At 42.4% G+C, this 132,143-nt stretch overlaps 4 protein-coding genes across 5 annotated transcripts in view; 1 reads left to right on the top strand and 3 right to left on the bottom strand.

Moving 5' to 3' along the window:
* Positions 1-12,756: 12,756 nt before the first annotated feature.
* LOC108443475 (complement C3-like) lies at positions 12,757-90,254 on the bottom strand. Its single transcript, XM_037534738.1, has 44 exons — positions 90,001-90,254; positions 89,587-89,610; positions 89,128-89,151; positions 88,508-88,537; positions 86,300-86,492; positions 84,871-85,036; positions 83,082-83,152; positions 81,875-81,966; positions 81,717-81,799; positions 79,903-79,990; positions 79,349-79,451; positions 76,726-76,840; positions 73,203-73,318; positions 72,961-73,104; positions 72,657-72,872; positions 71,254-71,454; positions 68,663-68,821; positions 68,232-68,361; positions 66,768-66,830; positions 66,054-66,359; positions 63,977-64,205; positions 61,418-61,503; positions 57,509-57,648; positions 56,228-56,437; positions 55,021-55,087; positions 54,019-54,105; positions 53,276-53,479; positions 50,694-50,769; positions 50,449-50,608; positions 49,378-49,488; positions 47,839-47,983; positions 46,773-46,933; positions 45,877-46,032; positions 26,720-26,779; positions 23,459-23,549; positions 22,849-22,900; positions 22,675-22,762; positions 20,617-20,706; positions 18,380-18,485; positions 16,907-16,996; positions 16,094-16,177; positions 15,045-15,137; positions 14,199-14,346; positions 12,757-13,110 (listed from the first exon to the last, which is right to left on the bottom strand). The coding sequence occupies exons 1-44, from the start codon at positions 90,144-90,146 to the stop codon at positions 12,969-12,971; spliced, it is 5,346 nt and encodes a 1,781-aa protein (XP_037390635.1). The 5' UTR covers positions 90,147-90,254; the 3' UTR covers positions 12,757-12,968.
* Positions 90,255-92,102: 1,848 nt separating this feature from the next.
* Positions 92,103-103,116, bottom strand: ccdc130 (coiled-coil domain containing 130). Of its 2 annotated transcripts, none has more exons than XM_017724195.2 (10): positions 102,903-103,116; positions 100,869-100,921; positions 100,733-100,786; positions 100,530-100,612; positions 98,716-98,771; positions 98,550-98,610; positions 96,792-96,934; positions 96,499-96,671; positions 94,967-95,105; positions 92,103-92,821 (listed from the first exon to the last, which is right to left on the bottom strand). In XM_017724195.2, the coding sequence occupies exons 2-10, from the start codon at positions 100,869-100,871 to the stop codon at positions 92,319-92,321; spliced, it is 1,215 nt and encodes a 404-aa protein (XP_017579684.1). In that variant the 5' UTR covers positions 100,872-100,921; positions 102,903-103,116; the 3' UTR covers positions 92,103-92,318. The 2 variants fall into 2 exon arrangements, with proteins under 2 accessions (XP_017579684.1, XP_017579685.1); XM_017724196.2 differs by lacking the exon at positions 102,903-103,116 and adding an exon at positions 102,651-102,887.
* Positions 103,117-121,203: 18,087 nt separating this feature from the next.
* Positions 121,204-122,344, top strand: LOC108443476 (persephin). Its single transcript, XM_037534285.1, has 2 exons — positions 121,204-121,282; positions 121,861-122,344. Exons 1-2 carry the CDS (start codon positions 121,204-121,206, stop codon positions 122,259-122,261), a joined length of 480 nt encoding a protein of 159 aa, XP_037390182.1. The 3' UTR covers positions 122,262-122,344.
* A 1,822-nt stretch (positions 122,345-124,166) lies between these two features.
* The window catches only part of wdr83 (WD repeat domain containing 83), a 10,473-nt gene continuing 2,496 nt past the window's right edge, over positions 124,167-132,143 (bottom strand). Inside the window, exons 2-9 of the mRNA XM_017724189.2 lie at positions 129,381-129,501; positions 128,758-128,863; positions 127,959-128,007; positions 127,716-127,842; positions 126,922-126,989; positions 125,199-125,307; positions 124,937-125,051; positions 124,167-124,436 (exon numbers count right to left, since the gene is read on the bottom strand). Coding sequence (XP_017579678.1) covers positions 124,278-124,436; positions 124,937-125,051; positions 125,199-125,307; positions 126,922-126,989; positions 127,716-127,842; positions 127,959-128,007; positions 128,758-128,863; positions 129,381-129,501 — 854 coding nt within the window. The 3' untranslated portion in view covers positions 124,167-124,277. The remainder of the gene's footprint in view (positions 124,437-124,936; positions 125,052-125,198; positions 125,308-126,921; positions 126,990-127,715; positions 127,843-127,958; positions 128,008-128,757; positions 128,864-129,380; positions 129,502-132,143) is intronic.

The following is a 132,143-nucleotide window of genomic DNA, read 5'->3' as shown; positions in this document are numbered from 1 at the left end:
GTTTTTATATATATACAGTGGGGCAAAAAAGTATTTAGTCAGCCACTGATTGTGCAAGTTCTCCTACTTAGAAAGATGAGAGAGGTCTGTAATTTTCATCATAGGTTCACTTCAACTATGAGAGACAATATGAGAAAAAAGTCCAGGAAATCACATTGTAGGATTTTTAAAGAATTTATTTGTAAATTATGGTGGAAAATAAGTATTTGGTCACCCACAAACAAGCAAGATCTCTGGCTCTCACAGACCTGTAACTTCTTCTTTAAGAAGCTCTTCTGTCCTCCACTCGTTACCTGTATTAATGGCACCTGCTTGACCTCGTTATCTGTATAAAAGACACCTGTCCACAGCCTCAAACAGTCAGACTCCAAACTCAACCATGGCCAAGACCAAAGAGCTGTCGAAGGACACCAGGGAGAAAATTGTAGACCTGCACCAGGCTGGGAAGAGTGACTCTACAACAGGCAAGCAGGTTGGTGTGAATAAATCAACTGTGGGAGCAACTGTAAGAAAATGGAAGACATACAAGACCATTGATCATCTCCCTCGATCTGGGGTCCACGCAAGATCTCATCCCATGGGGTCAAAATGATCATGAGAATGGTGAACAAAAATCCCAGAACTACACAGAGGGACCTGATGAATGACCTGCAGAGAGCTGGGACCAAAGTAACAAAGGCTACCCTCAGTAACACACGACACCGAGAGGGACTCATCCTGCAGTGCCAGGCGTGCCCCCCTGCTTAAGCCAGTACACGTCCAGGCCCGTCTGAAGTTTGCCAGAGAGCATACGGATGATATCATGTGGTCAGATGAAGTCAAAATAGAACTTTTTGGTAAAAATTCAACTCGTCGTTTTTGGAGGAAGAAGAATGCTGAGTTGCATCCCATGAACACCAAACCTGCTGTGAAGCATGGGGGTGGAAACATCAGGCTTTGGAGCTGTTTTTCTCCAAAGGGGACAGGACGACTGATCCGTGTTGAGGGAAGAATGAACGGGGCGATGTATCGTGAGATTTTAAGCCAAAACCTCCTTCCATCGCTGAGAGCATTGAAGATGAAACATGGCTTGATCTTCCAGCATGACAATGATCCCAAACACACCGCTTGGGCAACGAAGTGGTTCCATAAAAAGCATTTCAAGGTCCTGGAGTGGCCTAGCCAGTCTCCAGACCTCAACCCCATAGAAAATTTGTGGAGGGAGTTGAAAGTCCGTGTTGCCCAGCGACAGCCCCAAAACATCACCGCTCTAGAGGAGATCTGCAGGAGGAATGGGCCAAAATACCAGCTACAGTGTGCAAACCTGGTGAAGACTTGCAGGAAACGTTTGACCTCTGTCATTGCCAACAAAGGTTATGTTACAAAGTATTGAGTTGAACTTTTGTTATTGACCAAATACTTATTTTCCACCATAATTTACAAATAAATTCTTTAAAAATCCTACAGTGTGATTTCCTGGATTTTTTTTTTTCTCATTTTGTCTCTCATAGTTGAAGTGAACCTATGATGAAAATTACAGACCTCTCTCATCTAAGTAGGAGAACTTGCACAATCAGTAGCTGACTAAATACTTTTTTGCCCCACTGTATACACACACACACTATATTGGCAAAAATATTCGCTCGTCTGGCTTCACACACATAAAACTTGAGTGGCATCCCATTCTTAATCCATAGGGTTTAATATGATGTCGGCCCAACCTTTGCAGCTATAACAGCTTCAACTCTTCTGGGAAGGCTTTCCACAAGGGTTAGGAGTGTGTTTATGGGAATTTTTGACCGTTCTTCCAGAAGCGCATTTGTGAGGTCAGACACTGATGTTGGACGAGAAGGCCTGGCTCACAGTCTCCGCTCTAATTCATCCCAAAGGTGTTCTATGGGGTTGAGGTCAGGACTCTGTGCAGGCCAGTCAAGTTCTTCCACACCAAACTGGCTCATCCGTGTCTTTATGGTCCTGCTTTGTGCACTGGTGCGCAATCATGTTGGAACAGGAAGGGGTCATAGTGGGTCATAGTGAAGAGTTCAGTAACTTTACATGTGGCACTGTCATAGAATGCCTTGTTTGCCCCAATGTCTGTCTTGCTAGATGTGCCCTAGACAACTGTAAGCACTATTATTTTGAAACGGGAGCATCTAGGAGCAACATAGGTCAGCCATGTGGTAGGCCACATAAATTTAAAACGGAAAGGCATAAATATTACCTATCCTGTGTCGCATCACTCACTACAGGGTTCCGAACTGCCTCACCCAACATCAGCACAAGAACTGTTGGGAGCTTCATGAAATTTGTTCCTATGGCTAAGCAGCTGCTAACAAACCTAAGGTCGCTATGCGCAGTACCAAGCGCCGGATGGAGTGGTGTAAAGCTGAATTCTGAAGCAGTGGAAACGTTATCTGAAGTGATGAATTATGCATCACTATCTGGCAGCTGGATGGACAAATCTGAGTTTAGCAGATGTCAGGATACTATTTTCCAGAATGCATAGTGCCAGCAGTAAAGTTTGGTGGAGGGGGGATAATGGACTGGGGCTGTTTCAGAGATTTGGTTCAGCCCCTTAGGTTCAGTGAATGGTGATGTTAATGCTGCAGCGTACAAAGACATTTAAAACAATTATATGATTCCAACTTTGTGTCAGCAGTTTGGGGAAGTCCCTTTCCTGCTCCAGCATGACTGTGCATCTGTGCACAAAGCAAGGCCCATAAAAGCTTGGCTTGACAAGTTTGGGGTGTAGGAAATCCACTGGCCTGCACAGAGCCCTGACCTCAACCCCACTGAACAGCTTTGGGATGAATCGGAATGCCAAACTCAAGTCAGTCCTTCACAAGCTGTGTACAAGACAAAGACACACACACACACACACACACACACACACACACACATTGTGAATGGTGTGCCCATGAAGGTGTTGAGAGCTTTTAAGTACTAACCGATTACGATGCACAAAGAGAGAAGCCATGGGACTGAGCAAATGTGTGTGTGTGCATGTATCATTCATTTTGAGTGAGAATTTTGGAAAGCCATTGAAAATCAAGGTAAACAAAATAACTTGAAAATGACTGGGCAAACCATTTAATACACTGTAAGCGCACACACACACATTATATATATATATATATATATATATATATATATATATATATATATATATATATATAATATGTTTCAATTTTGTCAGTAATCTGATCAACTCTACATGAGTCCGACAGTAATGAGCTTTGCAACCAGCCAAAAAACTCACAGAAGACGTGACGTAAACGTAACGTAAACTCAAACTTCATGCAGCAGCTTTTTTTAAACATCTTTACCTGAAAATATAAACGTACATCATCTAGAGGATGAAGAATATTTAAATCCTTTAGTGTGTAACTGGTTTCAGTGTTGCTCCAAAAGTGTTTTGCCACAATCTTGTGGTGACTCTGCTCGCTTATTTCTGGTACCGCTGTCTGTTTTCACACATGCGCAGCCTGAGAGCTCTGAAAGAAATCAGAGTTCACAGCACTGAGAAACCTGATGACTGAGCTCAAATCCAGCATGACCATTTGAATAATCTGATGACTGCAGAAATCTGACACACTCTTTTATATTTGAACAGGCCTTCTTGTCCAGTGTATCTTTTGACTGAGTGGGCAAAAATTCTCACACACTCTCCAAAATCTTGTGGAAAGCTTCCCAGAACAGTGGAGGCTCTTATAGCCATAATGGGGTCTCCATATTAAAAACTCCATATTAACACTCATGGTTTTGGAATTGGATATCCAACAATCTCATACAGATTGATGGTCATGTGTCCACAGACTTTTGGCAATATAGTTTGTATCAAGTTCCTTAATACCTTGTCACTTGACTTGCATAGAACAACGGAATTCCTTTCTTCACATATCCCAGTTTAGAAAGTTGGGATCAGAGCGGAAGGTCAGAAACGGCACCCTTGAGCAGAGGGGGTTAAGTGCCTGGCTACCACTAACTCCAATGAGTAATTATTATTATTAGCATTTTTCGGTTTGAAAATGACTGTTGTTCTTTACATCGCCTCTAAATTTCATGATGAATGGACCAAAAGAAACGGCCCAAAATGACTTGGAAAAAATTCTGGTTCCATTGACTTCCATTAAAAGTAAAGCAGGTTTTTTCCTTCGGCTATAAAGTTACAATTTTGGAGATTTTGAGGTTTTGTTCTGACAGCAGTGATATATATGCACAACATTTTCAACATTTCTATTGGATCATTCATCAGATGTTTACAATGTAAAGAAATGGCGAATGTTCTAACAGAGATGATATAAAGTACATGCAGTATAAGACACATTATTCTGATGTATATGAACCCACATCATATAAATAAAAATAAGTGTGTGTTTGAGAGAAGAAGTACAAAAGAAAGAAGAGACAAAGCAAAAAAGAAGAGGAGTGTGTGTGTGTGTGTGTGTGTGTGTGTTGGAGAGAGAGAAGTATGCTGGTATGAGAGGGATAAATGGGCTGTAAATGAGGGTGCCTGTGTGTGTGTGTGTGTGTGTGTGTGTGTGTGTGTGTACAGGTGCATGTGAGTGCTGGCAAGCATAAGGGGAACACCTCCAAATGTAGCAGAAAAACTCTCAGCGGCGCTTCAGTCAACTGGAAAACTCCCCCTCACACACATACATGTTTATATACCTCATCAGGACATCAGTGGTCGTCAATATATAATAATACTAACAATTTCCCAAATGCCAAGTTTTTTGTGGCATGGATTCCACAAAATGGATGGATGGATAGACAGATAGACAGATAGATAGATAGATAGATAGATAGATAGATAGATAGATAGATAGATAGATAGATAGATGGATAGATAGATAACTATATGAACAATAAGTCGCTGTTTGTCTTTACAGGGGAAGCTCTTAATGTAAGTCAATGGAACCAGACGTCTTTCTAAGTCATTTTGGGCCGTTTCTTTTGGTCCATTCATCATGAAATTTACACGCGATGTAAAGAACAACAGGAATTTCCAGATCATGTCAAAAACTCAAAAACAACAAAAACGGAGATACAAGGTTTTCTTCTGACAGCAGTGATATACACAATCATACATATATCTAGATGTTAGAAACATTCCTGAGATTCTGGTCCATGTTGACATGACTGCGTCATGCAGTTCCTGCAGATTTTCAGGTGCACTTTCATGCTATGAATCTCGTTCTACCACATCCCATAGGTGTTCTGTTGAATTCAGACCTGGTGACTGGGAGGGCCACTGAAGAACACAGAGCTCATGGTCATGTTCATGAAACCAGTTTGAGACGATTGTTGCTTTGAGACATGGTGTGTTATCATGCTAAAGAAGCCATTAGAAGCTGGTAAACTGCACAAAGCAACAATACTCAAACAGGCTGTGGCGTTCAAGCAATGGTTTATTGTTATTATAAGTGTGAAGAAAAAGTGTGAAGAAAACATCCCCCACATCATTACACCACCTCCACCAGCCTGGCTTGTTGGCTGATTAGTTAATTGCATGACAGTGTAAGTGTACAGGTGCTCCTGTATTAATGTGCTCGGTGAGTGTACAGTGGGCTCCAAAAGTCTGTGACACACTAAGGAAAAAAATTCAGATCTGTGTCTCTTTAGCCTGATAATGTGAACACAGATCAAGTACCTAAAAGTAGTACTTACCTGTTAGCCGTAGTAATTAAGTGTCTACACATAAGAAGAATTTCTTAACTAAACTGGGCAATATGACAATATTTATCATTATCGTGATAAAGTCCGTCACTATATGCCTTAAACACAGCTTCCCAACCCCATGCATGATCACAAAGAGAGCACAGTTGGTCATTGTATTCGTCTAATTATAGCATTTTTTAATCTGAGACATATTGTGTGTACTACGGAAACTTCTTGAAGTATCGTGACATCACATTTTTGCCATATCGCCCAGCTCGACCTTAACGTTTACCTCGGTAAACAAAAAGAAATGCTCTCTCACATTAAAAGATGAAACATGGACCTCCCCTAAAAAGCGTTGTGACCTTGGAAGGACGTTCTGCGGTTTTTCTACAAAGCCAGGACACTTTTGTCCTGTAAATGCACAAAAACAAGCGCTTTAACTCACACAGGGAGCCGCTTTGTGCTTCAGCCTTTGCCAATGTCACGCTTATCCGTGGCTTATCTTAAGTCAACTTTATCTTAACGAAAATAAAATGAATGCATTTCAAGTTCCCTTCAAAGCCAGGCCTCGGAGGGTAATCAGTGACAGGAATGGAGTGAGGGAGTGAGAGAGAGAGAGAGAGAGAGAGAGAGAGAGAGAGAGAGACACAGAGAGAGAGAGAGAGAGACACAGAGAGAGAGAGAGAGAGAGAGAGAGAGAGAGAGAGAGAGAGACAGAGAGAGAGAGAGAGAGAGAGAGAGAGAGAGAGAGAGACAGAGAGAGACAGAGAGAGAGAGAGAGAGAGAGAGAGAGAGAGAGAGAGACAGAGAGAGAGAGAGAGAGAGAGAGAGAGAGAGAGGGAGAGAGAGAGAACTTGGCAGTAAGTGCCAGGCTGGACAGATGCCTGGTCTATAACGTGTCTAGGTGGACATCACAACAGAAGCATAGTTGGTGCACCAAGCGGTGTTTTCACACACAGCACATCAAAAACGTGGGTTACAGTTTTAAGTCTGACTCTCTCTCGTTTTGTCTCTCCCCCTGTCCTTCAGAAGGATTCATGACCACATTGTTTTCCACTTCCTCTGCTTGTTATGACTGGCTATTAGGCTTTCAAGGTCACACATGCCTCCACACACACACACACACACACACAGTAAGACAGCATGCTTTATCTGAAGCTCAGACAGAGACACACTAAAAAAAACGACTGCTGGACTGTGATGGACATTCAGCTGTATTAAGTCTATTACAGCTCTATTTAAACTAAGCAGTTCTAATTTCGAAGCTGCATGCCCACTAAAGATGTGCAGTGGCAAGTAAAAGCTCCATCCAGCCAGTCTAGTTAGAAGAGATGTTCATCCAGCCATCTATTCCAGTCAAACTGTCTCCCTCTACTGGCCATCTGCGTGAACTGCAACCTTGAAGGAACAGTTCAATAAAAAGTCAGCACCCAAATGCAGTCGATCAGCCAAGACGTCTGACACTGAAAGTTTGTTTCTTTCATTTCTGCATCGGAGCTCTCGGGCTTCTCATGCAACTCACAAGTAAAAAAGCTGTGTTTACTGTTTCTAATAGACTTGCATATGTGGTTTCTGATGCTGTTTGACATACAATTATCAACAAAAATGGACAAAAGTTCATCAGGTAGCTGAAACAGTGTTAGCCTGAATGTCTCAACTACACCAGTATATACCTACACCAGCTACTCCTGATATACTGTACAGCCAAAACGACTTAACCCTGAGTAGCGCTGTCACCTCACAGCGAGGAGGGCCTGGGTTCGAGTCCCCAGCCGGGTGACCAGGGTCCTCTCTGTGTGGAGTTTGCATGTTCTCCCCGTGTCTGCGTGGGTTTCCTCCGGGTTCTCTGGTTTCCCCCCACAGTCCAAAGACCTACAATCAGGCTGTTTGGAAGTGCTAAATTGCCCCTAGGTGTGAATGAATGTGTATGTCTGTGTCTGCCCTGCGATGGACTGACGACCTGCCCAGGGTGTATCCTGCCTTCTGCCCAATGACAGCTGGGATAGGCTTCAGCCCCCCCCGTGAACCAGAAGGAGAAGCGGCTTAGGTGTGCGTTGGGGTCCTTTTGCAGTGAGTTGGGGTCCTTTTGGAGTGAGTTGCCTTGAGGCAACATTGTGCGACAATAAGAAAACATGCTATAGAGCTGTGTTCCTTGAAGTGGTGAGACCTGGCTTGTGACTGACCAAATCCATTCCACTGTCGGGCAGTGTTGCTTCTGGGCAACAAAAATATTTCTGGAAAATCTCATAAAAAAAATAAAAAATTGATACTGAACGTTTAAAAATTAGGTTTAAATGTGCCCACTAGGAGACAAGATGACCAAGCACATGCTTTTTATTGACTTACTCAGGCTCTTCCCTTTATTGTAAACCCTTTCATTGTCTTTAATATGTATACTGTTATTGTAAAGTGAGAAAAATAAGTTTGTTGCCCTGAGGCAACATCGTGTGATACCACAGTGAACAAAGCTTGCTGGTTTGTTTGGGGTATTTCTGTGTAGTTGTCTGTCTTATGATGTCAGTTCAATGCACAGCTAAGTTAGCCCACCTACCAAAATTCACGTTTCGGCTCCTTTGTGACTTTATTGGTCCTTTCTGAGGACCAAATCAACATTCAGAGGGAAAATGTATGTAGGATAAAACCGTAACCACAGAGTGTGATAGCAGCGATTGTTGGAAAACCCCGTTCATTTTTGCCAGGAGTTTATAATATGGGCCGTGCAACGCTGACCACAGATGACACATGACTTCAGAGGCCTGTAGAAGAATTGGTGACGACACAGCTGGCACAGTGACAGCATTTAGGAATAACGGAAGTTATGGTGGGCTACATGTTTTGAACCCATTCGTTAAAAAGAGATTTAAACATCCTGACTGATGTACGAGCCTCTTAGTATCTGATTAGGAAACTGTTATTTACCAATGAGCGATTTGAGCGCACTTGATGAACCAGAGTCGGTGCGTGAAAACAAGTGCACATGCACAATTATCTTATTTACATATTCATATACATGATATTTACATTAAGTACGCCTCTATCCTTGCTAATGCTTCAACTGTGATCCAAAGAGAAGTATTCCGCAGGCTCGTGGGTGGAGTTTGGGGTCGAGCAGCAGGTGTACAGCTCCCCCTACTGGTCAGAGCTTTAATAGCTTATGGTATTACAATTATAGCAATTGGAAAGTATAAAACTTTGTGGTGTGATTTTTCCTGAAACACGGGCTGTCTGAGCAATAATACCGCAGTATATAAAGGGGCATCTACTGTACTATGTTTTGTAATTTTAGTAGTAGGTAGTTATTTACTATCAGTAGAATAAAGTCAAAGTCTTTACATGGAATGAATAGTCATAGCATTTGTTTATATCAAAGTGCATGTAAAAGAAATCCACTTTAGGACCGCTGTGTGCCAAGTTATTACCATCGTCACTGTTTTCCATTTTTAGCATTATTGATGACATTATTGATGTTACTGACAATCATTTTGATCATTTATCCACAAATCAAGAATTTTTTTCAGGTCATTAAACTATTATGCTCAAATTTCTGCGCAAGTCTACCAGACGTGAGTTTGATCGCACAGATATGGCACAGATGAAACTGACGAATAACAAATGTCACATTGGTGCTCAAGATTTGATTGCATGCAACTCCACAGAAAAAAAAGCATCATTGTTTCTAATAACAGTTTTTGCTAAAGTTTGATTTTGTTGTACATGACACACAAAAAAATCGACGTCCAGTGAATCCTACTGCTGCAGCTAATGTACAACGCTGGGAAAATTGAACCCTTGACGGAACACTTTGCTGACCACAGTACGCTGCCACTGTCATTGGTGGTACTCCACAGAAAAAACATGGGATTGGGGAGTTGTGGGGGGGGGGTCGTCCATCATCCGCCTTCTGTGATAATGTAAACGCAGCATTAGGCATGCGCCTCATAACTCAAAACCAAAATAGAGAAAACCTCAGACACCAAAGCTGCTCGGCTGACCGACCACATTGTAAATTTGGCGTGAAAACACTTTGAAGTCAGCTTTTCGTCTGCAACATCTCAAACAGATTAAAACCTAACGGCCCATAGTCACACACACTTCACCCCAAATAAACACAGAGTATATAGACTAATAGAGTGGATCCAGAATGTGCAAGATACCTGTTGCATATGGACCGTGGTCTAAACAAACCGAGTGTGGGGTGTATTTTGCTATATAGCAGTCTGGGCCGTGTTCTGAACTGACCTGGCTAATGTCAACACCCCGACGGCATGTAAACACAGCACCCACAGGAGCGCCCTAATCTTCAATCTGTTTAAATAATCAAATAAAACCACATGGAACGGCAACTCTGGGCGTGTGTTCCGAATCTAATTGAGCTGGGCAGACACGATAGCGAACAGTGCTATTGTACCAAGCTTTATTTAGACCTCAATGAGAGAGAATTTCTAAGCCTTCTCTACAGCCATTTGGAAAAATTCCCTTATAATGCCGTACAAGTTCTGGAAGGCTGTGTTTAGTGCCGGGCGATAATCACAATCTCAATTAGTGCCTCCATAATGATGGTAAGCTTTGAGTATTAAACATCAATAAACTTTCATTACCGCTTTGCCTAATTTACAGTGATATAGACCACAACTGCAGCCAATCACACAGTATGTAGGACTAGCGTCAAGCCTGCACAGCAGCCAATGGGAATGGTGTGTAGCTGAATCACACACACACTGGGAAGACTTTACATGATGAGGACAATGTAGTATTACAGAAATACAGGATGCTAGTTGATTTATTTACTTTACTTGGTCTTGAACAGCTTCATGTTACTGTAAAGTTGTATAGAAATAAAACTGAAGGGAACTTGCAACATGCAAGAAAGTTGCAAGAAAGGTTCATGCAACTTAGGCCAGCCTACGGGATGTTACCTCTGGAATCCAGTATTGCTGGAACGGACAGCAGAACATATATTTTCATATATTTCTCTCTCTCTCTCATATATATATATATCAATATCACTGATGTAAGAAAAAATCATATTGCCATTTTTTGTTGTTTTTCAGTTTTTGCCATTTTTTTTAAATACCTGTTTACTCTTTACATTGTGTGTAAATTTCATGATAAATGGACCAAAAGAAACAGCCCAAAATTACTTGGGAAAAAAAGTCTGGTTCCATTGACTTGCATGTAAAGTGTAGTAGGTTTTTTCTTTTACTTAAAATAAAGTAATTTTTCTGGAGATACGAGGTTTTCTTCCGACAACAGTGAGATGTATATGTACAGATTAACACCAATCACAGTCAGAGGGAGGTCTCAGAATGAATGATGCTGAGATTAAGACCAATCACAGTCAGAGGGAGGTCTCAGAATGAATGATGCTGAGATTAAGACCAATCACAGTCAGAGGGAGGTCTCAGATTGAATGATGCTGAGATTAAGACCAATCACAGTCAGAGGGAGGTCTCAGATTGAATGATGCTGAGATTAAGACCAATCAGTCAGAGGGAGGTCTCAGATTAAATGATGCTGAGATTAAGACCAATCACAGTCAGAGGGAGGTCTCAGAATGAATTATGCTGAGATTAAGACCAATCACAGTCAGAGGGAGGTCTCAGATTGAATGATGCTGAGATTAAGACCAATCACAGTCAGAGGGAGGTCTCAGATTGAATGACGCTGAGATTAAGACCAATCACAGTCAGAGGGAGGTCTCAGAATGAATTATGCTGAGATTAAGACCAATCACAGTCAGAGGGAGGTCTCAGATTAAATGATGCTGAGATTAAGACCAATCACAGTCAGAGGGAGGTCTCAGAATGAATGATGCTGAGATTAAGACCAATCACAGTCAGAGGGAGGTCTCAGATTGAATGATGCTGAGATTAAGACCAATCACAGTCAGAGGGAGGTCTCAGATTGAATGACGCTGAGATTAAGACCAATCACAGTCAGAGGGAGGTCTCAGAATGAATTATGCTGAGATTAAGACCAATCACAGTCAGAGGGAGGTCTCAGATTAAATGATGCTGAGATTAAGACCAATCACAGTCAGAGGGAGGTCTCAGAATGAATGATGCTGAGATTAAGACCAATCACAGTCAGAGGGAGGTCTCAGAATGAATGATGCTGTGATTAAGACCAATCACAGTCAGAGGGAGGTCTCAGAATGAATGATGCTGAGATTAAGACCAATCACAGTCAGAGGGAGGTCTCAGAATGAATGATGCCGAGTTTAAGACCAATCACAGAGTGAGGTCTCAGAATGAATGATGCTGAGATTAAGACCAATCACAGTCAGAGGGAGGTCTCAGAATGAATGATGCTGAGTTAAAGACCAATCACAGAGGGAGGTCTCAGAATGAATGATGCTGAGATTAAGACCAATCACAGTCAGAGGGAGGTCTCAGAATGAATGATGCTGAGTTTAAGACCAATCACAGTCAGAGGGAGGTCTCAGAATGAATGATGCTGAGTTTAAGACCAATCACAGTCAGAGGGAGGTCTCAGAATGAATGATGCTGAGATTAAGACCAATCACAGTCAGAGGGAGGTCTCAGAATGAATGATGCTGAGTTTAAGACCAATCACAGAGGGAGGTCTCAGAATGAATGATGCTGAGTTTAAGACCAATCACAGAGGGAGGTCTCAGAATGAATGATGCTGAGATTAAGACCAATCACAGTCAGAGGGAGGTCTCAGAATGAATGATGCTGAGTTTAAGAACAATCACAGTCAGAGGGAGGTCTCAGAATGAATTATGCTGAGATTAAGACCAATCACAGTCAGAGGGAGGTCTCAGAATGAATGATGCTGAGATTAAGACCAATCAGTCAGAGGGAGGTCTCAGAATGAATGATGCTGAGATAAAGACCAATCACAGTCAGAGGGAGGTCTCAGAATGAATGATGCTGAGATTAAGACCAATCACAGTCAGAGGGAGGTCTCAGAATGAATGATGCTGAGATTAAGACCAATCACAGTCAGAGGGAGGTCTCAGAATGAATTATGCTGAGATTAAGACCAATCACAGTCAGAGGGAGGTCTCAGAATGAATGATGCTGAGATTAAGACCAATCACAGTCTGCCTTTTATGACAGCTAAGTGTAACAAATGAATATTAAACCCTTGTTTTTTGTTTTTTTTATTTATGACATCATAACATTTTCATGTTAGGATTTTTCAATTAAAAGTGAATATCTGAATGGCAAAAATGTCTAAAATCTCTAGAGTGTATTTAAGGCTGTTAAGGATGCTCGTGTACACTCGTTTGTGTTCTGAGTGGATGGTGTGTGAATATGTCTGTGTCTGTAATCTGTACATGGTGAAGGTGGTGCTTCTCAAGTCTGGCAGCCACTTTGCAGTAATTCGTTAGCAAACGTCTCCAGGTCCTGACATCTCTGCATGGCAGCCTGAGTTAAGCACTCTGCTGATGACGGCCAGCGCTCCACCCATGTCTTCTTACCCAGAATGTATGTGGACCTGCCCAAAACAGAGAGAACGCATTACGTTACCATTAGATTACAGATAAATCTTCATAATGAAAGAATACAGTGCGCATATGAAATATCTCCATTTATTGTTTGGCAAATTTGTAGAGTCTGACGGCCACTAAACACCATGTCATGTCCTGCAGCATCCAAAAAATCAAGCCATTGTTTTAAATAAAGCTTTGCGCGGCAACATCAATGATGGTCCGGTTTCACGTGATGTCACACTATATAGTCACCACCATTTTGAGGACCGAATCAGGGAGTAACTGCGCTGTGCGACGCCTTCAATCAGCTGCGCTTTGTGAACGATTCACCTGTGAGACGCCACAGAAGCCCAGAGACGAGAGACACAGACCTTTAATTCAGTGTTTTCACTCCAGGTTAGGGGCCACTGCACTGTATAGTTTAGCGTTTCTCTCTGCTGTTCACCTCGTTCAGCTGCAGACGGGATTAATCAGATAATATCAGGAACTTAAAGCAGGAAACCCAGTTGCGAAAGCACCTTGTGAACGTGAGGTAGTGAAACTCTGCTTTTCCAAAATGGAAAACAGCTGGTTCGGTGTCACCGTTTGCCCATTTTGTGAGGAGCAAAGGATACTGTTTCGCACTTGAAGACATTCTGGCTGTTGGCCTGGCTTTCCTCAACATTGTGAAATTGGGCAGAAGGCATGAAACACCCCAGACAGGTCACCAGTCCGTCACAGGTCAGACACAGACACATACATTCACACCTAGGCGCAATTTAGTATCTGCAGTTGGCCTGACTGCATGTCTTTGGACTGGGGGAGGAAACTCACACAGAGAGGACCCTGGTTGCCCGGCCGGGGAATCGAATCCAGCGCCACCCACTTATTATAACTTCATTCTCACTGCTTTCTCAAATATTATGGAATCATCTACAGCTCTGTTCATAATTTTTTCCGGCTTCTTGCAAACTAGTTTTAGCGTCGTCGTGAAATAACAAAATGTTTACATTACTGAAAACAATGAACCCAAACATAAACCTTATGGTATGAGTGTTTAGAGCAGAATAGGCACAAAGCATTTGTTCGAGTATATGTAGATCTCTAATGTTACCCGCTGGAAGTGCTGCCTTCGTGCCATATGTCAGAGGTCGGCCCGATGATGAGGTAGTCCTGTCCTTTCTGCAGGTTAAGCCCCGCCCTGCAGCCTGCATGAGAGAGAAACACTCTGGTGTCGTGTGGCTTCAGGCCAACCTCAGAACCTGCGTGCACAAAGAACATTTACCCTTTTTTTACATTCATAAGTTGAAGACAGAAAGAGTAATAACTATTATTATTATTATTATTATTATTATTTTGAATTCTTTTTATCACTCAGAAATGATCAAATGAAAATATAAATGGCAAAAATAAATCTCCAGAACATCCCTTGCTCGGGTTGCATTTTACGGCATAGGTGTGAGAACAGTCAACTAATTTACAGTGATTTGGTCGTTCTGATGAAGCTGCGCTACAGATTTTCGGCATAACACAACAAATAACATCGCTGTTGTCGGAAGAAAAGTCTCCAAAATGGTAACTTTACGGGAGAAGGAAAAAACCTACCTTACTTTTAATGTAAGTTAGTGGAACCAGATTTTTAGGCCGTTTCTTTTGGTCCATTCATCATGAACGTTACACACAATGTAGAGGATAACAGGTATTTTTCGAACTATGTCAAAAACTGAAAAACGTCAAAAATGGAGATTCGAGGTTTTCCTCCGACAGCAGCGATATTAAATGCCAGTTTTAGGTCAGATTCCCCACTTTACGCTCACTCTTCTGACTGTGGTCATATATAAAAAAACAGTTCATCATACACTGTCGGATTTCACAGAAGTCAGTGTGAGATCACTAAACATCTTGACAGGTTTTGTGATGATTTAGACATGCAGTTTGCACAACGCTGCTCCTTCCTAACCTGTAGGATCTCCCTCCTTTATAACCTGCAGGATCTCCACCTCATATCTGTCGTACTGGCTGGCACTGACGTTCAGCACCCTGATCTTGAACACTGGAGAGGAAAAAATGACAGATATGTTAACAAAGCTTCACTCAGACATGCCAACTTAGATTGGAATTGAAGTGATTTTTCAAAAATTCTACATAATTCAATCGTTCAAGATGTAAACAGAGTAAATCAGAGTGGTCTGATGTAAAATTGCAGAGAAACACACTTGGATTTCTTTCCTGGGGTGATGGGAACCAAACGTCACAAGCCACATTAGCCATTTTATATTTTATAAATCCACGTGACTTCTGGATTTTTATATGCAATGTTGGGCGAACAGTCACAAATCTGAGTACGTTTTCTTTGGGAAATATTATCTCTTACAACAACTCAACAAAATAGAGGTAAATCTGGAAAAATTCAGTTTTCAGCAACACCTTCCTGTAGGGTGCTGTTCATAAGGCTAAATGGCACTTACATAAGCTGGTCATGAAAACTGGCAAAGCCCTACATAAATGTTTATAAACGCTTATTCCAATTGGCGTCGTCTGTCATAAGCATGACTTTAGCTAACTTTGATCAAAACCGGCAAATGTAACCTTTATAATGAATGACGCCTATTGGAATAAGTACATATAAACCCTTATATAGGGTTATGTCAGTTGACATGACAAGCTTACGTAGGTGTCGTGGAGCCTTCTGGACAGTCCCCTACAGAAAGGTGTTACCAAGTTTTCTTTTGGGACTATTTTGCCGTATAACGCCCTGCATGTACCCCTCCACCATGAACGGATTAAATAAATTATACCTCCAAGCTAAAACACCGTGATAAACCACCGTCTCAGGCGTCAGGCGACATATTCCTAACTATTTCAGGTAATAGCTTTCTGTGAGGGAGCTTTCAGAGGTGGATGTCTGGTTCCCATCACCACCACTGTGAACTAAATTTACTGTAAGTTTTTAGCTTCAACTGAAATGTAGCATGGACTACTTCATATGATGCTGTCAGCAACCGTTACCATGGTGAATTCCAGCGCAGACGGCATTATTCCTGTCCTTCACTGAGAACGACTGGTCGTCCGTCTTCATGACACAGCAGTCACCTGTACAGAATGGATTTAGGAGGTTAAAGATGACTGAGGGTATTCACTAGTGATGCTGAACCTGATGTCCTATGTAGCATAACATCATGACCACCATAACATCATGACCACCTCCTTGTTTCTACACTCACTGTCCAGTTTATCAGCTCTACTCTGTAGTTCTACAGTTACAGACTGTAGTCCATCTGTTTCTCTGATACTCTTGTTACCCTGTTCTTCAGTGGTCAGGACCCCCATGGACCCTCACAGAGCAGGTACTATTTGGGTGGTGGATCGTTCTCAGCACTGCAGTAACACTGACATGGTGGTGTGTTAGTGTGTGTTGTGCCGGTATGAGTGGATCAGACGCAGCAGTGCTGCTGGAGTTTTTAAACACTGTGTCCACTCACTGTCCACTCTATTATACACTCCTACCTTGTCGGTCCACCTTGTAGACGTAAAGTGAGAGATGTCAGTGTTACTGCAGTGCTGAGAATGATCCACCACCCAAATAGTACCTGCTTCATGAGGGTCCATGGGGGTCCTGACCACTGAAGAACAGGGTAACAGAGTATCAGAGAAACAGATGGACTACAGTCTGTAACTGTAGAACTACAAAGTGCAGCTATACAGTAAGTGGAGCTGATAAAGTGGACAGTGAGTGTAGAAACGAGCAGGTGGTCAGAACCGTTTTGGAATAGTATGCAGTGTCTGTATGTGCACGTCTGTGTTCGTTCACTGTCTGCCTACCCTGAGTACAGCGGCAAATGTTGTCCTTGCAGATCTGACCAAGCTCTTCTTTGTCCTCTGGAGGAGTGTAGAACTTGCTGCAATGCTTATCTGTTCACACACAAACAGGTCATTCATCAGCAGCAATGCATTCTAACTATGATAAAATTACCTGAATTAATTAACCTCAGAAGATAAAAGAAGCCCTGAGGGGTGAGATGGGTAAGAAGGGTATAATGAAAAAACACCATGCATTCCTGAGACTAAGCTCCACTTTATTTTATTTTCTGCCTGTATAACATACTAAAAACAGCTGGAAAATACACTATATGGCCAAAAGTGTGCGGACACTCCTAATTATTGAGTTCAGATGTTTCAGCCACATCCAGCTAATAGCTGTATAAAATCAAGTACACAGCCATGCAATGCAGTTCAATGACTTTAAAGGTGGCACTGGCATAGGATGCCACCCCTGCCATAAGTCAGTCTGTGACCCAACAGTAAAGTTTGGTGGAGGAGGGATAATGGGCAGAGGCTGTTTAGTTCCAGTGATGGGTAATGTTGTTGCTACAGCATACAAAGATATTTTAGACAACAGAATGCTTCGAAATTTGTGGCAACACAAAGTTGGGAGCATGAAACTGTTCAAAAAATCTTGGTGCTGAAGCTTTAAGAGTTCCTTTCACTGGAACTAAGGGGCCGAGCTCAACTCCTGAAAAACAACCCCACACCATGATCCCCCCTCCACCAAACTCGGCACAATGCAGTCAGACAAGTTCCGTCTCCTGGCAACTGCCAAACCCAGACTTGTCCATCAGATTTCCAGACAGAGAAGCGTGACTGGTCACTCCAGAGAACACGTCTCCACTGCTCTAGAGTCCAGTGGCGGCGCTTTACACCACTGCATTCCCCGCTTTGCATTGTGCTTGGTGATACAAGGCTTGGATGCAGCTGCTCGGCCATGGAAACCCATTCCATGAAGCTCTCTACTTTGCTGACGTTCCCAATCATTTCCACTTTGTTATAATCCCACTGACAGTGGACTGTGGAATATTTAGTAGTGAGGAAATTTCACGACTGGACTTGCTGCACAGGTGGCGTCCGATCACCACGCTGGAATTCACTGAGCTCCTGAGAGCGACCCATTCTTTCACTAATGTCTGTAGAAGCAGTCTGCAGGCCTAGGGGCTCGGCTTTATACACCTGTGGCCATGGAAGTGACTGGAACACCTGAATTTAGTGATTTGGATGGAAGAATGAATACTTTTGGAAATATAGTGTATTTATAATAATGTGGTCAGAGAGTACAAGTACAGGATAGCTGTTTCTAATAAAGTGGCCAGTGAGAGAAGGTACACGGTAAGTGTTTCTAATAAAGTGGCCAATGAGTGGAAGTACAGGGCAGGTGTTTCTAATAAGAGTGGACAGCAAAAACATCAGAAGAAATAAACAGCAAGTTTACAATTGTGTTAATACGATGTGCTAAAGCTGTACCTTTGTTGTAATACTGGTACACAGTAACTGTAGAAGGCTGTAGCAACCCGACTTTAAACTTCTGCTGAAGTCTGAATGTGATGATGTCTGGCTCTCTGTTGGACACCTGTACAGATAAACACACATGATCATCCATATATGATCTCTTTAACACCTCGACGTTTGTGGACCAACAGTTTCAACTCCCCACTTTCATAACTATACAAGATATAAGATAATATCTGGACAACAGCAGTCCTGTGGTCAGAACGTGAACAATGAGGAATGGAGTAAGGGGTTGCAGCAAAAGATGGGCGATGGTCTGTAATTGTACACCTATTTAGTGGATATAGGTATTTCTAAAAAAGTGGCCAGTGAGTGACAGTATAGGCTAGGTGTTTCTGATAAAGTGGCCAGTGAGTGACAGTATAGGCTAGGTGTTTCTGATAAAGTGGCCAGTGAGTGACAGTATAGGCTAGGTGTTTCTGATAAAGTGGCCAGTGAGTGACAGTATAGGGTAGGTGTTTCTGATAAAGTGGCCAGTGAGTGACAGTATAGGCTAGGTGTTTCTGATAAAGTGGCCAGTGAGTGACAGTATAGGCTAGGTGTTTCTGATAAAGTGGCCAGTGAGTGACAGTATAGGCTAGGTGTTTCTGATAAAGTGGCCAGTGAGTGACAGTATAGGGTAGGTGTTTCTGATAAAGTGGCCAGTGAGTGACAGTATAGGGTAGGTGTTTCTGATAAAGTGGCCAGTGAGTGACAGTATAGGCTAGGTGTTTCTGATAAAGTGGCCAGTGAGTGACAGTATAGGGTAGGTGTTTCTGATAAAGTGGCCAGTGAGTGACAGTATAGGGTAGGTGTTTCTGATAAAGTGGCCAGTGAGTGACAGTATAGGGTAGGTGTTTCTGATAAAGTGGCCAGTGAGTGACAGTATAGGGTAGGTGTTTCTGATAAAGTGGCCAGTGAGTGACAGTATAGGCTAGGTGTTTCTGATAAAGTGGCCAGTGAGTGACAGTATAGGGTAGGTGTTTCTGATAAAGTGGCCAGTGAGTGACAGTATAGGGTAGGTGTTTCTGATAAAGTGGCCAGTGAGTGACAGTATAGGGTAGGTGTTTCTGATAAAGTGGCCAGTGAGTGACAGTATAGGGTAGGTGTTTCTGATAAAGTGGCCAGTGAGTGACAGTATAGGGTAGGTGTTTCTGGTAAAGTGGCCAGTGAGTGACAGTATAGGGTAGGTGTTTCTGGTAAAGTGGCCAGTGAGTGACAGTATAGGGTAGGTGTTTCTGATAAAGTGGCCAGTGAGTGACAGTATAGGGTAGGTGTTTCTAATAAAGTGGCCAGTGAGTGACAGTATAGGGTAGGTGTTTCTGATAAAGTGGCCAGTGAGTGACAGTATAGGGTAGGTGTTTCTGATAAAGTGGCCAGTGAGTGACAGTATAGGGTAGGTGTTCCTGATAAAGTGGCCAGTGAGTGACAGTATAGGGTAGGTGTTTCTGATAAAGTGGCCAGTGAGTGACAGTATAGGGTAGGTGTTTCTGGTAAAGTGGCCAGTGAGTGACAGTATAGGGTAGGTGTTTCTGATAAAGTGGCCAGTGAGTGACAGTATAGGGTAGGTGTTTCTGGTAAAGTGGCCAGTGAGTGACAGTATAGGGTAGGTGTTTCTGATAAAGTGGCCAATGAGTGACAGTATAGGGTAGGTGTTTCTGATAAAGTGGCCAGTGAGTGACAGTATAGGGTAGGTGTTTCTGATAAAGTGGCCAGTGAGTGACAGTATAGGGTAGGTGTTTCTGGTAAAGTGGCCAGTGAGTGACAGTATAGGGTAGGTGTTTCTGGTAAAGTGGCCAGTGAGTGGAAGTACAGGGGATTTTAATTAAGAGTTTGATGAACAGTGAGCTAAACAGCTAAAAAAGGAAAATGTTTATAGCTATTCATGCAGGAGCTTAGGAGGCTAGCCTCACTGCTACAGAGTGCTGATAGGTTTGCAAGCTGACCAGCTCACTGACCGTAAGGCAGTTTACCTCAAAATGAAGATCAATAAAAATGAAAGTAAAAAATACATGACATTAGAAATGTACTGAACAAACATTCAACATTATCCTGAAAGGCACAACATGTGATGAATGTGATGTTAATGGGTAATGAGCATATTCCAGTAAACATACTAGAGTGCGTTACCATGGTGACGTAATGGTAAGATGGACAGCGCTAGGGCAACATAAAGGCCTAGCGATATAAGAACGTTACTTTATTTCTGTTACCTTGAACAGGTGTATGATGAGAGACCCTCTGTCGCTCAGGTTGTCCACCACCTGGAAGTTGTTGATGTAGCGATCCACTGAATTGGTCAGCTGCAAATCAACCACACAAACACAAGCAGTCGTCTTACTTATACTGTCAAAAATCAACTGTACAGGGACATACAATACTGTAGCTACAGCCATATGCAAGGCACCCCTGATCAAATGACATGCTTTGATGGTTTTCTAAGTAAAAATAAGTTTCCTCTACAGAGAACACATTTCTGGAAATTGGTTTGCTAATTAGTGCTTATTAATTTATATAAATACATTAATTTACAGACTTCTTTACATTTACATAAAAAGGGGGCCTGTGCAGAAATTATGGCACATTTTATAGCTTATGTTTCCAAAATGTATGGCATGAAAAAAACATTTTTAAGTTCCCAGTAGAGTAGGGTTCTCAGCCTTTTACACCTTAAGGGAATTTTTCACCACCGCTATGTTTAGGTGCCCAACCCCACAACATGTGACGTGAATCAGCGGAAAAAAAAACTATATTTTGTTTCTCGAGGCAAAAAAAAAATCGACAAAACTGACAAAGCTGCCATTTCAGCACTTGTATTAATGCTGCTTACCATTTGAAACCATTCTATATTTCTTTTTATTCTTAAGTGTGGTTGGTTAGTGTAGTGGGTAACACCTCCGCCTTCTACACTGTAAACTGGGGTTCAATCCCCACCTGGGTAAACACCCTACACTATACCAATAAGAGTCCTTGGGCAAGACTCCTAACACCAGATAACACTGGATAAGAGCGTCAGCCAAATGCTGTAAATGTAAGTCGGTTTATTTTTCACTGCGGACCACTGCCCCCCTCAGTATCAGCATAACGTCACTTGGCAGCTCAACGTGCTCGGAGAACACTAACTGCTCATTCTACTACATCCCAGCGTGTTGGTTAGCACTGCACTGAATGACGGGGGAGAGGGAGGGCCACCCAGAGACAGCAGGGACAGGTACGCTCTCTCGGACACTGGGCCACGGATGGCTGTGGCATAGAGGGAACGCTTATATGGTAACTCAAATACTGACCATGCTAAACTTCACTGCAAGAAATGGCCAAATTTTCATTAACCTGTTATTGAAAAGTACTGTATTACTGTAATAATAATATGCTGTAAAATTACAGTAAATTACTGGCTGCTAGTCACATTTTCACAGTAATTCACCAAACCAAATTATCAGTAAATAAGGGTAAAATAACGACTGTATACTGTGGCTCAACAGTTACTCGCACCACAAGATTACTGGCGCTGTTGTACGATTACAGTATTAAGCTGTAATTAAAATACGGTAATATCCTGTATTTTTACAACTAAAAACACTGTAGCCAGTAATATAAAGTACTTTTCCATATGAGAATTTAAAAAAAATATTCACATTTTGCACTGTATATGGCGAATCTATCAAATGTCAGTTTAAAACGCAATTTTCATGCTTAGACTTTGCATAAACGTGACAAAAACATTTGTTTTTATTGTTATTGTCAAAGCCCATAAACAATAACATTGTGTTCCAGTATTTATCGATCCAAAAAGCCTATTACAATCATATCATAGAAAACAGAGTAAAAACAGAAAAGATCTGAAATAGCTTATTACACCTTTTCCATTGTTTAGCTGTTATTTGCTGTGTTATTACAGAACATACGTTAAGATTAGTTCATTCTTAGGTCTTCATTAGAGTCATGCTGAAGGCTTTTCTTCAGCAATTTGGCGTCATGTCTAAGCGTAGTTTAGCGTAGTGTCATGCAATCGTCACGGCAGATGCCACAACGTTTGACGTCATGACGTATTATAGTATGTTTAGCAAAAATCGTCATGTGACATAAGCCGTAACGACATCAAACGTTAAGGCATCTGCCATTCCAGTTACAGGACACTTATGTTAATTCAGCTCAGGACAGTAAACGACATGTTTACGGCGTAGTTATGTCAGCGCTATGTAGACGTTTCTCCACACGTGAACTTCACAGTTTACTCCTAAACCGCAGCCTGCAGCCTTAGATTCGCTCACCTGCTCCAGGTCAGAGGTTTCTGGCTCGAATCCAGTGGGCAGACTGATGTCCAGAATGGCCATCCGCACTTGACGTGGCTCCAGGGCTCTGGTTGGACAAATGCGTCAGTGTTGTGAAGAGGAATACCGCTTTGTAATGCTCTTAACCTTGTAACGTGCAGGTCAGCGACTCACCTCACTCTGATGCTGAGATGAAATGATTTCTCAACATCTGGCGGGGGTTTCTCTGTAACACGTGGAGAAAGCAGCGGTCAACAACCTTTCGTTTTGGAGATCTACTTTACTTCAGAGATTAGTTCTGTCATATCTGCTGGTCAGAGTAAAAAGACTAGATTACAGGCTCATCATAAGAACCTTCAGGACTACAGTAAACCACATGCTCGTCACCTTTCACCATTACGAATGATAAATGTGTCACATGAATTGTGGAAGCAAGGAGGGGGTAGAGTCCCCCTGCCCAGCAGCGGTTTGCGGTCTTTTACTCAGCCTATATCAATAGAAATGTTTAAAAAGTATTTTTTTGGCAGAAATAAGATCTGCAGTGTTTTCCGAAAGGTATCTGCATCAGGCGCTTTCACTAGATTTACATAACGCACTGGTTTACAGCAGCAAACTGGAATAAAAACTCAGAAACATAAGGAGAGCAGAACACTAAAGAGGCTATCATATGATAATGCCAGGGTGTGGCTCAGTTTGTAGGTTCCTAAAATTGGGACGATGACGTTCACTGGGTGCCCAGAGAAATCTGGAGGAAATGAGGTGATTTACAGAGAACATGACACACCGCTGCTCTCTGTGATGGACACGTCCAGCTCAAAGCCATTACAGGTGCTCTTCTCATAGACATCAGGCAACTCGTTATACACCGTTACCACCTGTAGGGTGAGAGAGAGAGAGAGAGAGAGAGAGAGAGAGAGAGAGAGAGAGAGAGAGAGAGAGAGCGAGAGAGAGAGAGAGAGAATTTGAATTTTAAAACCCTTTTATTGAGACAATCAAAAAGGTACCAAGGTGGTCACTCAAAACGTCACGTGTCAGAAAAAAATGAAAAAAAATCAAAGAATAACTGCAACATAAATTTAAAACAACACCCACAATCAAAATGTCAACTGTAGATTGCCAACACCATCGACTGTGCATAGGACTTCATTAACGCCCCAAATGTTCCTGGACTCTGGCAACTTCCCCACCGAATTATAGTAAGCATGCTCCATTCTCAGCCATGTAGCCACCAACCCCAGAAACGCAGCCACCATGTCCACCGCTCCCTGACCCAGCATCTGATTCTTTCTCGTCTTCCAGATGGCTAGCTTTGCTCTACCTGATAAAACGTTTAGTCGAACTAAGACATTTTTCCTCCGTACTGTATATTTGGGCCTAAAAATAAAAAGCTGTAAGGAGAAAGCCTCACTCAACGACAAAAACCATTCGGTCAACAAGAACACATCACCCAGCCGAGTGCACTGCTCAAACAAGTGAAACGGGGACTCAATCTGTGGGCAAAAGAGGCAGCCAACCCCAACACTTGGATCGAGGTACGCCCGACGTCTGTTTGTAGCTACTGCTCCATGCAGGATCCTCCACTGGAGGTCAGCTGTCCGTATATCAATCGGGCGCTTTTTCAGGGCCCGTGGGGGAAAAGAGTCAGTGCCAAACAAAACTGGCCACCAGAAAGTGCCTAGGACACCTTCACACACACCAAGTACAGTGTCTTCCTCCCAACCAAGGAGAAGGCACCTAGTCCATTCCACAGCAGGGCTAACACTCAATTCAGGAAACCCATACTGATGGCCTTCCCTCCACTGGGCGATGACAGATGGGTCCATTCAGGAAGCCCAGGTAGTCAGCTGGCAGTGACCTCTGTACCTCTGCAACCACCTGATCCAGTAGATGACCCGACCTGATCCCTGTCCTCTCACTCACAGCTGCTGTTCCAGTACACATAAGGTGGCCCAGCTTCATGTATCCTGTGGGAACCAAACAAGAGCGCAGAACTGCTGAAGAAAAAAGAGCAGTCTGTCCCAGGCAGACGTGGTAGCGCTTCCATCTGTCCCTGGCCTACCAAAGAGCCTCACTCTTTTCCCTGTTAACTTTGGCAGAAGAAGCCTTCTCATACAAGTTGAGGGACTAAACTAAAACCTGAACTTCTTGACTACTTTTGATAAAAACCGTTCCATCATCAACACAGGCAGAAAGTGCTACCCCTGGATCCCTAAATCCTGGTGCAGCATGAAAGCCATCCAATCTCTTCCTCAGACAGACGAGTAGGGGTTCAATAGCTAAACCGTATAGTTGACCTGATAAAGGACAGCCTTGCCTAATACCTCTTGTGACTGGAATTGGTCTGATCAACCAACCCCCCCCCCTTAACCAAACATGCAGCACCAGAATACAGTAAAGGAACTGGTGAACAACACGGTCAAAGGTCTCCTCTTGATGAAGAGAAACCAGCCCAATACTTTTATCAGAAGTCTTATGGCAATCCAAGTCACCTCGCACGAGGAACAGGTTGTCCATTACTGATCTATCAGGAATGCAGTAAGTCTGTCCGTGTGCACTATTAAAGAGAGGGAATTCTTGAGCCTATTAGCCAAACATTTAGAAAGAATTTTATAATCAGTGGTTAAAAGAGCAACTGGTCTCTAATTCTTTAAAAGAGAGAGGTTCCCCCTTTTTTGGCAATAAAGACAACACAGCACGCTGACATGAGCCAGGTAAAACCCCTTCTAGGATACATTTACAGATTACTTAAAAAAAAACCCAATACAGTCCCAGAAATGCTTATAACAGTCAGAGGACAGGCCATCAATGCCTGGAGACCGTCCAACCACAGCAGTGAGGTCTTGCAGAGTCAGATGAGAGTCTAGCTCAGCTCTGAGTGGTGGGAGTCCTTAAAGAAGCTGCGCAGCACAGTCAGAGTTCTGCAGTGTAAAGAGCAGAATAAAAATCACGTGTGATCACTAAAAACATGTAAACCTGCCTCCTAAAAGACGTAACATGCTTGGGGGACTGAGGGATTTTTACAGCCAAATGAAACCATCTTAAACGAGCTAGCCATCTTACCAAATCATAAAAGCTCACGTCATTCTGTATAAACGGCGGTACATTTGAAACGATGATCTTTGTGGAGGGAGCTGACAGCGGCGTGACCTGCACAAACATTTTGTTTATAATCATTCAACTTTCAATCAGCCGGCTAACAAGGTGGGTTTCTCTAAGAAAGACCACCACTGCTTTATTCATACGAGATGCAGACATAATGTTTTCATTACCAACCTGCTCTCCTACAGGGAGGAGAACATCCTCCACCTTTACACCATCTTCAGACGCACACCTGAAGCCATGATGGAGGGGAAAAAGGCGGTGTCTCCTCAAGAGACACCATCCCTACCGCAACTCACACACCACGACAACAAACCAGCACAAAGTTCGCACCAAATCAAGCGATTTAGAAGAAATACAAAGTGAAAAAGTAGCACTCACTCTCACCCCACACTACTCTCAGCAAAATTCCCAGCATGCAACAGGAGAGGGAGAGAGAGAAACAGAGAGAGAGAAAGAGACAGACAGACAGACAGACAGAGAGAGAGAGAGAGAGAGAGAGGGAAAGAGGGAGAGAGGGGGGGGGGGGGGGATGGAAAGAGGGAGGGAGAGAGAGAGGGAGAGAGGGAGAGAGAGAGAGAGGGAGAGAGACAGAGACAGAGAGAGAGGGAAAGAGAGAGAGGGAGAGAGGGAGAGAGAGAAAGAGAGAGAGAGGGAGAGAGGAAAAGAGGGAGAGAGAGGGGGGGAGAGGGAGAGACGGAAAGAGGGAGGGAGAGAGAGAGCGAGAGAGAGAGCGAGAGAGAGAGCGAGAGAGCGAGAGAGCGAGAGAGCGAGAGAGCGAGCGAGAGAGCGAGAGCGCGAGAGAGAGAGCGAGAGCGCGAGAGCGCGAGAGAGCGAGAGAGAGAGAGAGAGAGAGAGAGAGAGAGAGATTCTGCGAGTTCTTCAGTTCTGTCTGAGCTGATCAGCTCTGTGTGTGCTGCTGGGTGTATGTTTTGCAGTAATATACCTCCAAGATTCCTTGGCCATTTCCTGAAGCTACTACTGTGAAGTCCTGGTCTAGAGGAACCTGCATGAACAAGATTGTGACAATGAGTGAAGGTCCATGGTGTAACACACTTATTCCTCAATAGAAGATGAAATATAGAGCATAAATGGAGCTTTAGACTTCAGACACAGCCTTAAGGCCTGACTGTAATAATTGTGGAGAGATTTTAATCCAGTATGAATCTGCAGTGTGTGTAGTTTTACAGTCTGACTGTAATAATTGTGGAGTGATTTTAATCCAGTATGAATCTGCAGTGTGTGTAGTTTTACAGTCTGACTGTAATAATTGTGGAGTGATTTTAATCCAGTATGAATCTGCAGTGTGTGTAGTTTTACAGTCTGACTGTAATAATTGTGGAGTGATTTTAATCCAGTATGAAACTGCAGTGTGTGTAGTTTTACAGTCTGACTGTAATAATTGTGGAGTGATTTTAATCCAGTATGAATCTGCAGTGTCTGTAGTTTTACAGTCTGACGGTAATAATTGTGGAGTGATTTTAATCCAGTATGAATCTGCAGTGTGTGTAGTTTTACAGTCTGACTGTAATAATTGTGGAGTGATTTTAATCCAGTATGAAACTGCAGTGTGTGTAGTTTTACAGTCTGACGGTAATAATTGTGGAGTGATTTTAATCCAGTATGAATCTGCAGTGTCTGTAGTTTTACAGTCTGACGGTAATAATTGTGGAGTGATTTTAATCCAGTATGAATCTGCAGCGTGTAGTTTTACAGTCTGACGGTAATAATTGTGGAGTGATTTTAATCCAGTATGAATCTGCAGCGTGTGTAGTTTTACAGTCTGACTGTAATAATTGTGGAGAGATTTTAATCCAGTATGAATCTGCAGTGTGTAGTTTTACAGTCTGACTGTAATAATTGTGGAGTGATTTTAATCCAGTATGAATCTGCAGTGTGTAGTTTTACAGTCTGACTGTAATAATTGTGGAGTGATTTTAATCCAGTATGAATCTGCAGTGTGTGTAGTTTTACAGTCTGACTGTAATAATTGTGGAGTGATTTTAATCCAGTATGAATCTGCAGTGTGTGTAGTTTTACAGTCTGACTGTAATAATTGTGGAGTGATTTTAATCCAGTATGAATCTGCAGTGTGTGTAGTTTTACAGTCTGACTGTAATAATTGTGGAGAGATTTTAATCCAGTATGAATCTGCAGTGTGTGTAGTTTTACAGTCTGACTGTAATAATTGTGGAGTGATTTTAATCCAGTATGAATCTGCATTGTGTGTAGTTTTACAGTCTGACTGTAATAATTGTGGAGTGATTTTAATCCAGTATGAATCTGCAGTGTGTAGTTTTACAGTCTGACGGTAATAATTGTGGAGTGATTTTAATCCAGTATGAATCTGCAGTGTGTGTAGTTTTACAGTCTGACGGTAATAATTGTGGAGAGATTTTAATCCAGTATGAATCTGCAGTGTGTAGTTTTACAGTCTGACGGTAATAATTGTGGAGTGATTTTAATCCAGTATGAATCTGCAGTGTGTAGTTTTACAGTCTGACTGTAATAATTGTGGAGTGATTTTAATCCAGTATGAATCTGCAGTGTGTAGTTTTACAGTCTGACTGTAATAATTGTGGAGTGATTTTAATCCAGTATGAATCTGCAGCGTGTGTAGTTTTACAGTCTGACTGTAATAATTGTGGAGAGATTTTAATCCAGTATGAATCTGCAGTGTGTAGTTTTACAGTCTGACTGTAATAATTGTGGAGTGATTTTAATCCAGTATGAATCTGCAGCGTGTGTAGTTTTACAGTCTGACTGTAATAATTGTGGAGTGATTTTAATCCAGTATGAATCTGCAGTGTGTGTAGTTTTACAGTCTGACTGTAATAATTGTGGAGTGATTTTAATCCAGTATGAATCTGCAGTGTGTGTAGTTTTACAGTCTGACTGTAATAATTGTGGAGTGATTTTAATCCAGTATGAATCTGCAGTGTGTAGTTTTACAGTCTGACGGTAATAATTGTGGAGTGATTTTAATCCAGTATGAATCTGCAGTGTGTAGTTTTACAGTCTGACTGTAATAATTGTGGAGTGATTTTAATCCAGTATGAATCTGCAGTGTGTAGTTTTACAGTCTGACTGTAATAATTGTGGAGTGATTTTAATCCAGTATGAATCTGCAGCGTGTGTAGTTTTACAGTCTGACTGTAATAATTGTGGAGAGATTTTAATCCAGTATGAATCTGCAGTGTGTAGTTTTACAGTCTGACTGTAATAATTGTGGAGTGATTTTAATCCAGTATGAATCTGCAGCGTGTGTAGTTTTACAGTCTGACTGTAATAATTGTGGAGTGATTTTAATCCAGTATGAATCTGCAGTGTGTGTAGTTTTACAGTCTGACTGTAATAATTGTGGAGTGATTTTAATCCAGTATGAATCTGCATTGTGTGTAGTTTTACAGTCTGACTGTAATAATTGTGGAGTGATTTTAATCCAGTATGAATCTGCAGTGTGTGTAGTTTTACAGTCTGACTGTAATAATTGTGGAGTGATTTTAATCCAGTATGAATCTGCAGTGTGTGTAGTTTTACAGTCTGACTGTAATAATTGTGGAGTGATTTTAATCCAGTATGAATCTGCAGTGTGTGTAGTTTTACAGTCTGACTGTAATAATTGTGGAGTGATTTTAATCCAGTATGAATCTGCAGTGTGTGTAGTTTTACAGTCTGACTGTAATAATTGTGGAGTGATTTTAATCCAGTATGAATCTGCAGTGTGTGTAGTTTTACAGTCTGACTGTAATAATTGTGGAGTGATTTTAATCCAGTATGAATCTGCAGTGTGTGTAGTTTTACAGTCTGACTGTAATAATTGTGGAGTGATTTTAATCCAGTATGAATCTGCAGTGTGTGTAGTTTTACAGTCTGACTGTAATAATTGTGGAGTGATTTTAATCCAGTATGAAACTGCAGTGTGTGTAGTTTTACAGTCTGACTGTAATAATTGTGGAGTGATTTTAATCCAGTATGAATCTGCAGTGTCTGTAGTTTTACAGTCTGACGGTAATAATTGTGGAGTGATTTTAATCCAGTATGAATCTGCAGTGTCTGTAGTTTAACAGTCTGACGGTAATAATTGTGGAGTGATTTTAATCCAGTATGAATCTGCAGTGTCTGTAGTTTTACAGTCTGACGGTAATAATTGTGGAGTGATTTTAATCCAGTATGAATCTGCAGTGTGTAGTTTTACAGTCTGACTGTAATAATTGTGGAGTGATTTTAATCCAGTATGAATCTGCAGCGTGTGTAGTTTTACAGTCTGACTGTAATAATTGTGGAGAGATTTTAATCCAGTATGAATCTGCAGTGTGTAGTTTTACAGTCTGACTGTAATAATTGTGGAGTGATTTTAATCCAGTATGAATCTGCAGTGTGTAGTTTTACAGTCTGACTGTAATAATTGTGGAGTGATTTTAATCCAGTATGAATCTGCAGTGTGTGTAGTTTTACAGTCTGACTGTAATAATTGTGGAGTGATTTTAATCCAGTATGAATCTGCATTGTGTGTAGTTTTACAGTCTGACTGTAATAATTGTGGAGTGATTTTAATCCAGTATGAATCTGCAGTGTGTAGTTTTACAGTCTGACGGTAATAATTGTGGAGAGATTTTAATCCAGTATGAATCTGCAGTGTGTGTAGTTTTACAGTCTGACTGTAATAATTGTGGAGTGATTTTAATCCAGTATGAATCTGCAGTGTGTAGTTTTACAGTCTGACGGTAATAATTGTGGAGTGATTTTAATCCAGTATGAAACTGCAGCGTCTGTAGTTTTACAGTCTGACTGTAATAATTGTGGAGTGATTTTAATCCAGTATGAATCTGCAGTGTGTGTAGTTTTACAGTCTGACGGTAATAATTGTGGAGAGATTTTAATCCAGTATGAATCTGCAGTGTGTAGTTTTACAGTCTGACTGTAATAATTGTGGAGTGATTTTAATCCAGTATGAATCTGCAGTGTGTAGTTTTACAGTCTGACGGTAATAATTGTGGAGTGATTTTAATCCAGTATGAATCTGCAGCGTGTGTAGTTTTACAGTCTGACTGTAATAATTGGGGAGAGATTTTAATCCAGTATGAATCTGCAGTGTGTAGTTTTACAGTCTGACTGTAATAATTGGGGAGAGATTTTAATCCAGTATGAATCTGCAGCGTGTGTAGTTTTACAGTCTGACTGTAATAATTGGGGAGAGATTTTAATCCAGTATGAATCTGCAGTGTGTGTAGTTTTACAGTCTGACTGTAATAATTGTGGAGTGATTTTAATCCAGTATGAATCTGCAGCGTGTGTAGTTTTACAGTCTGACTGTAATAATTGTGGAGTGATTTTAATCCAGTATGAATCTGCAGTGTGTAGTTTTACAGTCTGACGGTAATAATTGTGGAGAGATTTTAATCCAGTATGAATCTGCAGTGTGTGTAGTTTTACAGTCTGACGGTAATAATTGTGGAGAGATTTTAATCCAGTATGAATCTGCAGTGTGTGTAGTTTTACAGTCTGACTGTAATAATTGTGGAGTGATTTTAATCCAGTATGAATCTGCAGTGTGTGTAGTTTTACAGTCTGACTGTAATAATTGTGGAGTGATTTTAATCCAGTATGAATCTGCAGTGTGTAGTTTTACAGTCTGACGGTAATAATTGTGGAGTGATTTTAATCCAGTATGAATCTGCAGTGTGTGTAGTTTTACAGTCTGATGGTAATAATTGTGGAGAGATTTTAATCCAGTATGAATCTGCAGTGTGTAGTTTTACAGTCTGACGGTAATAATTGTGGAGTGATTTTAATCCAGTATGAATCTGCAGTGTGTAGTTTTACAGTCTGACTGTAATAATTGTGGAGTGATTTTAATCCAGTATGAATCTGCAGCGTGTGTAGTTTTACAGTCTGACTGTAATAATTGTGGAGAGATTTTAATCCAGTATGAATCTGCAGTGTGTAGTTTTACAGTCTGACTGTAATAATTGTGGAGTGATTTTAATCCAGTATGAATCTGCAGTGTGTAGTTTTACAGTCTGACTGTAATAATTGTGGAGTGATTTTAATCCAGTATGAATCTGCAGCGTGTGTAGTTTTACAGTCTGACGGTAATAATTGTGGAGTGATTTTAATCCAGTATGAATCTGCAGTGTGTAGTTTTACAGTCTGACGGTAATAATTGTGGAGTGATTTTAATCCAGTATGAATCTGCAGTGTGTAGTTTTACAGTCTGACGGTAATAATTGTGGAGTGATTTTAATCCAGTATGAATCTGCAGTGTGTAGTTTTACAGTCTGACTGTAATAATTGTGGAGTGATTTTAATCCAGTATGAATCTGCAGCGTGTGTAGTTTTACAGTCTGACTGTAATAATTGTGGAGTGATTTTAATCCAGTATGAATCTGCAGTGTGTAGTTTTACAGTCTGACTGTAATAATTGTGGAGTGATTTTAATCCAGTATGAATCTGCAGCGTGTGTAGTTTTACAGTCTGACTGTAATAATTGTGGAGTGATTTTAATCCAGTATGAATCTGCAGCGTGTGTAGTTTTACAGTCTGACTGTAATAATTGTGGAGTGATTTTAATCCAGTATGAATCTGCAGCGTGTGTAGTTTTACAGTCTGACTGTAATAATTGTGGAGTGATTTTAATCCAGTATGAATCTGCAGCGTGTGTAGTTTTACAGTCTGACTGTAATAATTGTGGAGTGATTTTAATCCAGTATGAATCTGCAGCGTGTGTAGTTTTACAGTCTGACTGTAATAATTGTGGAGTGATTTTAATCCAGTATGAATCTGCAGCGTGTGTAGTTTTACAGTCTGACTGTAATAATTGTGGAGTGATTTTAATCCAGTATGAATCTGCAGCGTGTGTAGTTTTACAGTCTGACTGTAATAATTGTGGAGTGATTTTAATCCAGTATGAATCTGCAGCGTGTGTAGTTTTACAGTCTGACTGTAATAATTGTGGAGTGATTTTAATCCAGTATGAATCTGCAGCGTGTGTAGTTTTACAGTCTGACTGTAATAATTGTGGAGTGATTTTAATCCAGTATGAATCTGCAGCGTGTGTAGTTTTACAGTCTGACTGTAATAATTGTGGAGTGATTTTAATCCAGTATGAATCTGCAGCGTGTGTAGTTTTACAGTCTGACTGTAATAATTGTGGAGTGATTTTAATCCAGTATGAATCTGCAGCGTGTGTAGTTTTACAGTCTGACTGTAATAATTGTGGAGTGATTTTAATCCAGTATGAATCTGCAGCGTGTGTAGTTTTACAGTCTGACTGTAATAATTGTGGAGTGATTTTAATCCAGTATGAATCTGCAGCGTGTGTAGTTTTACAGTCTGACTGTAATAATTGTGGAGTGATTTTAATCCAGTATGAATCTGCAGCGTGTGTAGTTTTACAGTCTGACTGTAATAATTGTGGAGTGATTTTAATCCAGTATGAAACTGCAGCGTGTGTAGTTTTACAGTCTGACTGTAATAATTGTGGAGTGATTTTAATCCAGTATGAATCTGCAGCGTGTGTAGTTTTACAGTCTGACTGTAATAATTGTGGAGTGATTTTAATCCAGTATGAATCTGCAGTGTGTGTAGTTTTACAGTCTGACTGTAATAATTGTGGAGTGATTTTAATCCAGTATGAATCTGCAGCGTGTGTAGTTTTACAGTCTGACTGTAATAATTGTGGAGTGATTTTAATCCAGTATGAATCTGCAGCGTGTGTAGTTTTACAGTCTGACTGTAATAATTGTGGAGTGATTTTAATCCAGTATGAATCTGCAGCGTGTGTAGTTTTACAGTCTGACTGTAATAATTGTGGAGTGATTTTAATCCAGTATGAATCTGCAGCGTGTGTAGTTTTACAGTCTGACTGTAATAATTGTGGAGTGATTTTAATCCAGTATGAATCTGCAGCGTGTGTAGTTTTACAGTCTGACTGTAATAATTGTGGAGTGATTTTAATCCAGTATGAATCTGCAGCGTGTGTAGTTTTACAGTCTGACTGTAATAATTGTGGAGTGATTTTAATCCAGTATGAATCTGCAGCGTGTGTAGTTTTACAGTCTGACTGTAATAATTGTGGAGTGATTTTAATCCAGTATGAATCTGCAGCGTGTGTAGTTTTACAGTCTGACTGTAATAATTGTGGAGTGATTTTAATCCAGTATGAATCTGCAGCGTGTGTAGTTTTACAGTCTGACTGTAATAATTGTGGAGTGATTTTAATCCAGTATGAATCTGCAGCGTGTGTAGTTTTACAGTCTGACTGTAATAATTGTGGAGTGATTTTAATCCAGTATGAATCTGCAGCGTGTGTAGTTTTACAGTCTGACTGTAATAATTGTGGAGTGATTTTAATCCAGTATGAATCTGCAGCGTGTGTAGTTTTACAGTCTGACTGTAATAATTGTGGAGTGATTTTAATCCAGTATGAATCTGCAGCGTGTGTAGTTTTACAGTCTGACTGTAATAATTGTGGAGTGATTTTAATCCAGTATGAATCTGCAGCGTGTGTAGTTTTACAGTCTGACTGTAATAATTGTGGAGTGATTTTAATCCAGTATGAATCTGCAGTGTGTGTAGTTTTACAGTCTGACTGTAATAATTGTGGAGTGATTTTAATCCAGTATGAATCTGCAGTGTGTGTAGTTTTACAGTCTGACTGTAATAATTGTGGAGTGATTTTAATCCAGTATGAATCTGCAGTGTGTGTAGTTTTACAGTCTGACTGTAATAATTGTGGAGTGATTTTAATCCAGTATGAATCTGCAGTGTGTGTAGTTTTACAGTCTGACTGTAATAATTGTGGAGTGATTTTAATCCAGTATGAATCTGCAGTGTGTGTAGTTTTACAGTCTGACTGTAATAATTGTGGAGTGATTTTAATCCAGTATGAATCTGCAGTGTGTGTAGTTTTACAGTCTGACTGTAATAATTGTGGAGTGATTTTAATCCAGTATGAATCTGCAGTGTGTGTAGTTTTACAGTCTGACTGTAATAATTGTGGAGTGATTTTAATCCAGTATGAATCTGCAGTGTGTGTAGTTTTACAGTCTGACTGTAATAATTGTGGAGTGATTTTAATCCAGTATGAATCTGCAGTGTGTGTAGTTTTACAGTCTGACTGTAATAATTGTGGAGTGATTTTAATCCAGTATGAATCTGCAGTGTGTGTAGTTTTACAGTCTGACTGTAATAATTGTGGAGTGATTTTAATCCAGTATGAATCTGCAGTGTGTGTAGTTTTACAGTCTGACTGTAATAATTGTGGAGTGATTTTAATCCAGTATGAATCTGCAGTGTGTGTAGTTTTACAGTCTGACTGTAATAATTGTGGAGTGATTTTAATCCAGTATGAATCTGCAGTGTGTGTAGTTTTACAGTCTGACTGTAATAATTGTGGAGTGATTTTAATCCAGTATGAATCTGCAGTGTGTGTAGTTTTACAGTCTGACGGTAATAATTGTGGAGTGATTTTAATCCAGTATGAATCTGCAGTGTGTGTAGTTTTACAGTCTGACGGTAATAATTGTGGAGTGATTTTAATCCAGTATGAATCTGCAGTGTGTGTAGTTTTACAGTCTGACGGTAATAATTGTGGAGTGATTTTAATCCAGTATGAATCTGCAGTGTGTGTAGTTTTACAGTCTGACGGTAATAATTGTGGAGTGATTTTAATCCAGTATGAATCTGCAGTGTCTGTAGTTTTACAGTCTGACGGTAATAATTGTGGAGTGATTTTAATCCAGTATGAATCTGCAGTGTGTAGTTTTACAGTCTGACGGTAATAATTGTGGAGTGATTTTAATCCAGTATGAATCTGCAGTGTGTAGTTTTACAGTCTGACGGTAATAATTGTGGAGTGATTTTAATCCAGTATGAATCTGCAGTGTGTAGTTTTACAGTCTGACGGTAATAATTGTGGAGTGATTTTAATCCAGTATGAATCTGCAGCGTGTGTAGTTTTACAGTCTGACTGTAATAATTGTGGAGAGATTTTAATCCAGTGTGAATCTGCAGTGTGTAGTTTTACAGTCTGACTGTAATAATTGTGGAGTGATTTTAATCCAGTGTGAATCTGCAGTGTGTGTAGTTTTACAGTCTGACTGTAATAATTGTGGAGTGATTTTAATCCAGTGTGAATCTGCAGTGTGTGTAGTTTTACAGTCTGACTGTAATAATTGTGGAGTGATTTTAATCCAGTATGAATCTGCAGTGTGTGTAGTTTTACAGTCTGACTGTAATAATTGTGGAGTGATTTTAATCCAGTGTGAATCTGCAGTGTGTGTAGTTTTACAGTCTGACTGTAATAATTGTGGAGTGATTTTAATCCAGTGTGAATCTGCAGTGTGTGTAGTTTTACAGTCTGACTGTAATAATTGTGGAGTGATTTTAATCCAGTATGAATCTGCAGTGTGTGTAGTTTTACAGTCTGACTGTAATAATTGTGGAGTGATTTTAATCCAGTATGAATCTGCAGTGTGTGTAGTTTTACAGTCTGACTGTAATAATTGTGGAGTGATTTTAATCCAGTATGAATCTGCAGTGTGTGTAGTTTTACAGTCTGACTGTAATAATTGTGGAGTGATTTTAATCCAGTATGAATCTGCAGTGTGTGTAGTTTTACAGTCTGACTGTAATAATTGTGGAGTGATTTTAATCCAGTATGAATCTGCAGTGTGTGTAGTTTTACAGTCTGACTGTAATAATTGTGGAGTGATTTTAATCCAGTATGAATCTGCAGTGTGTGTAGTTTTACAGTCTGACTGTAATAATTGTGGAGTGATTTTAATCCAGTATGAATCTGCAGTGTGTGTAGTTTTACAGTCTGACTGTAATAATTGTGGAGTGATTTTAATCCAGTATGAATCTGCAGTGTGTGTAGTTTTACAGTCTGACTGTAATAATTGTGGAGTGATTTTAATCCAGTATGAATCTGCAGTGTGTGTAGTTTTACAGTCTGACTGTAATAATTGTGGAGTGATTTTAATCCAGTATGAATCTGCAGTGTGTGTAGTTTTACAGTCTGACTGTAATAATTGTGGAGTGATTTTAATCCAGTATGAATCTGCAGTGTGTGTAGTTTTACAGTCTGACTGTAATAATTGTGGAGTGATTTTAATCCAGTATGAATCTGCAGTGTGTGTAGTTTTACAGTCTGACGGTAATAATTGTGGAGTGATTTTAATCCAGTATGAATCTGCAGTGTCTGTAGTTTTACAGTCTGACGGTAATAATTGTGGAGTGATTTTAATCCAGTATGAATCTGCAGTGTGTAGTTTTACAGTCTGACGGTAATAATTGTGGAGTGATTTTAATCCAGTATGAATCTGCAGTGTGTAGTTTTACAGTCTGACGGTAATAATTGTGGAGTGATTTTAATCCAGTATGAATCTGCAGCGTGTGTAGTTTTACAGTCTGACTGTAATAATTGTGGAGAGATTTTAATCCAGTGTGAATCTGCAGTGTGTAGTTTTACAGTCTGACTGTAATAATTGTGGAGTGATTTTAATCCAGTGTGAATCTGCAGTGTGTGTAGTTTTACAGTCTGACTGTAATAATTGTGGAGTGATTTTAATCCAGTGTGAATCTGCAGTGTGTGTAGTTTTACAGTCTGACTGTAATAATTGTGGAGTGATTTTAATCCAGTGTGAATCTGCAGTGTGTGTAGTTTTACAGTCTGACTGTAATAATTGTGGAGTGATTTTAATCCAGTATGAATCTGCAGTGTGTGTAGTTTTACAGTCTGACTGTAATAATTGTGGAGTGATTTTAATCCAGTATGAATCTGCAGTGTGTGTAGTTTTACAGTCTGACGGTAATAATTGTGGAGTGATTTTAATCCAGTATGAATCTGCAGTGTCTGTAGTTTTACAGTCTGACGGTAATAATTGTGGAGTGATTTTAATCCAGTATGAATCTGCAGTGTGTAGTTTTACAGTCTGACGGTAATAATTGTGGAGTGATTTTAATCCAGTATGAATCTGCAGTGTGTAGTTTTACAGTCTGACGGTAATAATTGTGGAGTGATTTTAATCCAGTATGAATCTGCAGTGTGTAGTTTTACAGTCTGACGGTAATAATTGTGGAGTGATTTTAATCCAGTATGAATCTGCAGCGTGTGTAGTTTTACAGTCTGACTGTAATAATTGTGGAGAGATTTTAATCCAGTATGAATCTGCAGTGTGTAGTTTTACAGTCTGACTGTAATAATTGTGGAGTGATTTTAATCCAGTGTGAATCTGCAGTGTGTGTAGTTTTACAGTCTGACTGTAATAATTGTGGAGTGATTTTAATCCAGTGTGAATCTGCAGTGTGTGTAGTTTTACAGTCTGACTGTAATAATTGTGGAGTGATTTTAATCCAGTGTGAATCTGCAGTGTGTGTAGTTTTACAGTCTGACTGTAATAATTGTGGAGTGATTTTAATCCAGTGTGAATCTGCAGTGTGTGTAGTTTTACAGTCTGACGGTAATAATTGTGGAGTGATTTTAATCCAGTATGAATCTGCAGTGTGTGTAGTTTTACAGTCTGACGGTAATAATTGTGGAGTGATTTTAATCCAGTATGAATCTGCAGTGTGTAGTTTTACAGTCTGACGGTAATAATTCTGGAGTGATTTTAATCCAGTATGAATGTGCAGCGTGTGTAGTTTTACAGTCTGACTGTAATAATTGTGGAGAGATTTTAATCCAGTATGAATCTGCAGTGTGTAGTTTTACAGTCTGACTGTAATAATTGTGGAGAGATTTTAATCCAGTATGAATCTGCAGTGTGTAGTTTTACAGTCTGACTGTAATAATTGTGGAGTGATTTTAATCCAGTATGAATCTGCAGTGTGTAGTTTTACAGTCTGACTGTAATAATTGTGGAGAGATTTTAATCCAGTGTGAATCTGCAGTGTGTAGTTTTACAGTCTGACTGTAATAATTGTGGAGTGATTTTAATCCAGTGTGAATCTGCAGTGTGTGTAGTTTTACAGTCTGACTGTAATAATTGTGGAGTGATTTTAATCCAGTGTGAATCTGCAGTGTGTGTAGTTTTACAGTCTGACTGTAATAATTGTGGAGTGATTTTAATCCAGTATGAATCTGCAGTGTGTAGTTTTACAGTCTGACGGTAATAATTGTGGAGTGATTTTAATCCAGTATGAATCTGCAGTGTGTGTAGTTTTACAGTCTGACGGTAATAATTGTGGAGTGATTTTAATCCAGTATGAATCTGCAGTGTGTGTAGTTTTACAGTCTGACGGTAATAATTGTGGAGTGATTTTAATCCAGTATGAATCTGCAGTGTGTGTAGTTTTACAGTCTGACGGTAATAATTGTGGAGTGATTTTAATCCAGTATGAATCTGCAGTGTGTGTAGTTTTACAGTCTGACGGTAATAATTGTGGAGTGATTTTAATCCAGTATGAATCTGCAGTGTGTAGTTTTACAGTCTGACGGTAATAATTGTGGAGTGATTTTAATCCAGTATGAATCTGCAGTGTGTAGTTTTACAGTCTGACTGTAATAATTGTGGAGTGATTTTAATCCAGTATGAATCTGCAGCGTGTGTAGTTTTACAGTCTGACTGTAATAATTGTGGAGAGATTTTAATCCAGTGTGAATCTGCAGTGTGTAGTTTTACAGTCTGACTGTAATAATTGTGGAGTGATTTTAATCCAGTGTGAATCTGCAGTGTGTGTAGTTTTACAGTCTGACTGTAATAATTGTGGAGTGATTTTAATCCAGTGTGAATCTGCAGTGTGTGTAGTTTTACAGTCTGACTGTAATAATTGTGGAGTGATTTTAATCCAGTGTGAATCTGCAGTGTGTGTAGTTTTACAGTCTGACTGTAATAATTGTGGAGTGATTTTAATCCAGTGTGAATCTGCAGTGTGTGTAGTTTTACAGTCTGACTGTAATAATTGTGGAGTGATTTTAATCCAGTGTGAATCTGCAGTGTGTGTAGTTTTACAGTCTGACTGTAATAATTGTGGAGTGATTTTAATCCAGTGTGAATCTGCAGTGTGTGTAGTTTTACAGTCTGACTGTAATAATTGTGGAGTGATTTTAATCCAGTATGAATCTGCAGTGTGTGTAGTTTTACAGTCTGACTGTAATAATTGTGGAGTGATTTTAATCCAGTATGAATCTGCAGTGTGTGTAGTTTTACAGTCTGACTGTAATAATTGTGGAGTGATTTTAATCCAGTATGAATCTGCAGTGTGTGTAGTTTTACAGTCTGACTGTAATAATTGTGGAGTGATTTTAATCCAGTATGAATCTGCAGTGTGTGTAGTTTTACAGTCTGACTGTAATAATTGTGGAGTGATTTTAATCCAGTATGAATCTGCAGTGTGTGTAGTTTTACAGTCTGACTGTAATAATTGTGGAGTGATTTTAATCCAGTATGAATCTGCAGTGTGTGTAGTTTTACAGTCTGACTGTAATAATTGTGGAGTGATTTTAATCCAGTATGAATCTGCAGTGTGTGTAGTTTTACAGTCTGACTGTAATAATTGTGGAGTGATTTTAATCCAGTATGAATCTGCAGTGTGTGTAGTTTTACAGTCTGACTGTAATAATTGTGGAGTGATTTTAATCCAGTATGAATCTGCAGTGTGTGTAGTTTTACAGTCTGACTGTAATAATTGTGGAGTGATTTTAATCCAGTATGAATCTGCAGTGTGTGTAGTTTTACAGTCTGACTGTAATAATTGTGGAGTGATTTTAATCCAGTATGAATCTGCAGTGTGTGTAGTTTTACAGTCTGACGGTAATAATTGTGGAGTGATTTTAATCCAGTATGAATCTGCAGTGTCTGTAGTTTTACAGTCTGACGGTAATAATTGTGGAGTGATTTTAATCCAGTATGAATCTGCAGTGTGTAGTTTTACAGTCTGACGGTAATAATTGTGGAGTGATTTTAATCCAGTATGAATCTGCAGTGTGTAGTTTTACAGTCTGACTGTAATAATTGTGGAGTGATTTTAATCCAGTATGAATCTGCAGCGTGTGTAGTTTTACAGTCTGACTGTAATAATTGTGGAGAGATTTTAATCCAGTGTGAATCTGCAGTGTGTAGTTTTACAGTCTGACTGTAATAATTGTGGAGTGATTTTAATCCAGTGTGAATCTGCAGTGTGTGTAGTTTTACAGTCTGACTGTAATAATTGTGGAGTGATTTTAATCCAGTGTGAATCTGCAGTGTGTGTAGTTTTACAGTCTGACTGTAATAATTGTGGAGTGATTTTAATCCAGTGTGAATCTGCAGTGTGTGTAGTTTTACAGTCTGACTGTAATAATTGTGGAGTGATTTTAATCCAGTATGAATCTGCAGTGTGTGTAGTTTTACAGTCTGACTGTAATAATTGTGGAGTGATTTTAATCCAGTATGAATCTGCAGTGTGTGTAGTTTTACAGTCTGACGGTAATAATTGTGGAGTGATTTTAATCCAGTATGAATCTGCAGTGTGTAGTTTTACAGTCTGACGGTAATAATTGTGGAGTGATTTTAATCCAGTATGAATCTGCAGTGTGTAGTTTTACAGTCTGACGGTAATAATTGTGGAGTGATTTTAATCCAGTATGAATCTGCAGTGTGTAGTTTTACAGTCTGACGGTAATAATTGTGGAGTGATTTTAATCCAGTATGAATCTGCAGTGTGTAGTTTTACAGTCTGACGGTAATAATTGTGGAGTGATTTTAATCCAGTATGAATCTGCAGCGTGTGTAGTTTTACAGTCTGACTGTAATAATTGTGGAGAGATTTTAATCCAGTATGAATCTGCAGTGTGTAGTTTTACAGTCTGACTGTAATAATTGTGGAGTGATTTTAATCCAGTGTGAATCTGCAGTGTGTGTAGTTTTACAGTCTGACTGTAATAATTGTGGAGTGATTTTAATCCAGTGTGAATCTGCAGTGTGTGTAGTTTTACAGTCTGACTGTAATAATTGTGGAGTGATTTTAATCCAGTGTGAATCTGCAGTGTGTGTAGTTTTACAGTCTGACTGTAATAATTGTGGAGTGATTTTAATCCAGTGTGAATCTGCAGTGTGTGTAGTTTTACAGTCTGACGGTAATAATTGTGGAGTGATTTTAATCCAGTATGAATCTGCAGTGTGTAGTTTTACAGTCTGACGGTAATAATTCTGGAGTGATTTTAATCCAGTATGAATCTGCAGTGTGTAGTTTTACAGTCTGACTGTAATAATTGTGGAGTGATTTTAATCCAGTATGAATGTGCAGCGTGTGTAGTTTTACAGTCTGACTGTAATAATTGTGGAGAGATTTTAATCCAGTATGAATCTGCAGTGTGTAGTTTTACAGTCTGACTGTAATAATTGTGGAGTGATTTTAATCCAGTATGAATCTGCAGTGTGTAGTTTTACAGTCTGACTGTAATAATTGTGGAGTGATTTTAATCCAGTATGAATCTGCAGCGTGTGTAGTTTTACAGTCTGACTGTAATAATTGTGGAGAGATTTTAATCCAGTGTGAATCTGCAGTGTGTAGTTTTACAGTCTGACTGTAATAATTGTGGAGTGATTTTAATCCAGTGTGAATCTGCAGTGTGTGTAGTTTTACAGTCTGACTGTAATAATTGTGGAGTGATTTTAATCCAGTGTGAATCTGCAGTGTGTGTAGTTTTACAGTCTGACTGTAATAATTGTGGAGTGATTTTAATCCAGTGTGAATCTGCAGTGTGTGTAGTTTTACAGTCTGACTGTAATAATTGTGGAGTGATTTTAATCCAGTGTGAATCTGCAGTGTGTGTAGTTTTACAGTCTGACTGTAATAATTGTGGAGTGATTTTAATCCAGTATGAATCTGCAGTGTGTGTAGTTTTACAGTCTGACTGTAATAATTGTGGAGTGATTTTAATCCAGTATGAATCTGCAGTGTGTGTAGTTTTACAGTCTGACTGTAATAATTGTGGAGTGATTTTAATCCAGTATGAATCTGCAGTGTGTGTAGTTTTACAGTCTGACTGTAATAATTGTGGAGTGATTTTAATCCAGTATGAATCTGCAGTGTGTGTAGTTTTACAGTCTGACTGTAATAATTGTGGAGTGATTTTAATCCAGTATGAATCTGCAGTGTGTGTAGTTTTACAGTCTGACTGTAATAATTGTGGAGTGATTTTAATCCAGTATGAATCTGCAGTGTGTGTAGTTTTACAGTCTGACTGTAATAATTGTGGAGTGATTTTAATCCAGTATGAATCTGCAGTGTGTGTAGTTTTACAGTCTGACTGTAATAATTGTGGAGTGATTTTAATCCAGTATGAATCTGCAGTGTGTGTAGTTTTACAGTCTGACTGTAATAATTGTGGAGTGATTTTAATCCAGTATGAATCTGCAGTGTGTGTAGTTTTACAGTCTGACTGTAATAATTGTGGAGTGATTTTAATCCAGTATGAATCTGCAGTGTGTGTAGTTTTACAGTCTGACTGTAATAATTGTGGAGTGATTTTAATCCAGTATGAATCTGCAGTGTGTGTAGTTTTACAGTCTGACTGTAATAATTGTGGAGTGATTTTAATCCAGTATGAATCTGCAGTGTCTGTAGTTTTACAGTCTGACGGTAATAATTGTGGAGTGATTTTAATCCAGTATGAATCTGCAGTGTCTGTAGTTTTACAGTCTGACGGTAATAATTGTGGAGTGATTTTAATCCAGTATGAATCTGCAGTGTGTAGTTTTACAGTCTGACGGTAATAATTGTGGAGTGATTTTAATCCAGTATGAATCTGCAGTGTGTAGTTTTACAGTCTGACTGTAATAATTGTGGAGTGATTTTAATCCAGTATGAATCTGCAGCGTGTGTAGTTTTACAGTCTGACTGTAATAATTGTGGAGAGATTTTAATCCAGTGTGAATCTGCAGTGTGTAGTTTTACAGTCTGACTGTAATAATTGTGGAGTGATTTTAATCCAGTGTGAATCTGCAGTGTGTGTAGTTTTACAGTCTGACTGTAATAATTGTGGAGTGATTTTAATCCAGTGTGAATCTGCAGTGTGTGTAGTTTTACAGTCTGACTGTAATAATTGTGGAGTGATTTTAATCCAGTGTGAATCTGCAGTGTGTGTAGTTTTACAGTCTGACTGTAATAATTGTGGAGTGATTTTAATCCAGTATGAATCTGCAGTGTGTGTAGTTTTACAGTCTGACTGTAATAATTGTGGAGTGATTTTAATCCAGTATGAATCTGCAGTGTGTGTAGTTTTACAGTCTGACGGTAATAATTGTGGAGTGATTTTAATCCAGTATGAATCTGCAGTGTCTGTAGTTTTACAGTCTGACGGTAATAATTGTGGAGTGATTTTAATCCAGTATGAATCTGCAGTGTGTAGTTTTACAGTCTGACGGTAATAATTGTGGAGTGATTTTAATCCAGTATGAATCTGCAGTGTGTAGTTTTACAGTCTGACGGTAATAATTGTGGAGTGATTTTAATCCAGTATGAATCTGCAGTGTGTAGTTTTACAGTCTGACTGTAATAATTGTGGAGTGATTTTAATCCAGTATGAATCTGCAGCGTGTGTAGTTTTACAGTCTGACTGTAATAATTGTGGAGAGATTTTAATCCAGTATGAATCTGCAGTGTGTAGTTTTACAGTCTGACTGTAATAATTGTGGAGTGATTTTAATCCAGTGTGAATCTGCAGTGTGTGTAGTTTTACAGTCTGACTGTAATAATTGTGGAGTGATTTTAATCCAGTGTGAATCTGCAGTGTGTGTAGTTTTACAGTCTGACTGTAATAATTGTGGAGTGATTTTAATCCAGTGTGAATCTGCAGTGTGTGTAGTTTTACAGTCTGACTGTAATAATTGTGGAGTGATTTTAATCCAGTGTGAATCTGCAGTGTGTGTAGTTTTACAGTCTGACGGTAATAATTGTGGAGTGATTTTAATCCAGTATGAATCTGCAGTGTGTAGTTTTACAGTCTGACGGTAATAATTCTGGAGTGATTTTAATCCAGTATGAATCTGCAGTGTGTAGTTTTACAGTCTGACTGTAATAATTGTGGAGTGATTTTAATCCAGTATGAATGTGCAGCGTGTGTAGTTTTACAGTCTGACTGTAATAATTGTGGAGAGATTTTAATCCAGTATGAATCTGCAGTGTGTAGTTTTACAGTCTGACTGTAATAATTGTGGAGTGATTTTAATCCAGTATGAATCTGCAGCGTGTGTAGTTTTACAGTCTGACTGTAATAATTGTGGAGTGATTTTAATCCAGTGTGAATCTGCAGTGTGTGTAGTTTTACAGTCTGACTGTAATAATTGTGGAGTGATTTTAATCCAGTGTGAATCTGCAGTGTGTAGTTTTACAGTCTGACTGTAATAATTGTGGAGTGATTTTAATCCAGTGTGAATCTGCAGTGTGTAGTTTTACAGTCTGACTGTAATAATTGTGGAGTGATTTTAATCCAGTATGAATCTGCAGCGTGTAGTTTTACAGTCTGACTGTAATAATTGTGGAGTGATTTTAATCCAGTATGAATCTGCAGTGTGTAGTTTTACAGTCTGATGGTAATAATTGTGGAGAGATTTTAATCCAGTATGAATCTGCAGTGTGTGTAGTTTTACAGTCTGACTGTAATAATTGGAGTGATTTTAATCCAGTATGAATCTGCAGTGTGTAGTTTTACAGTCTGACTAATAATTGTGGAGTGATTTTAATCCAGTATGAATCTGCAGCGTGTGGAGTTTATAGTGTCTGACAATAATAATTGTCAATGCATTTTAATCTCTGATAAAAATGAAAAACTAATTCAGCTCCCTTAGTGTGTTCCTCCAACTATCCTCACTAGGCTGATAAAAAAAAACTCTTTAAATATTGAATTAGCATAAAGTACATAAAATTGGAGTTGAACCATTTCTGTGTATTGTACATGCCAATGAAGTTTTACTGCTCTTTTTATGGTCTTGACTGTTTTTCCAAACTAAAAGCACTTAAACGGCACAAGTGCACGAAGCTAATGATATGCAGATACAGCGAAACTACTAAACCTAGTTTTAATCATATGTGCATGATATCACTGCTGAGAATGCCAAGTAATAACACTTAAAGCCAAATATACTGCTTTCAGAAGGGTCTTCAGTGACTGACCCGTGACGATCGGGCTACATGGGCCAGTGTGGGCGTGAAGGCCCAGCGCGTGTCTGAGCGTCCAGGAACCCGGAGCTCCACGTGCAGATTGAGCTTTGACTCAGGAGGCCTCTTCACCAGATACTCTGACAGAGCCTGCAGGACTATCATAGTAGACTGAGAGAGAGAGAGAGAGAGAGAGAGAGAGAGAGAGAGAGAGAGAGAGAGAGAGAGAGAGAGAGAGAAATCAAAAAAGAATTTAGTAAGAGATTCACATGAAGCCTTCCAGGACCATTTCCAAGTCGGACTTCACTTTGAAATCATTAAAAAAAAAAATTCTATAAAAATGTTTATTTTAGCACCTTTAACAGTTCTGCACTGTGACTAGAGATCTAGAGCACCAATACCACAGATACTGATACCTGATCCCTGAGTATCGGCCGATACCGAGTACTGATACCAATACTAACTCCATCTAACCTCAACCCTAACTAGTTTAGAAGTCCCGATATTTATACAGTTCCACATTTTAAAGGTTTCATTTTGATAAAAGCTGTGATCTTTGTCATTAATAAAACATATCAAGCTGTATTGGCACAAACCTAATTATGACATGACTTTCATGATAGTTGAACACATTTTCTCATAACTCTTATGCATCAAGTTCCGTTATAGTTTCTTCAACATATAAAAAAAAAAAAACATTGTAATTGTGAATCTAGTTCTAGTAAATTTGATTATTATAAGCCATGGTGCTGTTCATGGAAAATCTTCGACCATTATGCCACTCTGCCTTGCTTTGCTTTGTCTTGGCCTAACAACGACCCTTAACTGTGGTGAAATCACTGTAACATGTTTTGCTTTGCGGCTTATTTCCTTACTCTGGATTCATGATTTATGCAGTGATGTATTGGTACCTGTGTGGATCCATATCCTCCTCCAACTCTGCGCTGCTCGTTCAACCACTTGAAGGGGGCAGTCGCCTCCTGCATGTGGCCCCCTTTCAGCAGAGCTAACAGCGCATAGCCTGTGGCCTCCAAGGTGAAGAACGAGCTTGAATCAGGCCAGTGAGTGCGGTCTGACGGGGGGGAAGAAAGAGTGAATATATGACACTGGCACTGATTTTCTAATTGATAAAAAGTACACATCCTCTGAAGCAAGTCCAATCGTATCTGCAATGGGCCAGTGTGGATTTTATTCCAAACAAACAGGAATAAACATAAATCCACTTGTTTAATCAGTTGGTCTCAGTCTTCAACAACTGATACTGTGCACTCCTGCTTTGTTGGAATTTAAAACCTGCAGCCACACCGGCCCAGATGGACGCAGATGCCAAAAGAACACTACCTACTGGAACGCATGGTGCCAACAGTAAAGTTTGGTGGAGGAGGGATAATTGTCTAGGGCTCTTTTTCAGGATTTGGGCTCTTTAGTTCCAGTGAAGGGTAAAACGAATGCTACAGCATACAAAGACATTTTAGACAACTACATGCTTCCAACAGTTTGGGAAAGGCTGTTTCCTGCCTTCTGTAAAAAGAGAAGCCCATAAAGACATGGACCGACAAATTTGGTGTGGAGGATCTCCAGTGACCTGTGAGCCATGACCTCAAGCCCACTGAACATCTCTGGATGAACTGGAACGTTGATTGCAAGCCACACGTTCTTCTTCACGCGACCTCACACATGCTCTTTTGACTGAACAGGCACAGATTGCCACAGACATGCTCCGAAATCTTGCGGAAAGCCTTCTGAGAAGAGTGGAGGCTCTAGTGGCCGCAGATTAATGCCCATGGTTTCGGAACGGGATGTACGTCAAGCCCTTTAGAGAACGTGTTAGATCTTTTCACTTAGAGAATGAACAAAACATGTCACTTGGCCAAGGGCAGGAGAAATATGGAAAAATTGGTTAGAGCTTGTAAAAATAAAGTATTAATGATCATTTTGTACAAGATAAAATATGGACAGAAGGATAGCCATGAGTACCTGGTGACGCAGCCTTCAGCAACATGCTCTTCATGCAGCCCTTGCCACTTACAGCTAGAGCATAGCACGCTATCGCCACAGAGTAGGGGCGCGTCAGCCGCGGGAACTGCTCCTTCAGATACTCGCCTGCTCTGCTGAAACTCGTCTGCAAAACATAGTCATGTTTACTAATCTCTTAAGGACAGAAGAGCTCTACAGTGTTGTCTATTCTCTTCTGGGTTTAGCCTAGAAATCACACTTTTATAATATAACTATAGGCCATGAGAGGCCGTGGGTTACTGTGATTTTATCTTGGGGAAGGTAAAACAAAAACACTGTAACGTGGTGATATCCTGTATGAATAAAAATAACGCATGGCCACTACTTATTAACGCGTGGGAAGGAGATCCTAGTTCACGGCCATGCCTTATTACTGCATAGGAACTAGATCCTACTGCATGGCCATGACTTAGTAAGGTGTGGGAATGAGACAGTTAAGTTGTTGCCTTGTGGCTGGACTGAAAGGCATGGGAACGGGTACTCCTACACCACGCATTGGGATCCCGTTCCCACGATTTACTGGCTTATTGCTTTTACAAAATGACAACCAACGTAAAATACAGTAAAGTACACACTGTTTTAGATCATTATTTAAGTTATTATTAATGATAATGGATATAAACAAGTGTTCCGCCAAGAAATGTAGTTCCTTTAGAGTACGGTATCGTTGCTAAACGATAAAAAAAAGTTTGGTTGCTGAGTCACTGTGTGAACCGCAGACATTTCATGATTTTTTTAAAATGCTTTTTTATATAAAAGTGAAGATATGATAACAGCACTGTTTAAGGGAAGTTTATAAACACATTTTGGTCACTAAATCACCACCGCGAGTCGTCTGTCAATCTGGCGATGCCACTTTTCTGACACTGGGGCTGGATCTCAAACCGCTGCCTGCTCCCTACACAGTGCACTACATAGGGGATTAAATACGGACTCCTGCAGCCCAGCAGAGCAAAATATCACTAAAAACGGTCGTTTGGGATTCATCCACATTCAGACTCGACAGGCAGTCACGATTAGACAGCAGAAGCTGGAATTTCTAAACTTGATGTTACACAGCGCACTAGTTAGTCTGGGAGTACGGAGCCGTTCGGAAACACGGACATTTCAAACATGTGAGATGTTCAGGTGACGTTCTTCAGACTTTCATTCAGCCGATTTTCAGTGAATCACACTGTGAGTGGTTTAATTCAGGCCTGTGATGTTAATGGGGGGTGCAACCCAACATATTAACATTTTTTTTAAAAACAGGATGTGGTATTGTGTTGTGTCATATCCACCAAACGTGAAATCTGATTGGTGATCTCAAACTTTTGCATACAGCTGTAGGTGTATAGCTGAAGTCTGTGTTGTATTTGAGCAGGAAAACGCTGTACAAGCACACTTGTCAATTAAGGTGCAGCAGTCATGCATGTTTTCTCGGTGTGACTGCATCAATTACCAACATAGGAACCTGGTATGTGTGTGTAGGGATGTGTGTGTGTGTGTGTGTTACCTCACCTCTGTGACAACTGATGGATCATTACAGGTAACAGCATTCTGAGCTTCAGCCAAGGCAATAAGTACAAATGCAGTGAGGGTCTCTTTGGATTCTGCACCTTGAAGACCACCCTGTGCACATGCAAACAAAACAACCATCACTGTTCACTTTTTTAGACACTTCTATTAGTGCACTAGAACTAAGCATCAAATTGTGATTACACTGCAACCTTATTGAAACTGTGATTAAATATGTAGATTAATTTGGGATTTCAGGGGTGGGGAAGCCCTTTTGTTGTTGAGGAGAGTCAACAATGTGGGAACAACCCTTCCAGCTTGGTAGCATTGTGTTTTAAAGGGAAACCTAGCTAGTGGACAGGGGATGGACACGTCTAAATTAGGAGGAAACCCATCAGGCATAACGTTCTGACCACCTCCTTGTTTCTACGCTCACTGTCCACTTTATCAGCTCCACTTACTGTATAGCTGCACTCTGTAGTTCTACAGTTACAGACTGTAGTCCATCTGTTTCTCTGATACTCTGTTACCTTGTTCTTCAGTGGTCAGGACCCCCATGGACCCTCACAGAGCAGGTACTATTTGGGTGGTGGATCATTCTCAGCAAACTGTGCAGCAGCAGATGAGCTGTCGTCTCTGACTTTACATCTACAAGGTGGACTGACAAGGTAGGAGTGTGTAATAGAGTGGACAGTGAGTGGACACAGTGTTTAAAACTCCAGCTGCATGCTGTCTGATCCACTCAGACCAGCACAACACACACTAATACACCACCACCATGTCAGTGTTACTGCAGTGCTGAGAATGCTCCACCACCCAAATAGTACCTGCTCTGTGAGGGTCCATGGGGTCCTGACCACTGAAGAACAGGGTAACAGAGTATCAGAGAAACAGATGGACTACAGTCTGTAACTGTAGAACTACAGAGAGCAGCTATACAGTCAGTGGAGCTGATAAAGTGGACAGTGAGGGTAGAAACAGGGAGGTGGTCAGACTGTTATGCCTGATTGGTGTATTTTTGGCCATTTAAACACAGTTTAATCTCTTATCCTGCTCTATCTTTCATTGTCTTACCGTCATCGAGGTGGTGTAGACGGGGTTATCCTCTTTGAAAGCTCCGAAAGAGAGCTGCTTGTGTTTGAGCAGGTAAATCAACGGCCCACATACGTATTTCTCATCAACGCTGATGAAATTCTTAGCCATGGAGAACACCTTCACCACAAACGCTGTGATCCTGAAAAGGAAAAGGTGAGTATGACTGAGATGTCTGCTTTTGACTGCTCCCAGGTGTTCTCAGCATCTGTGAACTGTAGAAATACCATGTGCTGGTTCCTTCATTGCGGTAGGGTGGATACGAGTCGTCCTTTTTGCGATAGTACAGTTGATTCTCGTAGCCTGAGGCAGAAGCAGATAGAGAACCCATCAAACCAACGACATACATCTGCACACCAGCCAGTGACAAACTGCCCTCATTGTTGGACGAAGTACAGAAACCATGTACTGGAGTTAAAGTTGAGACCCCCCAGTAAAAGTAGAAGATCCTCACTTTAGTCCTCCACTTGAGTAAAAGTACTGAAGTATTTACCTTCAAATGTACTTAAGTATCAAAAGTAAAAGTACTGAAAGAGTAATTAATTCAGTGCAACTTATGCAACGCCATTTATTTATCCAGCACCCTAACCATTCATCCATCTATTCACCCATTATGCCATTTATTTATCCAGCATCCTATCCATTCATCCATCTATTCACCCATTACGCCATTTATTTATCCAGTGCCCTATCCGTTCATCCATCTATTCACCCATTATGCCATTTATTTATCCAGCATCCTATCCGTTCATCCATCTATTCACCCATTATGCCATTTATTTATCCAGCATCCTATCCATTCATCCATCTATTCACCCATTACGCCATTTATTTATCCAGCATCCTATCCATTCATCCATCTATTCACCCATTACGCCATTTATTTATCCAGCATCCTATCCATTCATCCATCTATTCACCCATTACGCCATTTATTTATCCAGCATCCTATCCATTCATCCATCTATTCACCCATTACGCCATTTATTTATCCAGCACCCTATCCATTCATCCATCTATTCACCCATTATGCCATTTATTTATCCAGCACCCTATCTGTTCCATCCATCTATTCACCCATTACGCCATTTATTTATCCAGCATTCTATCCATTCATCCATCTATTCACCCATTATGACATTTATTTATCCAGTGCCATATCTGTTCATCCATCTATTCACCCATTATGCCATTTACTTATCCAGCACCCTATCCATTCATCCATCTATTCACCCATTACGCCATTTATTTATCCAGTGCCCTATCTGTTCATCCATCTATTCACCCATTATGCCATTTATTTATCCAACATCCTATCCATTCATCCATCTATTCACCCATTACGCCATTTATTTATCCAGCATCCTATCCATTCATCCATCTATTCACCCATTACGCCATTTATTTATCCAGCATCCTATCCATTCATCCATCTATTCACCCATTACGCCATTTATTTATCCAGCATCCTATCCATTCATCCATCTATTCACCCATTACGCCATTTATTTATCCAGCACCCTATCCATTCATCCATCTATTCACCCATTATGCCATTTATTTATCCAGCACCCTATCTGTTCCATCCATCTATTCACCCATTACGCCATTTATTTATCCAGCATTCTATCCATTCATCCATCTATTCACCCATTATGACATTTATTTATCCAGTGCCATATCTGTTCATCCATCTATTCACCCATTATGCCATTTACTTATCCAGCACCCTATCCATTCATCCATCTATTCACCCATTACGCCATTTATTTATCCAGTGCCCTATCTGTTCATCCATCTATTCACCCATTATGCCATTTACTTATCCAGCACCCTATCCATTCATCCATCTATTCACCCATTATGCCATTTATTTATCCAGCACCCTATCTGTTCCATCCATCTATTCACCCATTACGCCATTTATTTATCCAGCACCCTATCCATTCATCCATCTATTCACCCATTATGCCATTTATTTATCCAGCACCCTATCCATTCATCCATCTATTCACCCGTTATGCCATTTACTTATCCAGCACCCTATCTGTTCATCCATCTATTCACCCATTATGACATTTATTCAGCACCCTATCCGTTCATCCATCTATTCACCCATTACACCATTTACTTATCCAGCATCCTATCCATTCATTCATCTATTCACCCATTATGCCATTTATTTATCCAGCACCCTATCCATTCATCCATCTATTCACCCGTTATGCCATTTACTTATCCAGCACCCTATCTGTTCATCCATCTATTCACCCATTATGACATTTATTCAGCACCCTATCCATTCATCCATCTATTCACCCATTATGCCATTTATTTATCCAGCGCCATATAAGTGACATCATCAGACTAGACAGACGACTCTCGGTGGTGATTTAGTAACTGAACGTTTTTCCATTAAACTGTGCTGTGCTATCAGATCTTCACTGTTATATGAAAAATATTTTTAAAAATCCTGAAACGTCTGCGGTTCACACAGTGACTCAGCGACCGTACGTTCCTCTCCTCATTCAGTGGTCAGTGGTTGCTTAGCAATGATATCATTCCTTATTGGAGCTACATTTCGTAGTTTATGTCGATTATTATTCATAATAACAATAAGAATAATAATAACAGTCTGCATTTTCATATATTTTATGCTTTACTCCACTTTGCGTCCTGCCTAACAACACGCATCACCATAACCCACGGCCTCGAGTGGCTTATCGCTTTATTAATCAATCCATTCAACCACTTGGTCATTAATTCCCCTAATGGACCATCCACCTGTGTACCAGTCCATGTTTCCCACCTTGCTGTATGTAGCGGACAGCCTCCTCTCTGCGGTGAATTCCCACACTCTCCCACTGTTTGCTGCGGTCCAGATAGTGTGCAGCTATGAGAGGCAGTGTGATGCTGGCCAAGTTCTGCTCCACACATCCACCAGGCATCCGGATCAGTGCCGCCAGAGAGTCCTTATTGATGGAGTTATCAATGCTGTCCGCCAGCAAGTCACCTATTACCACAAACATGGGTGACCACAGGGTGGCCAGAGATGACAGTGTGTTGGGATGGGTGCTAATAAGGGCTGTCATAATCATCGCATAACTGCCTGATTGTGATTATTTGAGCTCATCATGTTTTTTTAAGCTGATCTTCAAAGTCATTTGATTTCAAAGTTATACAGTTACAACAAGCAGATATGAATTGGGTGTGTTTTCGTCCACTGGGTTGAGACAAACAAATCTCTGCTGTCGGAAGAAAACCTCATATCTCCGTTTTCGACATTACCCTTTACATTTTATGTAAGTTTCATGACGGATGGACTAAAAGAAATGACCTAAAACGACTTGGGAAAAATTCTGGTTCCATTGACTTACATTAAAAGTAAGAGTACGAGGTTCTTCCGACAGCAGTGATATGTAGATAGGATAACCAGAAAGCAAGACAGCTAATCAGCCAATTTAGTCAAATAAAATGAACAAAATAAATAAATAAATAAATAAAAACTGCAATTATTAAAATGGAAATAAATTGCCTGTTGCTAACGTTCACCTCTAACGTTGACGAAAGTCTCTGGAATCGAGTTCGGAACCACGGACAGCACTTCAGCTTTCTTCACACTAATCTCCTGCTTCCCATCTGTGGAACCAAACACACACACACACACACACACACACACACACACACACACACACACACACTCAGGTTAATGAGCCGCTGACCGTTTAAGTGCTGAAGAAAAGACACAGTGGTACATTTGACGTTTGACCACTTGGGCTACTCTCCGGTGCGACCCCTACACTAAAATTCATTTTCCATGGAGATTCATCACTTGCACATCATTTCAGCCCAAGACCATATTAAAAAACAGTTCTTCAGACTGATGGAGCAAGACTTGTATGTGGTACTATTAGGGAACCTTTGTGCGCAGGGTTCCGTACAGCACCCGAAAGGGTTCTTCTGTTGTTACAGTGTCCAGCTTGTAACTATTTTTGGTGCTATATAGAGCCATTTTCCTTATGGCTCTATATATAACCATACAACATTGTCCAACAATCTGAAGAACCATTTCAACATGCAAAGAACCATTTAGGCATGAAATGGTTCTAAATATAACATTTAACTGAAGAACCTTTGAATGACCAATTTTCTTTAAGAGTGTATTCGTAAGCCACATCCAGGAAACCGGCCATATATGTCTAAAAGTTGCTCATTACACTAGCTTTAGTAACATTGCTGTGAGGATTGGATTGAGCATTAGTGAGGTCAGGTACTGATGTTGGATGATCAGTTCTGGATCACTCCAGCTCATTCCAACGGTACTGGATGGAGCTCAGCTCAGTGCTGTGGGGCTCCATACCCCTCTAGCCAGTGTTCAGCATTGCCTTTAGGCCCCATGTGCTCTGCGCTGCCCTTCTACAAGCCGTGGCAGCACCTTAAAATGCTTGAATTCAACATTGGAAGGTGTGTCTGGATTCTGTAGCAGCAAACAGGAGCAATCATACCAGCCTATCCCCCACTGGCCATCCTTGGTGTGATAGAAAGGAATCTCACCGCTGCCTCCTTTATCAGCAGGGTCCAACACATAACTCCTCACGTCCATCTTCTGAATGCCTTCCACCTGCGCCAACAAACAACCACATTCACCAAGTTTAGGCACTGTGCACTCAGAAAGTGTAGAGAAAAACACAAAGTGAGAGAATCTGACTTTAAAGGGACAGAAGAGTCTTCACAGCAGATGTCCTGGTTTAAACACTGGGAAGTGCCCTTCTGATGATGTATCCTGAAGGTAGGAGATCATATTGAAAGACTACAGCCACTTTGGGGCAGAAGAAACCATGGCAAGATGTATGACTGTATATAGTAATGAGTTTTTACCTTACAATATGTTGGCGCATGAAACTCACTAGTACCTGTATGTGCTTTTAGCCAAAGTTGCAAAATGCAGAACATAAACCTGAGTTATAAAAAGAAAAATCAGCCCATTTAAATCACACAAATCAAATGCTCCAGCAGCTACATCTGCACCCAAAGGATTTTTTACGCCGATTTATGTCTTTTAGTGTAAAATGAAATTCATCATTCAAAAAGAAAACTCAAAGGTTAAAATACACAATACAGAAAATTCATAGCTCTGTTTCACAGAATACGACTGTCTCAATTCAACAAGGTTCCATTCACCAAACCAATCAATGCTATAAATGAGCAATATCTGAGAAGAAACGCGGCTAAAAAAACTGGCCACAAGCAAAAACACCAGCAACTAACTAAAATGCTAACCATGAGCTGAATGATTAGCAACTAACTAAAATGCTAACCATGAGCTGAATGATTAGCAACAAGCTAAAACGGCAGGCACGAGCTAAAACGGCAGCCACGAGCTAAAACGCCAGGCACGAGCTAAAACGCCAGGCACGAGCTAAAACGCCAGGCACGAGCTAAAACGGCAGCCACGAGCTAAAACGCCAGGCACGAGCTAAAACGGCAGCCACGAGCTAAAACGCCAGGCACGAGCTAAAACGGCAGCCACGAGCTAAAACGCCAGGCACGAGCTAAAACGCCAGGCACGAGCTAAAACATTAGCCACAAGCTATTCGGTACGTTGTGGGACGTCAGGGAAGCCATAGTTACGGCAAACATGAAATCAGAGATGAAAACATTTTCCACATCTACATAGCAAAGCTATAAAACAGGTGGAGCTCATGAAGTGAGCAGAGCGTGAAAAGACTGATACAGTTTTCCGTGTTGAGCAGATGCTCACCACCACGCGAAGAGTCTTCCTGATGGCATCTTGTCCAGCGAAGGAGCGCGCCGTGGCTGTGACCTGCAGGGGGAAGTTTCCCGCTTTGAGGGGGATGACGGTATACCGCAGAAGCACAGAGGAACGCGCTCGGACCAACACCTCCTGCTTATGACTTCCGGTAAAGGCCACACTGCACATGTCGCTCGTCTTCTCCAGGATCACCAGCACCTACAGACAGACACAAACAGTATACAACACAATGCTGCATTTTCTCTGTGCTCTGTAAGCTGGAACAGATAAAGAGCACCAGAAATGCCATGATATGCTTAGATATGAATACTGTGGTGTAATTTATCTCAAAATGGCAAAACCACACTATACATACACACACATATATATATATATATATACACATACACACCGCACAGCATAACATCATGACCACCTCCTTGTTTCTACCCTCCTTGTCCATTTTATCAGCTCCACTTACTGTATAGCTGCACTTTGTAGTTCTACAGTTACAGACTGTAGTCCATCTGTTTCTCTGATACTCTGTTACCCTGTTCTTCAGTGGTCAGGACCCCCATGGATCCACACAGAGCAAGTACTGTTTGGGTGGTGGATCATTCTCAGCACTGCAGTAACACTGAAGTGGTGGTGGTGTGTTAGTGTGTGTTGTGCTGGTATGAGTGGATCAGACGCAGCAGTGCTGCTGGAGTTTTTCAAAACCTCTGTGTCATTGCTGGACTGAGAATAGTCCACCAACCAAAAATTGTGTGGTGGGCAGCGTCCTGTAACCACTGATGAAGGACTAGAGGATGACCGACACAAACTGTGCAACAGCAGATGAGCTGTCGTCTCTGACTTTACATCTACAAGGTGCACTGACAAGGTAGGAGTGTCTAATAGAGTGGACAGTGAGTGGACACAGTGTTTAAAAACTCCAGCAGCATTGCTCTGTCTGATCCACTCAGACCAGCACAACCACAATGACCCACCACCCAAATAGTACCTGCTCTGTGAGGGTCCATGGGGGTCCTGACCACTGAAGAACAGGGTAACAGAGTATCAGAGAAACAGATGGACTACAGTCTGTAACTGTAGAACTACAAAGTGCAGCTATACAGTAAGTGGAGCTGATAAAATGGACAAGGAGGGTAGAAACAAGGAGGTGGTCAGAATGTTATGCCTGATCAGTGTGTACATAACCTAGGTGTATAACAGTAACCTAGATGGACGGATTACGTGTATTGATGTAAAATTTTAAAACCATGAGGTCACATGGTTTGTGGAAATGACCTGTAAATCCTGGTTCATATAGTTGTGCAGTACAGCTTTGACCTCCACATGTTCGTGTCTGGCGGCAGTGCGAGGAAGACGTAGGTCAATGAAGAAATGCTTCCATGCTCGAACATTATAAGGCTCTGCTACACAAATACCTGCAGGAGCAAAACTCATTCAGGCACAGAATTCATTACTTGCACATAACACAGCAGCAAAAGAAAGAAAGCTGAAGGTTTAAAGCATCCATCCATCCATCCATCAATCCTTAACCGCTTATCCGATTCCGGGTCACGGGGGCAGCAGCCTCAGCAAAGACGCCCAGGCCTCCCTCTCCCCCCACTACCTCCTCCAGCTCTTCCGGAGGTGGTTCCCAAGACATTCAAGAGATAGAATCCCTCCAAAGTGTCCTTGGTCTTCCCAGGGGTCTCCTCCCCATCAGACATGTCTGGAACACCTCCCTAGGGTGGCATCCAGAGGCCATCCATACCAGATGCCCAAACCACCTCAACTGGCTTCACTCCATGTGGAGGAGCAGCGGCCTACTCCAAGCCTCTCCCGAATTGCCAAGCTTCTCACCCTATCTCTAAGGGAGAGCCCAGCAACCCTGCGGAGAAAGCTCATTTCGGCCACTTGTATCCGTGATCTCGTTCTATCGGTCTCTACCCAAAGCTTGTGACCATAGGTGAGAGTCAGAATGTAGACAGACCAGTAAATTGACAGCTTCGCCTTCTGGCTCAGCTCTCTCTTCACCATGGTATAGGGTCAGAATTACTGCAGGCGCCGCACCAATCCGCCTGTCAACCTCTCACTCCATCCTTCCTTCACTCGTGAACAAAATCCCAAGATATTTACACTCCTCCACTTGGGGCAAGAATTCACTCCCGACCTGGACAGAGCATCCCACCCTTTTCCCTGATTTTCATCCCAGCCGCTTCACACTCAGCTGCAAACTGGTCCAGAGAGAGCTGGAGGTCCTGGCCTGATGATGCCAACAGGACCACATCATCTGCAAAAAGCAGACATGAAATCCTGAGGCCACCATACTGGACACCCTCCGCCAATTGGCCGTTCCGAGAAATTCTGTCCATAAAAGTTATGAACAGAATAGGTGGCAACGGACAGCCCTGATGCAGTCCAACCCTGACTGGAAACCAATCTGACTTACTGCCGGCTATACGAACCAAGCTCCTGCTTCATTTGTACAGGGACTGAATGGCCCGTAACCATGAGCCCCTCACCCCGTACTACCGGAGCACTCCCCACAGAATCCCAGAGGGACACGGTCGAAAGCCTTCTCCAAATCCACAAAACACATGTAGACTGGTTGGACGAACTCCCACGCATCCTCCAGGACCCTGGTGAGGATAAAAGGCTGGTCCAGTGTTCCACAACCAGGGCAAAACCCGCATTGTTCCTCTTGTAGCTGAGATTCGACTATCGGTCAGACTCTCTTCTCCAGTACCCCTGCATAGACCTTACCGGGTAGGCTAAGAAGTGTGATCCCCCGATAGTTGGAACACACCCTCCGGTCCCCTTTCTTAAAAAGTGAGACCACCATCTCATCCACCCCCAGTGCTCTGCCACCAAGGAGTTTTCCAACCACCTTGGCTACCTCAGCCTGAGTGATGGACGGACCCTCGCTCGGATTTCCAAGCCCTGCCTCCTCTAGGGAAGGATTGTTGGTGGGATTGAGAAGATCCTTGAAGTATTCCTTCCACCGTCCAATGGCGTCCCCAGTTGAAGTCAGCAGCCCCCCAGCCCCACTGTACACAGTGTTGGTCGGGAACTGCTTTCCTGTCCTGAGGCATTCCAACAAACCCTTACAACTCATTTGGGTCTGCCAGGTCTGTCTGGTATTTTCACCTGCCATCTGATCCAACTCACCACTAGGTGGTGATCGGTTGACAGCTCCGCTCCTCTTCACCCAGGTGTCCAAAACACATGGTCGCAAATCTGATGACACAACTACGAAGTCGATCAATGAACTGCCACCTAAGATGTCCTGATGCCATGTGCACTTATGCACACTTTTGTGTTCGAACATGGTGTTTGTTATGGACAGATTGTGGCGAGCACAGAACTCCAATAACAAAACACCACTCAGCCGTTCCTCCCAATCACACCATTCCAGGTCTCACTGTCATTGGCCACATCAGCATTGAAGTCACCCAGCAAGACAATGGAGTCCCCACAGGGGGCACTTTCCAGTACCCCCTCCAGGGTCTCCAAGAAGGCCGGGTACTCCGAACTGCCATTCGACGCATAAGCACAGACAACAGTCAGAGCCCATTCCCCGACCCAAAGGCACAGGGAAATAACCCTCTCGTCCACCAGAGAAAACCCCAACGTACAGGTGCTGAGTCGGGGAGCTATGAGTAAGCCCACTTCTGCCCGACGCCTCTCACCCTGGACAACTCCAGAATGGAATAAAGTCCAACCCCTCTCGAGAGAGCCTGTTCCAGAGCCCCTGCCATGTGTTGAGTTGAGCCCAACTATATCTAGTTGGTATCTCTCAGCCTCATACACTAGCTCGGGCTCTTTCCATGCCAGAGAGGTCACGTTCCATGTTTCGAGAGCCAGTTTCAGTAGCCAAGGATCGGAACACCAAGGCCCCTGCCTTCAACCGTCACCCGATCCACATTGCACTGGACCCCCATAAGCGCCTCTCCCACAGGTGGTGGGTACATGGGAGAGTGGTCCCATGTAGCTCATTCGGGCTGAACCCAGCCACCAGATGCTCGCTGAGGAGCCACTCCCCCAGGCCTCGCTCCAGGGTGAGGCCCCGGTAACCCTAATCTGGGTGAGGAAAACTGGGTCCTGATGTTCTTCGTCATATGGGGGTTTTGGATTTAAAGGTTTATGGGGTTTAAAGCAAGAAAATTCTAAATGCATAGTTCTGTTTCATAGAATACGACTGTCTCAATTCAATATGCTTCCACTTATTAAAACAATCAGTATAAATAAACAACATTTGAGCCACAAGCTAAAGCACTAGTAACAAAGTAAAATATCAGCCATGACCTAAAATACTAGCCACAAGCTAAAATACAAGCTATGAGCTAAAACCTCTGCCACAAGCTAAAAAAACTAGCTATGAGTTAAAACTTCAGCTATAAGCTAAAACGTCAGCCACAAACTAAAATATTAGCTATGAGCTAAAAGGTCAGCCACAAGCTAAATTACTAGCCATGAGCTAAAACATCAGCCTCAAGCTAAAATACTAGCCATGAGCTAAAACACCAACCTGAAGCTAAAACACTAGCTATGAGCTAAAACATTAGCTTCAAGCTAAAATACTAGCCAAAAGCTAAAATTACTAGCCACAACCTAAATTCCTAGCCAAACTACTCAATTCTCTCTTTTCAAAAGTATGTAAGTTTTAGTACATATATTACCCATTACTTATAAGTATGAGCCATTATAGAGTGTAAATCACATGAAGAATAACCTGTAGCCAAGTTTACATGCAGCCTGATAACACGATGTCTTCCTCTCTGCCTTCATTTATAAGGATATATGAAGGACGTTTTCCTGGGTCTGTCATCATTTAAAAGCAATTAAAAACACAAGCACTGCTCACTGCTGCTCATCTCACTCTGCTGGACTCACATGATGCTCGTTGTCATGGTAACATCTACACTGAGTTGTTCTCTACGCATGCATGTCATTCTGGATATGATTACTTCTGTGCATGTAAACGGAGATTTTCATCAGAGTAGAGTGAACATAAACACCTCAGTCTTAATCTATAACTGGAAGGTACTGAACCGGCTTGGCAAAAATCTTTGCATGTAAACACAAACAGTGTAAATGTAACTAAACAAACACGGCAGGCATAAATAAACGAAGTAATGCTCTTATTTAATCTGGTAACTGAGCCTCTCTGAACTGCAGGAACTTGACTTTGTCAGAAATAAATATTACCTGTGTCACGTGAGGCGCTGATACCCAGAATTCCCCATTCAGTGATGCTGTCCGGCAGAGCAGTGTCCACCTGCATAACAGCCAATCTGGACAAAGACACACAGAGAGCCACACTGAAATACACTTTCCCAGTGTAATCTGTATTTGGTCTTTAGCCCTCCAGGAGCAGGGTTAGTCTTACCAAGGGAATTTTGCATGATTAAAGTTTAAAAAAGAAAACTAACCACAAGCGACAAACTGAAATGCTAGCAACAAGCTAACATACTACATACATATTAAAAAGCTAGCCACAGGTTAAAACACCAGACACAAAGTACTAGCCATGAGCTAAACTTGTGGTTGGATAGTGTAGTGGTTAACACCTCTGCCTTCTACACTGTAAACTGAGGTTCAATCCCCCACCAGGGCAAACACCCTACACTATACCAATAAGAGTCTTTGGGCAAGACTCCTAACACTATCCTGGCCTACCTGTGTAAAAATGATCAAGTTGTAAGTCACTCTGGATAAGAGTGTCTGCCAAATGCCATAAATGTAAATGTAAACTGCCAACTACAAGCAAACTAAAATATAAAAAAAAGCTATGAGCTAAAACAACAGCCTCAAGCTAAAATACTAGCCATGAGCTAAAACATCAGCCACAAGGTAAAAGACTAGCCATGAGCTAAAACGTTAGCCACAAGCTAAAATGCTAGCTATGAGCTAAAATGTCAGCCACAAGCTAAAATACTAGCTATGAGCTAAAACATCAGCCACAAGCTAAAAAAACTAGGCATGAGCTAAAACGTTAGCCACAGGCTAAAATACTAGCTATGAGCTAAAGCACCAACCTCTAGCTAAGTCACTAGCTACGAGCTAAAAACTACAGCCACAAGCTAAAATGCTAACCACGAGGTAAAAACTAGCAACAAACTAAAACAATAGCCATAAGTTAAAAACGAACCTGGTGACACTGGAAAACAGGAGGTAGGGATTGAAATAAGAAATGGGATTGAGCCCAGTTTATGATGAGACGTCGGGATGGTATGAAAGTGTTCTACCTGGGTGATTTGAGTGTGAACTGAGAGTGCAGTTGTACAAACCCAAATCCAAAATTTAAATATTTTGACCTGTATTCAAACAAAAACAACACAAAGACAAGATTATCAGCTTATTTTTTTTTGGTAAATAAACCCTTATTCTGAAATGAATGACTGGATCCATTTAAGTCTTAAATGTTCAGAAAAGATTTTAAAAGAGGTGATGCAGTTACGCCTGGGGTTAAAAGGAACATCCAGGAACGGCCAAGCCCTCTGTGAGTAAGGAAGGGCCAAAGAATGCATCTTGAAATAGTCCAGCTGTTTAAGAATAATGTTCCCAAACAAGCGTTTGCAAGGATTTCCTCACTACTAAATATTCCACAGTGAACTGTTAGTGGGATTATAAAGTGGAAGCGACTGGGAACGACAGCAAAATGACAGGGTCAGCGGATGCTGAGGCACATAGTGCACAGAGGTCACCAACTTTCTGCAGAGTCAATCACTATAGACCTCCAAACTGTGGCCTTCATGTGGCCTTCAGATCAGCTCAAGAACAGCGTAGAGAGCTTCATGGAATGGGTTTCCATGGCCGAGCAGCTGCATCCAAGCCTTACATCACCAAGCGCAATGCAAAGCGTGGAATGCAGTGGTGTAAAGCGTCGCCACTGGACTCTAGAGCAGTGGAGACGTGTTCTCTGGAGTGACCAATCACACTTCTCTGTCTGGAAATCCGATGGACGAGTCTGGGTTTGACGGTTGCCAGGAGAACGGTACTTGCCTGACTGCATTGTGAGTGTAAAGTTTGGTGGAGGGGGGATCATGGTGTGGGGTTGTTTTTCAGGAGTTGAGCTCGGCCTCTTAGTTCCAGTGAAAGGAACTCTTAAAGCTTCAGCACCAAGAGATTCTGGACAATTTCATGCTCCCAACTTTGTGGGAACAGTTTGGGGACGGCCCCTTCCTGCTCCAACATGACTGCGCACCAGTGCATGAAGCAGGTCCATTAAGACACGGGTGAGCGAGTTTGGTGTGGAAGAACTTGACTGGCCTGCACAGAGTCCTGACCTCAACCCGATAGAAAACCTTTGGGATGAATTAGAGCAGAGACTGTGAGCCAAGCCTTCACGTCCAACATCAGTGTCTGACCTCACAAATGCGCTTCTGGAAGAACGGTCAACAATTCCCTTAAACACACTCCTAACCCTTGTGGAAAGCCTTCCCAGAACAGTTGAAGCTGTTACAGCTGCAGAGGGTGGGCCAACATCATATTAAACCCTATGGATTAAGAATGGGATCTTATTCAAGTTCATATGTGTGTGAAGACAGATGAGCATATACTTTTGGCAATATAGTGTATTTACAAAATAACCATGAAGCTCATAAGGTCATCCGCCAAATATAATGCCTTTGTGCTGCTTTCAAATGAATGCCAAACATAATTTACTAATCACTGCTTTAAGTGTTCACAGTATACTGGCCCAGCTTTTTTGGAATTGGGTTTGCAAGTGAATATGAGAGCTTTAAAGTTAAATACTACTCCTACCCATCCGTGGCACCCGGCTCCGGCGCTCCTGGAAGTGTGATGTCAGTCCACAGCCATGACTCAAAGAACTTGGTGCGAACGTAGATGTCCTCCACGGAGGCGTAATCATCGTCATCATCATCATCCTCATCATGTTTGGGCACAAAACTACCGGGCAAAGCAGCGCTAAGCCCAACCCGTCCCTCTCTAAGTACAGGAGATCGTGGAGACTCAGGAAGTCCAGGACTCACTGCAATTTAGAGATGTGACACAGAATGATTCTTTTCTCAAATAATATTTCATAGCCCTTTATTGTAGGTCGGTGCTCATAAGGCTACAGGACGATTACAAAAGCCTCTCAGCAGCAGATATTTGTTTGCTGTGTTTGCCTAGTTTCTTACTGGCCTGGTAGCTGTGACCGATAGTTGAAGACGCTAAAGAACATCAGGCCAGAAAAATTATTAGCTTTTTTCTCAGTATTAAGTCAAATTTGTTAGCAGTCTAGTTTTATAATCAACCTGTTCATCAATGGTCAGGACCCCCATGGACCCTGCTGAGAATGATCCACCACCCAAATAGTACCTGCTCTGTGAGGGTCCCTTGGGGTCCTGACCACTGAAGAATAGGGTAACAGAGTATCAGAGAAACAGATGGACTGCAGTCTGTAACTGTAGAACTACAAAGTGCAGCTATACAGTCAGTGGAGCTGATAAACTGGACAGTGAGCTTAGAAAAAAGGAGGTGGTCAGAATGTTATGCCTGATCTGTGTTCGCTCACAGTATATTTCCCAAAGAAATGTATCCTACTGCTTGTCTGTTATGAACTGAAACTGACCCTTTTGCTTTATTTTCACTGCCTACATTCCAGTTGGAAAAGCAAACTATAAACCCAATTCCAGTGACGTTGGGACGTTGTGTAAAACATAAATAAAAACATAATATGATGATTTGCAAATCCTTTTCAACCTATATTCAATTGAATACACTACAAAGACGAGATATTTAATGTTCAAACGGATAAACTTTATTGTTTTTTGCAAATATTCACTCTTTTTTAATTTGATGCCTGCAACACGTTCCAAAGAAGTTGGGACAGGGGCAACAAAAGACTGGGAAAGTTGAGGAATGCTCAAAAAAACACCTGTTTGGAACATTCCACAGGTGAACAGGTTCATTGGAAACAGGTGAGCGTCATGATTCATCTGAGCATCATCTGAGAGGGACTGACGCAAAGTGGAAAAGTGTCCTGTGGTCTGACGAGTCCACATTTGAAATTGTTTTTGGAAATCATGGACGTCGTGTCCTCCGGGCCAAAGAGGAAAAGGACTGTCCAGATTGTTATCAGCACAAAGTTCAAAAGCCAGCATCTCTGATGGTGTGGGGGGGTGTTAGTGCCCATGGCATGGGTAACCTGCACATCTGTGAAGGCCCCATTAATGCTGAAAGGTACATACAGGTTTTGGAGCAACATCTGCTGCCATCCAAGCAGCGTCTTTTTCAGGGACGTCCTGCTTATGTCAGCAAGACAATGCCAAGCCACATTCTGCATGTGTTATAACAGCCTGGCATTGTAGTAAAAGAGTGTGGGTACTAGACTGGCCTGCCTGCAGTACAGACCGGTCTCCCATTGAAAATGTGTGGCGCATTATGAAGCACAAAATACGACAGCGGAGACCCCGGACTGCTGAGCAGCTGAAGCTGTACATCAAGCAGGAATGGGAAAGAATTCCACCTACAAAGCTTCAACAATTAATGTCCTCAGTTCCCAAACGCTTACTGAGTGTTGTTAAAAGGAAAGGTGATGTAACACAGTGGTAAACACGCCCCTGTCCCAACTTCTTTGGAACGTGTTGCAGGCATCAAATTCAAAATGAGTGAATATTTGCAAAAAACAAATATTTTTACACGTTTATCCATTTGAACATTAAATATCTTGTCTTTGTAGTGTATTCAATTGAATATAGGTTGAAAAGGATTTGCAAATCATCGTATTCTGTTTTTATTTATGTTTTACACAACGTCCCAACTTCACTGGAATTGGGGTTGTATTGGTCGCACCTAATCTTTTTGAATTACATTTGTGAATGTGAACACTTACTTAAGCGGACGAACGCCTTCTCCGCATGAAATACGCGTAAGTTAGGTTGAGACAGGACCATTTCTCTTTCTTCTAAAGTTCTGGGAAAGTGGTGGGTTGGAGGTGGCTCAGCAGTGGTGGGTGGAGGCGGAGTGATGACACCCAGCTCCTGGCCCCAATACTGGGAGCAACATTCGAGGAAAGCAATCACACAGCTCCAGTTCTCCGTGATGTACAAAGAACGGCGGTGGCAAGAATAGGGCATAGGAATCTCCCTCATACCGGCCATGCAGCAGCGTTGCTCTAAATCTTGGGAATACTTTTTCTCTGATGACACACCCACACACACATATACAGAGGAAACAAGACAACAAAATTTGGGAAAATGTTCTTATTCCCCACTGGGTCCCAACCCTAGACATTTTGGTATTTTCCCTAATTTAACCAAGGGCATAGTTTTGGTTTTAGAAGTAGATAGGATGAAGCTTGACACTATGGGGAAGATTTACTAAGAGAGGGTCTTATAGAGCTTGGGAATGGTAGTGTATATGATTTCCTGCAAAAACTGCTGTAGGAAGTCCTATTTCATTGGCAATCGCAAATGCGATTCACAAGGTCATCTGTCAGTGATGAAGTGTACTGAAGATACATTGATGTCAATTAGCAGACCTGTTTTTAGTAAACAGATTGGCACAGCTGAACAGTGGATGGCATGTGACAGTAGCAGGCACTCACCAAGCTGGGCTCGGAGTTGCAGTCGGGCTGCAGAGCGCTTCTTCCTGGGATAAAGGTAGCACTCTAAACGAGAACCACATTCAACATAAGTTTCTACAATATGATATTCAGTATGTAATGACAATCATCATAATGTCATAGTAAAACTTCACTAAGAACTCTCAAAGCAGGCAAATTTGTAAGCCTGGATTTCTGCAGTGAAACTTCCATGAAACTGAATTGCACTTGATTGCATAACATAAAGCATTCTGCAACCCACTTGAAACTCAGCTGCAAGTGTCTCAACTTCATGAAACAAGTTCCACAAAAAAAAGCAAATTGAAGTGTTGGTAAGGCATTGTGTGATTGTGTGGAATGATATACTTTCAAACCACTGATTTCACTGAATCAATGTACAAGAAACAAAAACAGAAGATGGTTTATTGGACAGTTGAAAAGCTCCCCCTTCCCAACTGACCTCTAAGCTAATCTAAGGTTTCTCTAAGATAACTTGCCTTGCCAGTTAACACTAAGAGCTGTTTAAATGGCTGCTTGTGCCACCATTTATTCTTCTGTTATTGCAATTTTTTATTTGTATGTTTCCAAGGAGATTAGATATAAAACAATTGCCCTGCATTAAAAAGGGGGAAAGTGGGATCATTAGAAGCAATAAATGCAACCAACTTCTAAGACTGAACTTTGCAAGTCTCTCAAATCTCTTGCTATAATAATGGTAAAAAAAGACACTATAAATACTGAAAGAATTTATATTATATTTAGCTCTTGAGCCCTTCCTATTAAATATGTTTCTGCTTTTCTAATAACTTGTACTTACTGGCTGCTTTGACTGAAAACTTGATGAATAAAGCATGGTCTCTGACTTTTGCACAGTACTGTATCTCTGAGTAGAATTTAGGGAGGGTCTCTGAGTCAGCTTAGCATTTTTTATTTATTTTTTTATTTTTTGGATTTTCACCCAATTTTCTCCCCAATTTAGTTGTCTCCAATTCCACCCACTAGTTAGGACTCCCCAATCACACAATACTACCAACACTAGGAGGGTGAAGGCAGCACAGGCTTCCTCCGAGTCCTGTGAAACCAGCCACCGCTTCTTTACGAACTGCCGCTCATGCCACGTTACGGGACAGCCGAACGCGCTCGGAGGAAAGCGTCAACCATCAGATCTGTTACATCAGCTAACAAACACCTGGGCTGACTGGTATTGCGCTGAGTGATGGGGGGAGAAGTGGGGGGCATCCTACCCACCCAGAGAGAGCAAGGCCAACTGTCCTCTCATGGACTCCCGGCTACGGACGGCTGCAGTATCATCAGGGACTGAACCTCCCACTTGACACGGCTAACGCTTAGACGGTTGCGCCACTCGGGAGTCTAGCTTAGCATTTTAACAGATGACAGGTGGATGGCCAGGGGAGGTGAAACAATGTTAAGGGTTAATATTCCCCGCCGATGCATTAAAAAAAGTACCTTGCACAAGGGCTGAATCGACTCCAATGCTGGACCGAAAGCTCAGTCCTGAGTCTCGGAACATTACCAGACTGTTGCCTATTCCGTCTACAGAGCAGCCCATATCAGACCGGCCCACCGTATCCCAGATCTAGGAGAGTCACAGGTGTGGAATCTTAGAGGGAGGATTATAACTAACGCATCCATGGATCAACAAGCTTGACAGAACATCTGCAAAAAGGGTCAGATGTACAAAGCATATTAAATATTCCTTTCGATTTGCTACAGTTTGGGTGACTAGCGCTGGCCAGTTTGCCAGCCATGCAACAGAAGCTGTGGAAGAATGCATTCATGGGAAGAACATGGACAGGTCAGGTGGGCAATGACTGTATGTGCGTATAATGTCAGCATTTTGGAAAAATAAATAAAATGCAGTGCACTTATGATGTTACCTTACTCTGTGTCAGTCGGCCCTTGCTCAGCAAGAAAACGGCATTGTCCACAGCAACCAGACTAACCTTCGCCCCTGGATCACCCCTAACCTGGAAGTGAAAGCTGCAGCCGGGCAAGTGAGTGTCCAACTCTTGTCCCTTTATTGGGCTGACTGTAAGCTAAAACATGCGAAGAGTTACGGTCAAATGGCAAAACACATTTGCTAATGACACCTACTGAACACTTGATTGGACACACTGACTTCTTGATAGAGAATACAGTATAGGTGTGTGCAAAGGTTTGGGCACCCCTGGCCAAATTACGTATTTTGTTGATTTGAAGTAAACACAACATCTGCAGCATACAATAAAAACATCTAAAAAAAAAAGCATCTAAAAAAACTTTAGATCCGAATCACACTCCTCAGCCTCCCTGGTAAGGTCTATGCAGGGGTACTGGAGAAGAGAGTCCAGCTTATAGTCAAGCCTCAGTTTCAGGAGAAGCAGTGCGGGTTCCGCCCTGGTCGTGGAACACTGGACCAACTCTTCACCCTCTCCAGGTGAACCCTCCATGGAGGGTTCATGGGAGTTTGTCCAACCAGTCCACATGTGCTTTGTGGGTCTAGATAAGGCATTCGACTGTGTTCCCCGGGGTATTCTGTGGGAGGTGCTTCGGGAGTACAGGGTACATGGCTCTTTGCTACGAGCCATTCAGGCTTTGTACAAACAAAGCAGGAGTTTGGCCGGCAGTAAGTCAGACTCGTTCCCAATGAGAGTTGGACTCCATCAGGGCTGCCCTTTGTCACCGATTCTATTCATAATTTTTATGGATAGAAGTTCTAGGCGCAGTCAGGGGATGGAGGGTGTCCAGTTTGGTGACCTCAAGGTCACATCGCTGCTGTTTGCAGATGATGTGGTCCTATTGGGGACATCAGGCCGTGAACTTCAGCTTTCACTGGATCGGTTTGCAGCCGAGTGTGAAGCGGCCGGGATAAGGATCAGTACCTCCAAAGCCGAGGCCATGGTTCTCAGGCGGGAAAGGGTGGAGAGCCCTCTCTGGGTCGGGAATGAGCTCTTGCCTCAAGTGGAGGAGTTCAAGTATCTCGGGGTCTTGTTCACGAGTGATGGTACAAGGGAGCGGGAGATTGACAGGCGGATTGGTGCTGGGTCAGCAGTGATGCGGGCTCTTTACCGGTCTGGCGTGGTAAAGAAAGAGCTGAGCAATAAGGCAAGGCTCTCGATTTACTGGCCGATCTACGTTCCCACCCTCACCTATGGTCATGAGCTTTGGGTAATGACCGAAAGAACGAGATCACGAATACAAGCGGCCGAAATGAGTTTCCTCTGCAGGGTGGCTGGACTCTCCCTTAGAGATAGGGTGAGAAGTTCGGTCATCCGGGAGGGACTCAAAGTAGAGCCGCTGCTTCTCCACATCGAGAGGAGCCAGTTGAGGTGGTTCGGGCATCTTGTTAGGATGCCTCCTGGACGCCTTCCTTGGGAGGTGTCACAGGCAAGTCCACCGGGGAGGAGACCCCGGGGAAGACCCAGGACACACTGGCGTGACTATATCGCCCAGCTGGCCTGGGAGCGCCTCGGAATCCCTCCCTGGGAGCTAGTGGAAGTGGCTGGGGAAAGGGAGGTCTGGGCCTCATTGCTCAGGATGCTGCCCCCGCGACCCGAACCCCGGAGAAGCGGAAGATGATGGATGGATGGATGGATCCAAAACTGAGTAACTGTGCAAAAGTTTGGACAATCTTCCAGCTGTTAAGTCCCAGAACATAATTAGCATGTCCATTTGGCCTAACTGCATATCTTTGGACTGTGGGGGGAAACCGGATTACCCAGAGGAACCCCACGCAGACACGGGGAGAACATGCAAACTCCACACAGAGAGGACCCTGGCCACCCGGCCGGGGAACCGAACCCAGGCCCTTCTAGCTGTGAGCCGACAGCTGTGACTCAGTCAGTAAGGAAATGAAAGCTAAAGGAGGCTGGCGTCTGCAATATGAAAATGATAACAAACAAAACATACCTAAAAATGCACCATTAACTTCAAGAAACATTGAAGCTTTTGATAAACCTGTCTGTTGTGCAAACTGTGAAAATGATGAAAACAAGAATAGAAAGGTAACATGGTGTTTACCCACCACAATTACTTTTTGACTTTTCCTATTTTTAAATAGATCAAATATAAAATAAATGGTCATAAATGCTTGCAGAAAAAAAAAATTAAGTAGTCTTCGGTAGAGCTTGTGTTTACTTCTTTTAACTTAATAAATCAGCAAATGTATGTATGTATGTATGTATGTAATTTGACCAGGGAGGCCTAAACCTTTTCACACAACTGTATATTGGTGTAAACCATCCTTTAGTCCTTCTTCAATGGTCAGTTTCTGACCACAAAGCTGCCACTGGCTGGATATTTTTAGGTGGTGACGTTGACGTGTGTGAACTCCAGCAACAATGCTACACTCGTATCAGCACCACTACTACATCAGTGTCAGTACTGTATTGAGAATGATCCACCAACTAAATAACATCTTGTTCCTCTTGCCACTGATGGACATGTAAAGGGGCATCTTGACCTCTGACTGTGACTTTAAAAGACTTACTGATCCCACACAATCGCTCTCCACCTCAACCAGCATGGACTCCGCCACCACTTCCCCCTTCCAGTTCCAGGGCAACATGTAGTATGCCAGAAGCCGGAAGGCTGGCTGAAACTCTGATGTGATCCGCAGAGGAAAATTAGTGACATCTTGTCCTGCTACTCGCACTTTGCCAGCCTGGATTATCTTGCCCTTATTCACAATCTGGAAAGAACACAAAGTTTTTGAATGAGTAAAACACAGAGTAGAGGAACTGGTGCTTTCTGTTTTTTCCTAAGGAGCTTATAATGCATTTTTTAAACTAACATTAGGATTGCAAAATATAAGGAACCTCCTTGACTGTCTGTTGCTAACGTTAACAGTTATTGTTTAATCAGAGGTGAAATAAGACAGAGAAAGCCCAGAATGCATATTTTCCCCAAACACCATTTATTTTAGTGACTAACTGGCAGGCATTCTGTGCCTCCTTACAGACTTTCACATTACAGATCTTTACAACTACAGCCAACCAATCTACTGTGAAAATGATGCTAAAACATGCAATAAAGATTGCAGACATATGAAGTAAAAAAATATGAACTGCTATAATACAGATTTGCTGAGGTACACAAGTTGGGGCTGGTGAAATTTCAAATACGTGACATGAACGTCACACAAAATTATTTGCGTTTTTTATTTTTCCAATATTTTTGATCATTTAAATTAAAAAGAAAGCATAATTATGTACCATAATGTGGTGAGAGAGGATAATATATACATAGAACAGAACCATTATTCCACCTCCACCAAACTTTACTGCTGACACTTCGCATTTTCATAGGTAGTGTTCTTCTGCCATCTGCCAAACCCAGATTCATCCATCACACATGAGCCATGATTTATCTTTCCAGAAAACACATTCCCACTGCTCCAGAGTCCAGTGAGCATGTAGAACCAACAACAGCTGGTTTTAGAAGCTTGCTTTTCACTATAAAACCACTTATAAGTGATTGGGACAGATCTAGCAGGGCCCAACTGACTTGGCATCCTATGACAATGCCAGTGAGCTGTGCTAGTGTTTGTCTATGGAGATTGCATGGCTTGCTGCCAAATTTTAAGATAAAATTACCCTTATTGATCTCACAACAGGGAAATTTCACCTCCGCAATTTAACCCATCCATGCAGTGAAACGCAACATACACACTAGTGAACACGCCTGGAAAGCAGTTGGGGGTTAGGTGTCTTGCTCAAGGGCATTTCAGTCACATACTGTTTGCTTAGGGGATCAAGCCGGTGACCTTCCGGTCACAAGGCTGGTTCCCTAACCTCCGGCCCACACTGTCCATACACCTATCAGCAAAGAATGAGGCTGAAACACTTGAACGCAATACTCAAAATGTGTCCACAAACAAACTGTATGACTCACAATATATGAAACATGTTGAATGAAGTTCCATTCCTTCTGGGAGAACGCACTGAGGTGCAGTTTCAAATTCAGGACCTCCCCGACCCTCACTTCAGAAGTGCCTCTTGAGATGTAAAGGTAGTTCGGACGACTCGGGTCAGAAGGAATGTGTGGCTGCACCAATATACTCTCCTTTGCCTGTTGCTGGCTCTTCAATCCTGGCATTTCTGTCTCCGCCTGCAAAGACAATCCATAAACAACTACATTCACGAAACGCTAGCTTATGTTCTTTAAGGCAAGACATGCATGTGTGTGTCTAACTCACCGTTATTGTCTGGGAGCTGAAGGAAGCAGGCATGTTATAGGACACTTGGATGGTGCCTCGGTGTACTGAGACTGGACTGGACAAGAAATTGATTTTAACAGGAACGTTTGGAGCTGGAGAGCCATCGTGATGGCTGACCTTAAGCTGAAGAGCAAAGGCAAAACATTTCCACTCATTCCTGCTGTAAAGTGGACTGTAATAGTGGACTCAAAGTAAAGCTTGCTGAAGGATAGTGGACTTACCGTCAGGTCGAAAGGCAGACCTGGTTTAAAAAATTTTGGGGTGCCTCTGAAGGACAGCATGTATGATGCTATGACTATTTTAATGCCAGACTTCTCAGCCTCCACCAGGTCGCTTCCTGAGGATGACAGCATCCCAAAATCAGATACTATTTCCATACTGTTTCAAAATAGCATTTTCCAAGACATTCATTCTGGAATATTTCCCTCACTGAAATACAGTGTATTCAGACCCTTCTGTTTTGGTTATTTAATAAACTTCCAGTGCAGACATAAACATTTCCTAAAAAGAAGCACAGATTTGACCACTTTGAATCACAAATTACTCTTATTCATTAAAACGTCACACGACGTGGAAATGAGTGGAGATTTAAGAGCAAATGAAGCCTCAGCCTGGGTGCGTGAAATCAAGCGCCAACCCACCAGCCATATCGTTTACATGAAGCATGCCCTTTTTCATGCTGGTGTTTCGGTTGTAAGCCAATAAAACGACAGCATTCAACGGCTTGTGAGCTAACGGGAGTGCTTGTAGGCGGAGTTTGAGGTGGACTGCACCCCCTACTGACCAAACTTTATAGAGTTAAAATTATGATGACTGTGAAATAAACAAAATGTCTTAGTTTTTTAAGGTGGCAGAATTATATGATTCTATAGTGTAAAATGACACATTTAAATGCTGTACTACTGGCTGTGTTCTGTATTGTTTATTTTGTGGGTGGAGTCAGTAGCATTACACAAAGGCGCAGTGTAACATCTTTACATGGAACATGTTCATATCAATGTGCACGTAAAATAAGTGCATGCAACTTTGCACTGGTTTGCATAAATCATGCACAAAATGTAGTATTATGGTTATTTTCTATTTTTATGCTTTTCATTGGTGGTATTAGTGATGTTGATAGTAGTTTTGCTTGGTTAACTGCAATGCAGTCAATTTTTTAGGTTACGGTCAAATTTACAAGCACTCTAACAGACACAAGTTTGAATGTACAGATACAGCAAAGATAAAATTGATGAATTACAAAGTTATAAATGAAATATCTTTGTTATTCACAAACCACAACATCTTTAACGCCTCCCTCATCCAGGCAGCAGTCCCCTCTTGCATGAAGACTGCCACCATCATCCCGGTCCCCAAGAGCTCTGCAGTGACGGGTCTAAATGACTACCGGCCAGTGGCCCTCACGCCGATAGTAACAAAGTGCTTTGAAAGACTGGTTCAGACCCACATCAAAGCCACCATCAACGTCACTGTGGATCCACACCAGTATGCGTACAGGAGGAATCGATCCACAGAGGATGCCATCTCCTCTGTGGTCCACACTGCCCTCACCCACCTGGAGCAGAAGGATTCCTATGTTCGTATGCTCTTTGTGGACTTCACATCTGCTTTCAACACCATGATTCCTCAGACCCTGATATCAAAACTCTCCTCACTTGGACTGAGCTCTTCCATGTGCAACTGGGTCCTAGACTTCCTGACCAACAGGCCGCAGTCTGTGAGGATCCACAACATCTCCTCCCCCACCATAACCCTCAGCACTGGCTCCCCTCAGGGCTGTGTGTTGAGCCCCCTCCTGTTTACACTGCTTACATATGACTGCTCACCTATCCATCCAGGCTGTCATATGGTGAAGTTTGCGGACGACACAGCAGTGGTTGGATGCATCACAAACAGACATGAGTCCAACTACAGGCAGGAGGTGGAACACCTGGAGGGTTGGTGCAGAGAAAACAACCTCTGCATCAACGTAAAGAAGACGAAGGAGATGATTGTGGACTTCAGAAGGGGCCATCATGACCACCTCCCTCTGCACATTGGAGGTTCTGAGGTGGAAGTGGTCGACAGCTACAGGTACTTGGGTGTGCACCTGAGCAGCAACCTCACCTGGAGCAACAACACTTCCACTCTGGTCAGGAAGGCACATCAGCGGCTCTACTTCCTCAGGAGGCTGAGACGAGCTGGACTCGGGAGGGCAGTCCTCACCTCCTTCTACAGATGTGTGGTGGAGAGCGTTGTGTGCTCCAGCATCAACGTGTGGCATGGAAGCTGCTCTGCTGCAGATAGGAAAGCACTGCAGAGGGTGGTGAAGGCTGCACAGAGGATTGCTGGAGTCAGCCTCCCCAGCACCACAGACATTTACACCTCCAGATGCAGGAAAAGGGCTACCTGCATCAGGAAGGATCCCACCCACCCAGCACATGCACTTTTTGTCCCGCTCCCCTCAGGCAGGAGGCTGCGGAGCATCAAGTGCAAAACAACCAGACTCAGAAACAGCTTCATACCAGAAGCTGTAAGGCTCCTAAATTCCAACTGACACTTACAAGAACAAGTACTGTTACAGGCACTGTCACTTTAAACCGCACTGAGACACTTTATCTAGACACTTTATCCACTGCTCTAAGTCAATATCATGCTGCTATAGCAAACTTGCACTCTGGACTTCATATTGCTGCTAACTTCCTACTCTCCCTCTCTTGTGTACTTCTATTTATTTATCTATTTTAATAACAGCTCTTGGGTGTAAACTGGACCATGAGATCTTAATTTCGTTCCACCTCATGTACCATGTGATGCGAATGACAATAAATCTCCTTGAATCCTTGAATCCTTGAACCATGTGTGCGTTCACATTACGGTGAGATTTGACCATATGCAGGGCCATAATGTCTTTTTTTTTTTGGATGTTTTTTTCAGTATTCTCCCCAATTCAGACATATCCGATTCAACCGGCTAGTTAGGACTCCCCCAGTCATACAATACTGCCAGCACTAGTAGAGCAAAAGCTAGCACAGGCTTCCTCCGAGTCGTGTGAAGCATCACTACATCTTCTCGAACTGCCACTAATGCACTCAGAGGAAAGCGCCAACTGCCAGAACTATTACATCAGTTCACAGACACCTGAGTGATGGGGGGAGGGGACAGGGGGGCGGGGACAGGGGGGCATCTTACCCACCCAGAGAGCGAGGCCAATCGTGAACTTCAAGATCGCACCTGGTATCATTATGAAAGACATGGTTAACGTTATTAAACAGCACTCGAATGGAAAGCTACAGCACCCTAAATAGCCTTAATCATCCCTGTCAGTGAAGTATGAAGGTGGGAGTATTGTGATATAAGGCTGCTTTACTGCAAACAGTACTGGGGTATTACACTCAATATTTAATCCCTTTTTAATCGACTTTCTGAAAGAACAGATCCACTTCCATATTAAGCTCAGACATTTGTCTTACATGTCCTTTGAGTCCCACTTTCTATACCACTAAAAACAATACACAAGAAATCAAAGGGGGAGGTGGTGAGGCATCTTCTATTATTGTGTATTTTGAAGTCATATGGTTTTCTGCCATTATCTACATACAGGGAAACTTTCAAATGATGTTTTTGGTAATTAACCACCTGATACTGATGCCCCAGATGAAGTTAATGCCGAAAAACTTTGGATATTTTTATATTTTGATATATTTTGGGTATCTAACACAGTTACACCTCTGGTAAAGCCTGGCAGAAAAGAAGGCCTCCCACCTGTGCTGGTCATGACGGAAGCTTTAACATATATAGAAGAGCCCACTAAGTCTTTGACGTTGGGGTAAGATCTCTTAAGCTCCTCCATAGTCAGAATGGCTTCTCCTCCTTCCAGCTGAAATGGATCAAGAACACGGGTATGTCAGCACAAACATTTGGGGTTCCGATTTCCAAAAAAGTTGAGACGCTGTGCAAAATGTGAATAAACACAAAAGCAATGAGGTGCAAATCATTTAAACCCTATATTTAATTGAAAATAGCATAAAGAAAAAACGTCAAACATTGAAGCATTTTTAATTTTAATGCCAGCAACATGTTTTAAAAAGTTGGGACAGGTGTAGCAAAAGACTGCTAAAGTTGTGTAATGCTAAAAAAAAAAAGACCTTGAGGGTTAATAAGCAACAGGTTTGTAACATGACTGGGTATAAAAGAACATCTCAGAGAGTCTTTCAGAAGTAAAGATGGGGAGTGGTCACCGCTCTGCGAAAGACTGGGCGGGCAAAATTCAAGAATAACGTTTCTCAACATAAAATAGCGAATAACGTTTGCTTTTCATCGTCTACGGTACATAATATCAATAAAAGATTCAGAGAATCTGGAGAAGTCTTCTGAAACACTTCTGAAAAACACTGTCTGTGAACACAGTTCATCACTCCATCCACAAATGCAGGTTAAAACTCTAACATGCAAAGAAGAAACCAAATATAAACAGGATCCAGACCTGCTGCCACCTTCTCTGGACCAGAGCTAATTTACAATGGACTGAGGAGAAGTGGAAAAGTGTCTTGTGGTCCAAACAAAATTTCAAATTCCTTTTGGAAATTATGGACGCTGCACCCTCCAGGTGAACTACCGGCTTGTTATCATTGGACAGTTCAAAAGCCAGTATTCAGGATGGTATAGGTTTGCATTAGTGCACATGACTTGGGTGACTTGCACGTCCATGAAGGCACCGTTAATGCTGAATGATATGTACAGGTTTTGGAGCAACATATGCTGCCATCCAGATGACGTCTTTTTCAGGGAAGGACTTGATTATTTTAGTAAGACAATGTCAAATCACATTCTGCATGTATTAGAACAGCATGGCTCTGCAGTAAAAGAGTCCAAGCGCTAAACTGACCTGCCTGCAGTCCAGACCTGTCACCCATTGAAAACATCAATCATTGTGTGTGAAGGGGATGAAGTTGCATGCAATAAGCAGAAAGAGTTGACCTTTTAGAATGGGCAACTTAACATAAGTCAAGTAGATAAATCTTTATTATAGAGAGCTGGGTAATGTAAAGCTGTGGTTAACCCACCTTCATAGAGATGTATGTAATACTAGTCAACTCCCAACTCGATCTCCCATAAAAGTACCAAAGCTAACTAGTGAGACTAGTGGCTTCTTACTCAAACTTTCTATTCTGCCCTAAATTCTACAATAGAGGCAATATATGCCTCATAACAGCTCGTTACAAAGAAAAGCAGGACAGTCTTGACCAGTCTTGAGCAGTAATTTGGCATGAAATTAATGCTAAGTGTTTACAGGCTTCGCAATCCCCCAGGACAAGAGAGACATGGGGTTTGATGCCCACACTATACCAGTGCTATACAAATAATATAGAGAACTTGGACAACAGGCCTAGATGAAGAGTCCCCCTGAATAGGTGAAATGTAGTGATATGTATACCAACGTGGGAGACATTTGAAGGCCGATTGTGTTCACAGGCTGTCTCGTTATGAAGGCTCCTTCATACACAGCCAAGAAACATGTCCTTCTTTTCCACAGGAATGAAGGATCTAGGGTGGATCCTTCGCCAGCCAGCATATCCTCAGGTTTACTATGTACTGGCGAGGATTCAAGAACATGACGGCATCAGCAAATGAGCGAACGGCAGCAGCAGAAGAGACACTTTTAAATGTAAGTACTGGGTTTGAACTGAGGGGAATGGCTAATGATACAAATGTTTTAAAAAAAAATTTAATCTAATCAGCAGATGGTGGCGAAGTGTCTCCAGCTCCAAAAAATAAAAAAAATAAAACAAAAATGAAAGTTTCTGGCTTCGTCTTTGAAGAACTTTAAAGAGAACTTGACAGGAGTGGTGTTTTGTGATGCAGCGGTGAGGGCGGGAACAGCGGCGCTATACAATAAACCAGCCATAGAGAACATCGTCTTATTTCAGTTCAGCCTTTGCAGGTCTAAACAGCTTTCGAAGGACACACCTTCATAGACCACTTCCTTTAAAGGATGCAGCCCCTGAATTGGGACACACTGACTACATCATTCACAGTCTCAACAATGACAAGTAACACTAAAAACACTTTGCAGAGGTCCAGTTTGAGTGTGTGCCTGGAGCATGGACAGGTCAATTGTGCTTTCTGCAGTGGTGGACAGTAACTGAGTAACTGAGTAAATGTAATTAGTTTCTGTACTTTAGTATTTTTGGTGTATCTGTACTGAAGTTTCTCCGTTCTGGGCGACTTTTTCCTTTCACTCCACTACATTTCAGAGTCTAATATCTGACTTTTTCCTCCACTCCAGGACCAGGGCTGAGAAACACTGGGCTAACAGACTACATTTGTGGAAAACTGTAGAATTCGGTTTTAGGGGCCTCTTCTACAGTGTCACTATTTCACTTACATCTTTTACTTGTTTCATGGAGGGCAGTCTTATTTTATTTCCATTCCTCTCCACTCCAAACACTACATACGCAACCCCTTCCACCTGCTCCCCATACAAGTACCTGAAAATAGACAATAGTTATATTAATGTTAGATGGAAGTAAAAGTACAGTAGATCAAATATGACTTTTGTTCATACACCAATCAGGCATAACATCAATGACAATACAGCTGCACTTTGTAGTTCTACAGTTACAGACTGTACAGACCAGCACAACACACACTAACACACCACCACCACGTCAGTGTTACTGCAGTGCTGAGAATGGTCCACCACCCAAATAGTACCTGCTCTGTGAGGGTCCATGGGGGTCCTGACCACTGAAGAACAGGGTAACAGAGTATCAGAGAAACAGATGGACTACAGTCTGTAACTGTAGAACTACAGAGTGCAGCTATACAGTAAGTGGAGCTGATAAAGTGGAGAATGAGTGGAGAAACAAGGAGGTGGTCAGAACGTTATGCCTCATTGGTGAACATTCAAACATGGGACTCTGTTGTGTTGAGACTGACCTTGCAGACACCTTCACTACTAACTCTTTGTCTTCCATGTCCAAGTGATGTTTCACTGGCGTGAGAGTAACATTGAAAGCTGGGAGCACTGGAACCCAGAGGAGGATGAGATTAGCTCATGTATGCTAGTATCTAGCAAGCTTGATTAACATGGGAGTTTGAAATCACATCAGAAATGGCGTCTCGGTCAGCCACGACAATGTAGGCAGTGGAAAATGCAATCATCGGTATCAGTTTTCAGGGGTGGAAATGGGCCGGAATGCACCGGAACGCTTTTCTGGAAGACGGAACGACGTTCCAGCCGAGATCTTGAAAATTGATGGAAATATTTTAGCAGGAAGCCACGTCTAGTTGTTTTACAATAATCTAAAGTTCTCATGTTCAACTTAGAGTCCATTCAACCAATTGAAAGTCATGCTGAGGGCACTGAGGGTGCTGTGGCAGACTCCGCCCTTCCAGTCTCCATGGTAACAACTGCCAACAACTGTGTTTGGAACGTGAAGGCACTCAAGAAACTCCACGATCGGTAATAAAAGTGGTGTTTTGTGTTCTAATTTCAAAGCTTTGTGGCGTTTTCTTCAATATCTGATCAAGTCGTCAATATTAATGTGACAATTTTTTTGTTTTCATTGCCAACACATTTCAGTCAATGGGCTCGCTTTAAAATGGCCACTATAATTAAGCATGCTGCTTGATGATTGGCTGATACCCAGCTTGCTGGCCTGCTATAGGACCATTATATCATTCTTCATGGTTCCCTGGTAAAATCTGGCCATTTCCACCCCATCAATATTTCACAAATATTTGTTAATATTTCATATTTTTTGTGTTTTAATATTAACATAAAACATTTTCAGCTTGGTGACGGATAATAATGGGCAAATATTGCGGAAATCACAACAAACACTGCAGGAGGAAAAAAACATGCAGTAGATTTTAATTTTTGCATAAAATCCCGCGGATGGAAAAGCACTTTGGAGATTAGCTGAGACGTAAAGCTTAGACACGATGAGTCAAAATCTCCTGATGGAAAAGTTTCAAATAAAACTTTTTGATTTAATAAAACCAAACATCCTTTTACAGCAGTTTTTGCAGGAAATGATATAAACTCCCATTCAAACATTTGCAGTCACTTTTTCTTTTCCTAATAATATTACATTAGTTTTTTTAATACTTATATAAAAAGATTCCAGCATGAAATTTTAAGACATGCATGTCTTCATATACTGTAAAGTAAAACAAATTAGAGTGGCCTGTGTAATTTTTTTTTTGTCAAATGAACAAAGAATTAAAAAAAATATTGAGTTAAAATATATATTTTATTCAGTCCCACACAAATGTAGTGTTAGAAACACTTAAAATACTTTAATATCCAAATTGTGAAATTTAGCTTAAATTTAAAAAGTTTTTCAATAAAAAAATCAAATAGTAAGTTAACAAGAATTCACCTAACTGCTGATTCTGTTATGTGAACATATTATTTAGCATTCAAGAAATGACTATAAATACAAAAATACATTTTTATATTTATTTAGAATATGATAAGTGATAAATGATAAACTTATGACAAAACAATACTTCATTTCTTGAAAAACATTAAAATATCTTCTACTGTCTAGCAATTATTATGTCAGTCTATACTCTACCAGTTAAGATAAGATAAGGGATTCCAGTGTTTTATTTAAATGGCATTATAAGAACTGCCATCAATCAAGTTTGCAAACATTTTATTTAGTACACCATTTTGACATTTGCAAAATGCACATACAATTTTACAATTTCTCAAAATTTTGAAAAAAAAAATGAATACATACCGTATTTTTTAACCTCAAATTCAGAGCTGAATGTATTCTCCTTCCAGTGGTCAAACTTTGCAGTAATCTTCCACTTGCCCTCCCTAAAAAACAGTTGAAAAATAGTTTAAAAATAAAAACATAAAAAAAAAAGATAAATATCTGACATCTATACATACTTGACCAAGTCGGAGAGCCCATAAGTGTTAGAGAAGATGCCGCCCTGTGCTCTAATCCGGCCTGAAGCATGGACTGTAATGTCATCAGGATTCTGAAACATGAAACATGTAAAATAACATATTCATCCACATCCTGTTTGTTTACGGTTTTCTTTTTGAACTCCTTGCTAACTGTGTCTAATCCATGGACCTGGCTTTTTTTGTAACATTTGCTGATACCTGACTGTTCATTTTTCTTTTTCCAAACCCACAGCGCGAAGCTTCCACCACCATGCTTCACTGCAGCAGAGGCATTGAGAGATGATGCGTGTTGATCGTCCAGGTGCTTTGAGGAGGTGATGTTCAGGCAATGCCCTAATGCTCTTTACAAAGTTTGTGTCCTTGTGTTCATATATATCGATCAGCATAACATCATGACCACCTCCTTGTTTCTACGCTCACTGTCCACTTTATCAGCTCCACTTACTGTATAGCTGCACTCTGTAGTTCTACAGTTACAGACTGTAGTCCATCTGTTTCTCTGATACTCTGTTACCCTGTTCTTCAGTGGGCAGGACCCCCATGGACCCTCACAGAGCAGGTACTGTTTGGGTAGTGGATCATTCTCAGCACTGCAGTAACTCTGACGTGGCGGCGGTGTGTTAGTATTGTGCTGGTACGAGTTGATCAGACACAGCAGTGCTGCTGGAGTTTTTAAACACTGTGTCCACTCACTGTCCACTCTATTAGACACTCCTACCTTGTGGGTCCAACTTGTAGATGTGAAGTCAGAGATGACAGCTCATCTGCTGCTAGCACTGCTGTCTGATCCACTCAGACCGGTGCAACACACACTAACATACCACCACCATGTCAGTGTCACTGCAGTGCTGAGAATGATCTACAACTCAAACTCAAAAAAATACCTGCTCTGTGAGGGTCCATGGGGGTCCTGACCACTGAAGAACAGGGTAACAGAGTATCAGAGAAACAGATGGACTACAGTCTGTAACTGTAGAACTACAGAGTGCAGCTATACAGTAAGTGGAGCTGATAAGATGGTCATCATGACGTATATCAGATGGTCATGCAAATGTATAATGGAACGACTACCTTTGTAGTTGTGGTGTTAACACATTTAGAGTGATTACATGCACTGATGGAAAAATATTTATATTTTTTCATTTCCTTGCAGAACAAAGTAAGTGATAAAGCTGAACAGGCCTACCTGAATTTCTACAGAGATGGTGCCGTTGAATGCCTTGAAGTCCACGTTAGAAACAAAAGCTCGGTATCGCACTGCAGAAGAGAATCCAGGGATGAAATCAAGGAATTCTTACATGACAGAGTAAAATCACTGGTTCAGTTACATGCTCTTATTGGCTAACTGACCTTAAGCTTTCATTTCTCTCATTCCAAGTAATATTAGAGATAAGAAGCGCATTATTACCACACATACTGTGGTTTATTTCAATTGACAGATCTTGTTCATGTTTATTCCATGTCATTGTTAGGTACTGTCAGTTCATCTAGAACATCTAGAAAATAAAAGTTAGAAGGTCGGGAACATCATAATGTCTAACTTGCATCATGATTCAGTGCCATATACGGTTTACTGAAGTAGCCTAGCAGAAATATCAACATCTTATACAGTCAACAGCTGAATATCAAGCCTTTTAAAGTCCTGTTCAGTCCGATTTCAACAAAATTTACTGTCAATTTCTCTTTTTAGATCATGTCATGTGGAATAACTTCCCTCTGACTCTCTTTCTTCTCTGACTGCTGTTTCTCTCCTCGTCCCCCTGTGTGACTCACTCGAGTCTCGGTGCTCATCATAACACACAGATCTGATCTGATACAACGCATGTGATTGATCTGTGAGTCTCCTGGGCCAGTTAACTGGTTACATAATGACTAAAAAAGCTATGCCAATTAAAATAGGACCACCCCATCGAAATTAAATCTCCAAATAATTCTCCAGTTATTGGCCCAATTCCGCATAGGACAGCGTCTGGCTCTGGACTTGGACCGTGGTCCACCTATCAGTGACGTCTGATCTAGAAGTTGGACTAAATGTTGGAAACAACAATTCAGTGATACTTTTATAATCAAATGTACTCAATTGCCAATTAGCGTCATGCTAACTGCATGCCTGAATCATCACACACTTGCTTCAAACTGCACTGAGCTGTTAAGTGACCTCAAACAGGCTTATGAATTACATGTCGCTGTTGCTGGAAGAAAACCTTGTATCTCCAGAATGGTAACTTCACAGGAAAAGGAAAAAAACTACTTGACTTTTAATGTAAGTCAATGGAACCAGATGTTTTAACAAGTCATTTTACATCATTTCTTGAAGTCCATTCATCATGAGATTTACATACAATGTAAAGGGTAACAGGTATTTTCTAATTATTAAAAAAAACTCAAAAACGGCAAAAATGGAGATGTGAGGTTTTGTTCCGACAGCAGCAATATGTAAGGCTGGTGTAGCGAGTTTGATGAAGAACGTTAGTGATTTGTTGCCTTCAAGGCCCAGGCATGCCAGGCATAGTTACAGTTACATAGTGCTAGGCTATGAAGGGCTAAGTGGGCGATCCAGTTCGCTACAGCGCCACCCCGAGGCAGATCAGCTGGTTAGTTAAGAATACCAAAGCTCGCCTATTGTGGGTGAAGCAACTAAACAATGACCTTTTCCTGAATTTGTATTTCAGCATCTTTTTTTCCCCCAAGAAAACACAAAATCATAATAGGTTTATTTTCAAGGAGCCCATGGAATTTTTGTTTTGTGTCCAAAAGGTTAATGAAGAGGTTCCAGGCCCCCCAGGACCCCCTGAATTTTACACCTCATCTGTATCCAAACCTAACCTTTAGCATGAGGACAACCCTGTAGTGAAAATGAAAACAACCAAAAACAAACGAACTGATGAAAACTAGAAATTAGGAGCCAATTAACAGAAACCAATAAAAGAGTTAAGAATTCTGGGAAGCTCCAACTGAGCAGTGACTGGGATCACCTGTGTCCCCTGGGTTGTAGATGGGTTTGTCGGTCTGGATGAAGATGTAGCCGGAGAGGAAGGACACTTTAAGATCCTGCTCGGTTCGATAGAAGCTCCCGAACTGGGTGACCAGGTGGACAAACTTCTCCACTTTCTCTTCAGGGCGCAGGAGCTGTGGATCAATCTAATGGCGAGTTCAAAGACAGCAGGCCCTTTTTTATTAAGCAGTACCATCTACAATATATCTAACACCAGGTGCCTTTCTCAATATCCCATTCATTTAAAGGAGCAGTGTGTGAGATTTAGGGGGACCTACTGGATTGCAATGCAGTCAACCAAACCATGTTCATTAGAATAAAATCACCTGTAACTACAAATCGTGTTTTAACAAGCACAGAATGAGCCCTTCATATCTACATACGGAGCGGCTTCTCTTCCAACAGAGGCCGCCAAATCAATATTATAAAATATATAATGAAAGTTTCCCAGAAGTCGTGTCACTGGTGTTACCACATAACAAAAAATCTCTTATTTTGGAATAGAAATCACATTGATGACCTTTTCCTGATTTCTGAAGATCTATGAAGAAAAGCACATGGTAAGGAGAGGAGAATTTCCACTCTGCAATGTCTTCCCGGGTTTCTCGAACACTAGGGGGCGCTCCCGAGCGAGTCCAGAATGAGTGGGTTGATGTGGAGCGTTTGAGCAATGTAAAAGAATTCAACCATTTCCTGAACAGCATAAAACATTTTAACACGGCTGTTATGTTTTTAAGAGCTTTTAAACTCGGGTTATAGGAGTTTAAAACGCCGCCTCATGTAGGTCAATGACATCAGTGAGCGCGAACAGCCAATCAGCTGCTCCGCTCGCCAATCATCCTACTCTAGCAGTAAAACCCTGCCTCCTGCTGCCCAAAACCCGTTTGCTGTAGAAAAAACTAAATATATCGGTGAGATCTCTTTGCTTTTTTAGTGAAATCCATCCTTCTACTTTCTAAAATTAAAGAAAGGTTCTGGGCGAGTGATTAGAGACTATTTTAACTGTTCATTTTTAGCCGTTGAGCTCCATTCACTCCCATTCATTTAGGACTCACTCGCGGGCGCCCTCTGCTGTTCAGCACTCCTGTTTTTGATATAACGGGGGAAATAGGAAGCGGCCAGTTCTCCTCATAGAACAGCTCTGGTAAGTCCACTGTGTCTTTCAATTGTCAGAGATTTTCTCATTTAGCTCATGATTTCATACATAGCTTTTAGTTGAAGTCACTGGTGTGACTGACTTTATTCTGAGGTAATTGTGAAAAATTAGAATACAAATGGATTAAATTCCATATTTTAGTGGACGTTCCACGATTGGAAGATCCGCTAAAATAGCCATTTTCATTAAAAATGTCTCTGGTAGAGCTACGAGAGAGGGATTCTAACGGCAAGTGTAAATGCAGTAACTTCACCTCTACACTTTTAAGGGCGCTGTAGCTGTTAGCCGCTTCGAGGGTGACGGTGCCCTGCCACAGGAGGACAGTCTTGGCTGGATGATCGTACAGGGTGAATGAGACGGTGACAGCCTCAGACAGACTGACCGCCTCCACCAGGATGTTCTGTGTACTCCCCACTCTCAGCTGAACAGGAGCCACCACAGTGAACCTGCAACATTCATCAGTCATTTTGGTCTTATCATTAAAAACGTCCCACAAATGTTCATTCCTATTCATTTCATTCCTCCATTACAGGTCAAGCCTAAAGCGTCTAACTTGGCTAATTGGCTTGCTTGCTGGCTTACACTACTGCACTGGTTTGCACACTGTCTACAGTTTATCACTGTCACAAAGCTCAAGTTCTCCTGAGAGTGTGAAACTTTGCTACCTAGCTGGCTACTGTCACCTCAGCAAACCACCAAGTGTCTATGAATAACAATCGACGAGCCAATATAACGTACGCAACATACCATTTTACTATACGTCCTGGTGAATTTATTGGTCATTTAATAGCGCTTAGCGACTTTATCCATTCTGTAGCCAGTAGCGCAAATGCTAGTAACATTAGTATTACTTAACTAGCTAGCTACCATTGCCTTAGCAAACCATTCTAATTTACGTCCTGGTGAATTTATTGGTCGTTTAGTGCTTAGCGACTTTATCCATTCTGTGGCCAGTAACATAAATTCAAATAACGTTAGTGTTAGTTACCTAGCTAGCTACTTTTAATTAGTGAACTACAAAGTGTCTTTATCAATCGACAAACCAATATACAATTCTCCTTTTTAGATCCTGGTGAATTTATTGGTTGTTTAGTGCTTAGAGACTTTATCCATTCTGTAGCCAGTAGCGTAAATGCTAACAACACTAGTAGACTTAACTAGCTAGATAGCATCACTTTAGCAAAACACAAAGTGTCTAAAAATAACAATCAACACACCGATATACATTTATATATATAACCAGCATACCATTGTACTTTACGTTCTGGTGAATTTATTGGTTGACTTTTTCCATTCTGTGGCCAGTAATATACATGCTAAGAACATTAGTGTTAGTTACCTAGCTAGCTACTGTTAATTCGCCACCTACAAAGTGTCTAACAATCGACAAAACCAATACAACGTAACCAACATCATTGTACTTTAGGTTCTGGTGAATATATTGGTAGTTTAATAGCGCTAGGTGACTTTATCCATTCTTTGGCTGGTAGCGTAAATGCTAACAACATTACTGAACTAGCTAGCTACCACCACAAAATACAAAGTGTCTTTAAATAACAATCGACACAGTGATATAAATAACCAACATACCACTGTACTTCACGTTCTGGTGAATTTATTGATTGTTTAATTGATTGAACTTCCATTCAGGGGCTGGTAGCATAAATGCTAAAAACATTAGGGTTAGTTACCTAGCTAGCTACTGTCACCTGACTGAACTATGACGTGTCTATGAATAACAAGTGACACACCGATATACCAAAACCATTACACCACTCTACTTTCCGGTAAATGTATTGGTCATTTAGTGCTTGGTGACTTTATCCATTCATTGGCCAGTAGGATAAATGCTAATACCATTAGTATTAGTTACCTAGCAACCGTCAGTTCAGCAAACTCTCAAACCCTTTTGCGTCTACAAGTAGCATTTGAAAAACCAGCTTTCCATAAAATCAGTGACTAAAATGGATTTTCAGTTATGAAGGCCGAACATCTCCATGTTCGCCGTTTCCTACCGTTTAACGTATTTTAATAACACCGGTTGATTTTATAGAAATGACCGAAAATTACTTGGACAAATATCTTCTTACATTCACTTTCATTCAAAGAGTGTTTTTTCTTTACGGCATTTGGCAGACGCTCTTATCCAGAGCGACTTACAGTTTGATCATTTTACACGGGTAGGTGAAGGTGGTGTTAGGAGTCTTGCCCAAGGACTCTTATTGGTATAGTGTAGGGTGTTTACCCAGGTGGGGATTGAACCCCAGTTTACAGTATAGAAGGCAGAGGTGTTACCCACTACACTAACCAACCACTTTCTTTCTCCTGTAGTTACATTTTGCATCTAAATAAGAACATTTTGGGTTTTTTTTTAAACATTTGTTGTTTCCAAAAAATGTCATGTGCTGGTGTCTCTGTGGGTGTTGACTCTGGGAGCTGGCTGGGGGACTTGTGTTCTCACTTTGGTTGCAGGTCGAAGTCCGGTTCCCCTCTGCAAACACAGATAACACACTTAATAACAAACATTACAGCTGAATTTTAAACAGAACACCAAAATCTTCTCCCACGAAATATTAATCTTACAGTACCATTCAACCGTTGTATTTAAATTGGATTTAAATAAAACATCGTTTTAGAGGTTTTATTGAACAGTTGAACAAAAAAGTTCAATAATAAAATGAAATCTGACTGTAATCCTCGATTTTGGTCCTTTTTTGTCGTGATCTGCCTTGAGATCTGATCGCCACGTTTAAATTGTGCGGAATTCTGGTTATTAATGTTGCAACTCAATTTGGAATGTTTTACAGCTTTCCCAGTCGTTTTACAATCATGCATAACTCTGTTCCTCATTCTGGACACATCATTTCTTCAACTTATCGTCCAAATTATTTGAAAGTTGTGAAGTTAGTCATTGTACACGCTTGTCTGCAACCGCATATAAAACCAAAAGGTTTTATATTATTGAAAACTGTGACTCCAAACTTCTGAGCAGTAGTGTATACGCAGATCGCCATGATTAATGTAAAAATACACAGATCATTTACATTTCATGAAACTGGTAGAAATTGGTAGCTTACTTACAGAGGATAGGGCCCAAAATCGTAGCTGTGGATGAAAAAAAGATGTAACATATTATATCACTGCTGTCAGGAGAAAACCTTGTATCTCAATTTTTGTCGTTTTTCAGTTTCTGGCATCATTTGAAAATACCTATTTTTCTTTAGATTCTTTGTAAATTTTATGATAAACGGACCAAACGAAACGGCCCAAAATGGCTTGGGAAAACGTCTGGTTCCATTGACTTACATTAAAAGTAAAGCAAGTTTTTTCCTTCTGTAAAGTTACCATTTTGAAGATACAACAACAGTGATATACAAAGACACTAATTTTGTTACAGCTGATACATTTTTCTGAGAAATTGATGGTCTGTTTACTGAAAACAAGGCTAATGGCTGGGGAGAAAGGAAAATTTTGCCATTTCAAAACAGGAAGGACATTTTTTTTCAGTTAACTTATGATGGAAAGTTATTAGAAACATACCGTACATGCGGCTGCCACCAGCGCCTGCATTCAAATCATATGTCAGAACAAGGCCAAACTCAGCGTGAATAATATGAAGTTAGTTAAGCACAGAATTAGTTTAAACACCTACAACTGTTTTTCCAAAAACCTGTCGGTGTTGTCGGAACAAAACCTCGTATCTCCAAAACTTTATACTGGTAACTTTACAGGAGAAGGAAAAAACTTCCTTTATTTTTAATATAAGCCAATGGAACCAGAATTTTTCCCAAGTCATTTTGGGCTGTTTCTTTTGGTCCATTCATCATAAAATTTACAATGTAAAGAGCAACAGGTATTTTCAAATTACTACAAGGTTCTGTCCCGACAACAGCGATATCAAGTGTTGTACTATGCTGCAAATCCCAAGATAAGCCTTTATATTGAGTTACTCACCGATTATGAGTTGGAAACTGGGCATTTAGGTCACCACAGATGGACATCAGCCATAAGAATATTGTTAAAGAAGGCATCCTTACTGAGGACCGACTACACACAGTATGCCGACATCTCACCAAAGCAAATGCAAAACCAAAAAACATGAAGTGCCTCTACTCTCCTATCCCACTTCTGTTTGGAAAGCTCTTACACAATCTTCAGTCAGTTGCAGATCAATGGCTGGTTAGAAGACCACAGTAGTGGAACACTGTTGGCTAACACAAACCTAGTTAAGCATTTCTGGGACAAAATGAACCTAAATCACTATATAAAAGTATGTGGACCACTCAGACCAGCACAACACACACCAACACACCACCACCACGTCAGTGCTCTGTGAGGGTCCATGGGGGTCCTGACCACTGAAGGACAGGGTAACAGAGTATCAGAGAAACAGATGCCATAAGCAGGCCAACAGTGTCCCGCCATGTTTTGCTATGCAAGAAATGAGATTTTTCACCTGTTACTGTTCAAGTGGGCCCTAGAAACAAAGTAACCCAGGTTACATCCTGGCGTCACAAAGACTGCTTACATTGTGGGAATGAAAAGCCAGTCGTTAAACCAATTCTCTCAAAGAAAGGCAATAAAGACCGAATCCTGCTTTGTGTGAAATGGTCGTTTGATTGTACGCACACTGTAAGCAATGCCAGCTAGAACGGCACAAGGCTGGTCACGTATGATCCAGGTCGACGGTCATATGTCAGGACAGATGTAGGTCCTCTCTGTAAACACAGATAACGCTCTTACCAAACACTGATACTACTGACCACACGAACAGACGAAGAACACTGCCCGATGTAAACAACTTTAAGTGCGATCAACACAAATAAAGCAACCAGGCAGGTTATTTCCTAATAATAATAACCTTTTCAGTAATGTTAACTCAGACACTGCATGCGGTCTTCATAACGTTCATATTCCATAAGCTCCATTCAGAAGCTGGGCGTCATGTGAGGCTGTAGCTCTTCTCTCCAGTCTAATAGACGGTGACGTCATTTTAAACCCTTATAATAAAAGAAGCTGAACTTTGTTTTTCAGCTTTAAATTGTGAGTGTGTAGTGATGTGTGGAGATCATAAACACAGGTTCTGTTAATCTGAGGGGCTTTTACACAATAATTGCATTAGTAAAATAGAAATTTGCATTTATTTCACGCAGTTATTGAATAATTATGTAAATTCAGACGGACAAACCAAAATAAACCCTGGAGAATAAGAGGTTAAGATGTAAGGCCTACCAACCATGGAAGGCATTAAAGGGATTCAAACACATGGTGTGATTAACAGGCTTATGATTATCAGGAGGACGAAGAAAACAAACTTTGAGGTGTCACCCAATCTTTGCTTAAATAAAGAGAGGAGTAAATAATGGTTTGGTAAAAGTGAAAGCGAAGAGTTTATCCATCTCTGAATATCTTAAACACCCTCAAAGGTCTCCTGCTGGCTCTCACGCCCATATATACAAGCAATGATCACAAATTAGGCAAGCAGTTTAAAAAAAACTGACTGCTTGATACAGACTTGGCCTCTTAGTCTCCAGGGTTTATTCTGGTTTGTCCGTCTGAATTTACATAATTATTCAATAACTGTGTGAAATAAACGCAAATTTCTATTTTACTTATGCAATTATTTTGTAAAAGTTCCCCTCAGATTAACAGAACCTGTGTTTTATGATCTCCACATATCACTATATGCTTACAATTCACTGCTGAAAGCCAAAAAATCTCCGCCGCTCTTTGTGTTGTTCTCTAAAAGTGATCTTTCCAGAGCAGATCACTGAAGAGACACCGTCTGTTTATAGTTTAGAGCCCAGATTTGGGGAAAAACGGCTCGACTTTCAGTAGAAAAACAAAGTTCAGCTTCTTTTATTATAAGGGTTTAAAATGACATCACCGTCTATTAGACTGGAGAGAAGAGCTACAGCCTCACACGACGCCCAGCTTCTGAATGGAGCTTATGGAATATGAACGTTATGAAGAACATGACCGAGTGCGGTTTGGACCCACCGGTGGTCTTGAGGAGCTGAAGGGAAAGTAAGTGTAATCATTTCAGCAGAGGCAGGAACCTTTCTGTGATTTTATTTGGGGGAAGTGGGAAAAGAGCTTTGAGACACATTTACAGCTTTAGCTGGTTAGTCAACAGTCGCTAAACACTGCATGCTTTAAAAAACAATAAGGTCACGTTGCAGGTCGACGTCCTCTCCGATTAACACAACGTCTTTCTTAAATAGGTGGGCTGTTGTGGGTCCAGTTCTGACTAATAAAGCTTCAGAGCTTTCTCACTGTCCCGGATCCGAGTCCGAGTCGCTGTAGTCCGCTACTAGAGACACCCCAGTGCAGAGTTTGGTGCTGCTGTCCACCACTGGAGCCTTGTCCTTTATGATCTCCGCTGCGTTTGCTGTATTAATGTCCTGTCTCTCCTCTAAGGACAGCGTTGAAGGGGAGTTGCCGTGTATGTGCTGGTTCTCTAGGTGGGCTTGTTCATGGGTGGCTGCGTTTGGGCTTGAAGCTGGCTGGGGGAGGGAGTCGTTTAAGCTGGAAATAAAAGACTGTGTCTGGCTGGGGCTGCTGGATGCTGTGCTGCCCCCATCTGACCTCCTGCGGACTAGGCTTATTGGGCTGGGTGGTGGGCAGCTTAGTGCTTTCGAAACAGCAGCATCTCTGCCCTGCTGACCAAGCTTCTGCAGCAGACTGCCCAAAGCGCCCCCTGATGGCGTGGAAGAACCAAACCAGGAGCGAGACGAGATCTGCTGCCTCTTAGACTGCTGCCTGTCCTCATATGCTGAGAAAGCGAGGGAGAAAAGAGGGGGTGGGGGGGGGGGGGGGGTGGAAAAAGAGTAGTTAAAGAGACTTTGCAACTCCATACACCAGAATCAGAGAGCACAAAATGGCAAAAACATAAACGATAACTATTCTAACATAAATAGAAAGGCAGCAGGAACTCAAATAACCAACCAAAATCTCTGAGGAACGTTTCCAACACCTTGTTGAAAGTCTGACATGAAGAATTAAAGCAGTTCTGAAAGCAAAAGGGGGTCCAACCTTTTACTAGCAAGGGGTACCTAATAAAGTGGCCAGTGTATACCCTGATACAGCTTACACTCCTAACATACTATTACCTATAAAAAGGGACAGTACCAGGGGTGATAGTGGGAAAAATTCCTGAGCCTGAACTTTTTTTCTCTGCTCGGGAGGTGAGCAGGGTGGGGGTGCTATGTATGTGACACACTTAAGACATAACTTGTTGGCCCCTGGGTGCAGATATACGTCTCTGTATAACCCTGATCTTCATTACTGTCAAAGAATTTCTGCTTTTGAATTCGTCCCTTCAATGATAGATTGTGTTGAATTTTGTTGAAATACATGAACAACATTCAGACATGAGATAAACAAACCCAATATAAGCCTATATTTCAGAAGCTTCTGCAGATTACCAGAACTCTTGGGACTAGCAGGCCTGTTCAGGAATCCATACCTTATTGCTTCTATAGCATAGGAGACTACAGATGCTACAGCCATACCAAGAACGGTCAGCAGGTGGCAATAACAATACTCCAAAGTAAACTAGGAATTGATTAGTAGCGTAACCATTGACTAAATGACATGAACAAGGACACACTCGTTTCTTTTAAAAATATAATAGCAAACTATGCACCATTTATTTTAAATATTTTGAAACAGTTACAGTGCAACAAACTCATAAATAATACCACAGCCGTAAAATTACTATTCAGTTCCATTTTCCCCTTAATATAGGCTTAATATAGTTGTGTTCCATGGCTGAGTTTATACGTTTCGCGTTGACAGTGGGAAAAAATTCGCACGTGTATTTCCCGGGATTTCCTACTGAATCTATCAGTTTGTTTGGTCAAAGCAAGTCCCGCCCCCCTGTTTCTGACTGGCTTAATGGCTAGTAGGCGAGGCCTTGGTGTTGGTTACAGTGAAACCTGCGCATGTCAGATCAAGAGAAGCGTCAGATCCTATGGTCAGATCACTAGGCCAGGGGTCAGCAACCCGCATGCGGCTCTTTGATCCCTCTGATGCGGCTCAGCTTTTGAAGATAATTCATTTAATTAACGTATATTATTTTTGAGACTTAAAAAAATGTTCGGGCGGAATTTCACAAACGGCCGGTATTTAGTTTCGGTTCGCTTGACTGACATGTCGGCGTCGTACTCCATACTCATGCTTCAGAATGCTGCAGTTTTCAGTCATACTGGGTATTAGCTTCACAGCTAAATCACAGGCCGGGCGAACACCACGTGACTTTTAAAGTCTTAACAGATTCCTAAAACGAAGGGCATCACAAACGTAACATCACTTTGTCGCGGAACATCTTGTCTTTTTGTCATGAGGGCGCTCAGACTAGACGACAAGGCATAGAGAGAGTTTACCGCATAAGTTTGGGCTACAAATAAGAGCTCAAACTCCCAGACCTCCTCAGATCACACTACACAAATAAAGCTAAACTTACTGGACTGGAGCTGCTTGTGCCTCAATAAACAGTGAAAGCAAAAACTGGGGATTAATACGAGGTTGAGAAGCGCTGATATACACCAGTCGGGCAGAACGTTCGGACCACCTCCTTGTTTCTGTGCTCACTGTCCATCTTATCAGCTCCACTTACTGTATAGCTGATACTCTGTTTCCCTGTTCTTCAGTGGTCAGGACCCCATGGACCCTCACAGAGCAGGTACCAAACGTGTGACGTTATCGGAGAAGCTCTGATCGCTTCAGACTGTGAGAATATGTCACGCGGGGCAAATCGGGGTCAAAATCGGGCAAATAAATATCATGTAGCGTTGGCCCAGCCTTAGCTGGACGATTAAACTCAGGATAAAGGGAAAATGGACCTAAAAACTCATTACCTGATGAATTAGAAGTGACTCAACTGATAATTACATGAAAAAAAATCATAATAACTTACAGTCAGGGCTCTGAAAGGTAAGCAGAGAGGCGAGTTTTTTGTCCTCCTCTTTCTCCGGTAACAGAGGGATGGCTAGACCTGTCCTCTTCCTCACAGCACTGTCTTTCTCCTCCTCTTCAGCCATCACTTTCTTTTCATCCTGTATTCAATGGAAACGTATAAACGAAAACGAAAGCCATTTAGCAGTGAGAGGACTGTGGGAAAGTGTCTTATCTTCATCAGAACAGACCGACTGAGACGAGGGAAACACTGGTTTAAGCAAACTGATGCACTTATTCAAGACATCCCATTCCGCCAAATGTTATGTCAAACGTTGCGTTTGCCTGAGAGACGTGCTACGAGGTTTGGCAACACTGATTACTGACTGAATATTAATAAAATACATGAGTCATTATCTGCAATGGCTAGAGCAGCGTATCTATACAGCGCTTCTGTGGGAACATTCATGTAGATATATACGCATACGTAACGTAATTCTGTCCCAAACTGAAAAAACGACAAAAACGGAGATTTGAGGTTTTGTTCTTACAGCAGTGATATAGTCCTTCATAGCTCAGGCCAGTACAGCTATACTTTAGAATTACACACCGATCGGGCAGAACGTTCTGACCACCTCCTCGTTTCTACACTCATCTTATCAGCTCCACTTACTAGCTGGTCTTTGTAGTTCTACAGTTACAGACTGTAGTCCATCTGTTTCTCTGATACTCTGTTACCCTGTTCTTCAGTGCTCAGGACCCCCATGGACCCTCACAGAGCAGGTACTATTTGGGTGGTGGGTCATTCTCAGCACTGCAGTAACATTGACGTGGTGGTGGTGGTGTGTTAGTGTGTGTTGTGCTGGTACAGGTGGATCAGACAGAGCAGTGCTGCTGGTGTTGTCCACTCACTGTCCACTCTGTTAGACACTCCTACCTTGTGGGTCCACCTTGTAGATGTAAAGTCAGAGACGACAGCTCATCTGCTGCTGCACAGTTTGTGCTGGTCATCCTCTGGTCCTTCATCAGTGGTCACAGGACGGTGCTGGCTGGACGTTTTTGGTTGGTGGACGATTCTCAGTCCAACACTGAGGTGTTTAAAAACTCCAGCAGCACTGCTGTGTCTGATCCACTCATACCAGCACAACACACACTAAAACACCACCACCACGTCAGTGTCACTGCAGTGCTGAGAATGACCCACCACTCAAACAGTACCTGCTCTGTGAGGGTCCATGGGGGTCCTGACCACTGAAGAACAGGGTATCAGAGAAACAGATGGACTACAGTCTGTAACTGTAGAACTACAGAGTGCAGCTATACAGTCAGTGGAGCTGATCAAGTGGACAGGGAGCGCAGAAACAAGGAAGAGGTCAGAATGTCCTGCCTGACCCTTGTAGGTGATGGCAGGATATCATGATCATTACCAATGCAGCTGCACTGATACATTATTCGAGCATCATTAGTTACAGGTGTTCTCAAAAAGTACCCCCCACCTGAGGTATAAGAGGCAGCCCTGGCAGGCAGTGGTCCACGGACGCTTACTGCACATACCCTGAACTTCCTGCGGAGCGCGCTGTTGAGCTGAAAGTCATCCTTCCATCCAGCTTGGTGATCCTGCAGCTCGGACAGGGAGGGAATTGCTACACGCAGCTTCTCTTTGTCTTTTCCACCGTGATCCAGCTTATACATAGCATCTGTCTCCAGCTTCTCCTTCTCACTGTGCTCTGGGAGGAAGAGGAGGGAACACCACATCAGGGAAAACAGAACCACTCGGGGAAGGAGAACATTACTGAAAGCATCCAGTACAGTAGCACTGAGAGTACATGGGCATTTCTGTATTGTACCAGTGGTGAGAATCTGTTCATTGTCAGCCATGTCCCATCTCTCCTCTTTCCTCCTTGCTCCACTCACGATGACGTAGTCACAGGTGGCTGGGTCTGTCTGCATCTCAATGTGGTTCACACACAGGTGGCACTTCATTCTAAACCTAGAGTTACAGGCACAAACAGGTTAACGTGTTATTTCTCCACTACAACAGAACAGAAACACTGTAACACCAGTCTTTTGATATACAGGGTGATTCCAAAAGATTCACCCAACGTTATTTCACCTGTAGATCATAACAGACCAATGCAGTGAATTTACAAGTGCTCAGTCTGAACCTCCTCCAGCTGTACAGACAACATCAGCGCCGTGGTCAAATTCATCCCATACTGGATTGAGCATGTATGGGTCAATGTACTCACGGCTCAGTGAGATCTCGGAGATCATCCAGTGTTGTTGGAAGTGGCACATAAACAGAATCCTTAGCATACCCCCATAAAAAAGTCACACAGCGTGAGATCTGGTGATGCTGGTGACCGTTGGTATCACGCTGAGCTGTTGGAGCTTCACTGCCATAGTGACGGTCAGAAACTATGGCCCCCTCTTGCAACTGGATTGTGATTGGTTCCTAGACGCCTCACGGTTGTAAAAATATGGTGCTTTGAAATTGGATGAATCTTTTTAAATCACCCTGTGTGACATTCGCCTTCAAAGACTCATAACAATTCTGAACGTACAACAGACATAGTAGCCTAATTCTTAGTACACTGTACTTTCATCTTGGTTTATGCTGGTTTTCCTTGAGTTTTCTCAGAGGGAGATACGGCGGCTGCTTTATGTGGCGGTTGAGAACCTCTGAAGTATATTATAGTGATTATAGTGAGAACTAGAGAAATATTTCACTGCAAACGGGCAGCTGAGACCGTAAAACGAGTGTTTTGACGTCTGGGTCCAACACTGCAAACATGATAGCGGCTCTTATTTGCGTGTTTTACATGCAGCACGTCTCCACGCTCCGCTGTTCAGGCGCACCTTTTCGCCTTTCTCCCCAAACTTTCAGCTCTCTGATTGGCTGCTGTTTCTCTGTTTTATTTTCTTTTCATTGGGGAAAGTCTTAAAAAGAACATGGAAGAAAACACAAAATTCACACGATCAGTTAGCACCTCAATTACGGCGATCTAAGGACAGCTCCTCCTCGGCTGCTTTACTTTCAATGACTTTTACGTACTTTTATATACCTACATACCCATAAATACACACGAACACATATACACAACCTTCTTTTTCTGATCTATGCTTTTAGTTTGGTAAACATATTTTGATAATACCATCCATATCAATAATCGGAGAGAGAGGTAAAGCTTAAAGGAGCACACAGTAAGTGTGATTTTGTTTGTATCTGCCAGCCTGTGCTAGTACATTAGCACATACTGAGACATAATTACAGCCAGTATCTTAGGATGGACATAAAATGTTGTGGCTCCCAAGGTGGATCGATTTTTGCGGAAAGGACAAAACGGCTCTTCTTAACGTTTTGGTTGACGACCCCTGGCTTAGTGAATGTCCCGATTCCTGATAGTTTTTCTTGCTCTATCTTTGGCTGCTGCTCATACAACATGCTAAACGAGCGATCGTCACAAATGCACACTGCAATCTGTCTCCAAAACAGGGTGGGGGGGTTTTAAACGACCTCAAAATGTGCCTATGACTGAAAAATCTGGCATTGTTCAACAGAAGGCTGTAATGATCTACGTCTACTCTAACGTGTCTCAGGTTACCTGTATATTGGCGTAGTGTAGTAATTCCCCACTTTCTTCTTTTCAGCATTATATCGGACCCCTAAAAAGTCAAGACACAGTGCGAGATGAGCCACACGGGGTGAAAATGTGGGTACGGATGTGTGAAGAATCCCTCCTGTTTACATACGAAGCCCCGGAAGCTTACCCATGCCTATGTGATTCTTACAGCCGTCACACCAGATGTTATACGGCATCTCGAACCTGTAGGTACAAGACACAGACACGGTCATCTGCAAGGACTCGAGCAAACGTGGATGAGCGTTCCACACAATTTTTATGGGCACATATTCAACCTCACTCCCTTCTGGGCAAAGAGCTCCGTATCTTACCTGGTGCTACTGGTTTTGTTATTAATATACCTTTTTTGCACCGTTTTCCAGGGTCACTGTTTATGAGCTAGAACCACGGACACGTACAGAATGGCAGACGAATGCTTGTGTTTTTGGACTGTTCCAAACGCGACCTCCCAACCCCTCACAGGAGACGTCTGACGGAACGGTGAGAAAATTCCAACTACCGCCAACTGACAGCATTCCGATGACGTCACAATCGCGCTGCCACTACTTTGGTTGGCAACTTCCAAGTTGTGCTGTGGCCCATAGATACACATACCCGGACATCCGCCATGTTGGAGAGGTCAAGATCGGAGTGTGAACAGATTCACTTGTATTAAGAGGCGAAGAGTCTCAGGATTAAATCAGCCACAACGTCCTTATTACTTTATTGATTTTCACCTAATCTGTTTAGTTCTAATCCTAAGACTCAGATTAATCTGGGCTGCCCTGCTGCTCTCGGTAGCTTCTATATCTTTAATAACTGATGGTGATAATTATCCGTCTGGACCAGCAGGACAGTATTCAGTCTGCACCTGACGTCACTGAATAATCTGCTTTACACTTTTCCCTCACAGAGCAAAGCTCCAAATGTGGACACTTTATCATGCAGTACGGTAATAATAAGCCAATATTTATAAGGTGGTAAAGTACGCTGCTTGGTCAGCTGCTAAACAGCCAGCATAGTTACAGAATTTCATTATAGCAGGGGTGCTTAGCTCCAGCCCTACAGGGCCAGTGTCCAGCACCGTCCAGCACCGCTTGGTTCTTCTCTGCTCAAACACACCCATTTAACCTGGAAATTAACAGGTATGTGTAATCAGGTGTGTTGAAGCAGGCAAATCACCATCCTGTGCTGGACACCGGCCCTCCAGGACTAGAGTTGTGCACCCCTGCACTATAGTCTGTGTGCTTTCAGCTCAACTCCTACTTTTAGCTTTTAATGTTATGGATAAGCCACTGTAAAAGGTGTCAGAATAGGCCTTAGCACCTTTTTTGACAAAGACCTCACGAGCTGTGACGTCCCTAGAGAGTCACTGATCTAAACAGAGGTTTGGGAACCAGCCTCGTGACCGGAAGGTCGCTGGTTCGATCCCCAGAGCCGACGGCACATGACTGAGGTGTCCTTGAGCAAGACACCTAACCCCCAACTGCTCCCTGGGCGCTGTGGATTGGGCTGCCCACCGCTCCAGGCAATTGTGCTTACTGCCCCCTAGTGTGTGTGTGCTCACTATGTGGTGTTTCACTTTCCGGACGGGTTAAATGCGGAGGTGAAATTTCCCCGTTGTGGGACTAATAAGGGTCTCTTAATTAAACACTGTGCTTTTGGGGTTGCCTGATCATTTAAGCTGAGTGCCCCTTGGTGGACCTGCCATCAACACTGAAGCCTGGCATTTGCTGCAGACTTATTTTCTTTGCGCAGTAATTTTTTAAAAATATAATAAGCTATAACTTGTCTAGCTAAAGCTAAAGCTTCAGCTTCAGCTTCAAGGCTCTCCAGATGCCATTCATTACGCCATATGTAACCATATGGGACACCAAAATATTCGCATGCACAAACGTGTGGACCACTGTTCTGGGTGAATGTGGGACCGGGGCTGACACCTGACAGGGAATCTGCACGTACCTGATGATGAGGATGCCCTGCGAGAGCTTCCTGGCTCTCTCCCGCAGCGGGTGAGTGTTCCAGTACCCATTGATGGAGCCATGCTGTAGAGCAAAACAGGCAGACAGCAAATTACAGATCACATCGGGGCTGATCTCAGATCTCTAGTCTTCATGCTCGTACACCGAACAACCTGAAAGATTTCTGCCAAAGGCCGTCCTCACCTTAGCAGGGTCAAAATCTGGGGGGTAGTACTTGTTGACTCCTTTTCTCTCTCCCTAAAGAAGGCAAACGTTAACGTTAGGCAAATATTACACGCTGCAAGACACAACCACTACAATGACAACAAAAGTGACGAACCATGTTGCCGGTTGAAGTTCAGCTTTCTCTCACGACGCTTCCACGTATGACACCTGGAAGGAACAAGCGAGAAAATACAAAGCAAAAATGACGTCTTCAATAACAAACGGATGCCAAGTTTGGAAGTTAACAGACAAATGTTAGTAACTTAAGTGGTTTTTAAGAGCATTTATCTTTGTAGGTTACTGTCAATTACTTCTATAATAAACTGAGTGACTCAGACAAGAGAGCAGAACTGTTCTAGGTCTAGTATTAGATCCTCTAGAACTGGTCCAGATCTTATATTTTTCTCATACTTCCATTGTTCGCCCCCACTTTATACATCAAAAACAGCGGATGCGTTTACACGCACTCTGTAATCCGATCGCATTCGGATTCCTGCAGTTATCCGATTACTCAAAACCGTCAGGTAAGGTCTAGAAATCACATTAAGAAATCAGATAAAAGAGGCTGGATTTTAGCTCAGTAAGCTCAGTAACTCTGATTTCTTTCGGGTTTCTCAGTTCATGCATGTGCGAAAACAGGCTGCAGCACCGGAAATAAGCCACCAGCACTGCAGCAAGACGGCAGCGGGACACTTTTGGAGCTGAAACCAACTAAAACCACATTTCCAAAAAAGTTGGGACGCTGTGCAGAATGTAAACAAAAATGAACCGCAATGATGCGCAAATCATGTAAACCATATTTTTAAAGGAAAATACTACAGACAATCACTTTTTCACACAGGGCCCTGTAGGTAGACTTCCTTTTCCCTTAATAATAAAGACCTTTTATTTATAAACTGCATTGTGGGTTTAGTTGTGTGATCTTTGTCTAATGTTTAAATTTGTTAGGTGATCTGAAACATTTAAGTGCGACAAACATGCAAAAGAATAAGAATTCAGGAAGGGGGCAAACACTTTTTCACACCACTGCATCATTGCATTTTGTTTTTATTTACCTTTTGCACAGCGTCTGATTTTCTGTATGTAAACACACTGTGATTCACTTCTACTCATTTCCAACCTTTCTTTACCCCACAAGCTGATTTGTTAACGTATTTTCTTATTATTATTAATAATAATAAGGCATCTATAGTTTTCCTGTCGGGCTTCTTTGTTCTCCAGCTCTCACCCCCACATGAAGAAGCGCAGCAGCGTAAAACTTTGGGAGAGTCTGTTCAACATAAATGATGAACTAACCTAACTTTGTGTAAATAGAGCTCAATATAGAAATATGTCCACATATGCAGTCGAGACTGACGCGGCTTTTTTCTGAATTTCTACAAACACCATTTCATTTTATAGTAAATGAGTTTGGGCTGGTTTATGTTTATGAACAGACGCCTACAGATCAACATAGTAAAGGAGCTCATCTGTGATCCTGAGTTTAAAGCCAGTTTTTATTCAACTTAAACTTGGAACTAAGTTGTAAATAAATCTGAAACTGAAACTTTGCTTGTGTGTAAAAAGTGATTTCAGAGCCACTCGGTTCTCCCTGATGGAAACTGTTTACCTTCAGTGTTTTGTGCTTCTGATCATTTTAATAGACGTCAGTGTCACTAATTAATGAGGTTCTATTAAAAGACTGGTTTACCAAGAGAGACGCTGGAGGACTTTCACCTGAAATGAGTTCATGAAGCCAGTCTGGTTATAAAAATGATAACAGGACATCAGAGCCAGAATTCCTCTTTTAGTACTTTTACTTTATACTTAAGAACATTTGAAGGGAAATACTTTAGTACTTTTACTCAAGTGGAGGTCTAAAGGGAGGAACTTCTACTTTACTGGAGTAGTATTTCACCTTGGGGGTCTCGACTTTAACTCAGGTACAGGGTTTGAGCTCTTCGACCACCGCTGGCAGATGTTACTGGAGGTGTAAGTGCTGCACCATTTAAGGTGGAACGGTGGAATTTGAACGCTATAGCGGGTCAGAGAAACCCAGAAAGCTGTCGAGACGAAAGCGGAACCGCCTGCGGGACTAAAACACAGGAATGTCCGGCGCCAAGTCCGTTTTTCAGTAAGAGGAGCGACGACATCAACACGAGCCTCTCACCTGCGCCTCGCGCAGCAGCGGCGAGCCGAACACCACGGCGGCCTCTCCGCCTCGCTGTCCGCGGAGACTCGGGCTTCGGTGTGAGGTACAAAACTCAGCGCTGCTGAATCGGAGAAACACTCGAACAGCACCGAACCCACCACGGTACCGAGTCCGGAGTCCGGAGCCCGGAGCGCAGCCTCCACCGCCTGCTTACTGCGTCGGTGTTTCGTCGACGCTGGCCGCCCGTTCGCACAGCGCCCCCTCAGGAGCGGAGGCCACGCTGCGTGAGTGAGCGAGTGTACGAGTGAGCGAGTTAGTGAGTGAATGAGTGAGTTAGCGAGTGAATGAGTGAGTGAGTGAGCGAGTGAATAAATGAGTGAGTGAGTAAGTGAGTGAATGAGTGAGTGAGTGAGTGAGCGAATGAGTGAGTGAGCGAGTGAATAAATGAGTGAGTGAGTAAGTGAGTGAATGAGTTAGTGAGTGAATGAGTGAGTGAGTAAGTGAGTGAGTGAGTGAGCGAGTGAATAAATGAGTGAGTGAGTAAATGATCTTTTAGGCGGTGGGACGGACGTCCAGCTTATGCGTCTCAGAGCACGACGTCTTCCTCTCGGTCTTCTTTAATAAGGACGTGTGAAGGACGTTTTCCTGAGTCTGACGTCATTTTAAAGCAGTTAAAAACACAAGCACTGCTCACTGCTGCTCATCTCACTCTGACTGGACTCACGTGATGCTGGTTGTCATGGTAACTTCTACACTAAGCGGATCTCCATGCATTTTGGATCTGGTTACTTGTAGTGAGCATGAAAACAGAGATTTTCTATCAGTAGAGTGGATAAATACACCTCAGTCTTAATCTATAATCAGAATATATTCGATCGGATTGGAGTGTAAACACAGACAGTGAAAGGTCATGACTGGATGGATCAGTTTTGTCTGAATAGTTTATCTCCTGCTAGTTAATGATTAGGTCCTTGATCTGACTGGACTAAAACTGGACGTCATGCACTGCTATATAACGAGAAAACAGCCTTATAGACACAGTCCAGCAGGACGATACGGTGCTGTTCAGATCAGAATGTTGTGCGCACTTCATATATCTAACCTTTAAATTGTCTCCCTCTATTAGAGCTGATGTGGCGGTCCGGCGGGAGGGGAAGCCCTCTAAGAAGGAGGATCACCGTTTGGCACACAGGTGGAGTGAAAATACCCTCTTATTATTTGTGACCTGGAACGCATTCGCTCGGAATAGATGTGCCATGTCTACCAATTGAGATAACACGGCGTGGGCCAACACATAGGCATTTTCCTTCTGCCCATCACTTTCTGATGGAACGTCTCTGGAATTCATCTCACGAAAGTGTGTCCAGGTGGTCGGCCTGGAAGTCAGGATTCCACAGGCCTTTTTTCCAACACTTGATGAATTTGTATTAAAAAAGTTGTAGGCAAATTCCAAGATTAAAAACATTGGTCTCACACCTGTTGTCTTAAGCCCTGTTGGGGCTGGATTAGTTTTACCAGGGGAGGTGCTGTGATTCGGGTGGTGATCAGATCTTTGACTTTAAGCCAAAATGATCCAGCATGGCTGTTGTTTTTACAAGGAGAATTCCGGAGCGAATAACCTTCTACAGTAACGCAATAACAAAACTGGGTAATAGGAAGTTTTTGTGACCTGAACCAGTGGTTCCAAAACGCACTTCGTCATATCCTTCGTAACTTCATATTTGTCATTACGTTCATATTCCATAAGCTCCATTCAGAAGCTGGGCGTCGTGTGATGCTGTAGCTCTTCTCTCCAGTCTAATAGACGGTGACGTCATTTTAAACCCTTATAATAAAAGAAGCTGAACTTTGTTTTTCTACTGAAAGTCGACCCGTTTTTCCCCAAATCTGGGCTCTAAACTATAAACAGACGGCGTCTCTTCAGTGATCTGCTCTGGAAACATCACTTTTAGAAAATAACACAAAAAGATTGGCTTTCAGCAGTAAATTGTAAAGATATCGCTGCTGTCAGAAAAAAAACCTTGTATCTCCAAAATAGTAACTTTAAAGAAGAAGGAAGAAACCTACTCTACTTTTAATGTAAGTCAATGGAACCAGACGTATTTCCAGGTCATTTTGGGCCGTTTCTCTTGGTCCATTCATCATGAAATTTACAACAACAAATTTAAAACAACAGGTGCTTTTAAATCAGGTCAAAAACTGAAAAAACGACAAAAATGGAGAGAAGTGGTTTTGTTCCAACAACAGTCAAATATGAATATATGTAGATCATAAAATGGGAACTTTTACAAAAATAAATAAATAAAATGAAAATGTACATTTATTTCAAGCAGTTAGTAAATAATTGTCCTTGAGATTTGGTCACGTAAATTCAGACGGACAAAAACACAATATGCCCTGGAGAATAATATCTCAAAACTGCTCAGAACGCAGACAGAACCATATAGTTCCAAGGGGATCACCTGTCTGTAAAGCAGTTTGAGCTGCGACTACTATGAAAAGTGCTTTATAAATAAAGATATTATTATTATTAATGTTACTTCTCTTGCCTCACAACTTGCCAATCGTCTTCTCGTATACGTCAAGCTAATAGCACCATTTAAAACAAGGACAAAGGGACAATCCCCCCCTTTTTTGTGGACGTGTGTAGAAGAAGTCCTGACCACTGAAGAACAGGGTAACAGAGTATCAGAGAAACAGATGGACTACAGTCTGTAACTGTAGAACTACAGAGTGCAGCTATACAGTAAGTGGAGCTGATAAGGTGGACAATGAGTGTAGAAACAAGGAGGTGGTCAGAACGTTATGACTGATCAATGCAGATACCATTAGCCACTTTTACATGCAGCCTAATAATCCATTAATAGTCATCATAATAGCTCAATCGGAACAGTCTAGTCCAACTGAGGCCATTCGGAATACAATTCCTATCTGATTGATCGAGGTGGGTTTTATATAAATAAAGATAGATAACACTAATAATGATAATATCTCGTCTCACAACTTGCCAACCATCTTCTCTTATAGACTATATTTCCAAAAGTTTTCACTCCCCCATCCAAATCATTGAATTCAGGTGTTCCATTCACTTCCATGGCCACAGGTGTATAAAGCCAAGCCCCTAGGCCTGCAGACTGCTTCTACAGACATTAGTGAAAGAATGGGTCGCTCTCAGGAGCTCAGTGAATTCCAGCGTGGTGCCGTGATCGGACGCCACCTGTGCAGCAAGTCCAGTCGTGAAATTTCCTCACTACTAAATATTCCACAGTCAACTGGGAACGACAGCAGCTCAGCCACGAAGCGGTCGGCCACGTAAAATGACAGAGTGGTCAGCGGATGCTGAGGGGCATAGTGCGCAGAGGTCACCGACTTTCTGCAGAGTCAATCACTACAGACCTCCAAACTTCATGTGGCCTTCAGATCAGCTCAAGAACAGCGTAGAGAGCTTCATGGAATGGGTTTCCATGGCCGAGCAGCTGCATCCAAGCCTTACATCACCAAGCGCAATGCAAAGCGTGGAATGCAGTGGAGTAAAGTGCCGCCACTGGACTCTAGAGCAGTGGAGACGTGTTCTCTGGAGTGACCAATCACGCTTCTCCATCTGGAAATCCGATGGATGAATCTGGGTTTGGCGGTTGCCAGGAGACGGTACTTGTCTGACTGCATTGTGCCGAGTGTAAAGTTTGGTGGAGGGGGGATCATGGTGTGGGCTTGTTTTTTAGGAGTTGGGCTCGGCCCCTTAGTTACAGTGAAATGAACTCCTAAAGCTTCAGTACCAAGAGATTTTGGACAATTTCATGCTCCCAACTTTGTGGGAACAGTTTGGGGATGGCCCCTTCCTGTTCCAACATGACTGCACACCAGTGCACAAAGCAGGTCCATAAAGACACGGATGAGCGAGTTTGGTGTGGAAGAACTTGACTGGCCTGCACAGAGTCCTGACCTCGACCCCATAGAACCCCTTTGGGATGAATTAGAGTGGAGACTGTGAGCCAGGCCTTCTCGTCCAACATCAGTGTCTGACCTCACAAATGTGCTTCTGGAAGAACGGTCAAAAATTCCCATAAACACACTCCTAACCCTTGTGGAAAGCCTTCCCAGCAGAGCTGGAGCTGTTACAGCTGCAAAGGGTGGGCCAACATCATATTAAACCCTATGGATTAAGAATGGGATCTCACTCAAGTTCATGTGCGTGTGAAGCCAGATGACCGAATACTTTTAGCAGTATAGTGTACTTCATTTAAAATGAGAAAAGGGGAAAATCCCCTGTCTGTAGAAGGGTGCTGTGAGTTGTCCTGAAGAAAATCTACAATATGAGTTTGAAAATCTCCGAAATAGTCAGGAATATTCAGAGGTAGGAGGGATAGAAAGCAATACATCACAGGTGCAGTCATCATGTTGATGGAATGTGTTTCTCCCCCAAAGCGTAAGATGAATTTTGGTCCACCTACCAAAGATTTAATGTTCTGAAGTAAAGGACTGATATTGTCTCTGAGCACATCTCTGTAATCAGGAGTTATTTGAGTGCCGAAGTATTCGAGCCCTTCAAAGACAACGTCCACTGATGAAACACAGCAGATGGGCAGCAGCCCATCTTTAGTTTATCCCAGTTAATATGATGTCCAGAGAGTAATGTGACCTCCTCAATGCAGTTTAATGAGGCAGGAGTCGATTTTTCTGGCTGTGTTAGTCAGTAGTAGCACGTGATCTACGTACGGCTGAATTGTATCTATCGATAAAGAGACTGATAACCACAAAGCTTCTTGTCCTTTTTTAGCAGGACATCACATTCTGACCACCTCCTGGTTTCTACAATCATTGTCCACTTTATCAGCTCCACTTACTGTATAGCTCCACTCTGTAGTTCTACAGTTACAGACTGTAGTCCATCTGTTTCTCTGATACTCTGTTACCCTGTTCTTCAGTGGTCAGGACCCCCATGGATCCTCACAGAGCAGGTACTGTTTGGGTGGTGGATCATTCTCAGCACTGCAGTGACACTGACGTGGTGGCCTTCCTGAAGTGAATTCAGAGCGTTTGATGAGGGTAAACTCTGTAGCACTTTGGCCTGGAAGGTCCCCAGCTTGACATGCCTGTTCTAGGTTTAGAACTCGTTTAAAGCAATGAGTAAAATTCTCACTATATTTTCAGATGATTTGGCTTGTTTCAAACTTATTTTTTAAACATCTGCCAATCTAGTGAGAATTTCACTCAGCAAAACTACTCAAAACAAGTAAAAATGGCATAGAAGTAAGTTTAGTCTTACAATAAGCTTAGAACAACCTCTACATGAGAAATATTAGCTGTATCGACTAGATTTCGGATCATTTCTCTTGCAGAGGTACCTTTTTTTTTGCTGTGGGCGGTAAATACAAGCCAAAATCTATTGAGTAAGACGGTCTATTAGAAACTCGAACTTAGCACGACAGATGTTTGAGAAATCATGAAATGATGTAAATGAATTGTCCATCACGGTGGTAGAAATACAAACACCCCTGGACCTTAAGCAGATTTTCACTTTTCTCCTTATGGAAAGTGATGTGTAAACATGTAAGAAAACCAATTTAAGTCATTGGACCGCCGGCAGGCCCAAAGTCTTATTACACAATTCTATAACTTAAGAATAGATCCATTAGCTTGCATTGATGTTCCTGTAGTTAACGAAAAATAAGCCTCAGACTGTTGTGGGAAGAAAACCTTGTATGTCCAAAACTTTCCAGGAGAAGGAAAAAACCTGCTGCACTTTTAATGTAAGGCAATGGAACCAGACGTCTTTCCAAGTCGTTTTGGGCCTTTACTTTTGGTCCGTTGTTCTTGAAATTTACACACAGTGTAAAGAGAAACGTGCATTTTCAAATTATATCACAAACTGAAAAACGGAGATATGAGGTTTTCCTCCAACAGCAGCGCTTAGTATGTAATAAGCCTGGGATTTTAAGGGGTTAAAGGAAACGAGTTAAATGTGCAGGAGGGGTCTTTTGAACACGAAAGGCGCCGAAGGCCTTTCTTATTTGATCTTTAATGATCCACACTTAAGGGTTTTCTTTACTGGAACAAGTTAAAGAGTCTCAGAATGTTCTTTCTATAAAGAGCCTTACAACAGAGTGCGATGGAGTTCTGAAGAATGGGAAGGAATGAGTGAGATTGCAGGACGTAGTTAAGGCGGTGGTGTTTTAGGATGAAATGATGGAGGAAAAGAGAGATGGATAGAGTGATAAGTCATAAAAGAAATAGCTGCATTCAGAGGGAGCCATTAGGTGCTGAGCTCCTGCTCATAACAGCCTGCCACATGAGCTATCAGACCAGTCTGAGTGTGGAATTGAGGAGACTGGGCTTGTCCTCTTCCAAGAGTCCAGTCAAGCCATTGGAGACAAGTGATGCTGGATGAAGTGATGGGAGACAGAGAGACAAAACAGGGATATGCCGGCTGGTGGAGGAGGCCGGGCGCTGTCCTTCGCCTCAGGTGTGCCTCTCCGAATTTACGGCGTAAACAGAGGTGCTCGGCGAGTTTGGGATTCCGTACTAATTCCCACAAAATGCTTTTTATTACAGCCCCTGCATTCCTGCCCAACGCAGACGAACCCTATATGGACCAGAATGGAGACCTGCGCCCTCCGGAATGCTCCGCCAACCGCCGACCTCAGGAGTGCATCCAGGGGGCCTACGTGCGCTGTTGGTTCTCTATGAGGTGGGGTTCATCAGCATCAGGCCTGAAGACCCATGCAGATTATTGATCTACGCTATCTGATTCAACTGATCAGCAAGTTCTCCAACTCTTCGTTAGTTGGACTTGGTCTTTAGTTGGACCTGGTCATTAGTGGGACATGGTTAGCAGTCTTTAAAGGGCCAGGTCAGATCCTAACTCATTCCTACCACAGCATAATAGTTTTCGAGCAATAATTAGCATCATGAAAGTCTTTAATTGGTTGACTTACATGTTGCTGATTGGTCCCCATGCCCAAAATTTGGAGATACAATTTAGTGGCCTTGCTGCACCCTTGGTGGGTACATTTCACATGTTTCTCATGTTCTCAAGCAGGATAATCAGAATTTGTTTATTTTGTGAGAGGGCAGTCATGACAGGAGGTCAGGGAACCAGGTCGCCAGTTCGATCCCCTGAGTCGACAGTATGTAACCGAACCCTCAACTGCTCCCGGGACACTGCGGATCGGGCTGCCCACCGCTCCGGGCAAGTGTGCTCTCTGCCCCCTAGTGTGTGTTCACTAGTGTGCATGTGATGCTTCACTGCACAGATGGGTAAAATGTTCCCAGTCGTGGGACTATTAAAGGGTCACATAATCTTAGGGTCCTTTAGTACATCTGGCTCGGATCACCTTTAGGCCCCAGTGTACACTCCTGGTGTGAAAAAAAGGCTTTACTGATGGTTGTGGCCTCATCAGTGACCAAATTTAAACCCTATAGAGAGTGTTTGGTCTCACATTAACCACGAACTAGCTTGGCAGTGTTTTTCAACTGCATGTTAATAACAGCGCCACACCTGGCTGAAGAAAGGTCATGCTTTCTTTGAGCCACAGGATTCTTCGTCCTAAAAAACGAATCAAGAGTTGTCAGTTGTGGCTTTAGAATGGTGAGCCAAACTTAAGATCTAGCGGACAGCAGAACTGCACTAACGCATTTGCTTCAACTCAGAAAGGGCCTGATACCAGAATTAGAAAACGCTATACTGCCATGGACCTACAATCTTAGAAAAGATGGCCAGATATATGGGCTTCTACACCAATCAGGCATATCACGATGACCACCTCCTCGTTTCTGCGCTCATTGTCCATTTTATCAGCTCCAATTACTGTATAGCTGCACTTTGTAGTTCTACAGTTACAGACTGTAGTCCATCTGTTTCTCTGATACTCTGATACTGTTACCCCCTTTTACCCTGTTCTTCAGTGGTCAGGACCGCCATGGACCCTCACAGAGCAGGTACTGTTCTACCAGTGCTGCTGGAGTTTTTAAACACTGTGTCCACTCACTGTCCACTCTACTAGACACTCCTACCTTGTCGGTCCACTTTGTAGATGTAAAGTCAGAGATGACAGCTCATCTGCTGCTGCACAGTTTGTGTTGGTCATCCTCTAGTCCATCATCGGTGGTCACAGGACGTTGCCCACAGGACGCTGCCCACAGGACGCTGTTGGCTGGATATTTTTAGTTGGTGGACGATTCTCAGTCCAGCAGTGACACTGAGGTGTTTAAAAACTCCAGCAGCACTGCTGTGTCTGATCCACTCAGACCAGCACAACACACACTAACACACCACCACCACCACGTCAGTGTTACTGCAATGCTGAGAATGATCCACCACCTGCTCCGTAAGGGTCCATGGGGGTCCTGACCACTGAAGAACAGGGTAACAAAGTATCAGAGAAACAGATGGACTACAGTCTGTAATTGTAGGGCTCGCATGAAGTAAGAAGGTGGACAGATTGACAACAAAACGATGAACAGACGTGGTTGGTACAGAGCGAAGAGGAAAGAGAGATGGAATAGTCATTCATCTTTTCTAAACCCTGCCATAGAGGGGGCAGGGGAAGAGGGTAGGAAAACATTCCTTCCATGAGTTCCTGCAAGGAGAGAGGGATGATGAGGTGGAGGAGGAGTACAGTGGAAGATACAGCAATCCCTCTGGCATGCTCTTACACAGACCCTGTGGAATCCGGGCCTGTCTGAAGGCAGAATGGCAGGAATCTGGTATTAGTGTCCCACAATGGAAAAACCACTCTCACCCTCACACTATAAAACACACGGTTAACATGCCGGGGAGGAGCCGGCTGACTACCCCGCCGACAGATTAGAGCAGTCTGGCAGGAGCTCCTTCTCTTAACTGACTCCATGGCGCAGGAATTGGACGCTTTCTGACACACTCTGGAAGTGTTAGTCCTCCTTTGGTCACTCAGGGCCACTTTTCCACTCGTTCCCTGATGAAAATAGCCTGATTTCATGTCTGAATTTTCCACAGAGACCATCAAAATAAGAGCCTCCTCTGTGTGTTCTTTATTTCCGTGCTCTGCTTTTTCTAGCAGAACTCCGATTAGGCTTCAGTAGGCCAGATGGACCAAATGGGACAAAAATTGCTCATATCTATAATGGAAGTGTGTGGCAAATGGCCCGTTAATCTGTTTCGGCTGGGGCTGGAGAGAGTCCATTCTCCTGGATCAGATCCACCAGCAGGCTGGAGGCCAGAAGATCTGCTGCACCTCTGTAGATATACACAAAAGCAAAGCCCTTAAATCCATTTAACTATGTTAAATGCTGTGAATACACTGATGTGTTGGCAGATACAACACAGTGACTTGATATGAACCATTTTTACATAGAAAAATACTTTGGTGCACTTTCCAGAAAGCAGAGAAAGCGCACTCATCTCATTTCTTGAGTGCATCTTTGAGGTTACTAAGGTGACTGGTTGAAGTTTCTAATATGAAAGAGTTACAAAAGACTGGGGTTAAGGGCGGTGCTCCACTTGTATCTGCAAACTATTATCACTAGCCATGTTTACATGCAGCCTAATAATCTGTTAATAATCTGAATAGTAGCTCAATCGGGATAGAATATGTCCATGTAAACACCTCAATCGGAATAATATAGTCCGATTGAGGCCATTCGGAATACAATTGCTGGCTGATTGAACGAGGTGGGTAATCCTGTAAATAAACCATGAAATAGAAGAATAATATCCGTGTAAACTCCTGTATCCGATTACATTCCCTATCAGAAAGTTTAAGTCGGTTTTGCATGTGCGTCGCGTCACAGTGAGAGTTTATACCGTTCAACTCGGCAGAGCAGAAACTGGTCTGCAGAGGAGACGAAGTTCATGCTCTGATCTTTAAAAGACGGCGGTGGGACGGACGTCCAGCTTATGCGTCTCAGAGCACGACGTCTTCCTCTCGGCCTTCTTTAATAAGGACATGTGAAGGATGTTTTCCTGAGTCTGACGTCATTTTAAAGCAGTTAAAAACACAATCACTGCTCACTGCTGCTCATCTCACTCTGACTGGACTCACGTGATGCTGGTTGTCATAGTAACGTCTACACTAAGAGGTTCTCTACACATGCACGTCATTTTGGATCTGATTACTTGTAGTGAGCATGAAAACAGAGATTTTCGATCAGATTGTTGAGTAGAGTGAGAATAAACACCTCAGTCTTAATGTGTAATCGGAATGTATTCAATAAGATTGGAGAAAATCTTTGCATGTAAAGTCAGCCACTTTGTGCCAAACGATATTCTTAAAGGAAACATTTGCATCATGATTTCACACAAAGAAACCATCACCAGAGTTCAACAGCACACTTTTCTAATGTGTTCTGCATGCATGTTAGTAAGGAAACAGAATCGAAAGGTAAACTTAGACACATTTCACTTCAAGAGCCACATCAGAAAGCCACTAAGTTTTTCTAGGCACCAATTAATCATTAATAATTAGTTTTACTTTACTTTAATAACACATTATTAATTATTACATAGCTCTCGCGACAAGGTAAGGCTTTATGGCTTCATCAGACACGTCAGCTTTCTGTTACCAGCTGTTTCTTCTTAATACAGGGTCCTTCCCAGATTAACAGCCAGGCAAAATGGTTCTTCAGACTGATAGAGAATGCTGTATATGGTTCTATATAGAACCTTTTTGCAAATGGTTCTGTATAGCACCAGAGAGGGTTATGCACAAAAATGTAAGACATTTGTTTTTTTTAATGCTTTAGTAACTTCGACTCAAAACTTATTTTTATTTTAGCTTTTAACTGGGAATTTTTTGCTTGGAGTCCACTGTTTAAAAAAGATGGTTCTTCAAGGGTTCTTTGGTAAAGAACCATAGTTATTTACATGGTGAAACAGTTCATCAGATTGTTGTATATGGTTCTGTATAGAACCTTTTTGAAAACAGTACCATACAGAACCAGATACATCAATCTGAAGGACCATTTCACTATGCAAAGAACCATTTAAACAATTGAATGGTTCTATCTATACACTTAAAAAAGATCGTTCTTCAAGAGTTTTTAGTAGAGGCAACAGTTCTACTTAGAATCATGAGTTCTAAATAGAACTTTTGTGGTTTACATGGTGAAGTGGTTCTTCAGATTCAGGGAGGAGGTTTTTATATGGTTCTGTAAAGAACTTTTTAAAAATAGTACTATTTGGAACCATATACCTCAATCTGAAGGACCATTTCACCATGAAAAGAACTATTTAAGCAATGAAAAGATCCAATTTACACACTTAAAAATGTTCCATATAGCACCAGAAAGGGTTATTCTACTGTTACAAGTTGATAATAGTAAAACCCTTTTTGGTGCTATACAGAACCTTTTTAAAAAAACTTCTATACAGAATCATATCGCTGCTGTTGGAAGAAACCCTTGTATCTCTATTTTTGTTGTTTTCCAGTTTTTGACATATTTCAAAAACACCTGTTGTTCTTTACATCCAACATTCTGGTTCCATCGACTTACATTAAAAGTACAATATGTTTTTTCCTTCTACTGTAAAGTTACCATTTTGGAGATACGAGGTTTGCTTCTGACAACAGTGCTACACAAAATCAATCTGAAGGACCATTTCACCTCGCAAAGAACCATTTAAGCAATGAAATGGTTTCATATTGAACTCATTAGGTTTCATGTAGAACTAAAGATTCTGGGTAGAACATTTGCCTGTACTAAAGAACCTTTGAAGGACCATCATTTTTAAGTGTATATATAGAACCATTTCATTGCTTAAATGGTTCTTTGCAGAGTGAAATGGTCCCTCAGATTGATGTAGATGGTTCCATATGGTAGTACTTTCAAAGTTTCCATACAGAACCATATACAACATTCTCCATAAACCAGCAGAACCATTTCACCATGTAAAGAATCATGGTTCCATTTATAACTCATGATTCTAATTAGACCTGTTGCCTTTACTAAAGAACCCTTAAAGAACCACCTTTTTTAAGTGTATACTTATTACAATCACTGTTCATCCAGTAAACATCTTTGTTTCTTTTGAGTTTTTAAACCGGTATGTTTTCTTTTTTTTGTGCTCCTGTAAAGTATCACGTTTGAAAGTGTTGATTCTATTCACAAAATGCTGATATTCCCGAGTAATTGAATGGATGACAGTGTTGCTTGGCGTTTAGCTGTGTTACGTTCCATTTCAAGAACATCTTCTCTGAGCAAATAAGTTAATAAATAAATAAACGGCCAGGTTAAGTCTTAAAGTTAAGATACCTGGAACACAGGGTTGGCTTCTACCTTCATTCCACTCCAGTTTCAAAATACCGTTCTACTCTCCCCAAATAAGTATTACAACCTTCTTTGCTTTCCTCAAGTTTTACCCTTTCCAGAACCACTTTGCTTTCTTTAAAGTAAAAGCCATCTGCTGCACCACATGACTCCTTTGTCTTGTTTTCCTTGCTCACTGAAAAGACTATGCAATCTTTGGTGCTCTTATTCCTTTGGCTAATTGGAATTAGCTGATCTACAGTAATACTATTATGAATATACCAATTCATCCCGTATCCTTGCTGAGATCCTTTTAAGGTATTAGCTGTCATTACCATATTACTGGCATGCAAATAAAGATAAAGCGTGGTTCAAACATGCTGATTACCTCGCCTCCTGTGTAGTGAGCTGCAGCCTGAGGTCAGTTAGTCCAGTGTGTTGTAAAAGCAGCAGAGATCAGATTATAATGAGTTAAAGAGTTACAGAGAGGATCGAGAATAGAAGGAAAAGCCAGTCTCTTGGGGTTATCTGATTTATTAGGTAAGCATGGAGCTGGATTTCTGTATTCACCGCCTACGGTGCTCCTTGCTCAGCCAGCTGCTTCAGGCGTTGCCGTGGGCTTGGCCTACAAACTAAGAGGCTCCACAGCTTTTCAGATAAAACTGACAGTGTGAATGGCTTGTTGTACTTACTAAATTCCAGCAGCGTCTGACGCTCATAGATTAAACGTAAAGCTACATTCAGCACCGCTTCTGTCGGGCTCGGAGTCACTGAGGGCTTTACATACACTCGCCTTTTACTTGTTAGGGTTAGAAAACATTACTGACATCTGTCTATTGTTACCCAATAAAAATAATTCAGATATACTTCTGTTGTTAAATATGGTTCGTATTAAACCTGAAGGGACATGCAGAACAATATGCCTTTGTTCTACTTAAACATCCAAAATGATTGTATTTGAAGAAATATACATAAATACACTGTACAGTGATACCAAAACCATCAGTAACTGGTAACCTTAGAACTGAGCTACAGGGGTAGTGGTTGAAATCTTCCGCTATGAAATGAGACCCTCAAATAAAAAGAGCATCACTTCATTAACGGCTACTGGCGCTACTCTGTAGGTGACCCTGCCCGTCTGCAACGACAGCAGAGGAGGGGAAAGTTCAGCTCCTCACTGCTGGGCTTTAGTTACATTTAGGGGGTCATCTCCTTCAAAGAGGGGGGCAATTATTTATTATCAATCACCACTAATTCCTCAGTGATATGAAGCTGAAGTCAGATATTCCCCAGGTTCTTGTTCCAATTTTCCCGTTCAACCTCAAATGGAGCAGCAGTTACATTCTGGCGCTTCAAGTGGCAGAACTGCTGGACTATTTAAGGTGGAACGGGAAAGTTAGCTAGCTAGCTACTGAGTCATTAGCATACTACAAAAGATTTTTATATGCTTGTTATGAAGAAAATGGCCATAAAACACTGAAACGACATTAAACTAAGATAAAACAGAGGTTACTGTAATTTTTAAAAGGAGAAAATATTTATATTTGTGGGTTTCTTTGGTTGTTCATGAAGCCCTCCCCTCTATCTCTACCCCTAGACGTGAACGTGCAAAACAGAGGGTCAAGGGCTTAGTGGTAGGGGCGAGTGGTGAAATGGGATTGGGCCTTAATGTCACAGCAGTGAGCACTGAACAAGCATCAGTCCAGCAGCAGTGGAAAGAGCTACGACTCCAATCCTGCAGGTGACGGACGGCTTACAGGCAGTAAAATACAGACCGACGTTGAGTTGTGTTTGGAAGTTTCCCTGTAAAGCACATGGTTTTACAGCCTCCCGTCAGTCTTAAGCCACATGCCGAATCGCCCAGAGGCCTTTTCCATTGATCCTGTGTTACTTTAATGTGGATGATGAATATCCAGGGTGAAAACCCAAAGCCCGTTTAATCCAGCACCAGCTTTCTTGCTGCTCTCCCAGCCTCTGCCTGTGATGCTGAGTCATGCTGGCCTTCACTGAGTCGGAGCTTTTTGGGCTAATTAACATTCCAAATTGAATTGTAAGATAAACGCCGGCTTAAATGTAGGAGTTTCGCAGAAAAATGTAAGACATTCGTTTTTTTAATGCTTCAGTTTGTAAAACATACTTTTGGGTTCATGGGGGTCCTGACCACTGAAGAACAGGGTAAAGGGGGGCTAACAAAGTCTGCAGAGAAACAGATGGACTACAGTCTGTAACTGTAGAACTACAAAGTGCAGCTATATATAGTAAGCCTGATGGGTATAAATCAAAAGTGTGAGTCAAAATGAACTGAGTCAGAATTGTTCACCATTATAGTGCAAGGAACCAGACGCCCAAAGCATTTAATGGCTCTAAAAGCTACATCCCATTAAGTTATTACACAAAATGGTTATGAATGCGTTGCTTGATACCCGAGACATTATATTGCAATAGTTATGAAGTTTTGTAGCTATTAGCCTGTAGCTCCAGCCGTTCAACACGGCTAACTCCAGTAGCCTAGAGGTAGGAGAAGTGAGCCAACAACCAGAAGGTCGGGGGTTCAAAGCCCATGGGTGACACTCAACTCCCAACTGCCCCAGAGCTGCTGACACTGTCCTGCTCCCATAGCTAAGCAGCAAAATGACAAGTTTCCCTTGTAGGACCGATAAAGTACACAATATAAAATGAGATCCGATCTTCATCTGAGCAAAAGATGAAAATATCCCAATAACACAGACTGTTACAGTTTTTCATTCATTCATTCAGCAAAGTTCCATCAAGTGGATGAAGCTGCCCTGTTTATAAAACATCAACTTTACATCGAAGTCTTACACTCGTTTGTGAGCGCACACCATGGGTCAGGCAAAGGAGATTTCTGGGAACCTCAGAAAAAGAGCTGATGAACATCATCAGGCTGGAAGAGGCTACCAAACTATTTCTGAAGAGGACGTCATGATTACACGGTCAGGCTGATGCGTTTAGTGCACGAATACAGAACATTCATCACCACCGTCAACCTTCTCAGGAGTGGCCATCCAAGAAAAATCCCCACCAAGGCCACAGGAAATCACAAAGAACCCCAGGGTGCCGTCTAAGGATCTGCAGGCCTGGCTAATGTCAGTGTTCATGAGTCAGGCAAATACTAACCAAGGATAAGTCTGTGGAATGATAGTAGGCAGGAAGCCACTACGCTGAACAATATCGCTGCCTGTTTAAAGACCACCTGGATGAGCCAGAAGACTAGCGATGGAATGTTATGTGAACTGATAAGGCAGAAATAGAGCATTATGGCTTAAAGCAGAAGCATTATGTAGTTGCTAAAGACCACCTGAATGAGCCAGAGGCCTACTGGGAGAATTTTAAATGAACTGATGTTATGTTTGGCGAAACCTGAACATTCCAGTGTAAGAACCTCAACCCAGCGGTGGCGCTGTTTTTCTGCCAGGACAGCTTGCCATCATTTGATGGCACTAGGAATAGTGATTTGTATCAGGAGAATGTCAGGACATCCATCTGAGAACTCAAACAGAAGTAGATCAGGCAAGAAAGCCCATCAACATCACTGAGACGAAGTAGGTCTGTCTGGACGAACGGGTCAATGTGCGGGACAATTAACGCTTGGTCATTGCAGCCCAAGACGAGCACTTTGGCCTACAAAGACAATTAAATGCTAGATCGCCTTGTTCAATAAATATCTAATTACGATTGTGGTATTTGTTTTAGGGTCTTCTATTTATCTATTGTTAAGACTTAAAGTTAATCGTTGGTGCCAGGCGGGATGGTTTGAGCGTGTGGGTCATTCTCCATAGGAGTCACTGGTGTTACCGATCGTCATCGGCGTTACCCATAAGAAAGGTAACACCAGAGACATGTTAAATGGGGGAAAAAACGGCTGCTACAGAGCATCAAACCACATGTGGTCAATCATGGAATATCCACAAGAGGAGTGGAAAGAATGGAGCTTAGTACAGATAACCAAACCAAACCAAACCAAAAGTTTGTGTCAACTGGTGGAAATGGGTGGATGGATACATCTAACACGTCTGGGCTTACTCACCAACTGAAGAAATTGCGGTAACACTTTCTGTGAATGTCACGTTTGTAAGCATCTATAAACACATTTACAACTTGTTATGATGCATTCATAAGGCATTATAAACATGGTTATAAATATAAAAATGAATAACACTGAAGTACACTTTATAGCCATGTTTATTATACAGTATGAACTGCTAATATAATGCATTACAATTAGTGTTAATAACATGTACTGTTAGTGCCAAAGAAGTCAGTCCCAGCTTGGAGAGTGTAAAGACAAATGCAATGTTTATTTACGGCCTGAGATTTGCAGTGTTTTATTTGTCAACGCTGGTGCTGTTAGGGCTGCATCTTCGGGGCTTCAGTCCTGAATATTCAGAGGCTCCAAACAGTGCTAATTTCTGCTGGCGTTCTATTGGATCTGCAGTGTTAAGTGAGTGCCAGGCTAACGGTGGTGAACATTAACAGTGGTGAACATTGACTTTCCCACATTGGGTGAAACTCTGATGTTGCTCCAGTTTAAACTCTGACATTTGAAGCCTGTAATGAGCTTTATTGTGTTTTAGTGTTTCAGTAAATCCATCAGTAAATTCTTCAACTTGAAGCCTCAGTCTGAACCCTGGAGGAGGCTTTAGTCCAGTACGCTTCACTTTACTGAGAGCGGACAAATGCAGCTTATGAGCTCTTATAATGTGTTATGAACAGCACTTATAATGCATTATGTTAACAATTCATAATAAGCATGGCTATAACGTGTAATGCATTTTTATATATGTTTGTCTATGATGCCTTATGAATGCATTATAACGTGTTTATAGATGCTTACAAATGTGACATTCATAGAAAGTGTTGCTGACATTTGTTAAAACTTACGCAGTTTTCATTAAGGTTCTAACGATCACCCATCTTTCCTTATTTGGGATGTGTTCTTAGGTAATAACAGACTCTATACACACTCAAGAGCTCAACGTTGCGAGCAATTCTGCAGCTTAAGAACACGTCATGAACATTCTTAGGAACTTTCTCAAACCAATTTAAGACAAAATTTAGGAAGATATTGGCAAATGAGGCCCAGTAGTCTGTAGTCCAAAATGCCACATCCAGATATGGAATATTTTTCAAATTGAACAGCTTTTGTTGCAGGTGATCACAAGGGGCAGAGTTGCCTCCAGTGTAAAACAAGCATTCACTTGTGCTGGTTCTGGCCGTTTGTGGTCAGTGTGTAAATGCCCTAATGAGTTTTTACGGTCATACCCACAAAAAATGGCCCACTTTCACTCCTTTCAACACTCTTTCCCTGAGCATAACCTTATAAAGCGGAGGGGAACGTATGACCGCACTGCAATCCCTCTGCCAGTCAGACACATTCCATGATTCCTTCGGCATTAGCTATTTAAGGAATGCTGATAGCACATTTCTGATAAAATCCCCAAAATTTATGCTCGGATTTCAGACAGTCATCGTTCTTGGAATTTTCGGGAAGAGGTCTGCGGTAGGCTACTTCTGCTTTCATCACGGTCCTTCTGATCATCCCGTCTTCACAGGTTTAACCCGTTCGCCTTCACTCATTCACGATTTCTGTCTCCATGCTGTTATGACAGCGTCCACGTCAAACGGGAGCGATGCACACTTGACCATCACTCAAGCCGAACGTTAACCCTTCCATTCAGAGTGTGGGTATGTGACTGGTTAACGGACGACGGCTCTAGATCACGGATGTCTTCCCCAGCCGCCATGCAAGCAGCTTTAAATGATTTACCCTCGCTTCCCATACGCTCTGAGTCCTGGAGTTGGAAAAACACCTGCGACTGTCCAAAAATGGTATTTATGCCATTTTAATGTACATTTTTCTGAGATCAAAACGGCCTTTGGCTCCAGAGCCGATCGCCGCCTTGGGCACAGGTGAGAGGGGTGGCAAGGGAAGGAGGGGCAAAGGCAAAACCCCCTTCCCCGCGCCTCCTCGGACCACTATATATGAACCAGTCTCCGGTACGCCTCAGCATCATCGACCGACTCGCTCTGGTTGCTACAGAGGGAAGAAATACAGAGAGCGAGATAAAAGCGGAAAATGTGGTCTCTTCTGAAGCTCACCATGCTGTTGGTCTGCATTCGAGTGGGACAGGCACACTGGCTGCGGACACTACTGGGTAAGCCTGAAGGTCATGACCTTTAAAAGCAGTTGAAAATTGTTCAGTTTTTAGTACAGACCTAGTACAGTTTCTCCACGATGTGAGGAAATTCATAATTCAGTTGTCTTTCTGTACTAATCCCCAACCAATACCTGTAATTTTGTAGATTAGACATCAATTGAGGATATATATACATTATATATAATACGTTTAGAGAGCACTGGAGTCAAATGTTTAACAAAAGACTGGATTTTGTTCTGGAATGATATACCAGATGCTGACCAATTAAAATAGCGTCGCTGGCCAAAGAAATCTCCTAAATTTACAGGAGAGCGCAAAAGCGACCTTAACATTCAATGTAAGTCAATGTAAAGAGATTTTATTGCAAGTGATTTTGGGGTGTTTTTATTGGTCCAATCATCTTGAAATTCTCACACTGTGTAAAGGAGAAAAAAAAAAAATCGATCAAAATTGAGATACGCGTTTCTTTGGATGCCTTAATTAGCTCCACTACCGAACCTTTACATCATTTCAACAGAACTTCCTTTACAGCCACTCTTGAACTCCCAACTCATGGCTGTGCTTTTGTCTTCCAGAGTCAGGTGACCAAAGACCTGGGCTCCCAGAGGAGCCAGGGAAAGGAGGGGAGGGAGGGGAGCAAGAGGAAGGCGCGGTCCGGCCACGCCGCAGTGCTGAGGGACCGTGCGGCCTGCATTCCATCCTGCTGCAGGTGCGAGACCTAGGGCTGGGCTATGACTCCGATGAGGTGGTGCTTTTCAAATACTGCAGCGGCTTCTGCCCCCGGCTGACCTCAAACCATGACCTCACGCTGGCCAACCTGCAGCAGAGCGGCGCCCTGCCGCACGCCGCCACGCCGGGGCATCATGCACCCTGCTGCCGGCCCACGCACCACGAGGACATGGCTTTCCTCGACAACGCCCACCGCTGGCACAGAGTGGAGAAGCTCTCGGCCTCCGCCTGCACCTGCATGGGCTAGCAGGCTGGAGAGCCCCATGGAGATGAGGAGAGACGATATTTTCCACAAACTGGCTCAGGCTGTACATAATGTAGAGAAAAAGACTTCATGTTTATGAGCGACTGGTCATTTAATGCTGTTTATCAAAACTTGGTGATTCTGTTTGTTAAAGCGATGCTTGGGCCAAAAAACTAATTTGCATAATACGGAGGCCGTATATGATAATATAGGCATGCAGTTTGGTGCCTATAAGCCGCCTTTACTTATTAGCTACACTTATAAGCTCCAGAGCAAAGCTAAATCAACAAATTCCAAACATTTAAACGGCCTGAATTAGATTTTTGGCCAAACCATCCTATAAACGCTGACCTGCTTTCGACGACTTCAGAACAGTCCAAGCCGATTCGTTCAGCCTCGGGACGCGATTACTGTACAAAACGTTTGCACGGCTGAAGGGACCAGAAATGCTGACCACCCTGCTGGCTTCGAGGCAACAAGGAGCATTCCCTTTTCCCAGACTTGCTCAGGCTGTACATAAGTTAGAGACGTTTCTCGCCTATAAGCAACCAGCGCAACGTAACATCATGTATCAGTACGGGGCCGTTGTGTTTGTTGCTTTAGTCCTGGTTTCCTTCGCTACTGTTGTTGTTGTTCATGACATCAGAACAGTCCGAGCTGAACCGCTCAGCTTTGGGTTGGAACAGTCCGAGCTGAACCGCTCAGCTGTGGGTTGGAACAGTCCGAGCTGAACCGTTCAGCTGTGGGTTGGAACAGTCCGAGCTGAACCGCTCAGCTGTGGGTTGGAACAGTCCGAGCTGAACCGCTCAGCTGTGGGTTGGAACAGTCCGAGCTGAACCGTTCAGCTTTGGGTTGGAACAGTCCGAGCTGAACCGCTCAGCTTTGGGTTGGAACAGTCCGAGCTGAACCGCTCAGCTGTGGGTTGGAACAGTCCGAGCTGAACCGCTCAGCTTTGGGTTGGAACAGTCCGAGCTGAACCGCTCAGCTGTGGGTTGGAACAGTCCGAGCTGAACTGCCCAGCTTTGGGTTGGAACAGTCCGAGCTGAACCGCTCAGCTTTGGGTTGGAACAGTCCGAGCTGAACCGCTCAGCTTTGGGTTGGAACAGTCCGAGCTGAACCGTTCAGCTTTGGGTTGGAACAGTCCGAGCTGAACCGCTCAGCTGTGGGTTGGAACAGTCCGAGCTGAACCGCTCAGCTGTGGGTTGGAACAGTCCGAGCTGAACCGTTCAGCTGTGGGTTGGAACAGTCCGAGCTGAACCGCTCAGCTGTGGGTTGGAACAGTCCGAGCTGAACCGCTCAGCTTTGGGTTGGAACAGTCCGAGCTGAACCGCTCAGCTTTGGGTTGGAACAGTCCGAGCTGAACCGTTCAGCTTTGGGTTGGAACAGTCCGAGCTGAACCGCTCAGCTTTGGGTTGGAACAGTCCGAGCTGAACCGCTCAGCTGTGGGTTGGAACAGTCCGAGCTGAACCGTTCAGCTGTGGGTTGGAACAGTCCGAGCTGAACCGCTCAGCTGTGGGTTGGAACAGTCCGAGCTGAACCGCTCAGCTTTGGGTTGGAACAGTCCGAGCTGAACCGCTCAGCTTTGGGTTGGAACAGCCGAGCTGAAGTAAGAATGTATTTATGTATAATAAATTATTTATTTATTTTTTAAACTTTTTGGGTTTTTTTAATTTATTGCCAATCTTCTCATTCCTCTACGCCGTGTACATAATGTGTACAATCCCGATTAAAACATCCATAAAAACGACATGACTGGAATAATTCATGTGGTGAGTATTCAGTGTTTTAGACGAACTTGGAAACGTACTAATAAAAAAAACACAACAAATACTAGATTTCAAATTAAAAGCGCAGCTTTTAATCAGGCCAGCTTAACCTTACGCCGCTATGAAGACATAGAAAGAGCCCTTTAAGTCTGCTTAGACGCATTTATTCAGTACAAAAGATGTCAAAACAAAAACAAAATGAAACCGCTTCTGCTGGAAAGAGTCCGGCTCATATAAAGTCGTTCACCTGTCGCTACTCAGCAGCGATACTGTCCGCCTCTGCGTCCTCTGGCTCTGTCCCCCAAACCTGCACACGTCCCTCCATGGCTGTCAGTAGGCAGGCCTCCGTTGGGTGAAAGGACAGAGACTGGACGACTGCCTTCCCAACGGGCAGCTTCAGCGCGAGCGAGCCCTGGAGACGGAAAGGGAAAGACGACTGGGACAATCAGAAGTGACTGGGATTGACTGCTGCAGCACAACATGATTCAACGTTAGAAAAGTGATACTTTATTAAACCCACAAACGGGGAAATTCCACCTCCGCATTAAACCCATCCGTGAACTGAAACGCCACACACATTACATTTACGGCATTTGGCTGACGCTCTTATCCAGAGCGACTTACAGTTTGATCATTTTACACAGGCAGGCCAAGGTGGTGTTAGGAGTCTTGCCCAAGGACTCTGATTGGTATAGTGTAGGCACTAGTGAATAGACACACACTAGGGGGCAGTGAGCACAGCCCTATCCACAGCGCCCGGGGAGCAATTAGGTGTCTTGCTCAAGGCCCTGGGGATCGAACCGGCAAACTTCCGGTCACAGGGCCAGTTCCCTAACCTCCAGCCCACGACTGCCCCCAACTTTATTCTGGGGAGTAAATAGTAAACTCATGCATCATTAGTCACTAACACACCTCCACGAGATCCCAGCAGTAGACGTGGCCGTCCTCCGAGCAGCACAACACATGAGTGTCTTTGTTGGACAGACAACAGTCCAGCTTGTAGTCTTTGTTCTGGTGCCCGGTATACCTGCACAGGGGCACGGCAAGCAAATGAAACCAGTCAGCTGCAAATCTAACGTTCAGGAGCATGTCGCTGCTGTCGGAACAGAACTGTACGAGGTTTTCGTCCGACAGCAGCGACGTGTATGTCTTTGTCTGCGTTTTGCTGACTCACTCTCCCAACAGTTCTCCTGTGCTTTTGTCCAGCAGACGCACGGCTGAATCCAGACTGGAGCTTAAGGTACACTGGCCATCCTGACTGAAACACACGCATGTGATCGGACCTGCATTGCATCACACAGACACACAAGCCCCCCAGAGTTAATGACGATCCAAATGTGCTGTGAACATTAATGGCTGCGTTTACATGCTGGCCCTGAAAAACACTGACGTGCTGTCCAAACAGATGATTACCAGGTGATTATTTGGTGTCGTATAAGGTCAGAAGAAGGTACTGTTTTGATTTATAATCCTGGGTGAGGTCAGTAGAGCCGGGCAATATGGACAAAAATGTTACCGCGCTGTAAAATTTCATACCAGTCGATATCAGTACATATCGTGATAAAGTATCAAGTTTGGAGGCTGATATTTACTCCTAGGTGGTTAATTGCTGTTGTAAACTATCCTTTATGGTCAGAACACGACAAACACTCACCAAACAGTGGAACATCTCACAAATCTGTGATGGGAGAAAGTGTCTGGTTGGCTCTGTTTACCAGCTATAATCTGTCTGTTTGTGATTTAAGAAAGACAACAGATTATTTCAGAAGTCTGCTGGCGAGCACTGGGCTACCTGGTTACAAGTGCTAAACTGTTGAGTTTCTCAACATCAGCTTAATATGAGCGGCAGTCACTATCTGGCTCGGTACGTCAGTGATGGATCACACCACCTCACTGCCGGCGCTGCTACCACATCCGTATCAGAGCAGATCACTGTATTCTAACACCAGCTAGCAGACGACTGGGTTTCTCTGTTCTACCGCAGGAGTTTGAGGGGGGAACCGCAGTATCTGACGCTCGCTGTGTAAAAGCTTTAACGGCAGCGTGAATCTCACACCAGACACCCACAGTCCTCCTCTTAGATCCGTTTAAACTGAAATCAGTGCCGCTTCGTCTTGTTTGATCTACAGTAACATCAATTCAGCCGTGTTGTGCGAGTGATGGAGCACGGGTAGCTGGAGTTCTCCCGCTCTCCAATACCTCACAGCTTCCTCCATTTACTATTGTTTAAATCAGTGCTGTAACCAACATGAACCACTGCTCTCCTTCACTTTGGTGCTTGTGAATGCACCAATACTAAAATACGCCCGAGCGCTGTAACAGTGCTGTAGCTGAGAGGAGCAGACGGGGTTTAACGCTGCTAAAGCTGGTTAGGATCTACAGAAAGTTCACTGATCACTGTAGGTCACTACAGCTACGCCACTCTCGCCACTCAGACTCGGTCGCAGGAGAGCAGATCGCCGGTCGCTCCGCTCAGACAGGCAATGTAGAACTCCACGTTTCAGACGTTGCTCAAGTGTATTTGACTCGTTTTACTCGTCGCCCCCTCCCTCTCTAATCACGTCAAAACACTTGGACGTGCGCCCTCTCCTGGCGACAGGGTAGTGTCGCTTTCCTTCTAGTAGAAAACGGCACCAGGGCAGTCGCCAGAACGTGGAAGTGTGAAATGCTGTTATATAGAACATTTAGTGAATGTTTCTTATAGTTCAATCGAGGAGTTATATCGTGATAAATATCGTTGGGTTGGGGAACATGAAGTACTCATGAAGTAATGTTCAATGGTGACAGCAGGCCGCGCCTTTGAAAACACTGGGATATTTGGTTTGCCATCAACTGCCAACATGGAAACGCAGCATAAGGCGTCTATGTTTGAAGTCAGAAGCAACAGAAACACTCACTACTGATGAAGTCGACATGCAGCTGACCCATTCGCAGGTCATAGCGCCTCAGTCGGCCATCTACAGACCTGACAAACACAGAAAACAGCGACTTTCAACTCCACACTGGTGTCACCTTCCAACGACTGCAAGCCTAAATGGATCATTCAAAGTCACAGTGAACTATTTTTTGGACTTTAGCCTAGAATCCTTTTAATTCAAATGACCCAGTCCCTTAACTAAGTCTCTTTAATTAACACAATCATTGTGTCATTACTGAAACCATCGTAACACTCCTGAAACTACACTAAATGTTTCAGTAGTGACAATTTTAGCTATGCTTTTTTTATTTCTGCTCCAGTACAGGAATAGCAAACACAGGTTTGACCAGTTATATTCACATAAAGTCATGATATTTTACATGAAAGCACACAAATAGTTGAAAATGTGTTTCGGTAGTGACACTTCTTAATGTTACATACTGATTTTCAGACTTCGGGACACATTAACTCTTCATCATGTGGCCATAAGGGACTCTAAAGTGCAGGGGCGTGGCTAAAATAAGGCTCCGCCCATGGACTACTACTCTGGAAGTGACATGAAAACGAGTTGACAGAATTTTTGAATTTTTTTATTATTAAAAATGAAAATCATGAATCTTAATCTTTCTAATTTGCGTCAAACAACCAGCAAGATTTAAAAAATACCAAAAAACATGACACAGTATTAAAATTATACTTACATATTCAAATTAACTGGGCTGTCAGGTTTAATTTACTGGTCTAATTTACAGGTTTATTGCTCTTATTGCTCACCCGGTCAGCAGCTCGTGCTCTACCACCTTCAGACTGCTGACCCCATCTCGCGCCTCATCTAGAACCTGAATGGGCTCCATCCTCCTAGACCGAGTGTCCCAGCAGCGCACTGTGCCGTCTATAGAGCCTGGAAGGTTCAAGTCAAACAAGTAAGACATGCAAAGAGCTGCTGCACGTCTACATGTGGAGATGAATGAGGAGGACTAGATCGCTGCTGTTACGCGGACGTCTGAGTGGACTCACCCGACAGCATCACAGTGGCTTCTTCATTAAAGCGCACACAGTTCACTCTCTGCAGCACAAAGACAAGCGCAAAGTGAACGAGAGACCACGGACACCAAAACCAAGACAGGCTGCTTATACGTCTACAGTTATTACTGCCGTTTCCATATGTATTTGATTTAGACTGAAAACATTCTGACCACCTCACTGTCCACTTTATCAGCTCCACTTACTGTATAGCTGCACTCTGTAGTTCTACAGTTACAGACTGTAGTCCATCTGTTTCTCTGATACTCTGTTACCCTGTTCTTCAGTGGTCAGGACCCCCATGGACCCTCACAGAGCAGGTACTGTTTGGGTGGTGGATCATTCTCAGCACTGCAGGAACACTGACGTGGTGGTGGTGTGTTAGTGTGTGTTGCGCTGGTCTGAGTGGATCAGACACAGCAGTGCTGCTGGAGTTTTTAAACTCCTCAGTGTCGCTGCTGGACTGAGAACAGTCCACCAACCAAAAATATCCAGCCAACAGCTTCCTGTGACCACTGATGCAGGACTACAGGATGACCAACACAAACTGTGCAGCAGTAGATGAGCTGTCGTCTCTGACTTTACATCTACAAGGTGGACCGACAAGGCAGGAGTGTCTAATAGAGTGGACAGTGAGTGGACAGTGTTATTGTTAATTCAGCCTTACTTCAAGTCTACCGTACAGTCTATTGTAACGTCCAGCTTAATATCAAGGTCAAGGTCAAGCCTATCAGACATCTCTGTATCGTGATGCACATCACATCACCAGTTTCTTGCCAATACGCAGTCCTACCCCCGCATGTCCTCGGAGTTTGCGTGTGACCTGCCCGGTTGCAACGTCCCACAGGATCACCGTCTTGTCCGAACTGCACGAACACAGCTGGCTGTTATCATAAGAGCTGCAAGAATGGAAAAGATGTTTAACACAGATCCCACAACTCAACGAGACTCTTCAAAGCTTTTGCATGATTAAATCATTAATATGCAAACAAGGTCATTTGGAGCGGTCACTCCATTCTAGAGAAACTGACAGACTCAGAATTATTCACACTGGTGGTGATACAAGCCAAATGTGCTATAGCTGCATCTGCTACGTAGCACCAGAGACCTTCTGGTGGCGCGGCTGTATCTGTGTTGTGGATATTGGGAATCCTGGTTCCCGTCAAGAATCAGTACGTTTCTCTGCGATGAACCCATTTCACACCAAACCACTCTCAATGACTTTGTTTACATCTCAGGGATTGAATTATGGAGAAGTCCAGAAAAATGGGTGTAACTTTCCCAAATCTAGGCCCCACTTCAGAGCTGCATGCAGTAGCAGGAGTGCCCCGCATACTGTAAGGAGTAGTTCCTGAATAGGTATTAAGATTAATGACTGAATAATAAGCCTAATGTGTCAGATGATTTGAACCGCACCCATCAACGTCCAGCACCTCGTAGCCGTGGCCAGCGTAGGTCTTCAACAGTGCACCCCGACTCACACTCCACAGCTTCAGGCTTTTGTCGCCTCCACAGGTCAACAGATAGTTGCCATCAGCTGAAAAAGAACCCGAAGCAGGTGTTGGTTAGAGCGTTTAGCTGAAGGTGTGTTCTGTACAGCACAACTGCTCAACTACGAATTAATTCCACCCCCAGCTTAACACATCTCCACATAAATCACTGGATTGGAGACGTAACTGTCAAATTCTTGCGCTGACCGACGCAACTGCTTAGCAACCACCAAGGACACTATAGCAACCGCCGAGCAACTACTTAGCAACCACGAAGTACAGCAGAGCAACTGCCAAGCAACTGGTTAGCAACCACCTATGGTGCCACTTCAACTGCTGAGCAACTGCTTAGCAACCACCTAGGGCATCATTGCAACCGCTGAGCCAATGCATAGCAACCAAATAGGACACCACAGCAACTGCATAGCAACCACCTACCAACTGCTCAACAACTCAGTAACAACCTACCAACTGCTGAGCAACCACCCACGACACCATAGCAACCATCTAAGACACCACAGCAACCACCAAGGACACTAAAGCAACTCCCTAGGAACTAATCAGCAACCACCTAGAACACCACAGCAACCACCAAGGACACCACAGCAACCACCAAGGACACCACAGCAACCACCTAGCAACTACTCAGCAACCACCTAGGACACCACTGCAACCACCTAGCAACTACTCAGCAACCACCTAGGACACCACTGCAACCACCTAGCAACCAACTAGGACACCACTGCAACCACCTAGCAACTACTCAGCAACCACCTAGGACACCACTGCAACCACCTAGCAACTGCTCAGCAACCACCTAGCAACTACTCAACAACCACCTAGGACACCACTGCAACCGCCTAGCAACTACTCAGCAACCACCTAGGACACCACTGCAACCACCTAGCAACTACTCAGCAACCACCTAGGACACCACTGCAACCACCTAGCAACTACTCAGCAACCACCTAGGACACCACTGCAACCACCTAGCAACTACTCAGCAACCACCTAGCAACTACTCAACAACCACCTAGGACACCACTGCAACCACCTAGCAACTACTCAGCAACCACCTAGCAACTACTCAACAACCACCTAGGACACCACTGCAACCGCCTAGCAACTGCTCAGCAACCACCTTGGACACCACTGCAACCACCTAGCAACTACTCAGCAACCACCAAGGACACCACAGCAACAACCTAGCAACTACTCAGCAACCACCTAGGACACCACTGCAACCACCTAGCAACTACTCAGCAACCACCTAGGACACCACTGCAACCGCCTAGCAACTGCTCAGCAACCACCTTGGACACCACTGCAACCACCTAGCAACTACTCAGCAACCACCTAGCAACTACTCAGCAACCACCTAGGACACCACTGCAACCACCTAGCAACTACTCAGCAACCACCTAGGACACCACTGCAACCACCTAGCAACTACTCAGCAACCACCTAGGACACCACTGCAACCACCTAGCAACTACTCAGCAACCACCTAGCAACTACTCAACAACCACCTAGGACACCACTGCAACCGCCTAGCAACTGCTCAGCAACCACCTTGGACACCACTGCAACCACCTAGCAACTACTCAGCAACCACCAAGGACACCACAGCAACAACCTAGCAACTACTCAGCAACCACCTAGGACACCACTGCAACCGCCTAGCAACTGCTCAGCAACCACCTAGCAACTACTCAGCAACCACCTAGGACACCACTGCAACCGCCTAGCAACTGCTCAGCAACCACCTTGGACACCACTGCAACCACCTAGCAACTACTCAGCAACCACCAAGGACACCACAGCAACAACCTAGCAACTACTCAGCAACCACCTAGGACACCACTGCAACCGCCTAGCAACTGCTCAGCAACCACCTAGCAACTACTCAGCAACCACCTAGGACACCACTGCAACTGCCTAGCAACTGCTCAGCAACCACCTTGGACACCACTGCAACCACCTAGCAACTACTCAGCAACCACCTAGGACACCACTGCAACCGCCTAGCAACTGCTCAGCAACCACCTTGGACACCACTGCAACCACCTAGCAACTACTCAGCAACCACCTAGGACACCACTGCAACCACCTAGCAACTACTCAGCAACCACCTAGGACACCACTGCAACCACCTAGCAACCAACTAGGACACCACTGCAACCACCTAGCAACTACTCAGCAACCACCTAGGACACCACTGCAACCACCTAGCAACTGCTCAGCAACCACCTAGCAACTACTCAACAACCACCTAGGACACCACTGCAACCGCCTAGCAACTACTCAGCAACCACCTAGGACACCACTGCAACCACCTAGCAACTACTCAGCAACCACCTAGGACACCACTGCAACCACCTAGCAACTACTCAGCAACCACCTAGGACACCACTGCAACCACCTAGCAACTACTCAGCAACCACCTAGCAACTACTCAACAACCACCTAGGACACCACTGCAACCACCTAGCAACTACTCAGCAACCACCTAGCAACTACTCAACAACCACCTAGGACACCACTGCAACCGCCTAGCAACTGCTCAGCAACCACCTTGGACACCACTGCAACCACCTAGCAACTACTCAGCAACCACCAAGGACACCACAGCAACAACCTAGCAACTACTCAGCAACCACCTAGGACACCACTGCAACCACCTAGCAAC

The sequence above is a fragment of the Pygocentrus nattereri genome, chromosome 25 (genome assembly GCF_015220715.1).
Source record: "Pygocentrus nattereri isolate fPygNat1 chromosome 25, fPygNat1.pri, whole genome shotgun sequence".
Classification (NCBI taxonomy): domain Eukaryota; kingdom Metazoa; phylum Chordata; class Actinopteri; order Characiformes; family Serrasalmidae; genus Pygocentrus; species Pygocentrus nattereri.
This window is presented reverse-complemented; position numbering and strand designations above follow the sequence as displayed.

Bases quoted from the DNA above. Each gene is read 5' to 3' on its own strand.
- LOC108443475 (XM_037534738.1), bottom strand. From the start codon at position 90,146: ATGTTTTTTGGTTTTGCATTTGCTTTGGTGAGATGTCGGCATACTGTG. The intron at 89,611-90,000 runs GTGAGTAACTCA...ATTTGAATGCAG, and splicing joins CAGTTTCCAACTCATAATCG to GCGCTGGTGGCAGCCGCATG. The intron at 88,538-89,127 runs GTAAGTAAGCTA...CTGTGTTTGCAG, and splicing joins GATTTTGGGCCCTATCCTCT to AGGGGAACCGGACTTCGACC.
- ccdc130 (XM_017724195.2), bottom strand. The intron at 98,772-100,529 runs GTACGTGCAGAT...TTGTACCTACAG, and splicing joins CAGGGCATCCTCATCATCAG to GTTCGAGATGCCGTATAACA. The intron at 95,106-96,498 runs GTATGTGCAGTA...CATTGAATACAG, and splicing joins CGCTCCGCAGGAAGTTCAGG to GATGAAAAGAAAGTGATGGC.
- LOC108443476 (XM_037534285.1), top strand. From the start codon at position 121,204: ATGTGGTCTCTTCTGAAGCTCACCATGCTGTTGGTCTGCATTCGAGTG. The intron at 121,283-121,860 runs GTAAGCCTGAAG...TTTGTCTTCCAG, and splicing joins CTGGCTGCGGACACTACTGG to AGTCAGGTGACCAAAGACCT.